General features: G+C 47.2%; 4 protein-coding genes across 5 annotated transcripts; 2 read left to right on the top strand and 2 right to left on the bottom strand.

Annotated features, from left to right (window-relative positions):
- Window positions 1-11325: 11325 nt before the first annotated feature.
- Window positions 11326-51975, bottom strand: LOC144150144 (uncharacterized). Of its 2 annotated transcripts, XM_077681978.1 has the most exons (9): window positions 51747-51975; window positions 50763-50802; window positions 50004-50117; window positions 47061-47176; window positions 44140-44253; window positions 39832-39942; window positions 20463-20576; window positions 16632-16745; window positions 11326-14094 (listed from the first exon to the last, which is right to left on the bottom strand). In XM_077681978.1, the coding sequence occupies exons 3-9, from the start codon at window positions 50078-50080 to the stop codon at window positions 14024-14026; spliced, it is 717 nt and encodes a 238-aa protein (XP_077538104.1). In that variant the 5' UTR covers window positions 50081-50117; window positions 50763-50802; window positions 51747-51975; the 3' UTR covers window positions 11326-14023. The 2 variants fall into 2 exon arrangements, with proteins under 2 accessions (XP_077538104.1, XP_077538105.1); XM_077681979.1 differs by lacking the exon at window positions 50763-50802.
- Window positions 51976-62485: 10510 nt separating this feature from the next.
- On the top strand, window positions 62486-92744 carry LOC144149025 (uncharacterized). Its single transcript, XM_077680569.1, has 8 exons — window positions 62486-62638; window positions 70150-70199; window positions 72806-72890; window positions 79093-79121; window positions 81510-81564; window positions 84990-85033; window positions 87663-87753; window positions 92579-92744. Exons 1-8 carry the CDS (start codon window positions 62593-62595, stop codon window positions 92689-92691), a joined length of 513 nt encoding a protein of 170 aa, XP_077536695.1. The 5' UTR covers window positions 62486-62592; the 3' UTR covers window positions 92692-92744.
- Window positions 92745-107445: 14701 nt separating this feature from the next.
- LOC144148433 (iris-like) lies at window positions 107446-118629 on the top strand. The gene is made up of 3 exons (XM_077679967.1): window positions 107446-107651; window positions 112277-112572; window positions 117725-118629. Exons 1-3 carry the CDS (start codon window positions 107446-107448, stop codon window positions 118627-118629), a joined length of 1407 nt encoding a protein of 468 aa, XP_077536093.1.
- An 8754-nt stretch (window positions 118630-127383) lies between these two features.
- Window positions 127384-142631, bottom strand: LOC144148897 (uncharacterized). The gene is made up of 8 exons (XM_077680423.1): window positions 142504-142631; window positions 140645-140691; window positions 138446-138530; window positions 137998-138026; window positions 134837-134891; window positions 131648-131688; window positions 129716-129809; window positions 127384-127734 (listed from the first exon to the last, which is right to left on the bottom strand). The coding sequence occupies exons 1-8, from the start codon at window positions 142544-142546 to the stop codon at window positions 127613-127615; spliced, it is 516 nt and encodes a 171-aa protein (XP_077536549.1). The 5' UTR covers window positions 142547-142631; the 3' UTR covers window positions 127384-127612.
- Window positions 142632-144179: the final 1548 nt, after the last annotated feature.

Here is a 144179-nt window from a genome sequence, read left to right as displayed (position 1 = left end):
GGATATAAATGGAACAAAGGGAAGCATTCGCGCACCCCGGCATGCAGCGGTCTAGTAAACACGACGTTGCCCAGCCTCTGCGTGCTCGCGGGATGACCACGGCGTGATGTGGCTTGAATGCTTGCTGGTAGCTCATAGGTGACCCTCCAGGTGCTATGCCAGTCCTTGTTTCTGTTACTGTGGGGGGGGGGGTGAGGCCAGCAAAACTGAGGCAAAAAACCCATTCCCAAGGCTACCAAGTTTTCTCCCGAGCGCTTGCACGGCACTTTATTGCTGCTCGCATTGCTCCTGCACTCGACGTGCGCTGAACAGACGCATTGGCAAGGGAAGGGAGGGGCCATTTTCTTGCGGGCTTCTCCAGTCAATGTCTTGGACACTCGCTGGCTTGATGCCCTGCTGCCTCAGACGTCCCCACTGTTGTGGCAGTTGTGCACGCAAGCTCCGGTGGCGCCTCTTTAAAACCTTGGGCTTGCAAGAGGACGAGTAGGTGCACAGCTGCCAGGATGTGACTGCATGCTCCACTGCAACCCGCCGGGTACTCGCACGCTGCCTCCACAATCTCCCCATATCCGTCTCAGAGGTGAGGCACACAACATAGGGCCGGCCAATTTTTCTCTGGGAGCGGAAGCAGCTGCTGACCACATGGATGAGGCCCAACCTGCAAGAACAGAGAGAGTAACAGTAAATAGCACTCAGGGAAGAACAGGACTAGTCCGCTACAGTTTATGCTAAAGGGACAGAGCAGAAAGCAGTGGCCACAATGAACAGACTCAAAATGACCAGATTTTGTGTCTTGCTTAACACTGTTGCAAGGGCAATAATCTACACCTCAAACAGCAATGATGTCCAAATTGTTTTTCAAGTTCGAGCGTGCAAGTATCGCTGCATGCTTTGTTAATGTACTTTCAAGAGAACCTCACCGTGGGTAATGATACCAGTACCCGCATATTCGTGTTCGTCATAACTTAAGCAAGCAATATTATGATTATCTGGAACTCACTTCCAAAACATTCCGAGATAAACAGGTAAACATTCTGGCTATACCGATGACCCATCGAATTAAAAAAAAAAATTAGTTCAGTGAGTTCGAGCTAACGAGGTTTTACGGTATTATCTGTTCGGGCACTCAAAACATGCGCTTTAGAAGCTACCACAACCACCCCACTTCCGAAAAAGGACAAGCCAGACGCACAAACAGATTTTCGCGGCAGGAAATGCGCAATAAATAATGAAAACACACACAAAAAAGAAAATTCAAGGCGCATGTGCACTTTTGTAGTTGACTTCGCCGTAAAGCACGAATGCTTTGCGGCAAACGCGCGGGCGGACGACCGTCCCGGAAAACGGCCGCAACCTTTCCGTAAACATCTTCGCCAAAAATCGTCCCGTAAATTCGATGTACAGCATTTGAAAATACCTAATCCACCCACTAGCGGTACGGTCTGGCGATTGTCACTTTCCTCTTTCAGGGTTACTGCAACAGGGTCCCCGCTACGCATTTACATGGTAAACAACGGTGAACAAAGGGCTATACAAATGCTCATACCGGTTAACTCGCGTCAAGGAAAAAAAAAAACATTTACTTACTGCGAGTCGCACGTGTTTGTCCGCACCGATGAAGGCGAGCAATGCGGCTCGGTGGCTAGGCGGCATGCCCTGCTCCGCTGTCGCTCGGATGGGTCTTTGGCGCGGCACCACGAGTGGTATATGAGCCCTCTGACACAGTCGGCAGCGCAGACGAGTTCTTCGTCCACAATCCGTGGTCGGGACCCGGAAAACGCAGTCCAGTTTGAGCCATACCGCGTTACCGTCACCTACTCTTCCACAGTAAACAATACGAGACTTCGCGATCGTCGCCCGTACCAATATGGCGGACGGTCTTGTTTACATCAGTGTTGCTAGATCACCAAGCAATTTCGCATAGGGTCTATTGCCGTATTCGAATCTTCGTGTGCTGCTACCTAGCAAGTAACAAAAGAGCAAGTTGGCGCGCCGATGGAGACAGAGCTCTTCATTCGCCCAACGTATTCCGCTAACCCTGCAAGTACTATATAAGCCGAAGCGTCAATAATATTTCACTTTGGTACCCGTTTCTCTTCCGTTTCTACAGCATATTTTATGGCAACGGTCTGATTAGCGTTGCACCATGTCCCCCATGTGAGCAGTCACAGTGGCTTTTACCCATCCCGCCAGCCGCTTCTGGCTACTGATGAACCAGAGTCACTGTTATTAATTTGTACTCCCTCCTTCTAGTCACTGAACGGAAACCGTTCGGCAATTCGGTAAAATCAAGACACAGTGATCACTTGTCGATGGGGAACGCCCCCAGGGAGTAGTAATCTACAGGATGGGAGCAGTCTGTCTTCATTTTCGCCCAAACGGTCAAACCGCTTGCGCACACTGACTGGCACGAATCACTATCAATGAGTAACAGTGACTAGGGGTATTTATTCAGTTGGCGAAAGCAGGTTTGCGGGTTGGGCCATGATGCAACACTGAGACTGTTTCCGTATTTACTGGGACAATCCCAACCTTTAACGCTTACATACAATATATATGTATATATTTATAAATACATACACAGCGACTTTCAATAAATAGAAGAATCTTAATTAAATTTTACGTGTAATTGCATGTGTTGTGCTGGTTCAGGCAATGTTACATGCAATTTTTTGAAAAAAAACTGCTGCAAATTTGACGCTGAATGCCATATTTTTAGGTGACCAAAGGACATTTCTATCAACAATTGTTGTTGAGGCCAAAACTTTTCATCGCTGATATTTACTATTGTTCTGGTGCTAAGGTATATGTCCAAAATCATTTCTTCATTAGTTCATGCATGAATAAAATGAGTAATGTGTGCGGTAGACAAAGGGTGAACGAAATGTCACAATTTTTGATAAATGGAGAGTTCCAACTTTGCAGCGTCGGTGAGGGATACGGTGGCAGCGGAAAGGCAGTTCCACTCTGCTTGTTATGGGGATGAAGGAATCATTGCAGTCGTTCGTTCGGCAAACTGGAACATCTACTGTAAATAGCTGATTCAAACAAGGGTGAAATGTAGCAGGGCGAAGAGAGAAGCTCTTCTTTGAAAGATAAATTACAATGATAAATTTTATGAAAAAATGTTTCTAATCCACCCTGTGAAGGTGGTTGAAGAGCGAAGCTGTTAACTACACCCACAACTATTATCCGTGCGACGTCACTGGAATTCACACACGTGGCTGTACAAAGAGTGAAGCCAGAGATAAGTGAAATGCACTGAACCACATCCTTTATTAATTCAAAGATCAATTCTTAGCTAAGGTGAAATTGACTGATTGATTGATATTGATTGATTGATTTGTTAGATTGATAGATTTATTGATTGATTGATTGATTGATTGATTGATTGATTGATTGATTGATTGATTGATTGATTGATTGATTGATTGATTGATTGATTGATGGATGGATGGATGGATGGATGGATGGATGGATGGATGGATGGATGGATGGATGGATGGATGGATGGATGGATGGATGGATGGATGGATTGATTGCAGGGGTTAACGCGCCGACACAACGCAAGCGATGAGGGGCGCCGTTACGAAGGGCTCTGGATTAACTATGACCACCCGGGGATGTTTAACGTACGTGAAAATCCCGTGCACACACGCGTTTTTGCTTTTTCCCTCCATCATAAAAGCGGCCGCCGCGGCCAGGAATCGAACCTGCGTCCTTGCCAAGGTTAACTGAATGCAATATTCATTTACGGTGGTTGGTTGAGTTGTATTGGTGAAGCAAATGAGTGCAAACTCTTTTTTATAAAATAAAGGAAGCTCAAACCCGGCGTTAAAAAATTCGACTTTTCCTCTCAACTTCCGCCGCCGAAGGAGGCGACAAGATCGGCGGAAGAGACGGAGAAAATTGAGAAGCCATGCGTTGGCGTGAGCTTCCTTTAATTTTTATAACTTTTCGCGCATGTGCAAAGCGCGAACGTGACCGCTACACGTGCCGTGGGGGGAGCGCACAGGAGCGCCAGAGGTCGCGCGACGCTATCACGTGGAATTCAGCGAGAACGCATGGAGTAAACCCGCAGATGTGCACGGTGAGTGCCCCGCTTGTCCCCCCCGTCCTCGGGTGGTGTGTGGGCTCGTAGCTCAATCGGTAAGACGAAGGCCTCTCGCTCCGTTTCTCTATTTGTTCCAAGTTCTATTCCTAGCGGTGACAGTAACTTCTTGTATTTGTTCGCGAGAGTTTTCTCCTCACACCAACGATCGCCACAGAACGCTTGGGGACTAGAGGTTAAAAGCTTCGCTTTATAAGAGAAAAGTGAGAGTATTTTCGACGGAACGATAAGTCGGTTAGGTTCTGGGTTCTTTTCATGGCCGTGACGCTGGAATAGCGCGAATAATTACAAAAAATGAAGCGGGTTGCGTAATTTCGAACAGCTTCAAGAGTGACAAAAAGCGTTACTCGACCGGGGTTCATGATGCCACATGCGTAGTCCAGTTTAGAGCGTACGAACGTTTTGTAAAGGTTTAGGTTTATTGACAGGGGTACAGAAGAAAACTTAAGTCGCAAATAGCCGAGCATGCGGTTGGCATTATTAGTAACGTGTTCGACGTGTTTCAGCCAAGACAGGTGGTTATTAATGTTAAACCCAAGGTGCATATATTAGTGCACTGAGAATAAACGGGTGTCACTAAGAAGATACATGCAAGTGTTCGAATCTTAAGGATTTCTAGATACACGCATGCTTTTACATTTTGTGAATTTGAGTTTAATTGGTAAGTCATGACTCATGACACCAAATAGACACGTTGTCTAAGGTTATTCTGAAGTCCGATAAAATCAGTTGAGTATGTGATTTTAGAATACAGCACACAATCGTCAGCAAAGAATTAATGGTTGAAAAATTAATGGCAGAGGTACCGGAAGAAGCATTGTTCGCAGAGACATATTGCGACCTGTTAGAAAGAAAGGATTTAATCCAACCAAGAACATCAAGGGCAAGTTTCAACTGATTTATTTTAAGAAGTTCATGAGAAGCGGTATCGCACGACTAATTAAAATCCAGAAAAATGCATTCAGTGTCGTAACTTCCATCAGATTTGGCAAACACGTCGTTAGTGAAATATACTAGTTGGGTTTCAGATGAAAATGTTATCCTAGAGCCATGTTGGAAAGAATGCAACGAGAAATTTGTTTCAAGAAAGCCCATCACATGAGAGAAAATGTTGTGTTCCAGTAGCATACAGAAAATGCTTGTGAGGGATATGGGTCCATAATTCTCTGCAAGGTGCCAGTTATCTCACTTATAGACGGGAACCACCGTTCCAGAATTCCAATTAGCGGGTAGCAATCAACACTCTAATGACTGATGAAAAAGTAGAGCGAGGACTACGGATGTGTACACTTCTGTTAATTTCAGCATCTTAGAGGAAATTCTATCAGGGCCTGCCGAAGAAGGGATTTAGAAACTCTGATTTGCCTTGGTTAAGTCGACTCAGTCAACAAAATTTGGTTCCAACCGGCATTGGGTACATGGGGATAAAATGAAGGGGTTGTTTTTTGAAATACTGAAGAAAAAATATATTTTGAACGGTGCGGCATTGATCCGGTAGTACAAGCAGGTCAGTACTTGTTAATTGAATAATCGATTTGAATTCGCTTTTGTTATGCTGCAAATTAGCGGAGATTTGTCTGAAGAAGTGCATGCAGTGTGGAATTTAAAAAATGTTGCTTTTGCGTTGCAAAAGCGCGGTTATATTTCTCGTTCATACTATAGTACTTGAACGAACGGCAGGGAACGTTAGAACAGAGGCTTTTTTTTTGTTGCGGAGTCGGCGTAAGTGAAACTAAACCAAGAAGAGTGGGGATTAGTGCAAATTCTTCTGAGACCTCGAGCGTGGGCGAGCTTGCAGGGTAAAATGTAGCAAGATGTGATCACTTAGTCCATCGAGATATGTGATCGAAGAAGCGAGATCAGGTGATGTCGTCAGTACGATATCTAGAGTGTTAGAAGAGGTTCAAGTTGACTGTGTGGGCTAAATCACAAGATGGGTGAGGTTGAAGTCGGTAGACAAATTCAAAAGTTCTACAGTTTCTGGTACGTTTTGGTTCATGCTAACAGAGTCAACATTCCATACAATACTTGTATAAGTGCAATCACCCTTAAGGATCAAGGGGGAGGGGGGATAGCGTACAATGAGAAGATTAAGAACATCATGGAGCTCAGAACAAAAGGAGTGGAAGGAGCTGGGATCGATAACCTGCGCAAGAAATATAGTCGCGACCGGTAAATATTATTTTTACGCAAACAATTTCCAGGGATGACCTGAATGGCACGGTAGAGGAATTAAACGCTTCATTGACAGCAACGAGCCCGGCCTCCACCGGCAGGGACATCGTGGTCTGAACGATCATTGTATACGCCGTATCTCAGTCCAATATTTCTCTAGTTTTTATTTTTGCCGAGAGCCACGTTTCTGTTAAAACGATGATAACGGCAGAGCATGAACTGATGGCTGAAGGAAGTGTGGAAAGCTTATTCATGTTGTTTGAAATGTTGGTAAACAGAAACGATATATTACTTAGATGCAATTTGGAAAGAGTTACCTGGGATGATTCCGGGGAGGGACTGCTCGCGGAAGCACGGTAACTATCAGAAGCCTGTGCACCATGAGGAGCGCGTGTCCGACGGGAATCGTCAAGGGCGTGAACACTGGTGGTTGTTGGCCAGTATCCATAGTGTTTCCTATTAATCACGACTTTTGTGTAGCACAGTGAAAAAGTTTGCCAACTGGCTTTTCCGAATTCAATAAGCTTTTTTCTACAATGCCGAGTAGGTGGCCAGAAGTCCTAACTGAAAGAAATATCTGTATTTTCAAGCTTGCGTTCAGTGCCAGAATGTGCTACTTCGTCGTAAATGACAAGAATTTAGATTCCGTGTAAGATTTATATATAGCGAGCGCTGCATATATAGGCGAGTGTCCCATTTCAACAAGTGATTTGTTTATTTACTCGTCCCTATCGCCCATATAAAATACATGAGCAGAGCAAGAGAACTTTGAATGCATAACTGTATGAACTATACTACATTCCAAGGAAAATGTAGGGATGCTGGATAAAACTCACAGTGTCTGGCCTGTCGCGTGAAGCAAAATGCAGGAGTATTTTGACTACGGAGCTACAATTAAGCGAATAGCAATCTAGTTCAGTGACACATGGCCCTCGTACTTCACTATGCCGGTGCGGGGTGTGCCAATTCTCATAGCAGCCGAACATAACAAAAGGTACAAAAGTTAAAGGATCGGGATAATAATTAGAGGACATGTGCGCGCTCCGCCATCAGACAAATATGCTTTTGTAATCTGTAACTACAACATAAGGTGGGATTAGGTGGCCCCGTGATGTGTTTATGTTTTGATGCTAGTAGGCCAAATTGGCCGAACACCATCGCGTAAAAAATAGCCTGGTCAATCCCACATCGCCGGTTATATTTAGTAGAAATGGTTAGTGTATATGATGATTTACATAAACCTTACGAATAAAAAGAAAAAAAGAGCATATTTAATGTGTTTTGAGGACTGTATGCACAATGGGGGTACTTGGAGGGGCTTTCTTCAGGGCAAGAAACATTTGCCAGCGCGCTGCAAAGAACCTCATAGCCGACCTGACCGTGGTTGAAGTCCTTGTTTAAGTGGTTTTCATTTTTTTCATCATATTCATAAGTTTATTCGGTATAGTATATAATAAAGCGCTGCCTAAACTAAGCCATATAACTAGAAAACAAAGCTATAATTACACCCATATACCGAAACTTCTTCAATCTAAAATAAATGTTGTGTTCACACCTCGAGTAACACTCCTCTTTCGGATACGGGTGATGATGATGATGATGATGATGATGCCCTCAAAGCTTTTTGCACGTACCCACAAGAGGGGATTGGCCAGGGAGAAATCTGTTGAAATCCGTGAGGACCTGAAAATACTAATTTATTTTTGGAAAGAGGCCGTAAAAGGAAACTTCTTTATGACTAAAACCCGAATTACCCATTAATTAGCACCCTTCAGCACTTCAAACGACCTGAAGCAGAAAGAAAGTCTTGAATGCAATTCTATATATCCCTTTCTCCATACCCCAAACTTGTTGCGCCAGTAGACAACCAATAGACAATATATGTGGAATCGATAAAGTCAACCCCAAACGCTCAATTTGGTGCTTCAAAAGCAGTTGTTTAGCTGCTGAGAAACGGCAACTGTCGAGAAAAAAATCATTGATGCGTACAACAGGTTTTCTTTTTCTTTACTGTCAAAATGGCTCAGTTGTATTGAGTTTCGCGCTTTGGACCGCCCCAGCCAGCTCTCCTTAGCAGCGGTGCTGCTTAAGCGTAAGCTCCATCCATGCGTGGCGCCGTTCAAAACTCACTGCAGCAAAGTGCAGAGGAGAAGATGGTTAGGCCAAGAAGTGTGAAAGGGAGTTGCCAAATGACAAGGAGACGACGAGCAGGTGCAGGGAGTGAGTGCCTCAAGAAAAAAATTCACCCATCTCCATGAAGTGAACCATGACAAGTGGGCGAAGCACTGCGGATCTTTCTTATCGTAAATCACCCGTGAGAGTGCTCACTGCTGCTCAAACGATTCCCCATCCAACCCAATCCAATTCAGTTTAATCCAACCAAATCCAATTCATTTCAACCCAATTGAATGCTCCGGGCGCATGGGCAGCATGGCTCTCCAGGCACCCTCTCTCTCTCTCTAACCTTTTGTGAACCTTTTATTTTGTTCTTGTTAACCTTTTGTGAACTTTTTATTCAGAAATGCTTCGATTTACACGGTGCTGTTCGTCCCTCCCTCCCTCCCTCTCTCTCTCTCTCTCTCTCTCTCTCTCTCTCTCTCTCTCTCTCTCTCTCTCTCTAACCTCTTTCGAACCTTTTATTTTGTTCTTGTTAATCTTTTTTAACCATTTGTGCACAGATGTTTCGATTTACGCGGTGCTAAGCCATGAGCAGCAATGAGCTTGAGTTTACAGGCACAGCAGTGAGCTTGAGTTTACAGACCATGTGAGTGGTGGCGAAAATATCCCCTGCACTGTGTGGTTGCACGGTGCCTGCTGTGAAGGCCTGCTGTGAAGACCCGCTGTTAATTAGTATTGCATGCGTGTCCCTATCAATTGCTTCTTCGCTACTGCCTCTTGCTTTGACCCATAATCGCCAGGAGAACTACGCCGTTGGGGGGGGGGGGCATGTCTGCCTTCCACCGTCCTATCTCTGCAAGCGATTTTTGTCTCCATCAATATATGTGGCGGACAAGGTAACAAAAAACTGTAAGCGCAAGACAAGCCCTATCGCGCTCTGTCCGACACCTTGCCTCCGATTACGCGAACATGCTGTTTCCACAGAGGGAGTGTTGACCAGCAGCCCGGAAATTTAGGTCATCGAGGTTCACCTGGCGCCTATTCATCGGAGCGTGAGGTATGGGAGATATACACATGGGCTACGCCTGCTGTGTACGCGGTCTCGGCAGCAGGAACCGCGGAAAGAATACGGCGCAGCTTTTAGTTTTGGTCCCTGCTCCCATGGTCCGGAAACTTAAGCACAAAACTGTGCATCTTAGGCTCACGGCTGCATGATAATCACTTGCGTCATGTGAACGCCCCTCTAAGTGGTGCTGGTACAGTGACAACAGCAAGCTCCATTACATGAAAGAAATGCAGTGTTTGGCTTCTTAAGGAAACCCCTGGGCACATATAGAATCCTTTGAAAGGAAGGACGATGCTCTCTTCCTGTTTGAATATCACGAACACAGTAATCTGTGAAAACTTATAGGAAATAAAACAAGTTCTGCTTTTTACTATTTGGTGAAGGGGGCTGCGTCAACCCCGTCCTGCCTCCAGTTTTTCAGTCTTGCCACGTCCACCAGTCATGTTCCCAAGCAAGCCGTGGTCACAGACACATCGAAAGTGAAAATGACGAATTTGCCTAGGATCTGCCTTCTCTGAGCCACCAGCCGAGCAAAAACCTCTTCGTGTGCACCTCCGACATGCGACAAGACATGAGTGTCATCCACTGTCGAGTGTCGACTGTTGAGTGTCGAGACTGTCCGAACTCACACTAGTGCCGAAGTATTTTGGCGCAACAACGCTTGATGCCCTCCAGATTTGCGGTAGCCAAAGTCTTACAAAGTGCCTCTATATGTTGTGCGTGATCTACAGGTGCGGATATTCCTGGAATCGGTAAAAATCCCACTTGTCGTCTACGGCCTTAAGACAACTTTCCGTATTTTACATCAGTGAAATGTACGGGAAAGCGTCCCATGTTTTCGCGGTGGTACTGCCTGGTATTTGGTATTGGTACTGCCTGGGAAGGAACTCATCCAACGCTTCAAGATTTCTCACGGGATGTCGTCTACCGCAGCAGAACTGGTCGGTTTACGCGAAGCACACCGCACCATTTTTTGTGAAAGGCCACAGCAGAGCAGTTGACTATCTTTTGCGATTCAAACCAGTGCTGGAGGTACTAAGGCCTAAAAGTAGTCATGCCGTATATGATCAGCGGACCCCTAATTCCGCCATTCTGTTGGTGAGTTGAGTGAAAAGGGCCACACGGTGTTGCTTCAGTGGATGCCAAGTCCCTATGGCAGCGCTAGAAATTAATTTGGCCGATGCAGCACCACAGCAGGCACACGCGCATGGAACTCTTCTTGGCTGCTTCCATCACAAAGAAAGATACTGGCGCGATACTCTAGCGAGCACGTAAACAAGCTGCAGCCCTGCATTCGTCTGACACACAGAATTGACATGAACGGGTTAAAAAGCTCGATCTGGCTCATTTATGCTCCTCGGCTTTCCAGATGTCGACACCTTGCTACACAGGCTGCGCCTTGGAGTAGCATTTACCTGAAAGCGTCTCCACACAATCGGACGCGAGGACAGCCCGGACATCCCTCTATGCGGTTGTCCTGAGACTATCGAACATTTGCTTAGCGCTTGTTCAAAGTACTCGAGTGAGCGAAATAACCTTGAGGTAGCATTACAACGCTTGGGCACTCGCCCTCTGTCCGAAATCAAGATTTTGGGCACGTGGACTGACTACAGGAAACAAAGCCTAGCCGTTAGAGCCTTGCTTATATTTTTGGAGACTCCTCCATGGGTTCTCGGCTCTAGGTTGCGACAAAGTTTAACAGGCTGCGGAATAACGCCTCAAAATTTTTTATGGACAATAATCATGAGCTGAAAACTTGACCGTAATAATCTGATTCAGCGGCTCGTTGTATGCGACACGTTTATTGGTTTTACTACTTGTACATAGTTCAGCTGATGATTTCATTGTCATTTCTCATACATTCCATATTCATTCTTTTTTCTTTTTGTCCCCAGTTCCCTCCCTCCAGTGTGAAGTAGCAGGCCCAAGATCAGTTTATCAGGCCGACCTCTTCTACTTTTCAATAAATATTTACTCTCCCTCTCTGGCTATATTTTTCCCTATCCGCGTTCTGAGCGAATGAGCGCTTTTACCCCGCAAGTGATGGTGTCGCAGCACCGAGACCACAGTACTTTCTGTGCCATTGACAATGTTGAAGTGGAGCGCTGGGTGAGTTTGCCCAATGGTGTGCGTGCACCCAAATGACATGATCCCACCCTTATCCTTGACAATGTCCACAAAAGAGAACTTTATAGGTCGGACAACTGCAAGGCAAAGCGAGCTAACCTGTTTTGAAAGCCGCCTTGTCAGCAGCCCGCGACAAAAAGGCAGTGAGTCAGGAGTGCAATTATCACTAGCGTGACATGTCAGTGTGCAGGCCGCCAAGCAAACTCAACTTCTTCCCGCGGCTTGAAATACTCGTCATTTCAAAAAACGTCAGAAAACATTCCGGTTCGCTGAACTACTGGAACAAAAGCTGAGGCAGCCTTTATTTCCAAGCAACCATTGACGCGCCGCAAACAAGGTCATAAACACATTGTTTCCTGTAATAGCGAAAATACAATCTTGGTTTAACGAGCAATGTATCACCCACACAGGCAACGTCAAAAACGAGCAAGGTGGACAAACACAAAACTGCACAGAAGGCCGGATGCATGGACGAAAAATGCTCGCCTGTTTTTTGCGCATAAGTAGCAGACAAGCTCTCTCCACGCAGCTGACACTACAACGCCCACTGCACGGCGACAAAGAAAGGCCCTAAAATGACGCACAAGAATAATTTTTCTGGCAGCCTTTCTCCAAGTCCCGCCACCCACATTCCCTTGACAAAGCCAATGCTTACAGGAAGCGAGCGTTGAGTTATGAATACGAGCCAATCCTTTTGTCCTGGTGTCTCATCGGTTGTTTTGTTAAGATGCACCGACTTGCCTTTCTTCCAAAAGAATGCAGCAGCAACAAATCCTTCTTAACCACGTCTACAGAAATACGATGCTATGTGCTTTGACCCCAGGGCTTGATTTTAAGATGCTGGCCTCTCTGTGGGCAACGAAAATTTGGGGTAATTGGTGATAGAAATTCGACGTGGTAAAATGAGGGAAAAGATGACGATACAAAAAGAACACTCGCACAAGATAGGCGCTAGACATCAAGTGGGGCTTTTTTGACGAAAAAAGAGAAACATTCTGATAATTGCGCACAAACACTAAGAAATGGGCGGATGGCGCGCTTTTAGTTGCAATTTGATATTTATGTATGCTATTATATGTATTTTGCTCCTTTTCCAGAAATAAAGCCCCAGCTGACGTCTAGCACCCGTCCAGTGTAGGTGTTAGTTTTGGCATCTCTGTCTTTTTGGGCTGTTTACCACGTCAACGTCCATCTCTGGAGCTCATCTCCGGATTGTCGTCCTGGACTATTTGTACCTACGATGTCTTTGGTCAGCTTCTAGACCTACTCCAACTGTCCACCATAGAACATTGGCTGCTCCCAGACAAATGTGTTGGTATAGGAGTCACCAAACAGGCAGTTCATGGACTTTCAGGTTTCCATGCCATGGTTTATTGCCCAAGGTTTATGGTTCATAGCCTTTCTCGGCGTAGATGGGTGTTGAGCGGTTGGTAAAGGCACCGGCTTGGTATAAAACTGCTGCTGTCTGAGATTTGGATCTTTCGTGGCATTCCGAAGGCATTGGGAAAGGTAGTGCTTGCCCTTCCTGTCCTGTGATTAAGAAATGATATGCAATATTGATCTAAACATAGAGCGCACGAGCTACAGCTGGAAACTTTTCCTGCTTTGTTTTTCTGTAAGCGCTGCGGGTGTAGAACACTTATCATGGGATACCAAGACGAACTCTGGCAACGGCCAGATGTCACTTTTTTTACTTCATTTCTTGGCGTCACGCAACAGTGTGAAAGTGATCTGGCATGAAGAGAGGGGGAGTAAATTAAAAAATCTCATGAATGTATTTAGTTTTTTTTTTTTTTACTGATACATGGTGTAATCTTAGCCAAAATCATCTTATTTATGCCAGAGGGTTTTGACAAGGGCCCTGATACGCTCATGGCTTTTAGATTGATGAACCTAGAATTTCTTACCTCCAAATTCTAATGTGTGGAATTCGTTTTATTTTTATGGGGCCAAATGAAACAAGCAGTATCTCCCGCTACGGTGACACCACGGCTAAAATGTTGTAGTTGTCAGCCCAATGACAGGGGTTCGATTTCGATCCCTGCCTAGGTGGCCGCTTTTCAGGCGGAAACGAACGCCAGAAACACCCCATGTCGATGTTTTGGCGCACATTAAGGATCTTCAGTTCAGCATAACAAATTGTGAACTTTCCAATACAGTGTGCTTCATGCAGTAGCGAATTTCTTGCTTCGGTGTGTTGAACTCGCAAAAAAAAAACAGAAACATGTAGTGGATCTTCTTGATACTGATGCCGTGGTTGGCGCTCTGGTGCTGAACTCCAAGCCAACAAGGGAGCAAAATATGCGGACAGCGAAGCAACCTGGACACCTGTGATGTCTAGCCATATGACAGCTGAGCGACGCACAAGCCGAACATGGTGGGTGGTATGAGCAGCGCTCCAAGTTTGACCTCAGTTCGCCCAGGCATTATGCCAAGTTTGTCAGAAAGATGGTAGCGATGGTGAGCATGCAGGCCGGTACAGCTGTCCCAGCGCCACCTGAAAAGAAAGTTGTGGCATGAGCGGAAAGAAAGAAATATCTCAGGTTTTTCGTGAAAAAAGATAGCAAGTTATAATGATTTCTTCCATGACAGCCTCTTTTCATGTTAAAGGTGCTGTTTCTTGCACATTTAGATTATATGCTTGTGCTTTCTCGCAGCGGGAAGACGAGAGACCACATTGAAGCCAGCAGCGTACCCGAGAATTAGGGACCGGGGCTAAGGAACAAAGAAATACGCTATTGCCATTTCTCTGGAAAACAGTGTGTAGACAACTGCAATGCCTTTCATACCAAAGTATTGTCCCGTCGCAGAAGCCGTTCACTCAATATATATGCTCTATGTATTTTCCCACAGGTGGCGGTGAAGCAAGGACGCATAGAACAAATTGTTCTTGTGATGTGCACACCAACGTTTAGGTTTGTAAGTGAAAGTATGGCGTGTTTTCATAGGATAAAGAGTACTCCTGTCGAGCACTCAGGATTGAATACCCTCCCCATGTTTGGAGTGCCGTCTGGTCAGCTACAGAACAACATGTTGGACACGTGTTACTCATAAGCACAAAGAAACACCAGATGATGATGATGATGATGAATACAGGCCCTTCCTTTGTATCGGGACGTCATCGTCAACCACCGACTTGCCTGTTTTATTCCACTTATTTACCCTACCCTTAACTAACCGAGTGAAATTGCCTCCTCCTATTTTCCCCTCGCCCTTTCTCCCCGGTTTTAGACTACCATCTCTCCCTCCCCACTATTCCTGCCCATGCACACCTGTTTTTCCCTTCCCCGCTGTTCTAAATTATCATTCGTTTGATTCGCGTACGTCCCCCTCTCTTTCCTAGTTATCTACCGCCATCCCTACTGCCGCCTCTTGACCACATCTATGGCAGTGATGTTGATGATTGCCCTCACACCAAACCCCAAAGCCTCCGTCAACGTCGTTTCCCTATCGTCCCGCAGCGATCGTATGTCTTCTGTACAGTCTATTACGATAGGATTTATAGTTAGGCTGTATGAATATGCGCGAAGGCGAGCGCTGTCTGGTGGTGATGTAGGAAATCCAGCGCATGCGGTCAATACCACAGCAGTGGCTGCAAATTCGGAACGAGAAGCAAAGAAAGTGTTGAATTAAGAGAGACGCAAACACGATGTAGCAGTAAAGAAGTCTTTGATAAGTACCCCTAGGGGGACACGTTTGCTTTCAAAGAGAGTTGAGAGATCTAAGTGCATTGAGAAATATTTCGCTATAGCAAACACGTGCATCTTCAGGTGCATTTCGCACAAGTTTGTATAAAAACTTCTGCAATATACGACAGCGCAATTGCAAGCACTTTGGTTTTCATATATCAGCCGTTTCTGTTTGATTATGAGGTCTAACACGTCGACGCCAAAGGCGATGAGGCACGTCGAAGTGGTGGGCTCCGGATTATATTTGACCCCCTGGAAGTATTTAACGTGGGCTGAAATCTAGAATAGACCGGCGGTGTCACCTATCGCCTTCATCAGGAAAACGGACGCCCCGTCCAGGAATCGAGCGCTCGTCCTTGGGCTCAGCAGCACAACGCCACTGAGCTACCGCGGCGGATTCAGCCCATCTCAGCGTCCTCACGGCTGCCCCTATTTGCGTCAATACGTTTTAGCCATCAATGCGTTCTACGAAAGGAAGCACTTCCTTTGTACTATATAAAAGGCAAATGTAAAGTCAGTAACCAATCATTATCAACATCATGCTGTAACCCCTAGTTAATCCGTACAGGAGTAAAACGCAATTGCTAAATTAAATTAGCCAGTTACATGAAATGGCAACATATACGCAATTAAATTGCACTCAAACAACAGCTCTGTATAGGCAGGAATAAATCATCGTGTCGCGTTTCGATGCAAAATTTCCTGTATCCTGTACAAGCATAGTTGCACGCATTCAATTTCAAATGCTTATTCAGTAGACTTGAAGATACAGTCAAGCGCAAATGTCAATGTGGTGGGATTAAAGCAAGGAGCAAGAATAAGACAGCAGGGGAAACTAGGCTTCCTAGCGCGGCCTGATAATGCCACCAGCGCTCGTCGTACGTTACGCTAGCGGCATCTGCCGCGGATGAACAAACTGCGTGGCTACAGCGAACGGCAATTCACTGCGCAGGCCCGGGACAAATTGAGGCCGCTATCATTTAGTGCATAAGGGGCCGCTACCCTCTCCTTCACCATCGCAGCTACGAAGCTTTGCAGTCTGCCTTGGTTTTCATTGCGACATTATCTGGTCGCTCGCCCACGCTTAAGCCGCAATGGGCCGTTTCACCTCCTATTATTCTTGCTCTGTGGATTAAAGTAAGCCATTACTTATACGCATTACGTATTACGTAAGGCCATACGTATATGCGCGCGATCACAAAGAGAGACCTTCATAAAGCTCCCTGTTTGAGCAACCGGTTTAAGCTTGAGGTGAAGAGCAGTTTCTCCAGAACCAAAGCAGTGACTGTAAACATCTGCATCGGAGGCGCACATTTGAAATACAGAAGAAAAAATATAAGCTTACCATCCAAATACGTGCACAGGCATTGCTTGTCGCTCCGACAGTTTGTCGAGAGCATTTGTTTCCCAGGGTACGTCTTCTCACAGACAGATTTGCAATGGGCTTCGCTCGTACATTCTGGGTAAAAAAGGAACCAGAAAAAAACTTAAAATAGCCTCCGAGCTGAATGTCTGTGCCATGGAGGCAGAGGTTTATAAAGACACCGATACTGCGAATACCAATGGCGTTTGATCAACGCAGTATGTTCAATTGTAACCATAAAACTTTAGGAACAAGCAAAAGCGCAGCGAAGGCAAATGACGGCGAACGGATAGGACGGGCGCTAACTCACAACTGGATTATATTGGAGGAACGGCATGCATATATGCTTTCAGTGTAACCGCAAATGTTTACAAAAATTCAAACAGGCTTCAAGTGAAAGCACATATTAACACCTTAAGGAAAATTATCAAAACAGGCACACTTCTTTGTGTACATTGAGAGCGATGGCACACTCACGCAATCATCTCCTGTTTCTCCCTCTCCACACACACACCCATCCTTAAGTGATGCACAGCCGTCTTTTAGCCCGCGCGAATACCTCGAGTCTTTTCGCGCGCAGCGCAAGGTACATCCCTCCCCCCATCGTACACTCACAAGGCGGCAGTCCGTCCTCCTCCGACAGATTCAGACAAACACATTACCCACTGAACATCTCACACATCGCTTTCGAAATTTACCCGGCACTCCTACTTGCTCGTTCTGCGGAGGTTACCCAAACATATTCCACACAATATGGGCCTGTGATCGACATCCAAAGTTGACCCCCATCCCGAATCTAACTCTAGCATCCTGGGAGACAGGTCTGGCTGACCCCAGCGCTGCGAGACAGCTCCTGCTGAGGTCCAGAACCATGGCCACGGCTTCCCAAGACGGCGCCCTGGACTAACGGTGCTCAGGAAAATAAAGTTTACTTCCTTCCTTCCTTCTCTCTTTTCAACATGTTATTTCCGTAATATGAACCAACTCGCTCAAAGACATGTCTTGCCTTCGGAACAAGATTAACAATAATGCACATAAAAGTTCCGTACGCTGCCAAAACATGTTTTTCCGTCGTTCAAGATATGACGTGCACAACCCATTGATAGTAGCCGCAGCTATGCATCACAGCATAGCGCAAAAATACTTTCGAAATATTCTAGTAATATTGCAAGAATTACTGTCTTAAATATATTTGCACCCACCACGGTGGTTCAGTGGCCCAGGCGTTGCGCTGCTGAGTATGAGGTCGCGGGTTCGATTCCAGGCCGCGGCGGCCGCTTTTCCGATGGAGGCGAAAAACAGAAACACCCGTGTGTACGAGATTTCGGCGCACGTTAAAAATCCCCAGGGGGTCAAATTTAATCTGTAGCCCTCCACTACGGCCCCCTCATTACCTTAGTTTCGTGGGCGCGTTAAACCCTACAATCAATCAATCAATCAATCAATCAATCAATCAATCAATCAATCAATCAATCAATCAATCAATCAATCAATCACTCAATCAATCAATCAATCAATCCATCAATCAATCAATCAATCAATCAATCAATCAATCAATCAATCAATCAACTATATTTGCATATAATGACTAAGGAACAGTACTGGAAGGTCAGGGTAACCAGGGTACTGTCCAGTAGGCACCCTACACATGGGGATGGGGCATACAAGACTTGAAAGAGAAGGGAAGGGCAGCAGTGAATAATAAAAGAGGAGAATAGGGAGAAAATTAAAACAACACAAGGCGCGGTCACGGTAACTAGAAATACAGTACAAATCACGCACACGTGAATTGATTATGCACAGAAATAAGGCGATACACAGACAAAATTGGCAATCTTAGGACGGTTCACGGTAGTAATGTCCCTACAATCGTTGAGATATGCCTGTGTCCTTCAAAAAGCGAAGTAATGTTTTCATACGCTGTGCAGATATTAGAAGCTTAGAATACTGCTCGAATAGTGTTTGCCATTTGTGTCGATTTTCAGCGCACTTTCTCCACGATAAAATGTCGAATTGTTCAAATATTCAATATGTGCGGTACATACATTACGGCTTGCAAATTTACCAGGGAAGAAATTTTTGTATAATTTACATGCAGAAAAGAAGTGTATTGTCAATATTGTCACGGGAAAATATTAAAATACACTGCTTCTCTGCTTATCACGTAATAATTTATAATGGCATGAGTGTATAATAAGGAGTGATTGCTTGTTGGCACTGCTTGCGATAAGGTACCGCTCATGTTACCCAGTGCCATACCTGCAACAGTGAATGAATGGCTGGAGGGATCTACACTCAGTCAAAAAATTGCGCGTATCTGGTCTTTTCGGTGCAAATGTTGACGAAGGACGATAGTGAACTGGTGCCCCTGGCAAGTAAATGCGTCCCTTCTGTTTCCTGATGACTTCTCATGCTGTTCTTCTATCGTCTCGTTCCTCCCAAGATAGCACGCTAGACATTTGCTCAAGTCACTTTAAATTTACCGCGTTCCACTGCTCCAAGTCGTGTACCGCAATGTCAGCGCTGCCGCACGGTGGAGACGAGTGTTAATCGAGGCACCGTACTACAACGGTTATAAAACCACGTTGGTCTACTCCACGAGTGTTCAAAGCGGAACGTGGAACCTATCCACTGTAGTGGATAGGTCCCACTATAGGTTCTACTACAGTGGAACCTTTCATTGCTATTACCGTTTTTTTTAATGCCGCCAGGTAGCGCGGGCAGCAGCAGGCGATGGTTTTCTGCAGTTGATGTAGTATTTCATTTGCTACCGCAAAAACCAAGCATCCGCGAATTTTTTAATAAAGGATCACTGCAAATATCAGTCATGTATTTATAGCCTGCCTTACATTTGCGTAATGCCCTGTTCTTGCTCAATAATATTGACAAGTATTAACATTTCACCAGACTTAGACGTTTAGATTTGGCTGTGGCTATATAAGACTATTGCGCAGTATCTGTTCCGCTTTGGCTGGGTGGCTGAATCGAGCCACAGACCGACAGACAGACAGACAGATAGACAGACAGACACACATACCAAAAATTCCGTGTTTAAGTAGCCTCAGAAAGGCTATCGCCTTTAATATATGTCCTGTATTCACAGCATGTCTAAGAACGTCCATTGCCGAGTGGCGATGCATGTCAAATTTTGTTGCAGTGCTCCGACATCTTGTCTTAACCTTTATTTATATTTATTTGGAACCTTTCCTTATCAAGCACATGTGCATGAACTATTTAATGCGTTTTTAACTCCACACTACTCAAGTTATTGGTTTAGGTATGTGTCGAAGGTGTATAGACACTCCATAAAAGGTACTGTTTAGGTTGACTTTTAATGTTTGGAGATATTGTTTAAATAGGAGCGTTAAGATTGACAAGGTAATGATGTGGTTATTGCATGCATTCATTTGGAAGTTCATTACATACAAGTTCATGATCCCGCCAGGTGCAGGTGTGACAGATGCATTGATTTGAAGCCCAACAAAAACACACGGACAAAGAACAGAGTAGACGAGACAGGTGCTAACTCGTCTACTCGGTAACTCCTGTCTCGTATACTCTGTTTTTAGTCAGTGTGTTTTTGTTGTGCTTCAGATCATGGCATCTATTCCCCAACTAGCCCAGCAAGAAGTTCTTCTCAGAAAGTGGGACAGCCATTGCATAGAAGTGAGGCATAAGATATGCCCCATAAAAAAAGGCTAAGCTCCACTTCTTATACAAAGCGCTTTCTGGAGAGTACAACACATAGGTGTGAACATCTATGTCAAAAGGTGAAATTGAAGCGTAGGGCAAAGAATGGAAACAGAGACTTACCTTCTCCATACTCGCAGAGACATTTGTGGTCGCTCCCACACTGCGTCGCCGAAAAGTTTTTTCCTGGATACCTCTGCTCACATAAAGATCTGCAGTCGGCTTCCCCTGTGCATGCTGAGACAATTGAAAGGAAGACGAAGCAACAAGATGTAGACTCCGAGGTGGATGTCTATGGCATGAAGCGAGGAGGTTACGCATACACAGATACTCCCACAGCCACTGGTGCACCGTCAAGGTAGTATCCATTAGGAGAGTGTTCAGTCATAAGTATAAAACCTTTAAGAAGCAATAAATATAAAATACAGCTTTATTTTGTTTAAAGCTGCATTCTAGCCGTGAAAGGCGTTTCTTGGGTGAAAAAATGCAAGATTTATTGTAAAACGTTGAAATGTCGCACAATGCCGTCGTGTCGTACTGTGGAGCAGCACTGAACATATCCTATAAATGTGTTAGCTTCACGCTGGCATCGCACCTATAGGGTAAAACGTAAGTAGAGGTCCTAATGTAACCGCCAAGTCATATTTCTAGGCGGTGGTTTATGTCCGAAGCCCCCAATCACACAGAGAAAATTCTGTAACGTCATAGAAGATTACCAGAAAGTGGCTGGAAATTCGGCGCTTCTTCATATGATTTTTTTTAAATATATCGGTTATTTGTCTGAGGTTTGCAATGAACTAGGTACTACTGTTATAGGGATGCAGTTGTCTTTGTTTTCAAACAAACTTGTATTTTGTTTCTGTCGCTTTTTAAAGAACAAGAAAACACAAAAATGGGGGTTGCCGTTTCGCACTCGACCAAAACGTGTCCAGTGTTGTCGTCCTACGCATGATGCGTAGAACGTATTAGTACTGACCACTATATGAGCTCTATGCGTCGTAACTGGCACGCAATCTTGTGGCCATCGGAAAAAGCGGGAACCAAGAAAAAGTTGCCACCGCCAATATGCATGTTTCGACACTGTATTTCATCGCTAATATTATTTTATTGTCATAATGAATCGCTGCATGGTCACAGTACTAGTAGGCAGTATATGCTATGCCCTCCCCGGCGAGACATTTCAGTTTTTCGTTTCACCCGTGCATTGTTGGGCAGTGGTAACAGTGGATCAGGATCGTGCGACAGAAAAAATTACACCATCTTCCCGTGGGGAACCCTGATGAGGATGCGAAGCATCGTGGCGGTTCCGTGTGGTTCCATTGTGTTGCCGTTATGTTGAGTGATCTGGTTTTTACTAGCGCCAGAGGGAATTCCGCGTCCGGGTCCACACCGGTGGCAAAGGCACGCAAGTGCTGTTGTGTGGTTCTCGAGGCGCCGAAACTCGTCCATCATGTTCTTGTCAATGTTGTCTCTGTGGTAGAATCGGTAGTCTCCATCAGCTTTGGTGAGGTAAAGGTTGTTGACATTGGTGCACCGGCTGAGAGCAATGTACACGCCCTTCTCTTCGCAGCTTTGTCTTCTCGTTCTGCTTCTTCTTCAGCGGTTCCCCTACGGGAAGATGACGACGGTGGTTGAACGCGAACCTATCTCGTGATGGATTCTTTGGTTGGCCAATCCCTAGGGGCATCCTGCCACAGTCAGCATCAGAGGCGCTGCGGACGGGGCTGGTTGAGCTGCAAGGCGCGTGGCGCTTCCCGCCACAGCTTTCCCACGGGAAATTCAGCATCCCCCTCTAAAGTTTTCAGTTCGTCGTTTCCGTTGACGTTCAGCTTTGCGTGCCTTCGTTGTATCAGTAGCTTCTTGACGTAGTTTGAATGAGTCAAGGACATCAGGCGCGTTCGTAGCACTTGCTCCTGTCCCGGATTTGTAGCGTAGTGGGAAGAGCACCGCGTACCTCCCGTTGCTGCCAGAGAGTCGTGGGATCGAACCCGGGCGCCGCTAACTATTTCTTTTTTTTATAGTGTAGTATCGCGGAGCTGTGGGTGTAAGGAGGAGAGTTGCGCATGCGCAGTGAGCGTGTGGACGGCGCCGCCATCAACGACGGAGAACCAGGCGAGCCTACGAAATGCTCCGCATTTAAAAAGAATTATGTCGGACCGCAGTCAAGTCTCCCAAGATACCCCCATTGACAGTGGATGTGTATTTTGTAGTTCTGTCTTCTGCGTTAAAATGTCGGTTTATTTAAAAGGAATGGGAATGTTTTAAGGGGCCATGAAGACAAAATACAAGTTTCGTTCATTAAAGAACTACTTTGCCTGGATAACTAAACTGTAAATTTTACCGCAGACTTCAAAGAAATACTGAAGAGATTTAAAAAAAAAAAACCTATCAAACATATCAGTGGCGACCCGAAAGCCGCTTTCCGGCGGAATCTTCATGATGCCACAAAAACAGATGTGTGCTATTGGCGGCCGCCGGCATAAATCACACGCAAGAAGCATGACTGGGTGATTTAAGTGGGAACCATAGTTAGTTCTGGTTGTATCTTTGGAATGCTAACGTGCAGTTAAGGTCCTGATAACTGCAGGACAGAGTTTTAGGCGTCAGTAAAGCACGTATGTAGGCGCCGAAAATAGGAAATCAAGAACAACATTTTAGGCCTCCATGACCATAATTTGCGGCAACATAAATTTTTACATTAATGGAAGTGATCTAAAGTAAAGCGTTGCGCGACCTGCATCTAGGACACGAGAATCACAAATGTTATTGTTTATGATGGCTCGAAGGCGACAGATGTTGAACATAGGCGTTTAGCTATCCCATAAAACTGCTGGGCTAATGACGGGTTCATTTTCACAATTCCACAAGCGCATTGCTAAAATTCATGTTCAAGATCTACTATCGCTTGACAGATGGACGCATATAATGGAACAGGGGTGACAAAGAACGCTTGCATTCTGGGAATGATGATTACAGAAGTACGAATTTATTGCTGCTTGACACAATTAAATCGTGACACAAAAAAACATAACACAAATAATAAACGCTTCAGACACGAGGACCTGTTCAGGAAGTAGTTTAATATTCCAGGGATAATGTATGTACAACAGTTACAATTTTCTCATATACAATTATGTTACCCGTATTGCACAGGCAAGATGCCGTAACACTGTCAAATACATTTCCAGACACTTGAGAATTTTGCAGAAAATGTTTACCAGCCAAACAGGTGTTGTATAGAAAAGTGTATGTTAAAGCTCGTGGACCATGTCAGCTTTAAGGCGTAAGAAGATGCATCTTCGCAGTGATATTCCGTCATTGGCTCAATGATATAGTCATGATCTGTCACTAAAGACGATTTCTATGCTTAACAGTTGGGTTGAAAATAGAGTTGGAATTACGTTGCCTCGCGGAACGAGGGATGCGACTGCACATGTTTGGATAAACCTATTTGGAGAGCACGCGGAACGTAGATTAAGCATTTCTGTAAAAATTGTGGAAACAGTAGCAAGCTACACTATTTTGGAAATACTGTTACCAAATTGTGCCCCATATCACCGAGAATAAGCACCCCATTTCATTCCTGCTGGCTATTGCTTTCCGGGAGTTGGATGAACTAAAGGACTAGGTTTACCTTTACGTCCTTTAATCAGAACAGTCAATGTTGTCCGGTGACATGAATAGCGATCTCAATCTGCACTCGAAAGCGAAACTTGAGGCTGAAATAGTGTGCATATAGGCGCCGATCTTGAAGATAGGCATTTAAAGGCGTTATGGACGAACTCCAAAATAGGCATTTATAGGCACTATAAAATCACCGTAAAAGACCTTTTTAACCTTTATTTGTGCTCATATATCAAAGTGGGGTGATAGGAGCGGAAGAAAAAGAAAATGGTGTTTGCATATTGCCGCGAACAATGCACTGTTTGTTTGTTTATGTTTTGTTTTTACTGCCCAGCCGCGCCCGGCTGTGTTATCTGCGTCCCAAGCGAAGCGCGTGTTCCATTCTTTATTTTTATGCCACATGGGTTATCTCATTCCGATACGGAGAGCGTTTCGCCCTAACGTCACTAGCCTAGAATAATATTTGATCTACAATGTTCTGGATGTAAATCGACAGTTCGACAAACACTCGCGCCGAAAGATAAAACCTTGCACAGTAGACGTCGTGGTATTCGACTCGCCGACACTCGCCTGCGCAAGTCACTTTGTTGACTGCTGCTTCGCCGCCTGTGTATTCTTTGAGTGGTTAGGGGAGCACAAGTTCGCTCCAATAAACTTGTTTTCCTTGAAGAGAACTGCATTGTCTTTGGCTGCGTGACAATATAATCCCGTTTCGACTGATCACTATATTTTTATTTTGGGTAATTATAAATTACTCGTGTACATATTACGTCGCTGTAGCAGAAAATATAAACGTCTCGCTATGTTTAGTGAGTTTTCTTGGTTAAAAAACATCTGTCGTTGCTGGAGTGTTGCTGAGTGAGCAACCACAACCAAATCTGCCAAACTAAACAGAGGTGCATATTCTGTTCATGGCTTTTTTATAGTCTATAATTTCCTGTAAAGAAACGTCCGTATAACTGGCAGAAAAAAATATACCACTGGTCATACTTTCGCTCCAAATTACGTCCGATACAAACGTATAAAATCTATTTAAATTAAGGAATAAATCCTCTTTTGTTGACGATGCCGCTAAGCGTAAGGCTGCGTGCACTTAGATTCTCTGAGGTGTAAATATTGTCATGCAGGCAATATGAGGACCCCAAAGAAAGGAAGGATCTAGTGGAACTGAAATTTATTGAAGCGAATTTGAACAAAAGAAAGAGAATGAAACATTTATTTCGCTTTGAACCCAGATAAGATGGCTGCCCAAGCGGCAGTGGCCGATTGTTAATGTTTGGAAGCCCCACCGGTTCATATTGGCTTCCAAGCTATCAGCCACCCATCGGTACATCAGCTGAAAGATTAATTGGGCGTGAAGTAAACGGTGACCGGTGTAGCATCACACAGAAATCTCATCGGAGGCCAAGCTTTGGCGAAGCGATAAAAGCGGTCAGAGTCAGAGGGTATTCCGTGAGCCTGACGTATATAAACACGTCGCTTGACGGGCGAGCAGGCAAAGCGAAGCAAAAAGTAATTACTAGAAGACCGCAACACGGCGTAACAAAACAGGACCTGTTCAAACTAAAGTGCAGCGTAATAAAATAGCGTGGGAGATTGCGTTACGCGTTATGTAGGCATCGGTAATATGTGTGTGCTAATGCAACGGTGTTCGGCGGACGTTTTGCGATGTGCGCTTCCGCGCATCCTTCGTATGCGAATCTTCGGTGTGGATGGACGGCCGGACGGACGGACGGCCGGACGGTGTGGACGGACGGTTGCGTCTGTTTCTTGCCATTTAAACCGCCGTAATGGTCCTTTAGGCGCCTGTGTGTTTTGGCGTCGGTGACTCTATTTCAAGTATATCTGCCTGGTGGAATAGAATAGCGCCGTTTGCCTACTGCTGCCAACGGTTGAAACGTGTTTTCCGTTTCCTCTTTCAGAGCGCGGTACGTGAGAGCTTGCACTCGTTTTCGCTTAAACTTGAACTTTGTTTAAGAGACAAAGCCGCTTTGGGGCTCCGGCTGTCAGCGTCTCTTGTTGTCATCGTCTGATGTAGTCACGGTACTAAAACACCGGGACACCTAGAACGTAACACACATTAAAAAAGGTGTACAATGAATAAAAAGGGTTCACTATAAACTAATATTATTTAGAGATTTATGAAACGCTCCCTGTCCGCTTCAGCGCTCTTGAAGCACAAGGCGAAGCTGTTTGTAGGTGGGTTATAATCTGTGTTACATTCAAATACCCACCGGCTCTTGACGCTAGGCCTGATCGGGTCGGGTGTTCAGTCGAAGAATGAAACGGCATACTTCCCTGGTGCGGGACCTCGCTAATCACCGAAGACGAACCCCCAGGGAGATGCGCGGGCATTTTACTGCGCTCGCGTTGACCCCGGCCACTACACCGAACGGGCAGATGGGGCATCCAAATTGCTTAAACCAGTTTAAACGTAAACGAGGGCGTTACCGCCTCAGCAAGAGCGCGATTACTCCTCTCACCGGCGCTTCTCAAGCGCCCAATCAGCGCACACCGTGTGAAAAGTTAAATACTTACAATCTTTGAATACACTTCTACCCTGCATGCTTCGTACCTCCCCAGGTTTCACGTTAGTGGGGATGGACCGGGATTTTTTCAACAGTTGGTCCGCTTGAGTGCTGCACAGTGTTGTTGGTTCTTGTGAAGAATTAAGCTGTTAGATACACGTGCTTTTATTCGAGTGAGGCCAGTTCTAGATATTCTCTTTCCGCCTTTGTTTTTCCAAGCAAGCTGCCGTTCTCCCGCTGCAGGTTTAGAACGTGCAGCATGCGTTGAAGCAAGACTCGTGCGCACTGCGAGACGTATGGATGTATTAGGCTGGCGTCATTAACCGCTACCTACAAATGAAGCTTTCATTTCATTATTTTAGTTAGCTACGTAGGGGTATTTCCGAGCAACAAAGAAATAATGCTGCCGTTGGGCTTCGTCGGCTTCGTTCGCTTCTGGGGCTTCATACGAGGCCGAAAGGAGCTACCGCTACAGCAACACGGTAACCAGTTTAATATTCAACCCACTGAAGTAAGTTAGTAGCGTCGCTCATAACTGACACTTTATTTAGTTACCCATTAAAAATATAATGCATTAAAAGGTCATACAGGTCTCTCATCTACCTCCAGGCTGCCAGATGTCTTGCAAAAAAAACGTGTTAAAGTTCGCGCGTTTTCAATGCATTGTGCAGTGTGTTGCCTAGTAGTTCCTGGTTCCGTGTTGTTAGAAAACAAAACTTCCGCTAATACAACGTTGAAGGCACGACATTCCTGTTTGTTGCAATTACTTCCTTGTATGACTACAGTAGGCACAAGAAAATTACGCGGAACTGCTGGCGTATTGCTTTGTCTCTTGCACCTTTTTTAGAAGGATTGCAAGTTGGGCTAGTTGGAAAGACATTCGTGGATAAAACCAGCACAAACTTAAGCGAAGGCAAAGGAAGTGAAACACAAGGAAACCGCTTTTCTAGCAACTAAGGTTTGTTACCAAAAAAGGGAATATAAAGATTTAACACAAAACAATAGAAAACACAGAGCATAATCGACTTATGACTCCCCCGCTTCATCTTTCTGCCAAGCCTGTCATATACAGAACGCAACTTGTTGCGAGCTGTGATAGGCATTTGTATTTTATATTGCTGGCCCACTTTTTTTAGGCGGTGCGTGATGACGGCAACGGGATGACGGCAACGTTTTAAAGACGATAGTCTTTCCTGGGGTACTTAAGCGAAGAAATTTTGGTCTGTGTGTATGTCTGCCTGTCTGTCTGTCTGTCTGTCTGTGACTCGATTCAGGCAGCGGCCAAAGTAAAACCGAAACTGCGCACAGTTTTATATACCCACAACCAGATGTAAAGTCTAAGTCCGGTTTTAATGTTCATACCTGTCAACGTTGTTAAACCATATAAAAGGCAGAAAATCAATATATATAGGCAGAAAATCAAGTAATTTTATAAGTAATATTTGCACAGTTCCTTTATTAGAAAATTCACGGATGCTTGGTTTTTTAGTGCTACATCAACTGCAGAAAACTGTCGCCTGCTGTTGCCCGCGCGACCAGGCAGTTTTAAAAAAATCAAAGGGCAACAGCGACGGAAGATTCCACTAAGCAAATGCAATGTTCCGCTTGGAACGCTCGTGGAGTAGGGCAATGTGTTTCTATAAACGTTCGAGTCGGGTGCCTCGATTCACGTGAGAGAGAAAGAGAGAGAGAGAGAAAAATTTTAATGATACTGACGAGGTTTGTCCAGCAAAGAGCCTGACGTGCTAGGTCAGGTGAAAAATAAAGCGAGTGCGAAAAGATAAATAAAGAAAAGAAAAGAAAAGCAAGAAGGGAAGATAGAAAGAAGGAAAAATCATAAAAAGAAAAAAAGTACGGTGAGAATTAGAGTCGTAGGCAAGTTCAGTAGTTCGGTATAAAAGGAAGTGTTGAAGTATACTCGAGGAAATGTTCGCTTCAAGTTGAACACCGTTCTGAGACCCCGGAGTAGCCTCACGGGACGCGGCACATTCAGTTTTACTATAGCAGCCCTGCTGAAGACATACAAACGCGAAATGTTCACTTTGACATTTCGCAGAGGTTAAGAATGTAAAGATGAGAAACGCGGTTCTATATCACACGTATCACCAATGTTCACCACTGTTAAAGAGTGTTGACTAGACCCAAACTACGGAGGAAGCTGAGAAAGGCATTCGTCCCACGTGGGACCATTTTAGCACATCACCAGGCGCCAAACACATCATGCAGCGTAAGACGCTATGTGGGTAGTTTGCCCAAAGTCACTGCAAAGGAGAGTTTGGGTGTATCGTATCGTCTACACACACAGATGACATGGTGAACGTCTTCTGGACAGTGGCAGTCTTCACACAATGGTGAGCTGGACTGCTGAAGCTTAAAACGGAAAAGGCGTGTGTAGGCGACGTTCAAACGTATGCGGTGTATTACAGATGCGTCGTGCTTGTTGAGACAAGGCGGTAACTTGAAAGTACATTCTCGGTCAACGGAGTAGAGTGGTCCATAGCGCCGTAATGGAGCAGCCCATATGGAAAGCTGTACTTGCCGCGCAACACAAGACTTCAGTGCGGCCGCATCTTTCCTGGACAACGGTACAGCCGCAATAGGAACCTCGTGACTGTGAGCTTGGGAAGCCGTAGCTCTGCTGTTGAATTGCCTGATTCATCGCAACGAGCCGGAATCCACTGGAGTTCCATGAGGTGGTGAGCACTGACGGTTTGGTAGTCTGAAACGCGAATGTCTCAGTGTAGCTGTTGAATAGGAAAAGACTGAAGGCATTGAAGGGGCGCGCGGGAATCTGTAAAAATTGTCTGTTGACTGGCTGGCTGGGTGGTGATGCATTGAAGGGCCGCACGCATTGCGGCGAGCTCAGTCGCTGTAGATAATCTCCTGTGGCTGAGTTTTTTGGTGATCGTGGTTTGCAACGCCGGGATATAAACAGCAATCGTTGAGGAACCTTCGGTGACTGAGCCATCAGTATATATGGGGGTATGGCAGTTGTATTTGCTGTGTAGCAGTTGCAGAGTAAAAAACGCAAGAGCTGGAGCGGAAAAATCTGCTCTTCACCTGATTCCTGGAACGGTTGTGTGAATACTCATGGGTGGGAGCAACCATAGCGGGTACGAAGAGAGAGATGGGGCCTGGTATTGTTGCGGCAAGAGGTCGCCCAGATCTGGAGCATAGGACTCAGCCAATGGGTGGTTTGGTTGTCTTGTCACAAAACGTAAACCTGCATGAAGCAGTTCCTGTTTACGCAACGCCATCGGAATCAAACGTCGACATTCAATGATAGTCCACACAGTGGCTGTCGTTTTTGGGACGCCAATACACACACGCAGTATGCGCGCCTGCATGCTTTCTAAGGCCTTTAGATTTCCTGCTGAAAGGGGAAACAAGGCAGGAAGGCTGTAGCGTAGTAGACCTTCGCAGAGAGCGTCGTATAGACGAAGAAGCGAGTATACTGTGCAGCCGCCAGAGTTGCTAGAAAGCATTCGGAAGATGTTGAAAAATGATGTGAACTTTTCTTTCAAACTTCGAATGTGTGGTGTCCATATCAATAATCTGTCAAATGTAATGCCCAGAAATTTGTGATTTGCGACGTACGGTAATGGGATTCCCATTAAAGTGAGCTCATACCGTGTAACGCCTCGCTTAGTGAAGGCGATTGCCGCTGATTTTATAGCGAAGATTTCGAGTCCGCGCGCCGCAAGAAACGCTGAGATGGAATCTATTCCCCGCTGAAGCCTCACACGGAGTACACGCCGATTGCGCCCGGCGCACAATATGCAAATATCTGCGTATAGGGAAATCGCGACAGGCCGTGGCAAACACTTTTCGATTCCAATGAGGAAGATATTAAAAAAATCACGCCATATCCACGGAATGAATGATGATAAGTGGGGCGAAGCTCGAGAGGGGGAGATCATTGGTAACCGTAACTCTCCCGTGAAAGGTCGCCCATTACATCATTAAGAAAGACGTAAGACTGTGTGCGTACATTGTACAAATCAACTTTTATTTTCGGAGTCAATGCTCCCAGGCCCAGACCTGGTGAAAGACCCCGCGCCATCGAGGACTACCCCGCACCTCCACCACAATTTGTCACGTAGGATGGGACACAACGGTAAAGAAAGAACTTTTATTTAGGGCGAACTTGTGCCCGAACAAGACGAGAGGAAACGAGCAAAGGTCCTTGCGTCTCGTTCGATCTCCGAGAACGACTGCCTGCGTTCGTGGCGTGATCTCTCAGCGTGACCAGAGATACGTGCCCCGACCTCACGCTCATTCGAAACATTAACCAAGTTCGATGGTGTAACACTGGAGAGAACCTGGGCAGTGACCACGACATAATCTCCACCGTAATCCTTGCGGACAATTACAGTGCTTATGTCGGGGAAGCGAAACTCACAGACTGGAGCAAATTTCGAGAGCGTCGAGAGACTCAGTCTCCGAAAGAAATTGAAAGTATAGAGGAATGGGCCAGCGAAGTCAGGGCGGACATTAAAGCCACGACGAAGAAGGTTCACCTCACGACGCAAATACCGCACGTCGATCCCAGGCTACTCCACATGTGGGAGGCCCGGAGGAGTCTCATTCGTCGTTGGAAGCGACAGCGACATAACCGGAAATTAAAGAGACGCATTGCCTTGCTTACTGAAGAAGCGGCCCGGTACGCAGAGCAGCTCAGTCGAGAAAATTGGCTCTCACTCTGTGACGAGTTAAGGGGGACTCTCAGTACCTCCAAGACATGGAGGTTGTTGAGGTACCTTATAGACCCGACAAAAAGCAAGGGTGAGTCCGCCAGAGTAATGGCCACTGTTATGCACTCGTTCCCCGGTACCCAGGACGACCTCCTTCAAGAACTTCAAACAAGATATACACCAAAATCTTCCACTCCACCCTTCCCGAACTACACAGGACAGCCCAACCCCAATTTGGACAACGACATTCAAATCTTCGAGGTCAAGGCAGCACTTGCAAAAATTCGCAGGAACACCACTCCCGGACCAGATCAAATAACAAACAAGGCATTGGCGAATCTTGATACGTCCTCGGTGATTGCGCTAACCACATTTATGAATACTTGTTGGAGGGACGGTACGCTCCCCGCGGAGTGGAAGACGGCCGAGGTCCATTTAATTCCGAAAACGGGGAAAAAACCAGATATCGAAAACCTCCGCCCGATCTCCCTCACCTCTTGTGTGGGGAAGCTACTCGAGCATATCATCCTCGAAAGACTTCAATCCTACCTGGAAGAAACAAACAAGATGCCATCAACCATGTTTGGTTTCCGCCGTCACCTTTCAACCCAGGACATCCTCCTGCAGATAAAAGAAGATGTAATGGGCCAAGCCAACCGCCACACTCCGAAAGCCATCCTGGCCTTGGACCTGAAAGGGGCTTTCGATAACGTCACTCACCAAGCGATTCTGACCAACCTGAACAGCCTTGACTGCGGAACACGGACTTACAATTACGTCCGAGATTTTTTATCAAATAGAAAAGCCATCCTCAGGCTTGGTGACTTGTCCTCCGGTCCCATTGACGTGGGTGGCAGAGGCACACCACAAGGAGCGGTTTTATCTCCCCTACTTTTTAACATAGCCCTTATAGGCCTACCTACAATCCTGGGGGCCATCCCGGATCTGCACCACGGCTTATATGCCGATGATATTACAGTGTGGACAGGCAAGGGTTCGGTAGGCGAGATGCAGGACCGTCTCCAGCTGGCCGCTGATGCTGTGAGTGACTACGCAAGGACGTGCGGGCTTTCCTGCTCACCACACAAGTCCGAACTTCTTATGGTCGGGAAGAGAAGAAGGAAAAAAGTCCAAGATCCCGTCATCCAGATCACCCTGGACGGCCATACCATCCTACCGTCACCTCACATCAAAGTCCTCGGTATGACTTTTCAAGAGGACTGCTCAAACACCATTCTTCTTAACCGGCTCAATCATACAACGGGACAAATTACCCACATGCTCCGAAGAATAACCACCAAAGCGAGGGGAATGAAGGAGGCGGACACCCTTCGTCTGGTAGAGGCCTTCGTCATCTCACGCATGTCCTACGCCATTCCCTATGCTATATTAAGCAAGGGCGACTTGGCCAAGATTGACACCATGATCCGGAAAGCCTATAAGCATGCTCTGAGGCTCCCTATTAGTACCTCGACCGACAGGCTTCTGAAATTGGGCCTACATAACACGGCCGCCGAACTAGTCGAGGCCCACCTCGCCAGCCAGCGTCTGCGACTAAGCACGACGCCATGCGGGAGGAGTCTCCTCACCAGACTGGGAATGGCGTCCCCCGAAGAAAGATCCCAGCAAGTACGCGACGTACCTCCAAAAATAAGAATAAACATTGACGTTGCACCTATACCCCGCAAAATGGACCCTACTCACCACGCCGGGAGAAGAGAATCAAGAGCGCGCACTCTCGACAAACGACACAGGGACCGAGACCGCACGGTTTACACCGACGCCGCCGACTACGCCAGAAGGGGAGCCATGACCGCCGTGGTTACCTCAACAGAGAACCACCTCACCAGCATCACCTTGCCCTTCACAACCACTACCCAGGCAGAGGAAGCGGCCATTGCTCTGGCCATCTCCCAGACAAATGCGGATACCGTTATTACGGACTCGCAACAGGCTTGCCGAAACTTCCTTCGTGGTAGAATTTCCAAAACGGCTCTGAACATCCTGCTGCAAAAGCCACCCGAAAGAAAAGTAAAGATTATTTGGACGCCAGCCCACTCAACCCTCAAGGGCAACACGACCGCCCATGACATCGCCCGAGAACTATCCCGCCAGGCGACACGAGGGTGTAGGTTAGAGACTGCGTGTCCTTTGGTTACGTATCAGGACATAACGGGGTACTATAAGTGCCAAAGAATGATATATCCCCCCGGTCATGCATCCCTAACCAAAGAGCAGGAGCACTGCCTCCGGCTTCTCCAAACAAATACGTTTCCTCATCCGTCAAAACTTCACTTGCTCCATCCCACTCAGTACTTCCCGCTGTGCAAATTTTGCGCTTCCCCGGGCACCCTGTACCATATGGTATGGGAGTGTTCGGCAAACCCCAAAATTCCAAGAATCGCGCACCCTTCCCGTGAGCAGTGGGAGAAGGAGCTGTCCAGCTCCGGTCTCGATTCCCAGCTTTGGCTGGTGGAAAGGGCCGTAGCGGCAGGGGTCTCCAATGGAGTCCTGGAATGAGGGCCCCACACCACATTACGATGCTCCCAATAAAGTTTATCCTCCTCCTCCTCCTTGCGTGATCTCCCCCTCGCAGTGCACGTGCGCTCGCGCCTCCGTTGGCGAACACAGACAAGCTCGCGCTCCCGGTGCCGAGTTTGCGCTGCCGGTTGCAGCCGGTTCTTGCGCGTGCAACGCGGCCCACTTTGCGACATCTCCGAAAGCATGCGGCGGTCACGTACCACGAGACACAAGGGATGGACATACCCATGGCTTTAGGAGCTTCGCCCCTAAAAGTGAAAAGTTCTGTACTCAATACTCCACCTTGCGGAATGCCACGAGTTACGCTGTGCTTCTGTGTGTCGCCGTCAGAGTTGGTCATAAACATGGCTCTGTCGCTGAGATAATTCGACAGCCAGTCATACATACGGCCTCAAATACCTAACAAATTCATTTGAAAGCGGATAGCGTCATCCATGACCGAGTCATACGCAGCCTTGACGTCCAAAAACACCGCTATGACGGTGTTACGCTGTGCTTTCTCGCGCTTGACACAATTTCAGGGGCGAGAACATTATAAATACTGCTCCTGCCGCTTCGGAACCCGGACATCTGTGGCGGGTAAACATTTGTGTTGGTGAGGTCCCAATTCCAATCAAACCAGCACCATAGGTCGGTACGACTTAAGGTCTGTTGGATCTTGGCCTGGTTTTAATATTGGCACAATGCAAGCAGTCTTCCAGGTGGGCTGAAGACGACCAGTCATCCAGGATTGGTTGAAAATGTCCAGGAGAAATCTCTTCTCGGCATCCCGTAGATGAGAGAGTGCACGTAGGTTATGCCATCTTAGCCAGGGGAAGAAGTCTTGTTAACCGATGATAAAGCCATGACGAGTTCCGACAGTGTGAATGGGTCATCAGTAAAGGGCTTTTTATCGGATGGGCGTCCAATATCCGGAGCGGAAGTATCGTAGGCGACGTTGATGCAGCCGCAATTTTTCTACAGAACATCTCTGCGACGCCTAAGATTGCGAACGTATGGCGGAATGAAATCGAAATAATGGGTGGAGACACGTCGGTGGTGAGCGAAGAGTTTTGACAAGGCTCCATATTCTGGTAAGCGGCTTCCTGGGGTCCAACTTTGAGCAGAGGGATGTCCACTCAAGCTTGGCCAATTTGCACATGTGGCGCTGGATACGCTTCTGCAGGCTTCTGGATGCTCGAATGTCCAAAGGTGCCTAAGTTTTGCGCGCTCTTCTTTCTGCTCGCCGGCGTATGGGCCGAAGCCTTTCAAACTCTGCGTCGGCGACATTGTATGACTTGGGTAATATTGAAGTCTTCGTGCTCGTTTTGCGCGTTCTAGCCATCGTGCTTACGAAGTCATCGTAGCACAACACTGAACCCAGGCCCTCTTGGATTGCTGTGGCGAAAACATCCCAGTTGGAGAATCGGACCTGATGTTTTAGATAACCTCCTCGAACACCATGGAGTGTTATCTAAGTAGAAAGGTGGTCGCTACCATGGGATTCAATGTCCACAAAACCAGCGTATTCTGGAAAGCAGCACGGAGGAAACTATAGTGATGTCGAAAACCCTTGAAACACCTTTGTCGAAAAATGTTGGTTCCCCGCTATTAAGTACAGCCATACCGTGCTAGAAAGCAATATCTAATAAGCGCTGTGCTTTGATCGCCGTTTTACGACTACCCTACGACGGGTTATGCTCATTGAAATCACCAGTGAATATATGCGGAGGTGGCGTAGCACGAAGGATACCCTCCAAACGGTCGCTATCTAATGCCTTTCGGGGTGGTATATAGGCGGCAATGACGGTGAAAGAGAGGCCTTCGATTTGCACAGTGGCTTCTACGTATTCGTTTGCCGCACTGGGCGTCACATTATGGTGTATCATGGTAAGGTCACTTCTCAGAGCTAGGAGTGCTCTGGTTGATGGCAAATCAGTTTTGGAGCCAAACACTGTGTACCCTGAAAGTCGTACGTCTTGAGATAGACGTGATACCGAGATTGCTATAATAGGGAAGCGATGCTTGTCTACAAATCTGCGGAAATCTGGTAGACGTGAATGCAGGGCACCCGCGTTCTATTGAAAAAAACTCCCACCTCCCCTCGCGGGAACCCTTGTGTAGATGCGACGCATAGGGGGTTCACGTTGCAGCGTTGGACAGCGGAGGAACGGCGCTGGAACGATGGAGCGGAGCGGCGCAGGCACCGTGTTTTATAGCGCGCATAACGGTGAGGGGACGCGCCAGCGCCAGTGCGTCTGCCGCGGCTATGACGCAACACAATCCAACACAATCCACTTTAATCCAATCCAATCCAAATCCAATCCAACCCAATCCAAGCCAAGCCAAGCCAATCGAATCCAATCCAATGCCCCTCGCGAGAGAGTGTTCGCTATCGGAGAGGAGAGGGGGTGAGCGGCGGAGAGCGCAGCTGGCGTGGCCAGGAGAATGGGGGAGGGGCGGACGCCGACGACGCCGGATGCAGGGACAAGGCGGTTGAATGAGATGCGGTCGCATCTAAAATTGTGGCTGTATTGCGAATTTGTTGCATTTTAAGAATACTTGCTGGAGTCGTAACCCCTACAGCCATTGACTGAGGAAGCGAACTGCAGATTCGATGAGTGTCATAAGTGCGGCAGCTTCTGGCGAAGAAAATGAAGCCAGGAATGTACGCATGGCCTCCGCAATAAATAGAATTATGGAGCTTAGTTTCCCAACAACTTGTTGATTGAAGGTTTCTGTGTGACTTTTAAGACTCGTACGAGCGGGCGATTTTGACGATTCACGTGCGTCTCCGCCGTACGGCAGGGCTGTCATCAAGGCACACGACTTGGATAAGTGGAAGTCGGTAAATGTAAATTAAGTTGAGCAAACCTCTAGCGTGTCGGAGGGCAAGACGGGAAAGGAACAGCATGAGAGGTTAGCGGGAAAGAGAAGGAAGGCATTTACGTGAAAGGGGCGCCAGTGGACTATCGCATTTCGACGACATTTGCAACGAAAAGAGAAGACACGCGGCCATTTTTTTAGCTTTTGTGTGCACTGTGTAACATCCCTACAGCCGGATTTTGTTTTTAAAAATTTCTAAAAAAAGTTCTTCCCATCTCCATGACAAGCGGTCCTGTGGAAATCCTGCCTGCCTTAACTTTTTACTGTTTATCTGTTTTACTGTTTTACTGTATTGAATCTGTTTATCACCAAGTATGAATTACGAAAATTGCGCAGAATAAACAAACAGAGGAAGAAAGACAGACAATGCGCAACTCACAACTATTTATTTGCAGGGAAAGAAGTAGCCTTATATAGGCTTCTACATGACATAAAAACACAAAAGCAGATGGTAAAATCGATGACAACACCACAATCCTCAGAGCCCGCCTACCGCTTGCTGTCTAAAAAACGAAATTCATTGCTAAAAACTGATAAGGACGGTTCACTGATGCACCCCTCGCGATTTTTTGAATGGAGTACGCTTCTGAAAGCTCACGCGCCACAGTGTCCCGGCTTCTGTTCATGATAATACTTTCTTTTGAGGCGCGGCGTACAACCACAATCACGGCAATGAATGGGCAAGTGTGATCCAGTGCCGTTCTTGATAGATAAATCGTGTTCCCTGAGGCGATAATTTATGCAACGTCCACTTTGCCCAATATATACCTTGTCACATGTGAGCGGTATCTGGTACACAGTGCCAACTTTCCATCCCACGTACTTCATGTCGTGCTTCTTACCGCATGGATGAGGCTTCTTTTTTCCGCTGATACGACTGCACAACCCACCCAGCTTGCATGGTGCAGAAAACACAATGGGCACCCGATATTTCGTAGCAACCCGCTTAAGGTTGTGAGCCACTTTATGGGAATATGGCACCACGTCAGGCCTTGTTTTATTTTCGACTATCACCTGAGGTTTGACCCGCTTACGCTTAAGTTTTTGAAGCAGCGCCTCCGATACAGCCGACAGTAGCGAACGAGGGTACCCGGCATCCAATAGTCGAGAGACCTGGGCGGCAAAACTGGTTTGCATACGATGAGTACAAGACTATTGAATAGAGGACTCCAAGCACATGAAGGCAATCGCATGTTTTACAGTTTTTGAGTGAGCTGATTCAAATGGCAGGAGCCCTTTGGTCGCGCGGGGACAAAACATCCAACACACATGTTTTCTGCTACGCAGAAGTCAATGTCTAAAAACCTAAGCTTGTGTCCTTTTTGCATTTCGTGCGTAAACCTCAAGCTGCCGCCCAATGAATTAGCAATGAATTTAGTTTTTTAGACAGCAAGCGGTAGGCGGGCTCTGAGTATTGTGGTGTTGTCATCGATTTTACTATCTGCTTTTGTGTTTTTATGTCATGTATAAGCTTATATAAGGCTACTTCTTTCCCTGCAAATAAATAGTTGTGAGTTGGGCATTGTCTGTCTTTCTTCCTCTGTTTTTCTATTCAGCGCAATCTTCGTAATTCATAATGCACCAACTAGCCCAACAGCACATTTTACTGAAGTTGTCACGAAGTGTTGGCGTGACTTCGAAACCGCTGAACGAAAACACGATAAGGCAATGGCCTTCTTAATATGCTTAGTATAGACCGATGAGAAGGTCATCAAAGGCTTGACAGATGGTTGCGCATACGTCCAGAAAGCCTGCTCCTTTTCAAACCGACGATACAAATTCAGATAGATGTTGTCCTGTTTCATTGCCGTTCTGTTTCGTTCTGTTTCGTTGTTAACCTTCTGCGATTGTCACTGTGTGAAGCACATTTTCGGTGAAATTCTGGCATGTTTTCTCAAGAACGGGCCAAATAACTGCGGTCGTAAAAGGTTGTGTAGAAAAATAAATAACAGTAAGTGCAGCACGTTTCATGTTTGAGAGCGATTGTTAACAGGCTAAAAGTTTGCGCTGAATATTTTCACAGGTACATGTGTTCACGAGGGTGCTAGGTATTGTATTTAGCAATCAGCGTGCATTTAGCATTGCAATTAAGATTTGTACGTTTTACAGGCGCTGCAACGTAAACGTCTTTCCCCTGGACAAGTGGAGGATGCAGCAGATAGACTGTTCTACAATAGTGCTGTTGAACTACATACGGTGCTCATGGCAGGCTGGCATATTACCGAGCAGACGGGTCTTGTTTACATTTCCATTATGATCGGGGTTCGTGAACATATATTTTAACATTGATTGGTGGTTAATGGAACGTTTTCTATTTTTTGTACTATGTTGCTTGGTTTTTGCGTTGATTAAAGTTGTTATTCTCTGTTTCTTACTTTCTCTTATGTTGCAGTTTCTACTGAACAAAATTGTTTTCGATTCATAACATTTTCAGCTGTGCACCTGTGGTGAATAAATCTGTGATATGTTCATAATAAACGTGTAAGGAAAGTGAACTGGTGTGTTATCGTGCTCCTTCAACGCCTTCACCTCAAATCATTGAATTTTTTGTTGAGGAACTTGTTGGTGCATACAAAATCATGATGGTCAGCGCCTATTCGATGAGCTGCCTTGCAGCCTGAAATATGTTTTACGCATGTCATTGATAGAAAATATTTAATACGTACACATCAAATAATTTTATTTATAAAGGCATGTATAAAACTTAAGCCCGGCTACGAGGAAACACATAGAATAAGCATTGGCCATGAGAACTGGGCAGACAGCCAGAAATATGCACGAAAATAGCATTTTATCCATGCATGGCCATTACCATGCCAACATGCTTTGACAAGCATTGTCCAATATTGGCGTTCCAGAGTTTGGGCCCTTGTTGGCGTGTCACCTTTGCCAAACACCAGCCAATAATGGCGGCTCAGGCATTGCCAAGCACGGACACATTGGCCACTGTTGATTTTTTATGCTTGGGCTTAGCAATTTTTACTGCTTGGTAGGGCGCGTACAAGTGTTGGTTACGGAAAAAATAAGTACAAGCGAAATGGAAGGCATGGTTTTGCGGAAATGTAATGTTCGTAACCGACGCCCGCAGAAAACCTCCCGTCAAAGCAAGCAGTCCCCTAACAACTGACCGCTCATGGGACGTGGGGCAGCTTCCAAAGGCCTTTCGCAATTACTGCCAACCCCTTGGTCACAGTGGCATGCGTAGAGCAAAGAAAAAAAGCAAAAGAAGTATGTACTTACGATTGGAATAAAAGCAGATGCACGTGTTGTTCGGCATACATTCCCACGATTCAATACTGTTTCCTTGGTTCTCCATCCCACACCTCGCTTGGCAGTTCGACTGCGTGCATACTGAGTAAATTGAAAGAAGCAGAAAATAAGAAATGTCCCACTCTGCCCTAGCAGAACTAAACAGCAATAGACCACAGCTTACGTCAACACCCATTGTGTGACAACCACGGGTGTGACAGTTTAACACAAACTGTAAAGCTGTTCAGCAAAACGCCCAAATCCTTAAAGGGACACTGAAGTGAATTTGTCAAGCTCCCGTTTCTGCTTGCGTTGCGTAGACTGGCTCAAATTGACACACTTTTCATCATTTATCCGGTTGATAAGTCGGTAATTATTTTATATAGCGCGAAAGAAGAAAAACTACCATGCGCGGTCTGAGGCGGCCTCAGCAACTAAAGGCTGCGACGACGGGAGGAGATGCACCGTGATTGGACAATGTCCAAGATTAGCATTCAAACAAGTTTCGGTTTCACTTCTGTAAAACAACACGCTTGACATCCCATTGCATTGTTTGATGGCAATTCTCTCAATATCTCAGTAATCGTCGTACCACGCTTATGCCGTGTTGTCGGCTGTAAAATGCCTAAGATAAGCCTCCCATGACGGCTTGGAATCCTAGCTATCACTAGCCGAGGCCTACGCAGTGGATGAACGCCCTCCGCCTCACCGCAGACGCTCAAATATAATGCGCTTTCCCCCCATATTTGAAGCTTGCCTCACTCATGCCTGTATCGTAAAAAGCGTGTTCGCACCAGGCCAAGAGTCTGTTGATTCTGGCCTTTGTCCACTGCCCGCAAGCAGTCGGTGCGTATGGCAACAGCACGCCAACGAGAACTGGCTAGCGCGTTAGTGTCAGCCTGCACGCGTTCTGCGAACTAATTCGTGGATCAGCGAACGTTACGGCCCAAAAATGGTGAACTCAGTATAGAAAACATCGGTCGAAAACGAAAAAGTTAACTTACAAAAACAAAAATGTACCCCCGGGGATTCCAACTTCTGACTTGAAAAATAACATGCCTAGCAATCCACAATACTCGGCCACGGGCGAGCACTGACGCTGTTGGTTATATAGGATATATATTCTATAACCAGTTTACACTTTTATTTAGTTTTAGCATTTCAAGCAGCTTAGGTGACTATTTCTTGTATAGCGCTCGTGCAGTAAGCATCCCCCAAACTTCCACAATATCTCACGTCTAGCAATTGCATTTCTTAGACGGAAAAGCGTTCGCAGATGTGTGGTCGTGCTGCTGACCGCTGTGCTTGCTCACCCAGCGCAAAAAAGGACTTCCTGCTCCCTAGTATTGCGCTGTACGGTAAAAGTTTCAGTTCATTTTATTTCCTTGGTACCTACTTCACTGACTTCTCCTGCCTTCAAGTGGCCTTAGATTTTCCTACTAGCGTACCAGTCAGCGAAGTGTCGCATGTGCGCTTGTGTGAAGCGACCCGGACTCGGAGCTTGATACAATGTACAAACTAACATAGTAAACAAAGGCACATTCTTCCATTCACAAACGTGTGGTGGCTCAGTTTCAACTGAGCGAACGAATTGCGACGACTCGTCGGCGGCCGGCGGAGTCAGAGTGAGGCGGCCGCTGGGCCGACTGACTCTGTCGGAAGGTCGGCGAGCCGTGCAGTAGCGCAGTCAAGCCAAGTCATTTCCTCCTGACGTCACACGAAAACGCCAAAGAAATGGGCGAGGATGCAGAGAGGAGGACAGGACTTTTAATTGATTTTTCTACTAAACAAATCCGCGTAAACGCACTCAGAGTGGTCTAAACATGGTCTATGGATACCGGACAACAATTTGCGCTAGTAAACCCGCAATCTTTACTAATCCCTTCAGTGTCCCTTTAACTAAAGAAAATGAAAGACGTGGGAAACACCCGTCCTCCCTCATCCCGAGCGCATTAGTACTGTCGTGCTTAGAATGGCGTACCGAACGCGTGAAAACTAACTCCATTACATAAGTAGTGTATGAGTGAAGCCTGAAGATTATAGTGATTATTATGTATGTACAGTTAAACCTGAATATAACGAAGTCGACAAAAATTCGTATTTTTTTCTTACACGCAGGTTTTTGTTACATGCAGGTCTCGAGTTAGGGCTCGCGTGAATGAAACAGGTACGAAACCAAAATGCTAGGAATAAGTGATTTCACACGGATTTATTTCACAATAAAAAAATTGCGTGATTTAAAGTCTGCTGCTATCGCAGGAACTTGGCTCTACACGGCGCTCCACAGAAGCAAGAGAACTTACTCCCGTATTTACAAATGTAACTTTGTTATACGTTTTGCCTTTCGACACCTTTGGTGCCAAATACGTTTCAAGAACCAACCCTATGCTGAAAGCGCGCCTTTTCGCGAACGTGATGCTCTTTTTGTACTCAAAATTGTCGAGAGGGTACTTGCTCGGATACTGTACTTGGCAGCCATGTTCTTCGTCGTCGCCAGCGGAGACGACGTTGAAAATTTTTAAAAATTGCGAGCTTGTCTTGAAAAGCAAAACTTTCAATTTTCTTGCATCAGAACTTGTAACTGACGAACTAACTGCACAGATAGGAGTGGAGAAGCGCGACTACACCCCGAAGGCTGGCCTATCACCTAACCGACCTCGTACTCACACGAGGAAAAGCATCATACTTACCGGTGCGCGCGAAATTAGCTGTATTAATTAATTCCTCGAGCCGATTTTTGAGAAAAGGGGAAAGAAGCAATGACTGATCAGCGTAGCGAATGCTTCACATCCGCGATAACCGTCGCAACGCCTTCGTTCCACAAAGGTCGCGAACACATGTTTCAATCGGGCTGGCGATGGGAATTTGAAAATTTCGTTAAATCCCGAACTTCGTTACAAAGAGGTTTGCTACATACAGGTTTAACTGTATATCATCGGCCTCTTTAGGGCCACCTTAGGACGAAGAGCTCTCCCGGACAGTTCTCACTGCTCCTATTCTGCAGGGTCCGGGTAGATTCTTTTCCGCAAAATTTTCTGATTTCACCCCTCCGTGCAGTCACTGCTCCAACATTTAGTCCCACCCCTCGGTAGCATTTGGCAACTACCCTGATCGTCCACGCAATTTTCCGCATTTCCACCCACATGTCCACCTAGTTCCCCCTTTCCCCTATCTCTTGTCTTGCTCTTCTTTCTCCTTTTCCGATTCTCTATGTCCACCCAGTTCCTCCCTTTCCCCCATCTCTTGTCTTGCTCTTCTTTCTCCTTTTCCGATTCTCCATCCCACCCGCTATGGTACTTTCTCCTCCTCCTAACTTCTGTTTCCCGATCGTATGTTAGTCATCACGCATGAATAACTTCACTCTCCCATCAGTTGATTGACACCCACCCGACTGTTATTTATGGGGTGCATACTTTGTCGCAGTGACGGCGACCGGTAAGCCATCGATGGTGAATTATCACACACGTATCACCCTGATGAGTGTAAAACTGATTGGTCACTGCCGATGGGTAACAGGTGACTACCAGCTGCTATTGAGACGTGAGTTCATGACCAAGTTTTTGAAAGGGGCCATGAAGAGAAAATACAACCTGGTTCAGTTCGAAAGAACTAGCCTTTGGTAACTTACTCAGCTCAACGCCATCCACGAACTCCTCTTTCAGGCGAAAAATGGCCGGAAATATCGAGAAATTCAAACTTCGCGCTACATTGACAGAATATAGGCATCAGTGACGTAGTAAAGACCAGCACTGGAAGCAATCAGTGTGTTATATTGCATGTTTCCATACAACTGACGCAATCAAACGAACCAAAGGGCTCCACTACAATTGCCAGTCAAGTTTCATAGCAGCGGCTTTAGTCGGCGGCTGGCGATCGCACAAACGGGATTCTGAGACAACATAAAGATGTACCTTGAAAGACACTAGGGACTCGCCATTGCTCAGTCTTTTTCATTTAATATCTTAATATCTCCTTTCTTCCATTGAAGTTTGCGATAAAATTAGCGTCATTGTTATCGGTACACGGGAGTGTTTTTGATCAACCAAACTTTTATTTTTACCTGACGGCCTCTTGATGATGGAGGAGAAGAAAATTGTACAATTGTAATCTGGGAAGAGCAGTCTTTTAATGAACCATACTTGTATGTTGTCTTCATGGGCACTTGCAGAACGCGGAGGAGATGACATGAGGGTAGCGGAAGTACACAATGCTACAATTTTTTACGTAGGCTCAGTTTGCCCTACACCTGTGCTTGTAGCCAGGCGTACAGTAATATGAGCGCGTGAAGTTCAGACTTACGATCGGACACCCCGCAGTGACAGGAGCTGCTGACACATTGTGGCTTGACGAAGATGTCTGTGTTGGCCCAGGGGCGACACGCGTCTTCACAATCTGCCGCGTTACTGCACGTTGCTGCACAGCGAGGGAGGCGAAAAATAGAGGATCAGCATTAGGAATTCGAATTTGGGCACAGAATGAGCTAATGAAAGATAAACAAAATTCCTCGGGGCCCGTTATTCTGCTTGGATGCTTTGAAGGCAAAAGCATGGAGATACGTATTAACAGCTCTATTACTGCTGCAATCTATTTGCATCTATTACTTCGCTTTCCTTTCTTTGTCTTTTGACGTAAATTACTTCGACTGGATTATCTGCTACACTGTGTACGCGTCTCTTTCATCGCTTTTGTTTCTTCGTCTTACAGCGAGAACGTCGTCAGAAAGGCCTCTCTAGCATAGCACAGGTCAATCAGAATTCTGCGCTGCTAGTGTGCACCTGTTCTACTCATGTGAAGTAACGTTCAGGTCTGATACGTCGCGCACTAACTTACAACGTATATTTACATTTCCAAATCAAAATGTTGTGAATTTTGTGCAGCGGCCGCATTGCCCCTTAAGCGTCCAGATTGCTGACCAATCCTTCAAGTGTGTATAGCCTCAAAGAAGGGAACAACAAATTTTGTTCTATGCTGGTAACGCGTGTACAGGGTGGTGCTACGTTAATTGTAACAATTTAAAATTTTTGCCTGAACAAACCGCCGCTCTATTCGAGCGCAAACTTCACACGAAGGTCGCATATTGTGGTCTATTTTGTATGACACCGGGAACAACGACGGTACTTACCTGGCTATTGTGAAAATAAATGAAAACGATTTTCGCCTATGGGAAAATGGCGGCTGATTCGGACGTGCGACCCAGCGCAAGTTTATCTTGGAACGACGGCGCCACCTGGGGTATCCGGAGCGAAACGCACGTTTGGGATTCACGGTAGGAAGGAGCCAAATGGTGTGGCAGGCGATCAAAAAATGTTAAATCGGGTTTTCTGATCGTCTGATAACTCGCTTGGCTCCTTCTTAGGTGCATTTTCTGATCGTCTGCTGCACCATTTGGCTCCTTCCTACCCTGAATCCCAAACGTGCGTTTCTGCTCTGAATACCCCAGGGGGTGCCGTCATTTCAAGATCAGCTTGCGCTGGCTCGCACGTCCGAAACAGCCGCCATTTTCCCATAGGCGAAAATCGTTATTTATTTATTTTCAGGGTGAACAGGGAAGTACCGTGGTTGTTCCCGGTGCGAAACAAAATAGGCCACAAAATTCGTCCTTCGTGTGAAGTGTGAGCGCGAACACAGCGGCGGTTCACTCAGGAAAAGTTTCAAATTGTTCTAATTATCGTCGCACCACGCTGTATATACCACACTCGGTAGAGGACCAGGCTGCTACTCCGCAAAGTAGGGTTGGAATTCTCTTTGGACCAAACATGTCATTTTAACTACTCTTTCCAGCTCCGAAACTTTCTTGGCGGGACAGCTGCAACAAGTACACCAATGATGATTTTTTGCAGATTCGGGTTCCTATATTATTTTCGCATTAGTAAAGTTGCAGACCAGAATATTGCTGATCTTAGGAACCAATTACAGCTATCAACTCTCGGAAAACGGTAAAACAGTTCATGTCCCTGACATGTTTCAAATAAAATCAATTTCGGGAAGAATATCCCCTTCAATGTAGACTTTAAATTCCCTAAGGCTAAAACTTGCATAATTTATTTTAAAATTTCTTCCACCACGGTGTGAGATAAACACCCTAAGTCGGCCTTGTCCCCGACTACCCATGGTGCAGTACAGCAGTGTCTTTTCTGCAAAGCAAGTTATTCTTTGCACTTATTTTATTTGTTTCTCAAGGGGCAGTAGGCTTTATTTGAGGTGGGGTGCAAATAATTTGTGGAAACAATGAATCAGCACAAGAGAAATGCAACTGTGCGTCAAGAACATAGCAATGGCTCACATGCAACGGTTAACACAATTAACAAAAAAGGGAAATAAGAGAACAGCAATACCGCATACACACATAAAAAGAAACAAAGGAGCTGGAAAAAAGAGTGAGAGATAAGACGAATTGCAGAAATTCAAACTAGCAAGCCCATGAATCAGCATTGATGTCAGTAGTTGTGATAATTGGCGTTCAGTTTTTTTCTCGAAACCATGCGCAGTGGGTGAATGATGCTATTTATCGGGTAGCGAATTCCAAAGGGCTGTATTGCATCAGGGGGAAAATGAACTTGAAAATGGTGATGTTCGACCGGGTATGGTTGCTATTGGGTGGGTGTGATTTAGTCACTCTGAAGTACGGCGGGGTCGTTTTAATAATTTGTTGCTTGACTTCGGGTGATGAAGGAGATATAAACGGGCGATATGACGGCGCGATTCGACGGAAGGGAAAGTAAGAGTTTTTGATCTGGGACTCGGGTACCGGGGGAGTTTCGGTAGGTGAGAAAGGCCGCCGCCCGTTTTTGTAAAGCTTCCAAGTTAGTGGTCAAATATTCTTGTGATGAATGCAAGATTGATGAAGCGTATTTACGTTTTTTCCAGAATAATGTTGGAGAAGCAAGTTTTATTTTTCTGTGGCCGTGGATTTCAGGTTGAGCCGTAGGTACCAAAAAGACCTCGGTGTTTTGTAACAGGTAGTGTCAATATGTAGTACCCATGAGAATGATGGTTTCATATGTGAACGCCTAAGTATTCATACGGTGTCACGCGGCTTCTGGGAACATAATTATTAATGTAAGTGTGGTGGGTGATGGTGCGTTTACGAGAAAATGCGATTAGTTTGCATTTCAATAAGGTAAGGGGCATAACGCATTATTCCACCATATTGCGATTGTATAAAGTTAATCTTGTAGGGTGCTGCTATCGTCGGAGTATATTTATATAAGTATACTTACTGGAGGTCATGTGGCACACAACTGCACCATCTTCACATTCGGCTTTCCGATTTCTTGAGCTTTTGATGTACTTGCAGTACTCATTTGCAACGTCGGATGTGCAGGAGGGGGCACTCCTAAACCAGTGAGGGGTAAACGGAGGAATGCCTTAAGAGCCGCCAAAGTTAAACAACGTGAGGTAACGTGTAGTGTGCGATATTCCCGTGGTACTCTTTTGTGTGCTTAATGCGTACAGTGAGAGTGTATGTAGCTAGAGCACTGGGGCAGGGGCCCAAGAACTGCGGATTTCCCAATCAAAGGGTGCCATCAGATCATACAAGGACATGGAAGTAGCTTTGCGTCGTTGAAGGACGCGGGAGGTGATGTTCTGAACTCCAATGGTCAAGATCGGGTCTCAGTTAGGCAGCCTAAAGGAAAAGCTGAACCATATAGTAAACCAGATTACGCAGCGCTCCAAACTATCTATGCAACTAAAGGCGCCTTTCGTTTAGTAAGGTTCCAAGTTTCAGCTACAAATTTCATCGCCGGTAGTATGCACGGGTTGTATATTTTTTGGAGCGATTAAGAGATAGATGTGGCTTACGTTGCATTCTTTGGAAGAGGTTGCCAGTTTTCCCCAGCCCATACCTATTCTGCTCCGGATTTGTCTCTCGTTGGTAGGGTCAGCACTAACCATCTGTCCGTGGTAGTAATAAAACGTTTCGTTTTCTAAGCTGAATAGTGCGCTTTCGGCATACATATTTGTTATTACTTTAGTTTTATTTATATTTATTTTTACCCCCACGGCCGTACTTTTTGATTGTAGTTCGTCAAGCATTTTTGCAGGTGTTCTGCAGTCTTACTTAGCAAGACAATGTCATCTGCAAACCTGAAATGACTCAAGTATTCTCCGTTTATTCTTAATCCTGTGTTTTCCCTCTCGAGCTTTCTAATACTCCCTTCAGACATGCTGTGAACAGTTTTGTCGAACTGATATCTCCCTGTCGTACTCCCTTTCAGATCGGGAATTTATCGCTTTGCTTATGAACTGTTATCTTCTCCGTGCATACCTTGTACACGCCGCCCAGATTGTTTATGCAGATCTCTTATATTCGCTGGTTGTTTAAATATTTTAACGCGGAAGTGGCGTGTAAATGCCATGTAAATGGGTTTAGTTTATTCTGCGGATTTTTTTTTATCCCTAATTGACGACATCGTGTGATCCATGGTTAAATGCCCTTTCCTAAACCCAGCCTGCTCTCTTGGTGGTTGGCAATCCAGGCAGTCACCTATGCGGCTAACTAAAACTTTTGTAAACAGCTTGTGAACAACTGAGAGTAGGCTGATAGATTTGTAATTCTTCCATCCTTTTTATGAAGCAGAATAATGTTGGCGTTTTTCGGGGGCTATGGGCACTTTTTGAGTCTTTATGCTTTCCGAAAATAGCGCAACAAGCTTTCAAAGTGCAATATACAGTCCCTCGTTCGGAAAATACACGGTTACGCCGTCGTCACCAGCTGCTTTTCCTCTTTTAATTCTCTTGAAAGCCTTTTCTACTTCCTCTTTATTTACTAGTGGGACTCCGCGAGTTAACCTTGTATTCACAGTAGTTTCTCCTAGTCTGACGTCGCTGGCATACGGTCTGGTGTAGAATGGTTGCGCTGCAATTATTATATTGTCCATGTTGTGCGTAATGTTGCCCTGATGGTCTCTAAGTGCGTACATTCTGCTTTTGGCAATCGCTAGCTTCCTCTTACTTGTTTTCAAGCTTGCTTCTCTCGATCACTGCCTTTTTGTATGCACGAATGTCATTTGTTAACATAGATGAGCTCAACTGACAATGGAAAAAATAATGATAGGAGTAACACTTAGAGACAGGAAGCGAGCTTCCTGGATCAGGGAAAAAACTCGAGTAGAAAATAGAATAGTGCAAGTAAAGAAAAAACAAAGGGCCAGGATTGCCATGTAGTGAGAAAAACCGACAATCGGTGGTCAATTAGAGCAACAGAGTGGATGCCAAGAGAGGGGACTAGAAGAAGGGTAAGGCCCATAACACGATGGAGGAACGAAATATGAAAATTCTGTGGCCAACACTGGACTAGAGCGGCGGAACGCAAGAACGGATGGATGTCAGTAGCAGAGGCCTTGGCCCTGCTGTGGGCATAAGCAACCAGTTGATGGGGATAATGATGAAAGGGCCCCAATGTAAACTCTGCAGCAAAGCTGGTCGGAATTGAAAGGAAGTTTCCGAGTGGCATACAAATTGTGGGCGCTTCGATGTCAACACCAAAGGCGCTCCTAACTCCGAATGGGGAACGGAACAGAGGGCACATCATTGCTGTTGCATAGTGAAAAAAAAATGGTAGAAGAAAATAAGTATTAGAGAGAATGACGGCAAAGACAGCATGTGAAACCTGGTCGCTAAAATACCTCGAAATCAAAATGTCTAGTGTGTAACTCCAACGTGCACACAGCCAAAGCAGTGTTGCTAGAGAAAGTGGGTGCAATGTAGTGAATTGAAGTTAACAGAGTGCTTCTGGGAACACTGGGGTACCATGATGGGGAGCCCAACGACCGGTGCGGCACACCACGAAGCAGAGAAGCCTGTATTACGATACGAGAAGGACTACATAGCGTTCTGCAAGGACACAAGAGCATTACCAAATGACATATGAACGGACAGTGTTAACCTACTATTACCCCACGGGCTGAATTTTCACCTCGGGAAGGATGGCTTTCGTTTTGTTAAATATGCTACAGTATGAAGGAAGAAACCCTTGTGTATAGGCGAGAAAGTTATTGCATGCCGATTTTGGGAATAACAAATGGCGGGAAAGATCAGTTTTTCAATAACGGGTTACTGTCATCCCGGCTCACTTTGATCCAGAAGAGGTGAGGAAAGCCTCCAGGGAAGTAATCCCGGCCGTTTACCTCAAATGCACGCGTAAGTATAAAAATGCTTACCGTTTAACTTCAGTGCAGTGGGCCGTCGAAGTGAGGTAGACCAAGCCAAAAATAGAGATGGTGAGTACATGAAGCATGGTTGTCTCCAGTTGCCGTCGTCGTTTCTTTCTTCAACTGGACAGTTGGGAGAAATTTAAAGATTTTTGAGCAAAACTCTTACTGCAGATTTTTCTCAGTTGCATGGCCTAGTTTAAATGTGCCTTACGGCATACTTGGAAGGAGAAAAGCGGACACTGCCGCAAAAACACGAGTGTGCATATGGTTTGTCTTGCTGTTATAGTAATGTTTACTCGGGAACGCAGCTCTCAACCTACGTTATGGACAGTAACCTGACCATAAAGCCAGAGCCTACAGCAGTCAGCAGGCCAAAAATTCAGGACATGCACAGTACGTGGTCAGGTAGCACTGAATTAAATCGCAAAATTAATCACCACCGCTTTGCTCGCGATGCGATCTGCGACTGCTGGCATACAACATGCCGGCCATACCAAAACGTTATGACGGTTACCCGCCAGTTTCTATGTTACTGATTAGTCCACAATCGGCTTTAGCTATGCGTCAACGCAAGGTCGGTAAAACACTTGCCTATAATACAGGTTTCGTACATTGGGCCTCATCCTGCCTGGCCCGAGTGGGATTTCGCATAATACTCAGGGTTCCCCTACTGGAAGATGGTGTATTTTTTTTCTTCACGCACTCGTACTCACTCGTTGTCACGCTTACCCCTCGCCGTCACCACTCGCATTCTCTCGCACTCACCAGTATCGTCACCATTCACACGCGGTGTGCGCAGCCGTCCCTGCATGAGTCATGGCACGGAAAAGTATTAGTCCCCTTCGATCAGCGTTGGCGAGAGCCACAGTTCGTTCTTTGCTCACTTTGTGTTTCTTCGTTGTGAAGTGAAGTGAAATTTATCGCTGCTGAGACGTAGCGCGCAAAGACCGCAGTGCTGTACGACCCCAAACAATGCTCCCGTGGTCTGCGTTCGCCATCCCACGAGCCTGTTGCTATGATGACGACAAACGCTACTTTGCCAGGCTTAAGAGCTGAAAAATCGTCCTTCTATCTCAAAAACGAAGGCAGTTTTTCGATTGAAACATTGGGAGAGGGTTAGAATGGGCAAATTGAAGGCGAAATCAGCAGCTTAGAACATGAAATCGCACCGAGGAATTAGCGACGAAGCTGTTTTCGCTTCGAAGCGGAAGGGCAGGGCGACGCCATGTTAGTCAAATCAAACCGGATACAGCAAATTATGATGGGAGAGGGTGCTGGGCTCAGTGGGCTCAAGTCATGGCGGGACTCGGCTTCACAAATTTGACATCAGGGCCTCTCGTAACCTTTCCTTTCCTCCATGGGTACAGGCATTGCCGCCAACTGCGCCCCTATTTAATTGACCGAATGCTAGCGACACTACGGCACAGCCCGAAAGCAATTCAAACGCATTTATCTGCACCACAAAGGTACCGTTAGCCAACCCGAGCGCATAAAATATTATCGGCCAACGCTACTCCAAGCCTCCACGCGCTACCTAATATATACGCTTGGGCCATCATAACTCATCCAGAAATCACCACGCTTTATCCAATATCGTAGCGCCCGCACTAGTTGTTCCTTTCTAGAAAAGGTGCTGTGTTCGAAGCGGCATCCCATCTGTGCGGCACCGGGTGCACGCACTGGGGAAGGCCTCCGAAAACCTGCCTCCGAAAACCCCTCTACCCGGCCTCATCACACGAAAACACTCACCCCTGGAGTTTTGCTGTCGCTCGTCCCTGGTCGCTTCGCAGCCGTTATGGTCTACTCCAGGTCTCCGGCAAAAACACGAGAAAGAATTGTCGCTGGTAGCGCTAGTAGCCGACAACAGCGTTATCCGGCTACGGCTCGACCGCGCTTCCCGAACAAACAGTGCACCACTATTCAAGACGTTATTTCCGCAACGGAGACCGAAATGACGGCCGTCGGCGGCAGCAGCAGAACATCGTCGTCGCGGCGTCACCAACGCGCACATAAATTCCGTATTCCATGCACATACAACAACCACGAGGCGCGGTTGTCGTCCGAAGCCTTCGCAGGCAGCAACAAGCCCGGGGGGCTCTTTTCTGGCCTCCCAACCTTCGACACCGCCGCCAGCTTCCGTATGCAAGGTCACGGCCGCTGGATGAGAGCGCACGTGAGTGCGCCTTTCATTTACCCATGGAGGAAAGAAAAGTTTAGGAGGGAGCATCGCGTGACTATCGCGAAACCTAATCATAAATAATAAAAAGGAAAAACTGATGGGAGATGCCCCACCTCACGTGATAGGCAAGCGGTAGTTCTTTGCGCCTCACGCGGCCGCCCGCCTACACGTGCTATGCTGCGTCGTTCCGTTTGGTTGCCGGGCCGTCCGGGTATTCGGGTTTCGGCGACGAGTCCCCGTCCGGGCGTTGCGCGCAGCGCTGCCTGCAACCCTATCGCGCAGCGGGCTAATCGTGCAGGCAAAGTGTTCGGACGGGAGAGCCAGACAACATATTTATTTATTGAGCTCTGGGATCCCTTGAAGTGCGCCGCAGTCAAAAGTGTTCCGCCGCAAGTGTTCCACTGCGTGTTCCGCCGCAGTGCAAAAGAGGAAATGTCAGAGTACGACATCAGTGCCTCACATTTTATTTCACAAAACATAGCTCACTTCCTTGGTTCTGGTCATTTTATCTTTTCACCGCCCAAGCGTAATTTAGCGTTCGTTACCCATATAACTATCGCACGGATTGAGCAGTGCTCCGACAACCAGCCCGCGTTCTGCTTGTGACGCGAGGCGGAAAATGAATTTCTCTTCCCGCGCCCGCGGGCCGCACCCAACATCAGTGGTTCTGCACCTTTTGTTTTCTAATGCACTTAACGAGACAGCAAAGCAAAACAGACGTCGTCACGACAATTGTGGCACGTACAACGTGCCACCATGTTGGAGCACCGATAAGGCGAATGTATGCAAATGCACACGCGAGCGAAACCAAAGCTTTTCGCACCACCTCTCAGCTGACGGGACACTCGTTACAGCGCTATGATGTAAAGGGAAGGTGGCGCGATAACTCCCAGCAAAATTCGAAACGCATTCGTCAAAGCACACCTGGCAAACACCACGCACCCGTAGGCCGCTCCGTGCTTGTGAATGTTTACAGCGGCGCGTTCGAGCAAATCCGGTCGTGGTTCCAGCGGTAAGCGTCAAATTCGGCTCGCGGCTCGTGAAGGTGCTCCCTGAGCGTGGGATCTACGTATCGTGTCGCTTTGAACAGCGACAGTACCTGCACGATACGAGGGGGGGGGGGGGTGGGGAGCGCAACGCTGGCGAAAAATCTCGTACGGCGCCTTCGGCGACGCCACTCGCCTCCACCTCTACCGGTAGCCAGCCGGAGCCGGAGAGTGGTGCATCTTCCATAATGAATTGCGCGGGAGGAGCCCGAGGAGAGGAGAATGCGGCGTCAGAGGAGGTTGGCTTGCCAAAGCTGGGCCGCCTGACGTCAAGCTCCGTCCTAACATTTTTCTTCCTCCGTGCATTTACCGGCCATACACAAAACTTCGCTGCACAGAGCACCCACGTGACATGTGTGATGTCACTGCACGCGTTATTTTTTTGAGCGCCTGCTAAAACGCGCTTACCGTTCGGGCTCTGTGGCCTCAATTTAGAGTACTGAACACTATCGGTGACAGCTTGGGTTCGAGCCTTAGCAGGTCTATCTACCAGTAATTTTTTATTTCGTAACCTAATTTTTTAGAAACTCAATTTTCTTTTCTAAACTATGGCAAGATGTTCGTATTCGCATGCTGTATGCTAGCACTTTCTTTTTTAGTTGCCACGCCGAGTTCGAAATAATATTTGTTTGTGCGCACACAACTTGTAAACAATATTTTGTTATAGTTCGCACGCGCACAACGTTAGAAATGTTACCGCTTTCGGCACTCATCCAGCTGTTTTTGCACGTGGAGACAATGTGTAATGGGTGTTGCTTGAAAGAGAAAACAATTTGTAGTATAATCTCCGGGCCGTAACGATGAGTAAAACTGGCTGTGTCTGTGAGTGTGTGCGTGTGCGCATTAAATATACTGATAACGAAGGTGGCCCATTGGCCATACAGGAGAGGAGAGCGTAATTTAGAGTACATACATACGTTCAAGACAGTGCTGGGGATGCTTTGTGGGGTGGGATTAGTCTGGATTTTATGCGTTAGCAATTTTCGCCTCGGTTTCGGTCTATCAGAGCCCTCCTTTAGTCTATGGGCGCTAACATTGTAGAAAAGGTATATAGTAGAAAAACGTTTATTAAAATGACCAGCGTGTGTAGCACTTCGTACACTTCGTATTGATCATGTCCTGAGGTCTGGCCGACCTTTAGTGTAAGAACGAAACTTTTAGGTGCCCCATATCCAACGCAAAATGCAACCGTAGTCGTAGACGTTAGCGGGAGCAGGATGATATCAAAATGGCAGCCGCTGTAAAGAAAAAATAAATTATGTTCGTGCGGCATTTTATCCCGGTAGCCACAGCAGCAGCCAAGTGTTCCAATGACAGCAAGAAACAGCTTTTTTATTACTTTATTTACATAAAGACATGTCACGTCAATGGCATATACAACAGGGTCGTCCCAGCTTCGGCAGACGGAAAAACATAAAGTAAACATGAAACGTACATAGGCCTTCCAGCACTGGTAACCTTTTACAATCAGGTCCTTACAAGTTATGGACTTCAGAGAGCAAACTGATACGCTGTCCGAAGTATTTGTTCAGAGTAAGGGCATGAGGGTGAGCGTGGCGCACCGGCATCCTCGACCGGCAAATAGAATGTAGTCCTAGAGCCCCGATTAGAACACAGAGGACACTGTCGCCGCTAGGTACAAAAAGATATCACATGATTTGCGGTGAAACGGGCAGATCTTTCGAAAAGGTTCTCTGAAACGCATGGCGCCAAAAAGATGGCCTCCAAATACTCCTTGAAAGCATGCACAAGAGTGTCCCGTTTTTGGCAAAAACTGCAGTTGTAGAAACAGCGACAAACAACCCTTTCTCCTGCATGCACGCCTTCACAGGCAGTGTACTGGAGTGTAGTTTTAAAAAAAATGGCGCAGCTTCCACTAGTAGTGCAAGGCTACTGAAAGAGCAGAGCTGATGGCACCCCTCCTTTCTTTGGAGACCCGGATGTGGCATCATCATCCGCAGCAGTAGCTAGTCCACTAGACCACTGCAGGACGATGGCATCTCCCGTCGACCTCTAACCGCTCCTGCACGAGCCGCTCGAGTCCAGTCTTTGCCTGCGAGTTTCCTTATTTTGTCCTTCCAAGGACAAAATAATTGGTATTCCTCTTTTATGGGTGAAGCACCTTAGGGACTTGGACTGTCGGCGTCTCATGTCGTCATGTCGTCGTTGTTGCTCGTCGTCGTACTCTCATGCACTCACGGAACCAAAACACGGGACAGATGTTTTCAAACGCCTCACGCTAGAACGTTTCCTCTTCATGGGAAACAATGCTTACTAAAAGAACCCACCGGGACTCTCGTTTTTCGCTCGCGCTTGCTTGCTTGCTTGCTTGCTTCTATTTCACTCCGTAATCGTTTAACTTTAAAATTTGCAGATCTCCGTTTCGAATTTCACTTCCCTCCGTGTCCGTAATTGTGTTGTAGCAGAAGTAAGCGACCGCCATGTGGCAAGAGAGAGAGTTACGATCTTCGAACAGACTTTTACACTGTATGCTTCGCCCCTCCCCAGTTTTCTAGTGGAGATGGCCTGGGATTTTTATATTTATTTTGCATGGGGCGGGCGAACCATTTCCTTTCTAGTTCCTACGCACGCGATTAAAACCCCACTCTCCGCTTGCTCCACCTAATCAGCCTTTATTGACAGATTTTTGCCCACGGAGACTTCGGTTAATATTAGTGTGTGTAGTAAAGTTTCCCCAGTTCTTGCGATAGCAGTGCTTGATAACAGAGTGTGAACTCCAGGTCCTGACGGTTCACAAGACATGGTGTTGGTCATGTGTATCATTAAAGTAAATAATGTTTATTCTGGAGATAGCCCATGTCCGAAGTGGAGGAGAAGGGACCACAATGTAAAGTGGAACCAATGTTCTAGCAGTGCTCGGAATACTTTGGGCGATCTGTTAAATCATCTGCCTCGATTTTGAATGTGCAACCTTCTGCTAGAGCGCTAGACGTCCGTCTACCACGGGGCCTAGTTTATTTTAGGTGAGCTGAGAGGGTAGAAAAGGGTTTGGAAAGGCGAGGGGATAAAATTTTCTTTAAATGGCCAATGTGTGCAGTGCTTCTCGTATTGAGTTTGCCGTAATGCCTGGCCCGGATCTATCTTCTACTCTAGTTTATTCTCTGGTCTCCGAAGCTGGTTGCCTGTCTGTAACTGTTACTGCGGTCATTATTCGTTCGATGGCCCCTAAGACGACCTAAGTTTGGTTTTAAATAGTTCAGTAAGGCGCCACGCTTCCGCTCCATATGTCATCACCTCACATTTATTTCTGAACATGCCGCTGAAAGTTCTCCATGACTGGCAAGTCCGGATCATTTCATCCGCAGGCTTTCCCATTTTTTCCAAAGCAGACCGCATTATCACGCTCTAGAATCCACGGACAAGTCTGAAGCCAACGCCCGCTCTACGATCCCAAAGGTGATGCTGTGCGCCCGGAATACGATGATAGCTCAATCCGGTCGATTGTACTTCCGGCTACCACAGTGAAAGGATGTAGGATCATGAGATCCCTAGGGGGCGGCAGTTCTGGCGCAGCCTAGCCTGGGAAACAGGAGAGAAGTTAGCGATAAACAAGAGTACAAGAATTATTTTGACCTCTCTTCAAACCAGACGGATCGTTTCGAATACAGTTTTTCTACATGGGGACGTGCGAGCTTGATTTTTTCGAGTCGAAGATTTGAGAGATACGATGGTCATGTCTGGTATGTTTTCCGAGGAAGTTGTCGTGAGGGCATAGCAGATAAACCGCAGTTGGGCGGTTATGTTTAAAAGCCCCGAAGCGACGAAAAAGATGCTTGCAACCGGAGAACCGCAAAATAAGGGACTAAGCTGCCTGTTCATCGATTCGCAGGACCAAGAGGTGAAATTGAAACTTCACGGTCTGTTGTACGGTGTTGCGCAGAAAGGCGTTCGGGCGGCGTTTCCGGCATATGGCTAAGTCAGTAACGTAACTTCGGAACGCTGGCCCGTACAAGGTGTGCACGACAAGGGTTCCTCCCCTGTGGGTGCTCCTCAAATCAGGGCTGAACGTTGACGACCTTCAAGAAATTTCCTTCTCCAGAACAAAATGCTTGTCTGAAATCAGCTATATTAAGAAATTGTCTGGCAACCGTTGCATTGCTAATTTTTTAGCTAAGGCAATCCGAAGACGCTGTGCTCGTTTTTTTCCACAATTGTGCTTTGGAGTCGAGCTGACAAAAAATTACTCTATTTAAATTGGCGCTGTTCTTTCATTCAATGACTGTAGCATCCCACGAGCCAACATTTTGAAATCATTCGAATTGAACCCTGGGCGCAACACCACCATGAAAGGGTTGAAGAAGGTTGACCATAAGCGAAGGTAATTGGCCGTCAGAGCTGCACTGCTGCTCACAAGAGAGGCAAGACAAGAGGAACGACAGGCGGAAATCGAAAAAATGACATCGACGGTGATGGCGAGGCTGGTTCTTACTAAATAAATTATCTGAATAGTGTTTGTGGCCAAAAATATCGTTTTCCACGTGAAACTCTTTCGTTGCTTTAAACTCAATTATCTTCAATCTTTCTGTAACATGGCTGCCATTTTTTACTACATCTTTCAGGATAACTAGTTCTTTTTTTTTCCTGTCGTATTCATTAGTTGTCAGAACTACTCTGTCAGGATTGAAAACATGCACGTAACGGTGTTTGTTACCTAATTTTAATAAGCAAATAAAACCAAGATTAAATACTGGCGGAAAAAAAAATCAATAAAAAGGCACTTTTAGTCGAATTTTAATAGTTATGGCGCAGTTAAAAGAGAGCAAGAATTTCAGGAAAGCGGTCTATTCATCATGCTGATATTTGTGTTAGATGCCAGGGAATAGACACCAAAAAATGGCTAAAAATGCATGGGAAATTTAGGGCTTACCCTGTGCCCTAAAAAAAATCGCTCCACCGGCTCTACTCTCATATTACTGCCCTTCCACGCCCTACATGTATTTTTAGCAACCCTCATACGCCTCGTCTTTCTGCTCCTAGAGGACACGCATAGCTTGCTAATAAAAATGACCGCGCAGCTCAATCTAATGCGTAAGCTGGCGGGCTGCGGCAGCGCGCTTCGCGCCATCGCGGAGTCTGCGGCGGTGTAGCGGAGGGCACGCCGGCAGTCCGCAACATGGCGGCACTTCCGCTTACGTAGCCCGGACAAAGAAGTGGGAAGGGCAGGGTGGCGCTACAAGAGTCCCTAAATCTTCGTCGTCACTCTATGGAGAGCTTATACTGCCATAAATGCCTGCTACGTGGTGCAGGCTGTCGTAAGAGGGCTATTGCTGCCGCTTGGTCCACCACAGCCGCCACGTCTGCTGCGGCAGCCCGAAGACTGTGTGTCGTGCGCGTGGCATTCCCCGCAACAGTGTCTGTCCGCCGTGTCACCCGAATTTCATGTGCCACTGCACCGTGCACAAGGTCGCCGACATGGAACTTCATATCAACAATGCCGACGCCGTGCTGTGTGACGTGCAGCCGCTCCGCATACAGAAGCACAAACAAAAAGGGGTCGCTCTTGTTTAGCGACTAACGCCGAGCTTCGAGAGAAGTGAAAATGGGCTTTGCCGAAGTTGTAAGCTGGCGGTTTGAGCCTTAACTGCAACAATGTGCGTGTTCGTCAAAAGCATTTCGATGCCGTTAGACACTATGAACACGTCGTGAGCGGGAACGTCTCGTCGCTTCAGCGAGACAAAGTGAAGCTCCTGCACGGTGCCGTTCCGAGTATTTTCGAAGCCGCCCTGGAGTACCTGAAAAATAATTATGTAATTGCTAATATTCCGAACGTTAAACACTGGGAAACGTGTAGCGAGACTGGTGCACCGCGAAAATAACGAGAAAAAAGTGATCGATCCAATGTTGGGCATGTGAATGTCGTGTTTACTTAGCAAGCTCTCTTAATACCATAGCGTGCGGGCGAGAAAGCGCTCAGCTGCGTAAACAGACCACTGCGCATCGGAACCCCCCCCCGTTCCGTTAAACAAGCGAGGGGCGCGCACAAGCCTGAATCCGCTACAACTGCATATCTGGGTGATCATTCAATCCTAATGTTTCGAATGAAACTTCCTTATCCACTATTCACTTGACTTGAATACTTGGGGTGCAGATGACGATGTACGAGCACAATAGAAAATTCTTCCGATGTTACCTGAAGTCGTACCTGCTCCTATGTCCCTCGATAACGTATTTCCCCATAACGCCATACTGCTATCCGCACGGATACTAATGGGTTTGCTGGACGAGCATCTGGGGAACATGCGCTCACATGTGGTAGGGGCAACGGATGCATCGCAACGTGCGGAGAGGGCGGACGTGGGAAATTTCCAGCCCGCAACTCAATTAGTCATTTTCTTATCGTCTACTGATTTTACTCCCATATTCGAAGCTTAGATTTTTGCAGTAGTTATGGCCTGAAAAATATTACCTCCATGATATTTAAATGTTGCTATTATTTCTGATTGCCTGTCGGTTTGTACCGCGCTAACATCTCCTAAAAATTCATTACTTATTCGTAACTTCAACTGCCTTCGGCCTCCCCATTTACGCGACATCCGACTCATCTGGGTCCCAGGGCACAGAGGGCTATGGATCAATGAAACGGCTGACTCTTTGGCCGGTTCAGCTTTAGATGGCGCTACGGTGGACCTCAGCCCTACCCTATTTCTCCTGGTTCGAGCAAGGTTCCGCAGATATCTACGGCTAGGGATGACACAGGAAGGTACTATCATAGGCTTGGACGACTATGCCCATCTTGCCCACACTTTCAATGCGAGATTTTGCGAGTCCCGCCAGTGTGAGGTCACTTTAACCAGCATCAGATGCAGAATAGCGCAGCTTAATTTTTATTTGCATCGCGCTGGTCTCCTCTCCTCCGGTCTTTGTTCTACTTGCGGTGAAATTGAAACAATTTAACACTTTTTCCTGCACTGCCGGGTTTTTCTTTCATTCGGAAACCGTATCTAGCCGCACCACTTCAACGCATTGGCCTTCCTCGGTCGATGCCTGTGCTCCTTTTGTTCGGGACCACATCCCTGGGGTTTTGCCATAGAGGGATTATTGCGGCCATTCACGCGTATATATCGTAGACCAGACGCATCTCCTGCTAACCCGGTCAAATATTTTAGCATTTTCTCCCAAAAATGGCATCATTCACTGATTCTTCTCTAGATATAATATATAATTCGGTAACCGTTTGCCCAATTCCTACAGGCTGGTTATATAGGGCTATGAGGAGGGCGTTTTAGCCCCAGAAAGCCACCCCGTTTTTTGGCCAATCCCCAACGTGGGTATGTCCCTCTAGAAGAGGAACAACAACAACAACCAATGTGGCCGCCCTTTTCCTGTATACAAGTGATTTATCCCGTTGAGGCATCTCGCCATATTTTTCACACTACAAGGACAGAAGTGATTTATCTCGTTGAGGCATCTCGCCATATTTTCCACACTACAAGGACAAAAAGCTTGCCTATCGCCAGAGTTCTTTAAGGGTTGTATCTCCTAAGCATAGTAGTTCTTTGGCCCGGCGCAAACACAAACAAGTTCTCGAGTCGGTCTGGCAGAAGCTGCCCGCATCGGTGAGCCAGGAAGCGTGGAGCGTGATGACCATCGTCTTCCAATACCTGCGAGCTACCACTTACACGCCCTCGTATGGATGCAAATGATTCGACTGTGAGGTAGGTAATAACGGAATGTGTTATCGCGAGCTGTGAGAACATTTTAAACGTGCTTCCGTTTATAAGGCTTGCTCTCACTCTTAACTAAACAGTATGCTTGCGCTCCTAAGTAAACAGCTCTCAAGCTCATTCATCGTCGACCCCGATCCCGTTTGGACTTATTTTACTTGGTGGCATTGATGCCTTCTATGACGATTAAGACAAGTAAGAGGAAGAACCGCGCACATAATAGCGTCGAAACTAGAGCAGCGGTGGGCATATAATTCGGTGGCTGGTGGCCCCCTTACAGATGGTGACACCCCTAGCGGAAGCTTTTGTCCATATATCAACCTTCTACCGTAGTTTCGCGACTATTAAAGCATCAATAGACTCTGGCGCTACTCATCCTTGGCAGCGGACGTGAGCAGAATGGAGTTGCTTGAGGAGGTCTAAGCTCCTGTTTGGAGAACAGGAAGAATGGGGCATCACCTTCCCCCCCCCCCCGCTCCCCGACAGCCCCTCTTCGGAGCACCTGAAGGTGCGTCTCATCAAAGCATGACAAGACTGAAATTGAAAGAAATATTCTGAAGGTAGCTACCTCGAACAGTAGCTGGAATTATTTAAAAACCTATCGGTATTCATCTGATAAAATTAACGTAAGAATCATTGGCTTAGTTCATTTTCCTGAATGGATGTCTAACTGTTTGTGCTGCGCTTATGCATGGTCCCTGTGTGCATCGTCGCATGCGAATAAGCAGCGAGTAAACATAAACAAAAACCAACTATCCCCCATCTTAGCGTTCCTCAGTTAGGATTAATTGAGACAATACCATAATTTTCTAAGCCTTCGTGAGACGTCAAGGTCGACTAAGCCACCATCTCTTCTATGCGTGCAAATAGCGGAGTCGCTGTTTTCACAGCGTTCTTTTAAATTCCGATCATTGGAAGATTTTTCTGTATGTAAAACCTGTCCTTAACTAGATATGCGCTTATAGTGCTGGCGCAGTTTACAGTTGCGTGAGTGATTGTTTATGCGTCCTATATAAACAGGCTGAAGGTGGTCCCTGCCTTACACAAGTTTCGCAAAATTTTTCACCATTCGCACTTGTGTTTCAGAATAATAGGTGACTACTGCACTTCTTTCAAACATACTTAATGATTCAGTAAATTAAAGGCAAAACGTTGCTAGCGTATATGTGTACTAGCAAGACGTCTTCACATTCGTGAAATCTTCCGCTACCTGCTAATTTCTGCTGGCTCCGGTAATTGCAGCAACATACTGAAATACACTTGCTATCCTTAATACAAAGTAACTTCCGGGTTTCCAAAAACTTGTCAGTACACGTGCGCCATCATTTGGTACAAAAATACCAAACGACTGAAGACCCTCCTTGCGAAAACGCCACCCGGATCGCTTTTTCGCAGTGAGCCGTTCTATTCCTGTGCCTAAACATATTTTCAGGCCGCTTTTTCTACTTCGCTTTTAGAATGAAGGATATTTTTGTCCCAGTATTCATTTTATGGCACGTGCACAGTTCGGATAAATGTTTTCGTGCAGTTCTTTCCTCTTTCGAGCGGATGCTACTGTTTTATAAATGGAACGGCTTCGCTTCCTGTTGCAAGTAATAGGAAATGGCGCAAATGCGCAGGTAGTACTTATAGAACTTCTCGCAAAAGCGACGTGACACAAAGACGGTAATTCTTGTCGCCTAGAGATGGCTCTTTTTTGGACATTCGGACTGGCAATAATCATCCCCTTAGGTGAGATATATTTTCATTGAAATGGAGTTGCTCATGTTGAAAATTATCTAAGCATGTTCATACTACCGCCGCAAACCGAGTGGACAAGGAAAAAAAGCAACAATAGCCCAAAGAGACAGCATCACTTTTTTGGTTGTTAGTGCTGAAATTATGACCGCCTTAATTGACGTAAAAGGTGATCATGCCTTGCTTATTTCTTCGTCACATTAGAGGGGTATAAGCGCGCCGAAGGGGGTTTGGACTGTGAGGAGTACCGTAGAGGAAGGCGCCGGTTAATTTTGACCACTCATGGATCTTTGCCTTGCGCCGAAATCGCGACACAGGGGCGTTTTTGCTTCTCGCCACCATCTGAAAAACAGGTTCCACGGCTGGGATCGAACGCCCGATATTGGGCGGAAGGCCGCAACGTCCTAGCCACTGCGCTTGAGGCGTGAAAGCTTAATTGACCTTTTCTCTGCTGCTTCGGCTTTGCTGGGCAAAGCACGCAACCGCAGTCGGTTCACCGCTGAAGACGCCTTACTACTTGACGTGACCTTTGAAGAAGAAGCGAACGCCGTTTTGTGATGCGACCGTTTTGGTGGTGTTGCTGTATGTGACCGGCTACCGCACTCTTTCGTGCAGACCATGTGCGCTGTTAGAAGCGTCCCCAAGTAGCTAATGGAAGAAGAGCTCCTAACCTACCTAAGGCAGCTGGCGCATTGTGCATTGTGAGGCGCGTCGTGCGTCGAGACCATTCTTTTCCCGATTAGTGGCAAGTTTTGATTTTTGATTGTAGGGTTTAACGCGCCGACGCAACGCAGGCGATGAGGCGCGCCGTAGTGGGGGGCTCCGGATTAAGTTTGACCACCTGGGGATCTTTATCGTGCGCCGAAATCTCGTACACACGGGCGTTTTTGCTTTTCGCCTCCATCAGAAAAGCGGCCGCCGCGGCCGGGAATCGGACACGCGACCTTGTGCTCAACAGCGCAACGCCTTAGCCACTGAGCCACCGCGGCGGGTGATTAGTGGCAAGTTTACCTGACCAACGCGGTTGTGCTGAGTCCGAACTCCGAAAGTTCGGAGCTCAACTTGCCTTCACGAGGCACGAAGTTGCCGAATATGCGGAGTCACCTCCGCGCTGCTGTAAGTGCCAACGCTACGGTCACATTGTCTAATTCTGCAGATGTGAAGAGGGCTGCAAGCGTGGTGGAGGTACTCAAGATTTTGTAAACTGGAAAGAAAAGTTTTTTTGTGCAAATTGCGGTTGTGATCATCCGGCAAACTATAGTGGATGCCCGTTTAGAGTGAGTGCATTACATCGACAGAAGGCGTTCATCTCTGAGCTGGAACCCCCTCCAGAAGCTCCGAAGCCGTTAGATGAACAATTCCCAGCGTTGCCACATTTATAATCTGCAAATGCAAGGTACTGTGCACGAGATTCAACATTCTCAGGATTACCGACGCCACTAGTTCCGCCCAGTGAGTATGAATCTACCAAAGAGCTACCTCAGGATGTACAAACAAGGCAGCGTAGAAGAGGTCAGTAATCTGAAGGCTTGAAAGAGCGCCATAATACACAGGAAGAGGCAAAAACCTCAAGCATACTTGAATATACACGCTCCTTTTTTGCAGCCTGGTGGTCGTATCTTGCGTCCATGCCCCCGGCACGACCAAAATCAACCTTGAGACATCACTCGGCCTATAGGCAGTCATTGTAGGATCCTTGGTTCCGTTCCTGCCACAACAATATGGCGTCCTTAAACCGTATCTGAATAAAAACTACGAAAAAAAGTGCCCCTAATCTTTAGTGAAACTGTGTTGGTACGGCGTTTTCTCTGGCCGAAATTACTAATGTATTTGTTAAGGACACCCTGATGCCTATCGTGGCTTTGTCAGAAACTGGATTACAGGGTAGAAGATCAATACCTGGCAATGTTGTTCATAAAAACCGGAGTCTCTAAACATTTCCGCGTGGCAGTGTCGCACTGTACATCCGCCTTGAAGTCACTCATGTGTCTTTGCCGGTTAGGGATCTTTGTTCGGACGTAGCGGAAATGCTTGCTGTGAGAATTCAATTGAGAAAGCACAGGCTTAACGTTGCATCAGTTTGTGTCCCCAGGAAGACAAATCGACTACATAATTCTCTTGTAACAGCTGTGTAATCGCTCACCCACCCCTAGGATCATGAGTGGGGATTTTAATGCCCATCACTGCCTGTGGGACAGCAGAAAACACGGATGCAAGGGAAAACATCTTCTCGACGTCATTGACTGTTTGAACCTGTGTGTTGCGAATTTGCGAATGATGGGGCTCCTACATTTTTCCGACCAGCTGCGTTGGCAAGCACTGTTGATACCCCTCTCCATACCAGTGATACACAGATACAGTGTTGCACAGTGCCCCACCGTATGGGCAGCGACCCGTTTCCTATCTTCATTACGCTGCTGGCTTTCACCACAGCGAAGTAAAAATTGCCGTTGTTGTCAATTGGGGCCGGTATACAGAAGAGCTGAGTGTCCTATGAGACGACCTGTTCAAGGATATGTCAGAGAGTAAAGGGAAGGCAACAACAATATGTAGGCTGCTATTCCACTTTCCAGCGCTAGATTTAAAGTTGAAGAACCTGTTCGGTCGTAAGCGAAGATCCGACCGGCAGCTTAAATAAAGACAGAATTATACAACAGTGAAGACCACCTTCAAGGGAATAAACTCCGCTATGTGGCGCTATACGCTCATATTAAGGCATTCCCGATGGGCTGCGATTTGCTCTTCATTAAGCATATTTAAACCAGTGCCTCGAATTTGGAGCATCGTGAATTTGTTGTCTGGAAAGTCACGTCCCGTAAGGTCATTTGCTGCATTGCAATGCGGAAGAATGCGACAATCTCCCAGTTGGCTGGGGAATTTGCGGATGCATACACTTCGACCATGTATGGGGACTCTCTTCGCCGTTTTCCTCTTTGTCTTCCTCAGCGTTAGATGACCCATTCACGCTCCGCGAATTCGAGAGCGCGTTAAGTACATTACGGAAACAATGTGCAGAAGGTTCTGACTACCATCAGGTCCTGACTACAAACAACTACGATCCTGCATAACTGGTTTTCGGTGACGCTTAAGCGCTCACGATGGCGTTCTGGACTTTATCAGCCATGTGGAACACACCCAAGTGCATGGACTCTCGATATAGCTCTGTTTTTCGACGTTTCGAAGGCTTCTGCTTGCGCCCTTAGACCAGCGATAGTAGACAGGCTGCATGCAATGAAACCTCCTTCGCTTCGTTCACGGCTTTCTCACTGACATGTACAGGCAAGTACCGTTGGGGAATGCGCTAAGGGAAAAAAGCAGCGTATAACGTGGGGTACCCATGGTAGTGTTCTGTTCCCTGTTATTTTCAATGTGGCCACGAGTGGGCTACCTGAGGCACTAGAATACGTTCGACAACGAGCTAATGTGTCTGTGTACGCTGACGATTCTTACATCGGGTTGTCCGGATATCGGCATAAGCGTCTGGTAGTGCTGGCTCAACATAGTGTTCACACCATTCAGAAATACCGGTCATCGGTCGGATTGATGCTCTCGGCAGAGAAGTCCTGTTACCTCCTTTTACCTGTCTGTTGGGCAGCCTGTCTATTCTTCAAGCTACTCGTGTGCGGTTCCTTGGTGTCACCTTAGAGAGCATATTCTATCGGTTACGGGCGGTGGAAATGAATATTACGGTTCTGCTTCCCCATGTGAACATTTTGAGGAGGATGGCTGGAGCTAAGGGGGGAATCACTGGGCGTCCATGATTAGGCTGCACTCAGCACTGATTTTCAGTCATATTCTATACCAGTTGCCTCTGACCTCCCGTTCAGAATCCCAGTATGAGCGCCACCAAACGTTTCGCAGGAAAGGGCTGAGGACAGAAATTAGAGTTCCTCAGGGAGCGTCGAACGAGAAGGCCATACGGGAGATACAGCCTGCTAGACTCCGCTTAATAGTGTCGCAGAGGTTACTGACGCAGATAATGCGTCTAGAATAAACCAGTGCTGGACGGCCTCTCCTGCGCACACTGCTCCTAACACTCTGAGTATACTGTGTCATCAGTGGCCGGGGAAAATTCACACCTTAATGCCGCCATGGTGATATTGGAGCCTTCAGTGTCAGCTATAGGTTCCTCACTTGAGAGTCAAGAGAAACCCGACGCCAGAGGAAGCAGCCAGATTTTTGGTGTTTGAACACCTAGAAAACCCTTACGCAAACCCCCTTCACATGTTGCGTACGGCTCACTCAATCCGCACAGTTGGGATAGTGCAGCGACGTAGGTCATTCCTGATGCCCAGGTTGCCTGGGCGGCACGCCTGGATCATGTAGTGTCCTCCACAGAATCCGAGTACATTGCCATCACGGCTGTTTTGAGCAAACTTAATCAAAGGAAGCACAGGAAGTTGTAAATCTACAACGGGAGTCCCCACGGGGGTCCCAACGAAAACGGTCTGTCAGCGTTCGTTACGGCTGATGCAAGAAGTCATCAGGAAGCGTTTTAATATTCGGTTTCAATGGATCGCATCCCATGTTGGCGTCAAGGGCAATGAGACCGCTGATCAGGGGGCACGAAGTGCGCTGTCATTTCACCGAATGTTAAAGTCTCCGGCGATCACTGACGACTTCAGGCGAGCAGTAGTCGAATTACAGTCATTGGGAGCTCCCTATCATCAGCCTTGCATCACAACGGGACTTACGAGATCGGGGGCCACTCTACCGTACCGCATCCAGACGGGCTCAGCGAACACGACAACATGGCTATTCAAGGCGAGCTTCGTGCGATCGCCTCTATGTTCGTCACGTGCAGTGATAGGGAAGGCACACCACTATGCAATGTGTTCCTACGAGCATGATGTCGAACGGACCGCAATGCTCTCAGGAATTCAAAAGTTTCCAGTCCCACACAACTTTCTTGATTGATTGTGGGGTTTAACGCGCCGACGCAACGCAGGCGATGAGGCGCGCCGCAGTGGAGGGCTCCGGATTAATTTTGACCACCTGGGGATCTTTAACGTGCGCCGAAATCTCGTACACACGGGAGTTTTTGCTTTTCGCCTCCATCAGAAAAGCGGCCGCCGCGGTCGGGAATCGAACCCGCGACCTCGTTCTCCACACAACTTTCTTGACCACATCGTCTTCGTAGAGATGTGTGGCGCTTCCTACTAAACTTTCTACGGGAAACAGAACTGGCACACCCTGGTGAAAGGACCCTAAAATAAGGATGAGCTCGGGCGGGTGAATTGCCGGAATATCCAGCCAGGCTAACCTCGGCTGATCACTCACAACAAAAACAACTACCACAAATACCACCACCATATTTAAAATAAACGCTATATCGCATTGTCGCACCTGAAGATTCAAGCTCTGCCGTAGGATTTTTTTGTTGGTGGTAGCCAAATAGTCTGGTTGTAAGTACACAAAATCCTGCAACAGCTGGCGATTTCGAAGTAATCTTGTTCAGAGAGAGGGCCCAGTATTGCCAGAAGGGACAGTGGCCCACTGTGCAGAGTAGTAAGCCCGGTAGTTCAAGAGACACCTGAATGGGAATCGATTTTCATTTGGAATGGAGGGGCTTGATTTTATTCTTCTGTCAAATTGATCGCCGTTTCTGTCGTGGTGGACACCGTCACCTTTTTGACGCATTCCACTTGAACTAGGCTTTCCATAGGAAAGGGTTTACTACGTAAACAAAGTTTTCATTAAAATGGAATTATCCCTTCACAATGTTGGTTATTTGAAGCGGCAAATGTTGCCGACGGGAGAGAGAGAGAGGGGGGGATTTTATTTAGTGGCCCGATAATTTCTCAGGCTGTCAACAGCCAAGTCCAGCTTGGACCCGACGGCGGCGTCTGTGGCCGGGCCGTTTATGAATGAAGTGAATGCGGTATCGTGTCTCGCTGAAGCACCGGAGGACCCGCACGGACCGCCAGAGCCACAAGAGCCGTCTGGATGTCTTTGTTGGGGCTGAGCAGCGCGGCCTCCCAGCCTGATTCGTCGCAAATAAAGTTGTTGGCCTGCATAGTGGGCCACTGACATAGCATGTGCTGCATGTTGTCGCAGTTTCCGCAGCAAGGACAGAGCGGGCTGTATAAGGTTGGGTACATTCTGCTATAGAGTGCTGGGGAAGGGAGGGTGTTCGTCTGAATTACCCGTAATACGGTCGCTTGGTGTCGAGTGAGTGAGACGTGCGGGCGTGGCGCGTCTAGTGTCCTTGTAGTGAGTCAGGATATCTTGATAACTAAGGAGGGGCACTAAGGAGCTTGATAACTAAGGAGGCGCACCGGAGCTTGTAGTGCCTGATGCCGGAGACGTGAACTGGCGTCGACCGGACCGGCTCTGCTGGCGAGCGGAAGAGGCGCTGAGATGGCGAGGCTTAGACAGGCTTTGCCGCCGTTCTGTAGTGGGGCTGCGTTGGCGTCCAGTAGGCTTATGCGTCGGAGAGCCTTCGAGCGGTCCGAGGCCCCACTTGGTTGTTGATCGTCGTTTGGAGCGGGAGCGGCGCTGAGTTCCTTGGGATGCGGTGGGGCCCGTGAGACGCGAGGAGGAGGTGGAACGGTTCCGTGGGCTGCAGAATGCCACGGGTATCCCTATCCTTGCCGTGAAAGGATCGTCCGGGGCTGTGTTGGTAGAACGTTCTTGATCCCAGCGGCGTCACTGCAGAAGGTATGGGGTGCGATACTGCTGCTTGCATGTTTTGTCGCCTGTCTTGTGGTAAGGCCACAGATGGCGCAGCGTGGGGTGCAAGATCGGAAAGGAGTGGGATTGCGAAGACCATAAACCGAGCAGAATTCGAGAATATAGTTGTCGGGTTTGGGGCAGACGTCGACCCGGAATGAGTCTTTTAAAGATATTCTACGTGTTTCTCCGTGGTCCAGACAACCATCCTGAGGAGTATGTTGCAACGTCATCGCGTGGGACGTTTCCAAATTTGAATCAAGGACATGTGAGAAAAAGAAAATAACAGGAAAACTAACGGACAGAAACGAACAAAATTAAATTTACTGAATCGTTTTAAGCCTTCCAAAGACTGGCTATGACAAAGCAAATATTCATGCAGGCATTGCTGCGAACCACGGTGTAAGAATATTCTTACACCGTGCTGCGGAGATAGAAACACACACAAAAAATTACACAGAAAGGTACCGGGCTTCACCAAAGAATTTGAAATATAAGTGTCAATTGTTGCTACGAAACCGAAAGCTGCTTCTCCGGAAACATTAAGGGGTAGGAAAAGCCCGAACAAGAGCCATAAAAATTCCATCTTTACACTAGCTGTTTCACTTCATTATATAGGGAGATGCAAGAGGGGAACGTTTGGATTTTTGAGCGCGGCCTCATGTTGCTCTGTGAAAAATGGTTTCCTAAGTGTTTCTGGGCTGGTACAAAAATCTCTACAAGTTTTGCGTTGTGGAGATGCAGTTGCACTGTAAATCAACGTGAACAATAGTAGCAAATTTGCCTACTATTTCTGGTGTTCATTAAGACGTTTTCTCGTGTTTTACATCCAGCCTACAACCATGGGTCTTTAGGCCAAAGCGGACCTCTGCTCTGCTCGAAGGTAAGTGTATAAAACTGAAGTAGGTAAAGAGGGCATCAGTAGAAGGGGTGGCTAGTTGCTGCTGCATCACTGATGTGTGATTCGGTTAAACTTGGGACTGTAGTAATAGGGACTAAGAACACAACAAGACAGGACGGAGCGCAAGGTCCTGTTTTGTTGTCTTCCTGGACCCTGTTGCGATTTTCCGAAGTTTAAGCGCCTCACACATCACCTATGTAGTGAATAGATGTGTGAATAAATATCGAGGGTATTAAAAGCATATGAATATTATAAACCAGCACAGGTTTTGATAGTAAACAAACCAGTGTTTATGTTATAAGGCATTAAATTGCATCTCTGATTTTGTTTTCAATATAGTGTTCGCGTCCACTACAATAACTGTTACGGCAGCATAGTATATGGTAGAGGGTGCCTGGCTGGGGACAGTGAGCACAGAGGGAAGGGTGTTGGGTGGGGAAGATGACGTGGAGGCGGGTGGGATGTGGGTAGGTATTCGTTTGCAGCCGCCGCCAAGTTGTAGCGTCCTTTCTGCAGAGGCGCCAGTGTGGTGGTGGGAGACGATGGTGAGTTTTCCTGTAATGCGCGAGAATTTTGGTGTAGCCAGTCAGTGGGTGTAGCCACGCAGAAATGGAACATATGGTAGGTAGTTCTGCCTACACGCGGTGGTAGGAAGTACCACTTTATTTTAACATTGAGTTTATTGTGTGTGTCTCTGTGTGTGTTTTTTATTAGCATGCGGTCACTGCCAAAGTCGCAAGCCGTTATAAACATGATTGGGGAGACGTTCAAACCTGGAGGCGTTTCTGTGTGTGCGTTTTTTTGTGTTTCCTTGTTTGTTCAAGTCCATGCTTTGACTTCCGGCTCTGCGCTTGCCTAAACCAGGCAAATAGGCACTCTGCCTTATTAAATTGACCACTCTGCTTTCGTCGTACTGGGGATCAGCGTGCCTACCCAGAGGGATGATGAGAACTCAGACTTGATTTTAATCGGCGGCGGCGGGCGGCAGACACCACCGGCGAAGACCGTGCCGAAAATATGTGTCTGACTGTCATAGAGATGTCCGTTATCAATGCTCAAAAGAAGTATAAGTTATACTCCTGTGGTTCACTTGTGAAGATCAGAACATGAAGGGGCGCTCTACCGGGAACGGCACCGTCGTCGGCTCGCAAATTGCACCGTTCGCGCTAATGAATCGGCATCTAAACGTCAGCGGTGGAAGGCTCCCTTGCTCTCCCTCCTCAAGCGGGAAGGAGAGGAACCCCCCAATGATTCTTTGTTGATGATGATGATTGATTGGTCATGCCGTTTGCCACAGGTTAACACTGCGAGTGCTCTGGCCAAATAAAACAAAACAAAGCAGTTAAAGACAAACGCATATAAGTGGGTACGCTTCCAAGTGTTCACAGTTATCGCACAACGCAGTTAAACACTCACGCAAGAGTGTCACACAGGAGGGTGCCACTGCACAATGACCACAGTCCACGCTCACTGGAGTGTACTGTTAAGCTGACGCCTTGACGCGTTTGTGCAGAACAGTGCCCAATTTCGCTGACACAGCTTGGTCCCTGAGACACTTGATTCCGTCTCTGAAGGGTCGTGGATGGCCTGTTCGTCACGTTCGCTCTGGTAGAAGAACCCAGAGCCATCGGCAGTGCGGCGATATCACCACTGCGCCTTCTATGGGGGGGTCTGGGAACCGGTTTCTGTAAGGCCACCAGCACGTCTGGGAACCTGCTCCTGTACCTCTGCGTGACACACGATAATCAGGCGACTTACGAAAAGGGTCGACGTGCCACAGCTCTGCTATTAAAATTTGCTGTCTTGCACCCAACCACTACCACCCGCAAGATGTGTACAAAAAAAATTACACCATCTTCCCGTAGGGGAACCCTGAGTAGTATGCGAAGCAGCCATGGGGTCGACTGAAGTTCCCATTATTTTTCTGTTCGTCGTTTCCCTTGACGTTCAGCTTCGCATGCCTTCGTTGTATCATTAGCTTCTTGACGTAGGTTGAATGAGTGAAGGACATCCGGCGCGTTGGTAGCACATGCTCCCGTCTCGGTTTGTAGCGCAGTGGGAAGAGCGCCACGTACCTCCCGTTGCGGCTAGAGAGTCGTGGGGTCGAAACCGGGCGCCGCCTAACTATTTCTTTTTATATTGGACTGCCCTGACGTTAGCCCAAACTTTGACGGGGCTGAAGAGACGCGCATGCGCAGTAGCGTGCTAAAGGCGAACAACGACAACAAGGGATGGAGGGACACAGCCCCTAGCATGATTTGCTTTGCATCTAAAGCTGGTAATGCATTTTCTCAGAGTCCAATGGATCATGATTTTTTAGAGCGCATTTTGCAGAAAGTACAGAACTGGTCACACCCACCGTCTCAGCGTGACCTGGACGGGAAAACGTTTGCGCGATCAGAAGACGGTGAATCGATGCTAGACAGTTTAAATGCTTGAATAATGCCCCCAATCCGGTTTTGTTAAATACACGTCTTGTTCTTTTAATAGTAAGCGACACTAAGGGTTTTGTTGCGGGTAATTTTAATTTGTTTGAGTTACTCCTTCATGAAATTCCGCAAAAAGTTTGACACCATCCTTCCCTGCAGGACGCGGACTGCTCGAATGGACAACGCTGCGTGCCCCATTACAACCTGTCATCAATCGCCAACTGTGATGGAGGAAAAAAATACTGTGAGCTTAGATGAACCCTTGTGCACCTAGACAGTACCGCACGCATCGCGACGAGAAGTCAACAACGTTACGGGCATTGCGACTGAATACTCCGTTTGAAAGGGCGTCCACACAAAAGCTGCACGAGTTTCTTGTTAGCTGTTTGTGTACGGGGCTGTGGTAGACAGAATGGGGCAAGATACAGTTTTGGTGTGCTTCAGTGCGCCGCGTTGTGAAGTGGGTTTGTGTATCAAAAACACGAAAATTGTTTGTTTGACCAAATGAGTCCACAACTTTTAAGGTTTAATACGCCGAAGCAACACTTAGGCAATACGGCGCGCCGTAGTCGAGGGTTCCAGATTTAAGTTTGGCTGCCTGGGCTTCACCGAACTGTGCGCCCAATCTCGATACGGGAATTTTTGCCCCTTGTCGCGGTCAGCGTACAGTAAACGCGTACTTCGACGTCCAGGGGGAGTGGCTAAATATGCAAGAGCGTACACTAATACTCTCCGGATAAGCCGATCAACATTGTTGCTATGTGGCTTTGATTTACTGGTCATGCGGGGCCTTTGTAGGCTTGGAGCAACACGAAAAGTAAGTGTGCGACCAACTGGAGAGTGGATGGGGAGCATTCGCGGGGTTTCCACGAGGCGACTCCGTCATTTTACATTAACAATGGCGGCGTGATCACAAGGAGGCATTTCTACCTAGAAGCGTTTATGTAGGGTCCCTAGAAATTGTGCTAGTCTGCCGTCCGCCGGCCGCGAAGGGGGCTCCTCCGTGATGCATGCAGCGGCGGCGCTGCAGTCAATCGGAGCGCGGTGGCCGGCCGGCGCGATGGGCAGCGGCGGACGGCGCTCTGCCGTGCCGCTGCTGCCTTCGTAGTTCTGCCCTATTTCTGGGCAGGTTCAGCCCATTTTAACTGCCCCTTTTCGAACCCTATCCGTTTCTGTCGACAAGCCAGATTAGCCAAATAAGTTGGTTCTTACCAATACGAAGTGTTTTAACCGGAGCGTGAAGTGACAGGAGTACGTTTTCGCGTATTATGAAGGATCGAGCCTTGTAAAAACCGCGGAATCGTGTCGCTATGCTAGCCCCCGAGTATGTGTCGAACCGATTTCGACACATACTCGGGGGCTTCGGGAACACTGCCGGCAAGGCATCGTTTTCCAGCTTGGAAATATCATGCGGGGCTTCAGCTAGCAAACAACCGTTCTTTGTGAATACCCTCGCCGTTGTTAACTGATGGATTAGTCAGCGCGTGAAAATGTGTGAGGTGTGTGGCGGCGCTCCGCTTTTTTCTATGGCTCTTTGGAACCGTCTTTCTTTGCAAGTCTCCCAAGATGTTGTCCCCTGTACGTGTATGTAAATAAAGCAGCTCGAACCGGTGCCTCCTGACCTTTCGCATCGTTGATCTGGAGGCCCTTAAGCGCACGTCTTCGCGGCCCCCTCAGTTACGTCCAGTCAACTGGGAATCTGTTAAATGTAAATTCCGAATAAAAAAACAAGACGTGTGCACATGCATACGAAGTTTAATCACCTTCAGTCATCAGATACAGTGATGTCTCCATAACTCGAACTCGGATATCTCGAAATATCGGTTAAGTCGAAACCTTTTTTTTTTTGCCGTGCATATACCTGCCATAGGCGACATTTTCCACCCTTTGTCTCGAAACGTCTTTTCGGGGATCACGGATATCTCGAAATGTTGACAATAGGACGCAATGCAACATCCGCTGCAGGCAGCTGATAAGCTCTCGGTTAAAGCTTAGCTCCCATTACGCGCCGAACACCGTCGCGAACGGCAAATTTGCACGGGGTACGCACTGTGCGCGGCCGATGTCCCGTTAGCGGAGTGCTGTCCGACGCCTACATCGTTGATATAGCTGGGGAAGACGCTTCTGATCATGTGGACGACGACGTGTCTCAAAAAGTCCCAAAAACGGCAGGAACAAGAAAAACATATGCTTTGCCTGCTTCACAGCAAAGACAGAATATAGCGTTGGCGACCAACAGTTGATGCGGCATTGAGAAGCTCGAGAACACTTTTTTAGGACCAGATGCGAACGCGAAACAGACGAGCATCACGCAGTTCTTTTTCCGCAATACCTAAAAAAATTGTTTTTTCTGCAAATTATTTTTGCCTGTATTCCGGAAGCGTCCCTGTGCATTGGAGCGTTTGTTACCAGCACTAGCTCTTATTCCAGTGATCTGGCCATACATTTTTCGCATTTCGCTTAACCCAACACTCCGCTTAACTCGAAATTTTCAAAAATTTGGGTACTATCAAACCTCTTCTGCGTGCCTGTAATTTTCGTGAATACCACGATTTGAAACATTCGCCAGCATTGGGTACGTGAAACTGATTTTTAATAAAACATGGCTGCAAATCAGTAACTTCGCTTGCAAGTCATTACACAGGTTCTTTTTGATCACCCACACACTCGGAGAGAATTGCGAGACGCACGCGGGGAAAGCAAAACGGGAGAATATTTGTGTTATGGCCAATCATATAATCGTGGCTGTTTGAAACCAAGGAGTAAAAATATTGAGGTTAATTTATACTGTCATGACCATATATACCTTGCTTTATCCCCCCTCCCCCCGCACTCTGCCCAAAGTATATAGGAACAAGTTTTTGCTGGCACAACATTTTACTCAAGCTTTCGTTTTTCTTCTTGTCAGCCTACCAGCCGGCTGCGTGCTTGTCACCGTCAATGACGTTCGGGAATGACCCGGTAGTTTCGATGTGGAACAAACACAGCTTCTGGTGCCGCAGGGAGTTCTTTTTGAACGGGATCTCACTGTCTGAACATTGGTGGTTGAACGCGAAGCTTTCTTGTGAGTGCTTCCTTGTCGTCTGAGTTTTGACTTTGACTCATTGAGCTTTCACTTTGACTCGCACGCATTTTGGACTTATGATCGCGCCGGATTTGTAATCGACCCTTTGCCGTTTGATTTCACGCGACGAAAGCTTCGTGTTCAACCATCGTTGCGGAGTGGAGGAGTGGATAATTTTTCTGACTAATTACATGTGCACGTCCATGCACTCCTCTCCAAATCCAAATTGCTTTGACCATGTTGGAATTGCGCATTTAGATAGACGTCGGCTTCAAAACGCGATGGAGCCAGCTTCGATTCTGATCACGGGAAGCGTTTTTTTTCCCCTCTCACTTTACTCACAAACATCACCGTCGTCAGAGTTGGCTTTCCCGCAGTGCTTTTTCGAGGCGACATAGGCCATCAGTGAGACGTAGAAAGCTTTACTTTAATAATGGTCCAAGCGGTGGTAGTGAAACGGCTACGCTGGTTGCTGCGGTTTCATCCTTCGGTCTCACTCGCGAAATTCAACGGCCGCAAAGAGGCTCCGTAGCCCAATTCGCGAAAAACTCGGGGCGTGAAACTAAAAGGTCTTATAGTACTATCGTACCTTCAATTGTGAGCTGATGTACCTCGTACCATTCCATTTCACCGCTCTAAGTGGCCGACAAACCCCGATGCGCGCTCGCGTTCCGCGGCAGAGCGGCAGTATAGCGCGCGGCACAGGCCGGCCTGCGGCCGCTCTTGCTCCAGCCGCTCGGGCGCTCCGATTGCTCGCAGCGCCCTCTGCGCAGCGCTGTGCGTGCATCAGCGGCGCGGACACGCCTTCCCATAGAGAAAGCGCGCGGACGGCAGACTAGCACAATTTCTAGGGACCCTAGTTTATGCGGTGAAAGTGCAATAAACACCTTTTGCGTGATGTGTTGGTACGCGATTCGTAGAGTTATTGCCTTTACGGTTTCCGTCCAAGGTACTAATGTAAGCCGATGAAGGACTATCTGAGCGAAAACCTATTCCATACAGCTAAGCTCAATCACAGCGCATGGGCGCGTTAAAGGACTGAGTGCTGCAGACTCAGTCCGAGCTTACTTATATTAAGCGCACATGCGTATACATTGCTGCGGTCTTTTGTGTACATGTGGTTTGAGTTTACGGGTATTTTACACAGCCTCCTATGACACATCAGTTCCGAGGATTCTCATTTGCGGTTAACGGAAGTTTGAATGCAAGTTCACATGTAGATGTCATAACGGCAACGTAACTGCCTGAGACGTAACCATGCAGCCCCGACAACGGTTGGTTAGGCGGCAATTTTTCCTCTTTTTATCCATCCGGAATGTATTCTGAGGCAGTGTTTGTCATACGATGATGTCATTTATTTTATGAAGGCTTTACAATTTCAGCCTCCCAGAAAAAAATCAGTCCAGGAGGGAGACATTTCAGATGCAGGAAGATGTTTCTTTCAGGATTATTAAAGATGAAAAAGAGATAAATTAGAAATAAAACGTCGAAAGGTATAGATGCTTTAGATGCGTACTTCACTCTTCAACATTCATTGTCCTTTGTTTTCAATTGCTTTAGGGTTACTTGACAAGTTTTATGTCTGCTGGATGGGTAGAGGGAGCAGCCTACAGCGCCTTTTTAACGAACGCTCCTGCGCGAGATCGAAACAAGCATAGTGAGTGGCTTGAAAAACACAGCTGGGGGCGAGTCACTGCTTCCCGCTACTTCTAAGGAGTGCCAGCCTGTGCTTACGAAGAATTAGGCCTGTTTATTAGTTTTACATTTTGTAATGTTGGTTGGTTTCAATGGTGCTCACCTCGGGCAAATTTCTCAGTTCTAACGCCAACTTTTTCCAGAAGGGATTGTTCGCTATGTGTAATAGTAGTAAGCATGGAGGCCCCTCTGAAAGGTTGAGCTGCGCATCTTTCCTCGGCGTTACACGGAGAAAAAATGAAACATAGCAAAAGAAGTAGACGCTTTCACTGATAAGGAACCAAGCAACAGTGTGAAATTTATCCAAGTCTCTGTTTAAAAACAACCACCTTTTTCTTATGCAAATTATTTTTCTTTCGCGAAGTGATAGGGGGCCATGGGTTGCTATTAAGTGTAAAAAATTAATAGTAGTTGTTAATCACTTTTCAATTGTTACTGTTAGCCGAGTGATGTTATGTGACAATTGTATAGGATAATCAGTCAAACCGATATAAAGCGTTGGATGTGCGAAAATGTTATTGCCCTATGAAACTTTACGAGATATATCCACTGGGTACGTCACTTATAGCTTCAATGCAGCAGTTAGTAATAATTTGACTGATTTAAAAATTTTGTTACTCTGGGAGTTAAAAAATAAAACTTTTCAAACTGCATATACTACGTAGTGTGCAGAGGCAATATGGCCAGAAAGATGTGTCATGATTGCCCATTATCTGTTCTGCCTACGGCAGATTTCGGACAGACTGCTACGGAAGATCATTCTAAAAATTACGAGGGAGTGGAATCAACTACTGCAACACAGCTTCTCACTAACTGCACATCGTGCCTTTTGCGTACAAATATGAATGTAGGAATGAGACAGTGTAGGGCTACAGTATTCGCATATGATTCTTCGAGATCGGTCCATCTGACGCATTTGCCTCCTGCGCAATTGTAATACAACTCTGGAGCCGTGGGTAAAGGAGGAATTTGAGTAAACTTAATGGATCACAATTATTGGGCTTTTCAAGTATGTTGCTTAGAACAAAGATGTGTCTAGAGTGCCGTCCGACGGTGCTATAAGCACTCATCTATATCGACGTAACCCGGGGTTTTGTTAAAACATAACACGTCTGGCACTACGTTGCTCTACCTAACGTATAGTAGGGTCCCCTAACTAACTTAACCTAACATAACATGAGCTAACGAACACAAATAAATCATTTAACACAGCAAAAATTAACCTAAGGCATCGAAATTGTAATACACTACAGGTGACAAATATAATCGCGGAAAGAGCCCCCTCAAACCACTGTCCTTGGCATTATTAAGGTACGCCTACACCATAACGGCAGACGGTCCGGGCGGTGCTGGCTAGTGTTAATTATTCGCATGTCATCGGACGGCATTCTAGTTTTGCGTGAAGCGCTGAGCCAGAGCGCAGTCGGCAGCGCTATAGAAATTGCGTTAGAAGATATTGGACAGGAGAAAGAGGCTGTTTTAGGCTAAGATTAGAATAGAAAAAAGTACGGTAGTAGAATACGAGGATAATAAAAGCACTGTTCTTGTTGGGGTTGCTTACGCTGCTTCGTACACCCAAAAAGATGGACCCTCCACTTCTGTGTTGGCATCATAATGTAACTAACTGCATTACTGCATCTAATCATGCTGAAATTCACGGTTTCCTTTTTGTATGATCGGTTTTCAGGCATTTCTGTGATGGAAGACTCCTGCTCGGTAAGAGGCATCTAGACTTTTTTTATTTAATATTACGGTGTGTGGATTAAAATATATTTAGTCTTTTCTCATGAAAATATATCATGCAACGTTTAAGCGACCGTGAAGACAAAATATAAACTTTGTTTAATTTTGACAGAACTGGCCCTTGGTAACTCACTCACTCCAGTTGAGCCACAAAAGATGATCCTTTAACCGGAAAAAAATTCGAGAAATATTGAAAAAATGTCAAACTTTGCGCTGAAGTGATGTAGTATAAACTACAGTGACGTCAATCAGTGTGTCTATGGTCCGTTAGTTCCTAATAAACGGTCAAATTGAACTAGAGGCCTCACTACAATAATCCAGTCAAGGTTCTCGGCTTGTGTTCTGGGATTGTCTTCCTGTGTGCGGTCGGTGGCTGCCAACCGCGCAAACAAGATTGTGTCATGTCATCGAAAAATGGGGGAAGTGGCAGGGAGTAGGCACTGCTGCGCAAGTTTGGTTTATTATCTGGAATATTTGTTTCAAGTTTCGGTCATGATTATTTCTATATAGCAGTCTTTTGAATTGAAGAAACTTGTATTTTGCCTTCATGGCCATTTTAATTTCTGAGGCACCATTCGTCCTTCCCTAGCTTACGTCAATTTACAGAAAATTTCGCACGCGCGAAAGTATTTCTGCGTTTGCGGGGAAGATCGAAATCGAGCAAGGTGTACGTGCAGTTCATAGTTAATGTTTCTATAAGCGATCTATTCAGTCGTAATTTCTCGCAAAAAGTGTTTTGGATGCCAGCAATGGGGGAGTGCTGACGCATGTTGACGCGCCAAGTCGCAACATTTATTTTCAACTTTTGTGGTGCACACAGACTTCAAGATGAGAACCCTCTTGTAGAAATACGGGGCTTCACCAGCAGCTCGTTGACTGCGGGCCACTCTGAACTGTACTTCACTCGCGATAACATCTTGGATCTAACTTAGTTTACATTACAGTTGTATTTGCGGTGCACATCTGTATTTTTAGTCAGTCCGAAATGAATGTAGTTGTCTCTAAACAAGCGAATTGCTGGCCAGTGTAGAAAAATTAAAGCCGCTCCACTCAATATGAAAGCTGTCCGAAGTGCAGAGCAGTGATTCGCCATAATGTGCTGTAAAGCCGTTATCCGCTCACTGCTACCACCCCATGAATGCAATTCGAATTTCCGGCCATCGCAGTGCTCGCGCGCCCCATGCCTGAAACTGCGCCAGCGCGAGTTCTGTTCCTTTTGTGCTTGCTTTAATTTGGTATGCTGGAGCAGTTTTGGGTCATTTCTAACGCCGAATTTTGTTCATGCACTGCTGGAGCATCTCTAAGTCATTTCGAACGCGTCATTTTTTTCTTGCGTGGTTGGAGCCTTTCTACGGCATTACGAACGCGACATTTTCTTCTTGCCCGTTGAGCCTCACTGCGTCATTTCGAACGCGCCATTTTGTTCGTGCGTGGCCGCTTTTTTTCGTTTACTATCGTAAAAACCAAACCAACGAGCGTCCCTAACTAAATGAACGCGGGCGCTTCCGTTTAATTATGCATATTCTGCCTAAAATGTACCTGTGGATTTCTTTGCGCTAATTAACGGGGAGATGTAAGACAAGCGCCAGCGGTTCACGAGAGCAACGGAACGCCTTGTTGCTCTACTTGGTTCCAGCGAGCCATCTACGACAACAAGGCGAACGCCTAAAGTTCTCTGAACTTAAAATAAGTTAAATTACATAGCCAACAGATGGATCTATTCATGCCGGTATCGTTTAATGTGTTCTCATACAAACTGTTTAACACCTAGAATGCTGTCCAACACGCAAGAGGTGTGCACACGGTCGCTGGCCGGTAAGGCCACCCGCTAACAACTTGACTTTAGAAGAATATAAGTTACGCAACCCTGTTGCGCTGATTCAGTTTTATGTAAAAAAAGAATGTAGGTACAAAACATACGAACCTAATGGTATTGGAATCAACGTAAGCTATGGGGCATGCTCTCGCGGAGGGCTGAAACATAATTCAAACGAACCGGCTTGCTTTAGACCTTGCCGATGTTTTGGTACTTCTACGCGGCAGTACATTCTTACTCTTTTTGAAATACAAGACGCTACACTCTGAACGTAATTCCCACAAAGTCATACGCAACAACAATAACACTCAGCCGACAAGCAAGGGCAATACGCTTGTCTTGATTTTATTAAAAGCCGGAGTTTCATTTTCTCGATTTGACGTTAACTACGATTTGTTTCATGAAAAGGGGGTTTAATATTGTGTACGTTGAATGCTTCTGAATTTATCATCTGTGAGAAAATAGCTATTTTATCTGGATGTGTACACCACTATTGTACCAACACTCTGATGGCCTTGTATCTTCGCTGGTATTTGCTCCCAAAGTGCCGACAAAACCTCACATGCCGCCCGAAGGATTGCCCGGCGTCGCCTTTTGAATGTAAGTTATAGCTCCTATAAAAGTTCGTTTTTGTATTCTTAACAGAACTACGTTATGTACGAGCACCAAAGAGATGTTAGATTGCCAAATACCAAAGAATTCCAAAGCGATATCAGATACATAGAGCGTAAGAAAAAACAAAAAATTTATGCTTGAATTTTTAAGTATTTGGGGTGCTTCGAAGTGTGAATAAAACTTAGGCAAGATTCCCGGGAAGGTGGTCTTTCAATATAAAATTGCATTATTTAGCGGTAGTCCTGATTGAAGTAGGCAGTACAAGGACCTTTGGTTTATAGAGCTTTTCTTCGTGGTTCTGTTCCCTCTTTATAGCAAATAATGACTTAAAATTTATTTACCCCTCTCATCGCTTAAGGCGTATAGCAAAGAAAGACTCTCATAGGCTTGACTTCAATTCGGGTAATTTTAGAAATAGTCAATAGCTTTGTTCACTATATAACTGATTTATTATTGCCGTAAGTATCCCAAGTTTTTGTTCTGACACGCGAACTCCCATTCCCGCGTTGCTACATCTAGCATGTATGTTATTTGCGAAAAATGGGGTGTGCCGTTGCCCTTACGAGAAAGTACCACATATCCACACAGGTGATCGGCGACGCGTGATTAAACAGCGGATCAAATTTATAACGCCTTCACTAATATGATATAAATCACTCAATCGATAATAAGACATAAAAATAAAAATACCAATTAAAATACCTAACCCCACATTGTAATTAGCAGGGTCCTGTGGTGGCTCCCTTCACACCAGCTACATTCCTAAAAAGGGGGATTGCCCAAAATTATTTACAACGGTTATAAAGCATTCAGTCAACTAAACCGAACAATTAAAAGCATACTTGGACAAACAAATTGCACTTTAAATTATATTAGTTACAAAGTACTGTTTACCAGAATTAGGAACAAATTGAACTGGCGAGTTGGTTGAAATATCTTAATTTAAAAAGAAAAAAAAACGTAGGAAAGGAGGTGTCTATCCTAATTGCCAGATTCAATTGGCCTCCAACAGCGTTCGGAAAATGGTACGATGCAGACAGTGCAGACAATATTATGCAATCTACATTCCCGGAAACGAAACAGGAACAGAAAAAGTAGCTAAAACTTAAGTGTGACAAAAACATAAGCAGGCGAAGAAAAAAAAAGGAAACAGGTTAGCCTGAGAAAAAAAAGTTTACCCAGCTGCCGCAAACTTCTGTGGAAAGTGAAACATTCTCTCTATTCTATATGGTTGGATCTCACTGGCGTCTTGTCTTTGTTGTCATGTTTTCCACCTGTCCATCTCTACTTGTTATTGTCATATCCTGCCGATCAAGAGCCGACGAAGAGTGCTTCGTTATTGTCATATCCTGCTTACGTCGTTTTGCGACATCATCCTTTTAGACTTGACATTCCGTGATCCCAAAATAATGCACAGCTAAGCTAAGAACGTTTCATGTTACATCACGATTAATCGACAGAGAGAAGTTGTGCTATGTAATGCGGCGGCAGGGAGATTGTTCCGGTCGGGTAGGTTGTGACGGTAGAATGAATGTTAGGTTATGTGCACGCGGGTGTAGAATGAGGCAAATTGAAATGTATGTTTGCATCGACGGTCGATATGATCGAAGTTTAACCTACGTGCTTGACGTTAGCAGGGTTTCCACAACCTGAATGCCTGTATCAGTTCTGGGCTGATTTCATCTTACTGCGGCGCCCTTCATGTTTCGTCCATCTTTGTTAACTTGCGTTGAAGCTCATCAGGGGTTTGCGCACGCACTGGAGAGCATTCGGCAGATGCGAGAACTTCATCAGTATGCATGCGCAAGCGTACGTAAGGCGTGTGTAAAATCGCTTTAATAAGTCGTTTCCCGTCGATACGGGAGAGGGAACCGAACATCGGAGTGGAAGGATGCTTTGAGACAGCGAGGAAAACCGCACGCCCAGGAAGTTACGCAAAAGCAATCGCGAAGCGGTGCTGGAGGTAGGAGGCGTTATACGCAAAACAAGGAAAAACGAGGCCCTCAAGGTCGCTAAGTACGTACCTTAGAAACAAAACAGAAAAAATCCGACCAGTTCACGCGTTTTCTACTTTTCTGGAGAACTCCATGTGAAATGTACGAGCAAGGCATGCCAAGGAAGCTTGCGCGTAATCCCCGTTCTAAAATATTAGCGACTGCGTACTTATACACGTTTGAAACTCAGCAACGTACTCGGACCATGGCACTCGGCTTCCGCTGCTACATCGGTATACACTGGACTTGCTGACCTGTATTCTTGACTGCCGCTTCAATTATAACCTATGGGAGTTTCGTTGAAATAAATTTCCGTTCGCGCGTAGTGTGTGCGTTTCCGCGCCTTTTAGTGGCATTGCTCCTGTGACACTGAGTGTCCTTGCGCGTTCTTGTGCGATTACGTGCCTTCACTTACCTTCAGTCTTCCTCCTTCCCAAACCAAGGTCGCTGATCTGTTGGCTCCTCTGGGCTCGCTTCTCTGCAGCATTAAAGGCTTTAAATGTCTGACCTAAAAAAGATACACATCTTTTCTTGCCGGCTATTTCAAAAGAATACAAACAAAGAAAACACGCCTTCATATGACTCGCAAGTTTACCGTTTCATAGACGGTAAATCTGGAAAATGCAGCAGACGGTGATGACGGTTCCTTCGAATATTGGCGCGCATCATTTCCACTTTATACTTATATTTTGAGCGGGTCATCTTAGTGGTTAGTTGATTCTCGGCCACCTCAACTCTACACGATGGTCTTACCAAGCGAAAAAAGTTGTCGCAACCGAATGCTACGTATTCATTCCCCCGGGGCCCATTAAAGGAAAGTAGGACGAGACACAAACATTTAGTTGAGCAGGAGGGCCGGACGTTAAAATGGAGAAGGGTTGTAGGAGGTAGGCTGTGTTTTGATTCGTGTGAATCTTAAGGTTTGTTGGAAAATTGGGATCAGTTTGGGGTTGTCGTGCTGAGGGTGGGGTAACCCCTGGGTGAGGTGACAGGAGCATACCCACGACCAGGTATTACACTACGATCGTCATCGATGATTAAAACGTCATTGGCTTGTTTGCCTAACAGTAAGAACAAAGCTCAAACGATATATTTCTCGTTTAACTCTTGTTTGAGAGTTACGTTACTGTTGTAACAGAAACCACCATTGTCTAGTAAACAAAACAAAGCTTTCCTGTATTTCGGGGTAGTGCATGAGTAGTGCATGCATGAGACGAGCTTCAGGCGCTGATGGCTAGGCGCCTGCCGGGTGGGAATAAAGTATTCATTCTATTCGGAGGGGTGAGGTCTCAATCGAAATTGGGAAACCCTCCCCTCGTTAATACCAGCGCTGTTTCATAGGCTGCGTCTTCGGGATTTGGGTAAATATTTGTCAACGACTGCATTCCCGCTTACCCGCCATATGCTCATTTTCAGGCATTCCACCGGTTGTTGCTTCGGCCATCTGTGGAGGAGATAAGGTAAATAACTACGAATCTGCGATGACTGAACACGCGCTTCCGTTGCTAACCCATGTTTTTCAATTGAAGCTCTTTTTGTGGCACTTGCCGCTTAGGCAAATAAAAAATTGGGTTGTACAGATTTGCTTGAAAGAAAGATACTGATTACAGTAAAGTTGTATGGACCTTGACCATTGGGGTCTCACCAGAATACATCGCTCATTAGTGTAAACCTATTGATAGTGGCACTGTGGCACTCCACCAAAAACTCTCAGGGCAATTGTAGTTTGCCTGTCTATGACTGAAGCTTCATCGATTCCTAAGTGCTGTGAAATTGTTCACATGATTCTATGAATAACCAGTTATAATAGCGAGATCGATACTAATTTTTATGATCTGCAGGAAATTTAACTTCTTCAACCGAGTCCGGTCTCATTAAAATGCTGAAGCAAAACAATCTGTGCAAGATATTTAGGAATGTTCTAAGGATCACTAAACGGCCTGACAGACTTTAGACATTTTCCTGCCGGATGCATTGGTAATCGGTTATCTAATATACATTGAAGAAATTCTTAGTGAGGTTTTTGTGGCAGACAAGCAGCGAGAGCAGCATGCATTCCGTATCTCATGAGTACCAGTGGTGGCTTAATTCGAATGCATTAGTTAACCATTTTGGTCAAAATTTTAATGTCCGTGACACCCAAGATTACGGGCTGTGGAAAGTATAAAAGTCAAGTAACTAAATCCTTGCAATGACGTAACGTATTTCATCGGTTCCCGTATGAACAATGCAACCAATCGAGATAAAAAGGAAATTAGGGAACTTTTGTGTCGCGTATGTATCGAACCAGGCTTCTCCGGAGTGGCAGATGAGTACGGGACCGCTGATAACTCTAGCTGACTAAAAATGAACCTAGTAAACTGTGTGAGGTGTTCAGAATTTCGAAGTTTTCATGTCAAAAGGCTTAAGTGCCCCAGATTTCGAGAACGTTCCGTTGTAGTTGACCGGCGAAAAAAATGTAGGAAGCTGTAAAGAGTAAATGAACACACATGTGCGATCTAATGGGGTTTAAACCCTGGTCCGTACAATTCACAGCCCAGTGCCCTACCAACTGTGCTACATCCGTACGTTGCGAGTGTAGGACAAAACTTGTCCTCGATCTTGTTCCTTTCTTCTTGCACATCCCCACTTCGGGGATTGGCCAGGAATAGAAGTTTTGAGGGGCACTGTGCCCATTTCAGAAAATTCACAAAAGTGTGCATTGCAAGCGTAAAATATTTATTATAGAGCGTGCCGCGTGACACTTGAACGTAAATGCACGTGATTGTAACAGGTTCACACCAACGTCAAGCTAGCGGGAAAGCAAGATATGTCTAGGTTTGTATTCAATCTGAGGGATTGAGATAAACCAGTGGATAAACGATATTTGTTTCTTTTATTTCGAGTAAATGTATTCCCTGGCCTCGAAGCAATTCTCCTTCTCGAACGGGTTTTTCTTCAGCCACCCCTGATGTTATACTCACTGCTGGGACCATTTAAGAAAATAGAACTTAGATGAACTCAATTGAACGTAGTTTACAGAATGCTACATAAACCTGCTTATTCTTTATTTCCCAACAGGTGTGCATGACCACAACGATAGCAAAAACTTGTTCGCGCCATATATCCATTGAAATTTACGCCTTAGGCCATCAAATCCTTAAAATACTATAATAATGTATAATAACCAGCAAATGTTATCAAAAAGAGTGAGGAAGAAGCGTGTGGACTGATTTCAAAGTAGTATTTAACCTCGAGCATTATTGTTTCGAACTAGCCGCCTCTACGCAAACTGAAGTAGGCCTTACGGGCCTTACGCAGTTTCGGCCATCCCCGGCAGCAACACTTCCCCTTCTACTCTCACTCTGCTGACCACCTTCCTGGCGGCAGCGGAAGAGGCGGTTATAGCCCATGCACAAACTCTGAAGTCATCCCCGTTCTTTTGTATGTAGCATTCGGAAACGGCTGTTTGGAATTTCTCCATAGGATTCATATCCCCTCGAGCCCTCGAAATGGTCCCACAAAATGCTCTTACGTCGCTCTCAGTTGATCTGGACCGCAGTCTAAACAAGCGTGGGGGGCAACAAAATCGCGCACCGGGCCACTCGAAAGTTCACTGGTGGATTCAGTGCGGACCTCGGTCCTCCCCATGGGGCTCTCATCTTGTGTTCGGATCCTTTATGTTCAAGAGATTACATCCCACTACCGCTCTTCCACCGCATGGTTCTCCCCTGCCGTACCTCTCTTCTCTGAGGCTGAGGAACTCCTATGGCGTCTCGTTTAGACCAACAATGTTCCATGCAGCCACAGTGTCCACCTTGGGTGTCCCTCTTCATATTCGTCCCCCTCGCCCATGCCTATGGTGTCCTAGACACCCAGGTGCATTGCAGGGGGTAATGTCCGCCCAAACTACATCCCATTTTAACTGGCGAAGTGCATTCGGCGAGAGTATTGGGCAGCTCTGACCGCACTTAAGTCCGGGAAATTCAGTTAAGAGAGCTACTCTCGTCATCGGTAGGACCCGACCTCCGGTCTCCCCACCTCCCGAACTAACTAGCCTTTGTAGCTACAAATAAAGCTCTGTACTACTACCACTTAATTCTTTTTAAGGGCCCAAACTGCACCACAGAAGAAATTTGCGGCTACAAGCCAACGGGACTGATATGCGTGCAATGTCCATGCGCAAGATTTCGCCCCGCATGTAAGTTTATCCCTGTGTGAGGGGTGTATACCAGAATGTTTATTATTTGTACCGCTCTATTCAGCTAGTGCTGGGGTACCCATGAATGTGAGTGTTTGCATGAACACATATCGAAGCAAAAGAACCAAAAGGGGATGCTGTTTTTTTTCGAAAGTTCTTGGCATACCGAACCTATACTCTACAGTATCTGTAGCAGGCATCTTAAGCAGACGGCTATAATTTTTTGCTGGTAGGATAATAGGATAGGATAGTTCGAGGATAGTAAGGTAGTATAGTTTGACTAGGGAGCTACGTACATATTCTTCAACCGAAAGAGCGCGAAGCACGGGACAAAGTGGAAGAAATGAGTACACAAGCGTCGTATTTTCACTCTGTCCCGTGCTTTACGCTGCTTCATTCGAAAATGTAACAACTTGCCCACCAAGAAGCCTTGCTAAGTACATACGTTTTGTGGCTTTTCATGTACGGTTTACCGCGCAGAAGAAAACCTCTTCGTGACTTGTGGACTTAGACAAAGCTTTAAACTTGGACTAAGAAAAAACGCATTGCTTCCTTAGATCTATGCTTGTCACACGCACGCATCCCACACACTACTGAAGAGGGCGGCGAAGAGTCACTGTGACTGCGCCCGTGTTCGTCACCTTCTCCCTTAGCCTAATTTTTATGCGCAGTTTGTTTGCCAAGATTATAAATGTAACTTGGCTGAGACACGTTCCACATTCCATGCGTCAAAAAATAAATAAAATGAGCGTGTCCATTGGTCGTAAACATGGATATGGGAAGATCTGCAATGTCATGCTTCGAGTGGCCGCGAACGCGACACCGGGAAAATGAGCGTTGCGTAAAATTGGGCGCACAGCGGCGTGTTCTCAGCCGACCTGACGTTCGGTTTAACGCACGACCGGCTTCAGGGTCGCGGTTTAACGTTACGCCAGGAGAACTAAACTCGCCAACCTGAATTTGCACTTGACGTACACTGAGTTATACGCTGCTTGAAACGCCGCTAGTCTTAGCGTTAGGGCTAAGAAACGTTAAGGGGCCATAACGACAAAATGCAGCGTTCGTCATTTTCAAATAGCCTCTGGTAACTCACCAAGCTCAACTGGAGCAAATAAAAACGTAGTATTATCAAAAGACGAAATAAATATCGAAATACAGCCCAACGTCAGGCCATAATGACATCATATCGGCAGGAGGGACATAATAGGGTCCAACACTGAAAGAAACTTAAAGGACCCACTCATGATAATTTCCCACTCATCTTTCTGGGCGGTGGCTTAGGTCACCACTGTTTGAAATGTTTTCTTTAATAACTGATATATTTATTAAAGCGACGCTTTCTATTCTTCAGGGGTGGCGTTCGATGCCGCATTAAAACACTCTGCAAGAAAGCCAACGTTACACAAATGATAATACAAAACGTTGATGGTGATAACCGAAGGCACATCAAGCGCATCAAGAAATAACCATTTCCCGTGATCCTAATCGAATCTGGGTCCTTGGCGTTAAAACTGCTACATCTATCCGATTGCGCCATTTGACACGCTCAACAACTTTGCGTTTAACTATCTCTCGCTCAACAAAAAGACTTTGACTTCTTGGTAGTTTATCATAAAATGGGCATTTTGTAATTGAGACCAACCGTTTTTTTTTATTGAGCCGGTTTTGTATTTTGCCTTCGGGGTCATCTAACTTTGTTAGGTTCTCTTCGCCAGCCCCCCCCCCCCCCCCCCCCCCATAGAGTTTCTTACAATATAACTAGAGGGGAAACTGGCGCTGCGATCGTACGCCTCAATGGGCGTGATGGGTAATTGTGGATTCGGATTGGCGCTTGATGGCTCCTGAAACTTACTATGGATTGCAGGCAGTTTCGTTTTCGTTTTGGATTTGCATGAACGCATTTGCCTATGCGGTGTGTTGGAAGAAGCTATCAAAAATACGTTTCTGCTTGAACTGCATGCCTCGCGTGCACTGACGCCGCCCTGAGTGGAATGTTTACAACCATAGTTGCGAATTGGGTGGGTTATCAATGCATTGCCGCACAGCGAGCACGAAAACACAAATGACGACGCTCTGTGCGGCGAAGTTGTCTGCTAATTAGGAGTTGCGGCGCTCTCATTCGGCACAGCAATGTATTGTCGAAGCTGACGACGGTTGCGAATCGCTTGGAACAGCCAAACCTTCCGTGCGAACGCCGGCTCCTACTGCGTAGAACAGCAGCACCGGCGGCTGATAGGAACGCAGCTTGATGTATGTCACTATATAACTTCTCAAAAGGTAATCGGTTTCTTTTTTCTTATGAGCATAAAAATTCTCTTACTATTACAAACCACCAGCGCCGAAACTTTTACAAGTAGTTTTTAAAGAAGTCCGCGTCCTGCTGTAGTTGGCAGAAAATGGCAAACCTGCTCCACAAACCTTCTCGACTCCGCGTCTGTTTTTTTATTTAACGCGCCGTTTTATTTCGTACAAAACCGGTTTTTCGTCACTAACTTTTTTGTTCGCCATGTAATTTGTAAACGGAAAACCGGGCAGTAAGAGCTTTTTTGTCAAAAAACACAATTTGCGCAGCCATAAGCCCGTTTTGATCCTACGCAATCAGGTTCCAAAACTACCCATCATTCCCATTGAAGCGTAAGCGCCGCTGCCATGTTCGCGTTGACACTAGCGCCAGTTTCCCCTCTAGTTATTTGTATGAAACTCTATGCCCCCCCCCTCCCCCCCCACTCGCCGTGGTGGCTCAGTAGCTAAGGCGTTGTGCTACTGACAGCACTAGCATGTGGGTTCGATTCCCGGCCGCGGCAGCCGCTTTTCTGATGGAGGCGGCAAAAACGCCCGTGTGCACGAGATTTTGGCGCACGTTAAAGGGACACTGAAGTGAATTTGTCAAGCTCCCATTTTTGCTTGCACTGCGTAGACTGGCTCAAATTAGCACACTTTTCATCGTTTTTACGATTGACAAATCGGTAATTATTTTACAAAGCGCAAAAGAAGAAAAACTACCATGCGCGGTTTGCGGCGGCCGCACCAACTAAAGCTGTGACGTTAGGAGGAGCGGGCACCGTGATTGGACGATGCCCAAGTTGAGCAACCAAACAAGTTTCGGTTTCGGTTTCGGTTCTGTAAAACACAACCGTTGGCGTTGTTGGAAGGGCATTCTCAATAACTCAGTAATCATCGTACGGCGCTTCTGCCATGTTGTGAGTTGTAAAAATGGATAAAGATAAGCCTCCTAGGACGCATTGGAATCGTAGCATTCACTAGCCGAAACCTACGCAGTGCATGAACGCCCTCCGCGTACCCGCAGACGCCCAAATGTCATGCGCTTTTCCCCCATATTTGGAGCTTGCCTCCCTCATGCCTGTATCGTAAAAAGCGTGTTCGCACCAGGCCAAGGGTCTGTTCATTCTGGCCTGTGCCCACTGCCTGCAAGCAGTCGGTGCTTATGGCAACAGCACGCCAACGAGAACTCGCTAGCGCGCCAGTGCCAGCCTGCGCGCGCTTTGTGAGTTAGTTCGTGGAGCCATGAAAGTTGCGGCCAAAAAAAAAAGGTGAAGTCAATATAGAAAACTTCGGCGGAAAACGAAAGCGTTAACTTACAGAAAAAAAAAGGCATGTACCCACGGGGACTCGAACTCCTGACTTGCAAAACACTTGCGGTGGCATATCTAGCGCCCAAAACCACTCGGCCACGGAGCGGGCTCCGCTGGTATTGGTAATATAGGGTATATATTGTACAACCAGTTTACACTTTTATTTAGTTTTGGCATTTCAAGCACCTTAGGTGACTATTTGTTGTATTGCGCTCGTGCAGTAAGCGTCGCCCGAGTTTCCACAATAGCTCACGTCTAGCAATTGCATTTCGTAGACGGAAAAGCGTTCGCAGATGCGTAGTCGTGCTGCTGACCGCTGTGCTTGTTCGCCCAGCGCAAAAAAGTGCTTCCCGCACCCTAGTTTTACGCTGTACAGTAAAAATATCCGTTGATTTTATTTCCTTAGTACCTACATTGACTTCGCTGACTCTTCTCCCGCCTTCAAGAGGCCTTATATTTTCCTACTGGCGTACCAGTCAGCGAAGCGTCGCATGTGCGCTTGTGTGAAGCGACCTTGACTTGGAGTTAGATACAGTGTACAAACTAACCAAGTAAAGAAAGGCAGATTCTACTATTCACAAACGTGTCCTGGCTTCGTTTCAACTGAGCGAACGAATTGCGACGACCCGTCGGCGGCCGGCGGACGAAACGGTGGGCCGACTGACTTTCTGAAGGCAGGGGAGCCGTGCAGTAGCGCAGCCAATTGCGAGCTCGGCTCCTCTCGACGTCACACAAAAACGCCGCAGAAAATGGGCGAGCGTAAAGAGAGGAGGACAGCATTTTCGAATTAATTTTTCTACTAAATAAAATCGCGTAAACGCGCCCAGGGTGGTCGAAACATGGTCTGGGGACTCCGGACTACAATTTGCGCAAGTAATCCCGCAATGTTTACATATCACTTCAGTGTCCCTTTAAAGATCCCCAGGTGGTCAAACTTAATCCGGAGTCCTCCACTACGGCCCGCCTCATCGTCTGCGTTGCGTCGGCGCATTAAACCCTACAATCAATCAATCAATCAATCAATCAATCAATCAATCAATCAATCAATCAATCAATCAATCAATCAATCAATCAATCAATCAATCAATCAATCTTCGCCCCTCAACCCCCCTCTTTTGGTTTGCTGGCGGTCGAATTAAAGTGTTGCGCGAAGCCACAGATTCTGCTCTTATTTGACTGTGTACGAGCACCGTAATATATAAAATTTCTATACCTGGGGTTGCTTTCTACAGGTGTCATCAGAAACCCGAATGTCGAATGTGGACCCAACAGCGTCATTCGGATCATATCGAACTCCAATTACACGTGCCACGGCTGTGCTTCTATTGTTGACCTCTTTTCATGAACCTATTGAAAAGTCCAAAAAAGCTTCAAACCACTGAATAAAATTTTTTTAATGCCTGAACTGCCTCTCTCGATGAATCCGCGCACCGCGGCGCTAGTGTGACCTCACGCCTTTCCGTTAGCGATAATAAGGTTAAACGGGGCCTTATGCAGCTCTGAATAATCCCAAACACCGCGTAGGTTGACGTACCGATGGAGTGCCTCCATACTTAAAGGCTGACTGCAACCCCAATTTACCTCCCCCAAATTCTATACCAACGTGTGGTATACACCACTAAATTCTTTTGTGACCAAACTTTAACCTCCACACGCGCGCAGTATTTTTATTAGAACAGTTCTAAAGCAGTCACTTCACCTGGCGCACCTCTTAACGTAGGATCGCCACAATTGGTCTCCAATGCGGCGAATTTCCGATGTGATCTTCCAGTCACGACTCCTGGGCGGCCGTCGCCTCTCATTGGTACAGTTAAACCTGAATGCAACGAATAACGAACCAACCTCTATGTAATAAATCCATGAATTTAACGAAGTTTTTTTAATTCCCCATTGTCCTCCCCATTGAAACCCATGTGTTCCCGACCTCTATGTGGCGAAGTCGTTTCTACAGTTAACGTTGATGTAACGAATTCACTGCGCTGGTGAGCTGTTGTTTTTTGCACGTTTTCTAAAAAATTGGCTGGTGAAATGCACCACCTAAAGGGGTCCTGAAATACCTTCCGCCGATGCATGGATGTACATGTAACCAAATAAAGCAATCTATTAGCAATCTCCTCCCGCAAGAATTTTGTTAAAGCGATGAGTATTAGCTGAGAAATCGTAAATGAAAAACCACGCATTATCGTCGCGCCGCGTTTCCTCCTCCTTTCCACTTACTCTCCGCTGTTGACGGCGCGTGAGCCTTCCCTCCCATGATGCTGCGCTCCGCAGCGGTGACGTACTTCCGCTATTACGCTCCTCCGACTGCCGTCTGCTACGAGCAAGCTTTGTTGACACCATGAATCCCGAACTCCGCTCAAGGCTGGAAAAGCGAACGAAAAATCTGGCCGCATGTGTGCAGCGACCTGGCCTTGCCCTTTCGTGACTTTTTTATCGGCGGCGAACTCGCAGCCGCACGGGGAGGATCACGCGCTCGTTCCCTTTGATGCACAGCGCACTGTTTATCCAAAAAGCGCCGTATCAGATGTGGCCCCGCTGGTGCCGGGTTTTATTTTGCGGCGGTGGTAATTCCTGCCGGCGGCATGCGAAAAAGATATTTTAAACCGATACAAAACCCGTGCACAAAACGCTTCAATCATGTGACCAGTTCAGCTTTGGGCGACGCGTGGTGGAGAGCAGCAACGTTGGCAAAACATTGCAAAACATGCTCCGCCGCGGCTCTTAGCTTTCTAGCCCTGGAGCGACCGCCATTTCTTTGACAATCTCAAACATCGGTTGCCTTGGCAACAAGGCACAAACCGCTCCAGAAGTCAGTTACGATTGCGTGATCCCGGTTCAGCTCGGGGCCCCACCTCGCGACATGTGGGTACTGCAGGCGTACCACTCACTCCCATTGGGAAGTGCGAGATGCGTTTGACATTACAGGAGGCGATGGTATGTGTGTTGTGGACGCCTTTGTTTCGCGATGCAATGCAACGTTGTGCTTCTGGGGGTGGATAGTGCTTCCCATGGTCCGGATTATCTTTCTCGAGCGACGTACGACTCAACCTCGCATGGGGTATGTGCAGTATGCGTGGCTAAACGCCATCTCGGCTTGTGCGCCAGAGTTAAGTGGCTTCTGTTCGTCCCCGCAAACCGCGCGCGAGGTGAGTGCCGAATTTACGACGGGCAGGAGGAGGCCACCCATCGTCTGTCAATCGCGGTTGACTTGCAACGCATGTTCTGACGTTGCGTTCGTTCGAAACGCATCACTGGATTGTTTGAAGTTGAATAAAATGTATGCGTCAAACCCGGGCATTCGGCTCAGGGCGTTCTCTGGGATTGCACGAAAGAAGTGCCACGGAGCTTCCACGCTTTCTTTATGGAACGTACTCAGGTAAGAGAATATCCATGTCGTGTTATCGCCGTGTTGCATTCAATACAAGCGGTTAAACGTTTGTTTACACTTGTTTCGTTTGTCGTAAAATGTCCAAGTAGTCCGGCACTCCGCTGGCAGATCAGCCGATGAGCCGACGCTGAGCAGACGACTGATCTCTTTGCCGGAAGTGCGTGAAAAAGCCGCCAAATAGCAGGATGTCTAGCTCATGGCGAACATCTGGGAATCAATGACGTAGACATGTGAAGATGGCGGCGTCCAAAAACACGAAGGGTGAGAAAAAAGTGACAAACTTTGCAACCAAAATGTGACCTTTCCGCTGCGCGTAAAAGAGTAATACTGGGCACAGATGACGTTGCTCAAAACGCCTTTCAGGGCCCCTTTAAGCGAACTTCGCCCGCGCCGCGCTTCCTATGCGAGTTCGGTGTCGTTTAGGTGCTTTGCCTGCCTGTCGGTATATGTAGTCACGCGTCTCCACTGCCATCTGTGGAGTCCTTTCGTCGGTTATGAGGTCTGCAGGCAGAAAACGAAAACTTCTGTTTTTTCCAGGCAAGCTCGCAATTTTGAAAATTCTATCTCCCCCTGGAAGAAATAAGAACGTCGCTGCCCGGTACAGTATCCTCGCTATCACCATCTCGACAATTTTAACTTCGGCAAAGAGCATCAAGTTGCCCTTCCAGCATACGTGTGGTCCTCGAAACGGTTTTCAGACACCGAAAAGAGTCAAAAGCAAAAGTGATGCTTAAGTTAAGTTTGTGAATACGGGTGTAAGTGACCTTGCTTCTTTGCGGTGCCGTATAGTTACTAAGTTCGCGAGAAAGTTGCACGCTCCTATAACGGAGCTTTTCACAGTGGAATAAATCCTTTAAGATCAGTTCACCATCACTGTTGTCTACCATTTTGGTTTCGTTTGTGCTTCGTTCCATCTAGTATGAACTGGAAACCTGCTTGTAACAAAAAATTGTGAACTTTTGTAAACATCGCTATATCCAGGTTTAACTGTAGCACTTTTACGGGCGGCCCCACGCGAGCGAGTACCGCCATTCGCGCATCTTGCATGAACAATTGGTTTGCCGTACTTCCGAAATGCGAAAAGAGGAAGACGCTCTGGGTTGCCGACACAAAAAGCCCCCCCTCCTCCCCCCTTCTCCCAAAACCTGAAAAGTGCTGAGGCTGGCCCCCGGTCGAGGCGAAGTGATATGCCTTCGGCGAGCGATTATGTACTTGCATACCAGCTGATTTCATGGTTGCGATGGCTGCAGAAGGCTCTCTGTCGACTCTACAAGCACGCGAGACGCGAGTGCGGCCGACGCAAGACGATTGTTACGCTAGGATCGTGCAGAACCCAATGAGAAGAATGCCGCACGCACACACAGGACGGAATGTATTTACAGCATATTTAGCCACTCAAGGAGATGAAGGTCACTCAAAAAAAAAGAAATGTTCGCAAAACCGGTTCGGTTAGCTTTCCACGGTAGTGGCTGTCGCTAGACCCGCAAAACAGTTGCGTTGAGCACGGCTCACAGGTATGTCTCGTTGGGGCGAAGTGGTCGTCGAGGGTGAGGCTCGCAAACTTGGCCGGCCGCTTCACGGACAGGTCACCAACGAGCTGGTGTGGGACGCTCCGGAACACCTCCGCGACCAAGCACACCCGGCCCGGAAGTCGTGGCCAGGACTTAGCAACCCGGCGGTCCGAGCAGGAGCATGGAGCCGCTGACGCACCACGAACGTCGGCCTCGCAGCAGCAGGAACCCCGGCTCGAGCCGGAACGTGACGACGTGGCAGAGCCTTGCGATCACTCGTGCCCGAGCCGCACCCAGACGGAAGCTCGCCTGGTCACCGATGGCGACGGTCTCGTAGCGGACGGCACGTCGACCGGACGTCTGACGTGGGAATGCCCAGTCCAACCGTGCCCTGTCTCGGTGGCCCTGCACTTCCCGGGTTCGCAGCGCTTGCTCGCACCACGCCCTCGTCTTCCTCTTCTTCGTGGCGTCTTTTTGCCAGCGGCCACTTGGTGTCTCCCGCGATGTGAAATCATCTTTGACTACTTTCACCGTGCCCCCTCCGAGCCACTCATCACATCACCCCCACCTTAAGAAAGTTGTTAGGGGACCAAACAACTATTCTACTAATCCCTAGGCAGGGCAAAAAAAAGTGGCACTGATAACAATGGAATCACTCGCAGGATGCCGTCACTTAACAATAAACTACGATGAACGACGTTATGTCACCGTCAAGTTACACACGCGCCCGCACAACACGACACTGCTGGACTCCTGTTCACTTGTGGGAAACCTTGTGTCGTCGGCTTCTCTGGTAGGTGCATAGACTATGCCACCAGAAACAAGGTTGCGTATCCAGGTGTCGAAGTCTACACCGTGTATCTTGCCTGCTTGCATCACCTCCTGGGTTGTCGGGAAGTTGATTACGCGTTTCCGTTGCGATACCAGTGTGCTGCAAGCAAGTTGCGGCATCGGGAGCGTTGAGCAGAAATGCCGCAGCAACTTGCAGTTCAGGCGTTTTCCGGTTGCAGACGTTGCATGATCGCACGAAACGCTTCACATCTCGTCCCAAATCCGGCCAGTAGAATTCTTCTAAAATCCGATAAGTCGTCTTCCGGATGCCGGCGTGTCGAGGCATGAGGCGCTCATGCGCGGCTCGAAGGACTGACTCTCTGAAGTTCTGGGGCATTACTATTTGCTTGAACTCATTTCCATTTGAAAGGCGACAGACCCGGTACAAGAGGTCCTCACTTTCGAGGAAAGTGTAGTGGTGGCCTCTTGCAGAGCGAGACTCCTTTCCAACTTTCCGGTAAATAGACCTCAAAGTGGGGTCTTCGCGCTGTTCCTGGGCTAGTTTTACACGGTTGAGGTTACGGTGCCGGAGTAATGGCGCTCTTAAGCGTATGTCCTGCAGGGCTTCAGCGCTTGCCACGGCGGAAAACAGGTAGTGCGGTTCCGAAGGCAGCGTTCGCCCTAGGCTGCTCGTACCCGTTTCACTGTCGCCAATAACTCCGTACTCCCAGTCAAGATGTGGATCGTGAGGGTTCCTGACGCCTGGAATGTTGCCAAGAACAAGGTCGTAAAGGGGACAGGCCATGCAGAGAGCGCTAATCTCTCCTACAAAATACGGCGTCTCCACTTGGATTTTCGCCTCCGGTAGTTCCTTCGTGGACCCGTCTAGAAGGACAACACGGCGTGTCTTCCCGGTGAAACAGTCGTCGTCGACCAAATCACGGCGGACGACGGCGGTGTTGCTCCCGGTGTCTCTGAGGACTCTAGCGGCTTTACCGAGCACTCGTCCTGAAACGACTCGCATCTCCTTCACCAGGAACGGCGAATCCCTGTCGCTGGCGTCCTGCGAGCTGGGACCACTTGCTCTCGCGTCCGACGACTGGGCTTTGTAGGACTTGGTTTTGGCGGCTCTCCTTGGAGGCTCGTAAATGACACACGCAGCTACCGTGTCTTTACCTCCTGATCCCCTTCGACAGTTATCGGCACTGTGACCTGATCTGCCAACTCAGAGCAGGTGGTCTTTACTCTGGCCACAGTAGGACAGTCCTGTGCGCGGTGTCCGGGACGATCACATAGAAAGCACTTCTGCGGTGCCCTTTTTTGGGTATTTGTTGCCACCTTGGGATCATCTCGCACGACAGCAGGAACCTTCCCTAAGTTCGCAAGGTTTTGCGCCTCCAGGAAATGGTCCGTGACGTCTGCCAAGGCATTCAGGGTGACACATTCGCGTTCCTTGAGGAAAACGACGAGTTTGGGGTGGCAACAACTGTAAAATTGCTCCGACAGTACCAAATCGCGGAGACCTTCGTAGGTTTTAGAAATGTTGGTCAATTCCACCAAATGGTCGAAGTAGCTCGACAGCCTGGCTGCAAACTGTTTTCCCGTTTCGCCGTCTTCTGCCCGGGCTTTGCGGAACTTTCCTTGGTATCCTTGGGCAGTGAATCTGAACCGTTGCAGTAATGCCTTTTTGACTTTGCTGTAGTCCAGTGATTCCTCCGCAGTCATCCTCCCAATTACGGTGAGTGCTTCTCCGGACAAGTACATACTGAGTGCAACGGCCCATTTGTCCTGGACCCACCCCTGTCCGGCTGCCACGCGCTCGAAGCGCTGAAGATACGCGTGAAGATCATCGCGCCTTTCGTCAAATAGGGGTAGGAGCTTTTGCGGATTCATCACTGATACATTGGGGCTAGTTTCACTGTCGGCAGTGGCATTTGCGGTGTTTCGCGATCCTTCTTGAAGACGGATCTTCAGCTCGAGGATTCGCATCTCATTCTCCGCAGCTTCTTTTTCCCTCTCAGCAGCTTCTTTTGCCCTCTCGGCGGCTTCTCTAGCTCTTTCGTCGGCTTCTCGCCTTTCCTCTCTTTCTCGTTCTGCAGCTTCCTTAAGCCTCTCTCTCTCAGCCGCCCTCTGAGCACGCTGCTCTTCACGTTGCGTGTCGATCCACGCCCGTAGTTCCGACCCCGAGAGTCCTAGCTGCGTCCCTATCTCCAATAATTTCTCCACATCCATCTTGTTAGTACACTCACGTCACGAATATGCGCTCGGCATCCAACTCAGTTCTGCGGTTGTTAATGGGCGGATCCTGGCAGGCTCGCCACTTTTGTTACGCTAGGATCGTGCAGAACCCAATGAGAAGAATGCCGGACGCACACACAGGACGGAATGTATTTACAACATATTTAGCTACTCAAGGAGATGAAGGTCACTAAAAAAAAAGAAATGTTCGCAAAACGGGTTCGGTTAGCTTTCCACGGTAGTGGCTGTCGCTAGACCCGCAAAACAGTTGCGTTGAGCACGGCTCACAGGTATGTCTCGTTGGGGCGAAGTGGTCGTCGAGGGTGAGGCTCGCAAACTTGGCCGGCCGCTTCACGGACAGGTCACCAACGAGCTGGTGTGGGACGCTCCGGAACACCTCCGCGACCAAGCACACCCGGCCCGGAAGTCGTGGCCAGGACTTAGCAACCCGGCGGTCCGAGCAGGAGCATGGAGCCGCTGACGCACCACGAACGTCGGCCTCGCAGCAGCAGGAACCCCGGCTCGAGCCGGAACGTGATTACGTGGCAGAGCCTTGCGATCACTCGTGCCCGAGCCGCACCCAGACGGAAGCTCGCCTGGTCACCGATGGCGACGGTCTCGTAGCGGACGGCACGTCGACCGGACGTCTGACGTGGGAATGCCCAGTCCAACCGTGCCCTGTCTCGGTCGCCCTGCACTTCCCGGGTTCGCAGCGCTTGCTCGCACAACACCCTCGTCTTCTTCTTCTTCGTGGCGTCTTTTTGCCAGCGGCCACTTGGTGTCTCCCGCGATGTGAAATCTTCTTTCACTACTTTCACCGTGCCCCCTCCGAGCCACTCATCACAACGATATACGCTCTTGACGCGGTCGGTCGGCGCGTCGGGCGCGTGAACGAGTACGCAACTGTGCAATGCACTCCAGGCTCGCGGCCGGCCGGCTCTTCTGACTGCGGAAGCGAGAACGGCTGACGTGAGAACGGCCGACTCGCCGTTGTTGAGGCCGGTCGGGGGGCGGACGAATACGGCAGGTAGCTGTGCGGCGCAGTGCTTAGTCGCGGCTGGTCGAGTCTTCGAGAGCGCAAGTGGGGCGAGTACGGCTGTCGAGAGGCAACACGCTGTTGTAAGTGTTGTCGCGGCGGGTCGGCGCGCGAACAAGTACAGCACGCGGCGCACTGCATGGTATCGATTGACCTCAAACAACTCCGCCAAAACCGTGTGAATCGAAATATAGGTCGGCTTAGAATATAGGTAGATCCCTTAAGGTAAGGTTAAAAAGTAAACAACCGAAAATTGTCGAAATGCATTTATTCTCGGAACGGCACCACTCACCCAACATCGGAGCCGCAGTCTCATTCGGCGGAAGTATGCTGTAATCAGAAGACGATCACTTGTCGCTGCCTGCCTCCCAGAGTGCGTCGCCTTCGGTGCCGTAGAGAGAATTACTGATGTAGCATTTAGGGCCACCAGTAGCTATCGTGAACGATGTTCCCGTAGGAAGTCCGCGATAGTGTCCTCGAGTTGTGGATAAACGCACTACGCCCACAAAACTGCGTTTTGCACAGTTTGAACTTGAGGAACTTTCTTTTTTGTGCCCTCCAGCGCCGCATGCATTTTTAGGAAACGCCAAACTGGCGTTGAGCGGCCACGCTGCTGTGCGCATCAGCAAAGTCAGTAACTTTTATCTTAAATGCAGCTGAAAGTGCCCGCGCTTGCTGCTAATCATCCTTAAAGAAGGCAAAAATTCAAATACCAAACAAATCAGACGTGGCGTTGATACAAATGGAGATGTTGGGACGGGTCGGATGCCTAAGCACAAAAAGAACACAGCAACAACAAAGAAATGCCCGGTATTGGCTTTGGATACGGCCGTATGCAAGTTGACAAACATACACACCACAGGTTCCCAGCGAACGACGCACATTCGGCTAAAGACCGCTACACGAGGCGAGGGGTGATTTAGTTTGATATTGTCATGAAAAACGTACCGCCTATATTCTGGTTTACAGAGTAGATAAAAAATATTAGCTCCAGTCTACGCTTGGTGGTTAGTCTGCGAAGCTATAAACGACACCCCCAACAATTACCCATGCAGCGTCACTTCAGTTCACACACGTGGCTCTACAAAAAGTTAAACCACAAACTCTGCCAGCGATAACCTGGCTTTCACGGTGGCGGCGTCCCGAGCGCCGCAGCGTCGGCTGGAACAAAATGAAGAGAAGGGTCTTTCGACGGGTCAGTAGGAGGGCGGCACGCACGACTACGGCGTCATGTCTCTCAATGCTTCCCCCTTAATCTTGTTTCGTGTGCCGCCTCCAAAAAACGACCTCCGCGTTCCCAGACGCGTAATACAAACCACCGTCCTCATCTCCACGTGTGGGCCTAGCTTAGTCGGCAATACGACGGGCTGTCACTCTGCTTCTCCATTGGGGCCCATGTTCGATCCCTGGTTGTGCCAGTAGTTTGTTTGTGTACCCTGAGTGTAGGAAGTACTAGCCTGGGCCCGGGGTTTTCTACTGATGCGGACACAATACTTTCCTTGGCTGGATAGAGGTACACTGCATCGCAGTAAAATTTCACTCAGAGATTAGAAAAATGGCCATACTTGGCAGAATGGATAATAACAAGGTTAGAAGCATTGAGTCTCGCGAAAGGTCACGGTTTCACGATGCCAGAAAAGCCAGTGCAGTGCTTTTGTCGCTGCATGCCTGTTTATATACGTGGGCATCAGGATCTCAAGATTCAAAGCCTGAACCCTGCTAAAATGAAGAAAACTGGCAGTGTAAAGAAAAAAATAAAATTTTGGGTTTTAATATTGATAATGCGCGCTGAAACCGACTTCTTACACGCTAGGCGCGGCATGTTTGGGCATTTTCCTGCAGTGCGATAGCTGTTTTCTTTCTTCTCTAACAAACGGAGGAGGATTCCAGCAGTATAGCCGATATGCCCTGTGCCGGTGCCATCTAGCGCTAATCACTGCTTTTTCTGTCCCGATTTCCTTGATCCCAGCTTCACTACCACCCTTCGCGATACCTCGTTTAACCTCTTATCGGAAAACTATAGGCGCGTCTCAGCCGCTCACGGCGCAAAAATAATGTGAACGAACGTCTGAACCCCTTTTCGCGCAAGGTTTAAGTTTTTGAAGAAACGGACGACCTGAAACACATCGAATGGGCGCCGTCTTCTCGCAGGCAGCCGTAGGAGAATCCCCTGGCCGCGCCCACTTGATGCCCGACTGAAACGTCACTTCTGGCCGGCCGTAATGGCGACCTTTTTTTCCAGTTTAGTTGTTGGAAATTGTACTTTAAAACTTCCATAAAGATGCATCGCCTCAAATTTGGACCTCCAAATTTTGCGCGCAGCACCTTTTGAAGTAATGCTAGCGGAAGGCAGTGCATTTAGGGTACGAGAATTTCGTTGCAGTTGGCCTTGAGTGCTTATGATATTAGGACATGCGGATTATTTCTCCACCTGGCTGTCTAGTGAACTGAAATAGAAGAAAAAATAGGAGTAAACAGGAGGCACGTATTTGCAGGGCATGTACGTTGCGTCTTCAGAACCAAACTTATAGCTACTTGAGAGATAGCGATGGGTAAGAGAGAGGGAGGGAGAAGGGAGCTATTTAAAGGAAAAGAACCTTTATGTATCCTTTGGCGCGTGTTCAATGTGTTGGAAGATCACTTCGAACTGAAATGTGAAGGAATTTTCACGTAGTTCACCCAAAATGAGGGTAAAGCTGAAATTAAACTTAAATTTGAAGTAACAGGATGCCGGAGAAACATTTACGGGTGACTGAACGCCGTTGAATTCCGATACATCGCCGCCTTTAAAACAGCTTTGCTTGCTAGATGGTTCACAATGCGGTTATAGAAGACTCGTCATTAGAAAAGCCTAATCTGATGGAAAGAAGTCCGTCCCTACCGACTTGCGTGTAAATAAAAATATTTCACTAGTTATGATCCCATGTAGTTCCTCAAATAAGTTGACTGCTTTCATCCTTTCTTAAACCTGCACGATTACGTTTTTTAGTCCATGCGGGAATTTCGTTTTGCGCTTCAGCTCACATTGCAGTAACGTGCATGTGCAGGGTGCTAAAGAGTCACACATTTGGTCTCCCTTCACCAGCCCGTACGTGTCGGCGATCTTTCCCGCTCCACTCAGAGTCGGCAGCTCTGGCCAGGCCCAGACAATCGCTGTTTCGGTTGCGTCGACGCAAGCACCGGTGAATATGGCTACTTTGCCAGGAGGCTTCTGATGTTCCAGTTTTGGATGAACTGTTATCGTATTTCTCGGTTTCACTGGACCGGGGCACATGGCCGGTGATGATAGAACTAGCAAGCACATGATGCTGCCAACAAGTGTTTACTCGCACCATTAACCCTAACCTGCCGTTTCCTCTTCTGCACCGCAAACCTCAATAGATGAAAATTACCGCATGAAAATCGCAAAAAAATGTTCCACAACCCCAGTGTTCTTCTAAGTGCCTGGTCTAAGTTAGTAAGACTTATCCAAACATTGCATAGACACCGCGCGTTGTGAGAACATGATACAATACAACCCATCCTCTACATCGGTACCCACGTGATCCCTCTGCAGGAGACAACTACTACCGGATATCTACCATTTACTTTCGCACTAAACAAGCCTCTGCACGGGAAGAGCTACAAATGGCGAGCACCTACTGTCCTGAAATGTGCATTTACAATTAGTCCGTAGCAAACCATATTTGTATGAGAAACTGACTGCTACGGCTTATTAGGTGTTCTCTGTAGGTTGTATTCACTGGCGTGGCGCGAATAACGGCAACCACGTGTGTGCGCCTCCATGCTTGTGCCCGCGCGTCCCCGGTGCCAAGGCACGGTCGCATGCCCGTGCCGTTCGCAGCCCTGGCGGCTGCGACTCCTGGGTGTGCCGCGTTAACGTGTATCACGTGAAAAGAGTAGCTGTTCCGTTCACCAGTGTGACAAACTTGTGGTGCAATTCAACCCCCACTTTCCTACGAGCGACTCCGCAAGGTGAGCGCCGTGTAAGTGCAGTTGTGCGGCATCGTCTGGGCGTGCAGCAGCAGAAGCATTGTGTCTCACCAAACTCCAAAGCATTACGTCAACGCCAAATACTCTTTAGCGGCGCCTCCTACAGCATACCTGTCACAGGACACGAGTGAAGTTGTCGCCACAGATCAGCTAATTTCAAGCTGCCGTGATTTGTTGCCGGCCACAGATTGCTCAGGTCTGGGCGAGTGCCGTCACTTTGGTTACTGGCCGATAGATGCCGCTAGTCTCTCGCGCAACTAAGGGTGCCTCGATTCACGCGCGTCCGGCGCTGGCAGCGAGGCACCCTGTGCAACTATCCTGCAGCGCAGGTATTTCGTGCGCTGTGCGTGCTTTTTTTAAGTGAATACACTTTATAAGCGACCCCAAACCATCCACCGCCGGCGGCGGCGTTGGCGTCCGCAGTGCTCCTCTATATTTGAAAAAGAAACAGCATCCGGCGCCTGGTTTCGATCCGAGGACTTTGCGGCCGCAGCGCGACGCTCTACCGACCAAGCTACGGACGCGACGGTGATATCAGTGTAAGACGCGCCTTATATCTTTAACGCATTCAAACTACGTCGTCAGCGGCGTGCGTTGGCGACTCAGCGGCGTTATAGCGGCTTGATAACTGCGTGGTGTACACGTGATACTACAAACCCGATGGAAGAGATGGAAGAGAAGGCGGCGAGGCGGTGGGCTGCGGGGGCCGAGCGCAAGCGCCGCAAGCGGGCCGACAACCGTGCATTCGCACTTTCACATTCTCCCCCTCGGGGAAATGCGGGCTAATTTTTTTGCTACCGCGCCTCCATCCTCCCGTGGTCATGCGGACTTCTCAAGGGCGAGCACACAATCATGGCACAATGTCACTGCGATTATTCATATCTGTAGGCTCCATGGCCGAGAATCGGTGGTGACGGCGCAGACGACGGACATCAGGGCGTCTCTTCTTTTTTGCGAGAAGGGAACGAAGTGTGCGTTCACAGGCACAGCGGTAAAGACATATGGGCACCGACATGGCTGCGTACAGTGTTGCCAAGCGCGAAATTCGCCCCCCGAACGCTTCAGTGAACACCATCTATAAAGCAGTCGTATGCCAGCCGGATGGAGCTGCAAAGCCGGCTGCTGTCAGTATCGGAGGCACGAATACGTGCCAGCCAAGCATCCCATTCTACAATTCACCTGTGTGCAGAACAAGTTTTCTGATCAGACAGACGCAAAAAAAAATGGTTTCGGTATATTTTGGTGAATTAGAGTTTTCATTTATTATATTAGACTACAAATGATGAGATAAAAATAGTTTTTCCAGCGTTATCGCCAAGTCACCTCTCGATACCACTTTACCTTCTTTTGCCTGAAGAGGAAGCCACAATAAAAATGCTGAGAAGCCCACTTGGCAACGCAAATCCTTTTTTTGTTTTGCTTTTTACTTTTAATTTTAGTAACGATGCAGCAAGAAATTGTTGCACGCAGCCATTTGTGCAAACTACGTACTTACCATTACTTAATTTTTCCAAAGAAACTCTATATTTGGTCTATTAGGGAGGTGACTGGATTTTAATAGCAATGGAATATGGTATTTGATGGTTAACCGTGTGTGTGTACTGACACTTATAAAGCCACACACGCACACCCACGCACACACCACAGCTCACTCCGGAAACCGCTGGGGTCCGTACGAATTAATCGCAATGGACGATATTCGAGTTAATCCGTGAGCAACGATGCAACGAAGGCACCGGCCTCTCAAGGAGGCTGCATGCATGGATCGCACCTCTGAACAAAGTTATCGGTGAATTCCTAAAGTGGGTATGTAAGGATGTATCGGACTGATAACTTTGGCGTGTGGGGATCGCGGCATTTAATTTTTAAGTTACTGGAGGCCGGGCAGTTCCGGTGCGATGCACAAATTTAATTAAACCTGGTGATAGGCCTATTATTCAAGCCTAAACTGACGCAAAATTTCCGGAATTTGCGTAAAGTAGGTGGAAACGCATCTAAGGGAGCCCTTTCCGAAGGTACACGAAAAAGAGACGAAATAAAAAGCAAAGAAGAAAATTGTAGCAACTAATTCACAAAAAAAGGTGGGCCTAAGCGCACTGGGTAGCAACGAAGGCCGGCGGACATAAAAAAAGACTGACTTTGTATTGCGAACACAAGCCTTTGGTGACTCACTCATCTTAATTCCCCCCATGAAAAGTGGTTTGTAACGTCACGAAAAAAGAAGACGCAAAAATATTAAACCACATTTAAAATTTCGCGCTGCCGGACGCCAGCAGTGATGCAATAGAGACAACAGTAAAGATACCGCCACAAAAGACTATGTTTCAACTGGAATAAAAAAAGTATAATTAACAATATCCCAATTTTGAGCAACACGACGAGCGACGTAATGGGTAAGATAAATACGTGGTTACCACTGTTAACTGCATGTTATGTGTGAAGCTACATGCATAGACCAGAAAAATAGTTGTACGACTACAATCGCGCAGTGATGCTTGTGATTGGTGGCTTCGTTCATCGGCAGTCGAATCCCCAAACAAGATCCTGTGACGTCAAAAAGAGCCCTGCAGGAAGTGCACGGTGGGTGGCCACTGCTTCATATGTTTCCCAATACCGGGATCATTTGGTTCAAGTTTGTAAAAAAGGTCTCATTCTCATTGATAGAAAGGATTGTAATTAGCGAAGAAAAGATATTTGGCTTTCATGTTCCCTTTGAGGTAAGTGAGGTTAGGTAGGCAAGGTTCAGGGATCTTAGCCGCTTATGGTACGTTGAGAGCCAAGTTTTCAAGCTTTTGCGGAACTTCAAAGTATATTACTAGAAAAACCCCGCGGGGGTTGTCTATTTTTCGAGACACTATTCCAGACACTATCTCCCACACGGCGGAAGCAGTAATCTGCTTCCACCACTATTGTTGGGAGGCGGCAGGACAGATGACAAGAACCGTAATTGCGGGTGAAGTGATACTTCCGCAATTAAAAGAGTGATCACTTCACAAAATGTCGGTCATCACAGCAGTAACCTAGTTCACGCACTGCACACACAGCGTCATTCTCCTCGTCTTCTTATCCTGACTATCATCAACGTCGCCAAGCCTCTCGCGGTGCTTGGGGCCCCGTGCTGCGAAGAAGAAGCAGCGCGTAGTGGTGACTGAGCAGCCCGCCATGAGCCTTGCCTCGAGCGTTTCGGACCGCAGGCCTTCGGACCCAGAAGACCAGCCCAGCCGGCAATGGTTTCCCAACAACTCAAGCTCTTCCTCTGCAAGCGCCAGGTACACGTCCAGCTCGGAGCAGGACTCGACATGCTCTGCAAGTTCCTTCCGGCAGATCATGGTTACCGCGCCACCCACGCCGATCAGCGAAATTGAACGGTGCGTCTCCGTATATGCGCACACATTATCCTTACTCTAGTACTGTGCGAGTCACCCATAATCAGCGCATTTATTGGCCGTCCTGGTATTCTATGCATCGCTGAATTCAGAATGAAGCCATGTGTAAATGCAGTAATATATTCGAGGCAAAAAATCACCAGAAAAGCGTACCGATGTGGACGAAAACGCTGAGAATTTTTACGTGTCTTGTCAGCGGGTACCACTAGTTCTCCCTTCACCGGCCACTGTTAAAGAGCTTTTTAACAATGACGTCTCCCGCCGAAGGAGAGCCCGTAATCGTTTGCAGTCGTACTCATTCGCCCACCTGTCTGCTATCACGTTGAGACGTAGTCGTTTCTATCGCTGTGTACGAAGTATGGGCATGGCTACGCGACCCAATGCGCACTATGTCCTGTGCGTTTAGAGTATAGCGAGGCGTCTTGCAGGATACTTGTTACCCAAATTAACGGCTTTTTGATTTCCTGCCACATAATGGTGGTAGAACTGCCGGCACTAGCGGAGAGGTTAACCATGGAATCCCAAAGCACCTTATGAAAAAGCCACATCAACAGTATCATAGGGTCAAAACTACACATAGCCTGAGCAAAAGTGGTGGTCAATTTTATGTCGCAGCAAACGAAATTTGGGATTTAAAAGTTTTCAGGACGCATGTCCAGACTGCGCCTATGACTGAGGGAGCGTAAACATGAGAAAACGTTCGTCGAATTTTGTTATTTATGCTTACAGTGAAACTTAAAGTGAAGCTATTTCGAACTATTTTAAAGTGATTTATGTCCGGCAAAAGTCGCCGACGTATAAGGGTTGCCTAACAGAACGAAGACTACTCCGAAATCTCTTGCACTCGAAAAGGCCACAAATTTGTCAAAACAACATAACAATTTTCTCATAGTTTTCATATACCAATACTTTTCTTGAAAACTAGACGAAATAGTTCCCAGGCTTTACTCCTCCAAGCTGATTAATAACCAGCAAAATATCTGTAGTTACGGTAAGGACGCGCAGGGAAAGATTCTCTGTTAAGCAAAATCGTTGTTTGAAATCGACCCTACGTACTTTGAGGACATTTGTAGCACGCTGCCAGTGACTGCCACAGAAGATATCCATCCAAGGGATGAGAGGGGGAGCGGCAAAATTTGGTCGGTTCAATAGTGCTTTTGTTCAGTTTATGTATCAATACCACGTCGATTGGTTTCAGCTGGGGTTTTTTCATTTTCACTTCAGAACTTGTGCTCGCGATGGTGATATCCTGTCTTTCTACTGGGTGTCTGATGTCTTAGATCCCGCTGTTTTTTGGGCTCCTTCATTAGGGCCATGCTAAATATATCGTATGCCGTAAGACTGTGCCTTGTGGCGTTCTCTTGTTCAGTTTCGGCAACAGTTGGGATCATAGCGGGTGGATTGCTCCGGCGGCGGTCCAGTTCAGAAAGGAAAAATCGTTTGTGTCTATGCGTATGTTCGCCACAATTGGTTTGGATTCAATTTTTCATATGGCTGGGCCGGTATACGCTATCGTAAGTCCCTTCGATATAGAGGGCTATAATTGATTCATTGTTGAATTGCGGGACGTGCATTAGGAGATATTTTTTCCCGTGTGTCGAACCGAAAAAAGTACCGGTTCGGTTACGCCTTTGGTTCAGGCGAAATCATTTCGTTCCGGTTCAGTTCCGGTTCGACAAAATCCCGTACGAAACCGGTTCGCGAAGCGGTTCGGGAGCTTGAGCCGGTTCGCGAATCGGCTCGATGAGTTGACTTATCACGCAAGTTAAAAAAAAACATGTGGTAGTTTGAAACGACAGTCAAATCAAAATACAAACAAAAATTCAAAATGCTGCTGTTCCCCAAAAGCAGTGGCGCAATTGCAAAGCAACCTTTAAACAATTACGAGATATTAGAAAAACATGAAGTGGCGACGATTTACCACCTACATTCTCGCCCAGACTTTATGTTGTCCTAGCGACTATTCATAAAACCACCGCCAAGAGATATGACGGTGAGATATATTTTCTGCCCTTTCCTTTTTTTGTTTAAATCGCAATCGCCGCTATGGAATCGTCTATCACGCTAACCTTTAAGCCTTTAATTTAGGCCTGCGCACTGGCGCGTTCAAATACCAGCGCCTAATACCAATGGCGCACACTTTTTATATTTCTAACAAAACAGAAAAATCCTACAATGGGCACATACATACTACCAATGAATTAGATTATTTGGTCACCCTAAATAATTTGTTAGCTGTCACCTTAGAGAATGTGTTGGCCACAATTTTGATAAAAGTAAGCTTTAGTTAATGCTCAGTCACTGCAGTATTGCTCTGACCACTGCAATTGCTTTCCGGATAGCTATACCAGATGTGTGCATTGCAATTAGTATGTCATCGTACCGCTTGACCCCCGGCCATCGTTCCGTGTGCTACATTGCAGAATCTTATAACAGATTACGCTGTTACAAAATGAAAGGGAAATTTGACGCGCAGGGCATGAGATGGGACTTTTTTGACGAATTCATCCACAGCGGTACTCCCCTACGGAACGAGTAGCAGTAGAAGTAATGTAGCGAGTTGGGCTATCAGTACAAGTGCATCTTCGAAAAAAAGCAGATCTCAATAAGACAAACCCGCATAACAAGCAGAAAAGATGATCGCTGGGCGAATGGGGAAGTGTTAGGTACCAGCCTGCCTTTCTGCATGTGTCATCTGCTTTATTACTGTTTCCGCTTCCAAGTTAAGGTCGAGGGCTGCAGTTTCTTGCCAAGGAGTTAAGTGTGCACCTTAACAGTTTCCCCTAACATATCTGCGGTTATTTGTATCTGTAAAAAAACTGAACTTGTCCACTGTACTGTCCTCAAAACTGACCACGGAACTCACTTGCTTCGCCTCGATGACACGTTTGGTTGCGAAAGGCAGGGCAAAGAAATGTATAGAGCAATATCCACGTTTTGGTGCTTGTTTTTTTACTTACTTGGTTTTACTTGGATTGATTGATTGTAGGGTTTAACACGCCGACGCAATGAAGGCGATGAGGCGCGCCGTAGTGGAGGGCTCCGGATTAATTTTGACCACCTGGGGATCTTTAACGGGCCCCGAAATCTCGTACACACGGGCGTTTTTGCTTCTCGCCTCCATCAGAAAAGCGGCCGCCGCGGCCGGGAATCGAACCCGCGACCTTTTTCTCAGCAGCGCAACGCCTTAGCCACTGAGCCACCGCGGCGGGTTATTCGGTTTTACTTCCTTTTTTTAAACATGTTTACACGGAAAACAAAAAAGAAAAGGCGAATCACGTTGTTTTAAAATATTATGCAAAAAGTAATCGGTTTTACTTACTTTTTGCATAATATTTTAAAACAACGTGATTCGCCTTTTCTTTTTTGTTGTTTCCGTGTAAACATATTTAAAAAACTGGCGCATTTAATGCCCCGTGCTATACTCTACTCCGAGGCGCAGCTTACGTTGCACGCCGGCAGACCTATTTTAACCAGCTGGTGATATTAAAAGTGGCCCAAAATCTTGATACACTAACGTTCTCGATTCACATCTACTTCAGAAAAACGGTCGTGGGGAAGGGAGATCGCGGCCACTTGTGGTCAGCAGCAAACGGCTTAGCCACTCAGCAGCTCCTGCAGTCAAGCTTGTCAAGTATTAACAATTTGCAGGTGTCGAACCTTTAAACAAATTATGAAATCAAAAAGTTTGCACACATCGGGTGTGGGCTTCGCTGTTGCGCAGTGAAACACTCCTGTAGCCTGACTGCTCCAATAAAGTCGCAGCTAGGGAAGGGCATCGTTTTACATCCCCTCAAAGCTGCCGAGAATGACATTTCATTTGGTCAGCTTGCAGTACGCTCTCGCTTCCAGCAGCAACAGAGCATTGCTACATTGGTGCCAATTCATTTCTCCTGTTCTTGCATAGAGCGTGATAGTGTTCAATTCTCTGGAGGGGAACGTGCGCGAGTGAGTACGGAGTTGATGGTACGTGAAAGAAAAAAAAAGGCCTGAATTGCATTGACTGTGCAATATCAATAATGGAGGATCGAACCGTTTCGGCATGAACCGGTAACCTTTATTTCTTTTTTCGGTTTAGTTCCGGTTCGGGTTCAGCTTGCTCAAAAAATAACAATTCGGGTTCGGGCGCAGTTCCGCAAAAAGACCGGTTCAGTTACGGTTTTCGGTTCGATTCGGTTATGGTTCAACACCATGATTTTTTTACCTGCGACAGGAGATATACTCTTATAGTTGACGGAGCTCTGAGGCCGCTCTCGCCTACTGGAGTAACTAAATGAGCTGTCACACCCAAATAACATGAAATACCTTTCACGGTCATGCTACTTGAATATTCGAAGCGATGCGGAACCAAAACGAGTTTTTGGAATTTACACAGGGCAGGTACATGGAGTTCTAGGGCGTCGAAGAAAACCCAAAGCGGCCGTAGAACAATAATCGACGTGCGTAAACACGTTCGGACTATGCCCAGGCAAGCCTTAACCTTAATGGCCAAAGCTTCGTCTCCTCGTAGCGGGAACCAGATACTGACTGCCCAGCCGCCACATTCGAAACGGTAGCGTAAATGGGCATTACCCAAGCGAAGTTTCTCTCTCTCCCTCTCTCTGCAGCTACCTCCGCAGCGCGTTCGTAATGGCTCCCCACGTGGCCGGACCTTTGCTTCAGTTCCCCATCGACGTGTACCTGAGAATGCGCCAAGACGAGGAGAAGGGCAACGTGATTCTCTCCCCGTGGTACCTGGCCTGCGCACTGGTCATCATGTACCACGGTGCCTCCGGAGAAACAAGACGGCAAATTGCCAACGTCATCCACACGGACGATGACGGCTCCATCGTGCACATACTGGACAACCATGCCAGCCGCATGTTCTGCCGGGACTACCGCAAGACCCACCACACGCACTCGGGTAAGCTAACTCAATCAATCAATCAATCAATCAATCAATCAATCAATCAATCAATCAATCAATCAATCAATCAATCAATCAATCAATCAATCAATCAATCAATCAATCAATCAATCATTAAATAAATCCGTCAATCAATCAATGAATCAACCACTGAGTCAACCAATCATTCGATCAGCCAATAAATAAATAAATAAATAAATAAATAAATAAATAAATAAATAAATAAATAAATAAATAAATAAATAAATAAATAAATAAATAAAAAGTCATTTTCCGCAGGCCCTAAGCTCTAACTTAGATGATGTGGATGTGTACAAATATCTTGTTCATTCTGAGGGCCGATATAACTCACCAGAAGGAAATGAGACGTACGGTAACTACTTTATGGATTTGTAATATTAATTGGTAATAGAGCTTTATTTTTTACATAACATCAACATATGTCCCTCGAGGTCCTCAACGCCCTCGAGGCCCTGAGAGTATTGTAATAAATAAGGGCTTAGTAGTAGGTCTACGTCTACAGTTTCTTCTCCGAGGGACAGGGTGTTGAAACTTTCAAAAAGATTATGAAGCGCCGCCTGATAAGGGACCCCGTGCCACCTGCTACACACATTTCAACAACGGTAATTTAAACGTGCTCTAAATATACCCGTGTGCAGAACGAAAGCAGCCTTGCTTTTGTAAACAAGGGCTGCTCTATTTAAGCAGTAAAGCTGGACTTGTTACCAGTGGTTGGATTCCAAAAACGCACGTTGTGAGCTAAAAAAGGCGTTGCAAAGAGGGAAATCGAACGCAACTGCTTGTGATGATCGGCGCGTGACGTTATCCGCTAGTATGTACCGTGGATATGCGGAACATGGGTTTTTTAAGGTACCAACATAAAAGTTACGAAGTTGTGTCAAGGCGTAAACAAAAATCATTCAGCCTTCCGTCTAACAACAACGATGGTGCAACGCGAACTTCCTCGTTAGAGATTTCTCGGCTGCCGCGTAAATTTGGAATTTGACTCGCAGACAGCTTGGACTTTGACTCGTTTATTTTTAAAACTCAGTCGCAGGCAGTTTAGGCTTTTCATTTCGAAAGAAAGCTTCGCGTTCAACCATCTCCACCGTACATGGAAGGGGGAAGGAGTTTTCACTCTAATTTTCCACGACCATGCATCCCTCTCGAAAACCAAACCGCTTATACCGTGACCGAATGGTTGTAATCGCATAGACGTCAGCTTAATAACGCCAGGGGCGCAACTTCGATTCCCACCACGGGATTCGTTTTTTTGTTCACTTCGCCCTCAATCATTGTCATCGTCACAAAATGCTGGCTTTCCTGCAGTGTGGTTTGTCGGGACTACTGACACCAGTGAGAGGCTGAAAGCTTCACTTTAAAAGTTTCCCATGTATCTCCTCCCTTCGCTGCAAATGTGGCCGGAAGATGATAGCCTTCTGCCGCCCATACTGCGTAACTTCCTGCAATCTCTCACCCGCCCACCTCTCATGCCCTTGTCCTGGCGTTTTGCTACTCCCACGACAAACCAAGAAGAGGTTCGCTCAAGACAATTCAATTTCGCTGCGTTCGTCTGCTCGCGCCATCTACTGGAACATTCTGGTACTCTTGAACCTTGAACATTGCCACGAGGAGTCGCCGCACGCGGCGTCGGCATTTTGAGGTCAAACTATTTCAAAGCAAAGCTTTTTACATCTACCAGCAAACAGTTTCGTCGTAGCGTGCGCCACAAGAAACTCCCAACCAGGCTAAATAAAACTACATGCACCGCCAAGATGGAACCTTTGCCTCAAGAGAAGCGGAGCGACAGCCCGTCGTCTTTGCGACTAAGCTACGCGCACACGGGGAGACGAGGAGATAGAAGAAGTTTTTTCACGTACGTGTAGAGTTCACGTACGCAAACGTCAAAAGTATACGTAGCCCACGCGCATGTATTCTGAAACCCTTTTAGTTACACGCACGCGACGCACTACGCGCGTAGGACCTTTGGATGCACGCGCTTCAGTTTATATAAAGCCGCGCACTACTACTAGCGACATCTACTAGCAGACACAGATGCTGCTCGTGATCTCGCGAGCCCGCTGCTATGACGATGAGAAACGCTACTTCGTCAGGCTTAACAGCTGAAAAATCGCCATTCTATCTGAAAAACAAAATCTGTTCGATGATTTAAACTTTAGGGGAGGTTAAGAATGGGCAAATTGAAAGCGAAATCAACGGCTTAGAAAAAGATATCTCACTGAGGGATTAGCGACGATGCAGTTTTCGCTGGGAATCGGGAGGGCAGGGAGCCGCGATGTTGGTTAACTGTACATACGAAAAGAACTTGAACATCGCAAAGTGAAAATTCGTATCTTACGCACGTCCGTGAGACTCACGAAGGCCCTCTGAGTTCTGACCATGCGCACTGGTCACCCGTGAAGGTACGTGGAGCTTCTACGTACGTGAAACTAGCGGTCGAGATGCTGGTTTTGATTCAGCAGATGGGGAAGGAGAGGACACATTTTTGAGGCGAAACATGAAACAAGAGTGAGGGGGAGGCAGTGAGAGAGATGACGCCGCAGCGTCATCTCTGAACCCCGTCATCCTGAACCTTCGCAAGGCGCTCCTTGGAAAGGCACCGCTCGAGCTAGGCTGTGGCCGACGCTGCTGCGTTCGGGATTTCCGGCCCGCGAATTCCAGGTAACGGCAAGACGAATCTCTGGTTCCACTCTTCATAGAGCCACGTGTGTGAATCCAGGAGACGTCGCATGGGCAATTGTTGTGGGTGTTGTTTAAAGCTTTGTTGTACAACCACCTTCCCAGCGTGGATTGCAGCCAATTTTTTGTCATTGCCAATTTTTTATTTACCATTACTAGATTTCTGCAGCCAGGTGTTTTTAATTAAAACAACAATAAAAGTAATCATGTATTGCTTTTTTGCCTCCAATATGCCTAATGTTTGATTTAGCTCAACAATTCTGGGAAGTATGAACATAGCCACCGCAGATTCAGTAGTTTAGAAACGCTTTGCCTACATAATCTTTTCGTTCAAGAATTCATTTGAATTTTTGGCGGGCGGAGGAATCAAGGGACAGAGACAGACAGACTTACATACACCCTACATTTTTTCGAACTTAGCTAGCCCAAGAAGACTACCCCTAATAATAAAATCCCGCTTCAACTACGTCCGCTTGCCTGGTTTGAAAGCGAAATATTTATGGCTTACGGTTTCGATGCTTTACAGCGACGTCGCGCGTATCCTGTGGGTTCCATCAAGCCACCATAACAGATCTGGAGCTTCTGTTGGAATGTTGGGCAGTCTGGCAACCGTTGAATGCGAAGAAAGAAAAGCAAAGAAGGACAGTCGCACATGCTGCAGCAGTAAAGAACTATTTGATAAGTATTCCTAAGAAAACACTCTCTTATTTAGCGTAGAGCACTTTCTAGGGCGTATACTATACTTTTTCGTAGAATTTTCGCCTCGTGAGGTGTTTTTTTAATCATATTCCGGTTGGAAAGGCGGGATCAAAGATTGGAAGCCGCGTACGCCCATAGTTTACGTTACACAAAACAGCGGCGCTTTACGAGACCAAATAAAGCTGGACACGTTTGCGCACATCTTGTGGCGTTGACAGCTACGCTTGCACGTGTGAGGTAAAGTAAACGGTGCAAACGCCACAGAATAAGAAATATATAGCGCCAGCTTGACCTTCCGAATTCCGCCTACGACCCGTCTGTACAAAAAAGGTTGTATACCTACTAATGTTGCGTGTTGTTTGCGACTAAAACATGGTTTTGACGCCTTTTCATGTGGTAAATGTTTGCGACCAGGCACGGCAGCCCGCGGAACCAGGTAAGGCTTTGCAGGGCAACAGCTCTAGTCAGTTTCAAGTTAATCGAAAGCAGTGAGATTGCCTAGTAAAAATTTATGTTAAGTGTCGAAATATGTTTGAAGCTATCTCCGGCCGGCAGCGAACCCATATGCGAGCGCTCAGTTTTCTCGGTGTATAAAGAGTGTATCTTTGACATACATGCAGAAAAATCTTCGTCTTACTCGAATTGCAAAAGAATCGATGAAGACGGCGTTGCAACAAGAACAGTTGCCGTTAAGCTGTCCGCCAATCTTGTCGGTTCCACGAATGCGGCAGTGAGGTTCAGGTATGGATGTGCCACAAAGTTTGCGGAAGAATAGTTCAATAAAAAATTGGATTCCGTCAAGCCGGTGATCCTTAGCACGTGATCACCCCAGGAGCGGTCATAATGACCAGATAAGTGTTAGACAGGGCTCGACAATCCGCTCCTGATAAGTTTAGAAACAAGGAGCACGCAATAATGTAGGTCAAGCTTCTAACATACTGGGTGATTAAGAAGAAAATTGCGTCTTACTTTCCGTGATGTACGGATGAAGATCAGAATGACACCGAGCTAAGCGCTGTTACAAATATGCGTTAGACACAGGCGCCTCTCTAGAAATCCCGAAGGGAACCCGTTTTTCACTATCTATTGGTGACCGACTTTAAAGCTTCCGTTCAGAACAAAAGAAGGCTTTTTTAACAGCGACGCTATTTAGCAAATCGTAATTTCGCCTGCCCGCAGTTAGAAATACCAAGAAATTGCCGAGCATGGGGACGCTAGCGCGGGCCTCGCTGAGACCGCCCGGAAAATGGCTAGCGCTCGTGTCCGTGCCTCGCGCAAACCGCCCCGTGTCATCTGCGCACGCTTGTCAAGCCAAGCATACCACCTCAGTGAGATATTTAATAGAGTGGCAAAAAAAAACAAAAAAACTTCAGCGTTCGCCGTAATCATGGCCCTCGCGACTCGTAACTAAGCCCCTCGAAGTTGATGTCCCTTGATTATCACTTCCAAAAAAAAAATGAAAGCTCATAGTAATAGCAACAATTATGGAGTGAAGGTCGTTGCGGCTGGGAAGAAGAAGCAAATCGGCTGCAATCATGGACTCAAACCTTCGTGATGGCCGTGAAGGTTGCGTACAGCTTCGCAACCTTCACGTCTTACGCGTTACTGTGAGCTTCCTTCATTTTTTATTTGAAAATTTGATTCATTTTGATATTTTCGGTCTAACTTGTTAACACCAGGGATACAGTAAAACACGAGTTGCCGACTCCTGACATTCTGAGGCAATCTTTATATTAATTCTCTCCCACAGGCCTGACCGTGACTGCCCACTCCGGCCTGTATTACGACTCGCGGGTGAAACTGTCCGGCTACTTCCTGGAACCGCTGTCGAGTATCGACGTTTCGGTTCAAAAGCGGGACTTCGCTCGCAGCCCTTCTCAGTGCCGCCTTGCACTCAACGGTCTTCTGCGGGCCTTGAGCGGCTTCACTTTCGACGAAGACGTCTTCGGCGGAGACTGCGTCGACGCCGATGCGATGCTCGTCCTCGCCAGTGTTTTCGCTTTCGGATCCCGGTGGTTCTCTGTAGGCAACGCTCACAGATCGACGGGCCCCTTCCACGACGAATCTGCCGAGGCCACTGCTGTCGAAGAGATCGTCCCCACGGTGTGCCTGACGGGCAACTTTCGCGTGGGCGAGTTCGCGGATTTCGAGGGATTTAATGCGACTGTCCTGGAAATCCCGTACCAGGACCCTCGTCGTTCCCTCGCCATCTTCCTGCCGGCGCCGACGTCGAGCCTGGTAGCCCTGGAGAAGAAGCTGACGGCGGCCAAGATACTCACCTGCCTCAGGAGGCTGGAGCACAACAAGCTCGTGGAGGTGATCCTTCCCAGGGTGACCGTGCATTGCGTCACTGACCTCAAGCGTCACTTGCAGCCGCTGGGCGCTGTGAGCGTATTCAGCAATACGTCCGACCTCAGCAGCGTGGGTCCACTCAGGGGATTGAGGGTGTCGGCGGCCAAGCACGTAGCCGTTTTTCGAGTAGGACACAGGGGCGCGAAAACTGCAGAAGCACAAGAGGCCGCTGAGAACGTCGTTAAAGCTTTTGCCGGGGCACCCGTGAAGACGGTCACGGTGGATAGACCATTCCTCTTTCTCGTCGTCAGCCGCAATCCGGACACCGTCCTCCTCCTCGGTTCGATCACGCATGTTCACTAACGCGCAGCGAAGACCTCTGTTGCGATTTAGCGGTTAAGAACAATGTAGGGTGAATATTCTGACATAAAATTAAGTTGCTACGTTTAGATAACATGCGGGGATACACACCGCATTCATGACATTTTCATCCCCGTTATTGGAAAAAATGTCTTCCTTCCAGCTTGCTATGTATGCCAGCAGGAATAGGAGGGAATAAAAACAATTTCTGAGATTGTCTCTGAAAGCTCTAATCGGGAAAAATTATTTTTCTGGTATATACAGTGGGTATACAGTCATAGAACAGTCGAACAATTGAAACAAATTTTTCAGATTAACTGCGGCATGCGTTGCAGTCGCAAAATGTGTGTGCTCTGAAAAATTATTTCTGTGTGGATGGCGCAGCCGTAGCAACTTCTGCAGAATGCTATTAGTACGAATACCCTCTCGATACCCTGCAGCGTTGCCTTTTTCAGCATTGGCTCTTATAGTACACGTCCTTCCATGAGCCACGTGTTAATGGCTAACCACCGAGAGTTCCTCGTGTACTATACTCCAAAGCAGGTAATCAAAAGAGGTTGTAGAAACTACTAGAGATTTGACTGATGCTGGAGGCAAGAGGAAACACTTGCCGAACTTTCTGTTCCAAGTTACACATGAGAGTGCCTAGGTATTTTAGCCAGTCTCAAAGAACCCGAGAAGTGGGGGCCGACACCATCAAGCCCATCGGCGGCTGCCCGGACCAAGGCGACTGATTCATACCCACCATATCTGTTTAACAAAATACTTTATCATATGATTTCATCTGAAAAATTCGCGAGAGGAAAATTCTGTACGCCTAAAAGTTGCAGCACTTTCAACGAGGCGATCTCTGCACCGGTTTGCATTCTCAAAAGTGCTTTGAAGCCGAAGCCTGCTCGTGTACGTGCGATGCCCGAAATCAACATGCTGCTGCTACGCGCTCCAATGGGGAGGTGATTTTTGCCCCTGCTCTACGGATGGGACAAGAAAGTGCGCTGTGTTCTGATGCTTGAAATTATCGGTGCACAATAGTGCTTAGTTTTTAGCACTCCGTCAAATCGCACTGGAAAAGAAGCGAAGGGAGACCGCTGTGTTTCCGTAGACTGTCAGGCAAATAACGGTCAGCTTCCAAAACCTGTGCCTATATCTTCGCCTGTACAGGACAGTTATTTATAGCTCAGAGTATTGTACTCTACTCTATTGTACTCTATTTGTACTTTACTTAGAGTACTTGTATGCGACCGTACTTCAATGCAGCAGCGTATACAATATCCATAAGGTAGGTACTGAAAATAAAGCATTGGTACATGTTGGTGAAGTAGGGATTCTCTCAAGCTAAGTACTCGCTACGCTGTTTCGTACATTGTCGAGTGAATTCGCTTTCTGTCTGTGGAAACGATCTGTTTTTGAAGCCCTCTTGCTCCATGATGAGATCACAAGCACTTAGAGAGGTCGGAATATAATACTCCCGTGTACCCATAAAGCATATTGGCTGACACCGAACACGCATAGGAATAGCGGCCTTTATTGGCATTTGCACTGAGGTCCTTTTTCATGATTCTCACGCCCTGAGGCACATAGCATTTTATTAATTGGTGGGATTATGCCATACCTCGTGTTTTCGGTAACAAAAGCATAATCGGGGTGATGGAAATGTATTGCAGTTTGAGTGGTCAGGCTCGGGGACAATAATAAACACAAGAAACCAAGGGAATGCGACCATGTTTCTGTAGCCCGAAACCTAAATCAAAATTACTCAAACGGCAGAGACCAAGTAAAGGAAAATGGGGAGCTGCGACAATGCGACATATAAAACGGCAATTAGTTCAAACGGGCGGAAAAGTCACAGTCGGAGAACGAAGGAATAGGACACTACGTGGTGGTTGCGGGCACAGATCCGAAGTAGCGCTGGAATGTTTAGGTGAAGTGTCGGGGCCGCGGTGGTAGAGCGCGCTCCGAGCTGCCGTCGGATAGTGGCGGATGCAGCTCTCTGGGGGCGTCGCGGTCTTCTACTGATGTCTCACAACCCGCCTCGCTTGTGGCGAAGAGGTCCCGAGAATTTCGGCTGTGGAGGATCTCTTTGTGCACAGCACGGGTCTGGCTGCTCGACCACCGTGCATCCCGTTCACACTCCACATTCCGACTTCCTTTGTGTTCTTCACAGACTCGCCTGTGCCACCTGCCGCTGTCGCTGGCTGCTTCCGAGTAGCCGGCGCGCGCTCGTGCCGTGGTCTCGATCACTCGGCGCGGCAGCCAGGTGAAAAACCTTGGCGCTGCATGCCTTGCGTATTCTTCGTTGGCGTTGTCTTCTACCGGCGTGTCTTTTAAATGCAGAGCATTTCAGTAACTCACGATGTCACCCGCGTTGGCGTGCGTAGTCCACACCACACCCCTCCCTACTATATAAAAAAAACAAATACTGCCCGGCGCCAGGTTTTGATCTCTCGACCCTGCGGGCGCAACGCTATGTACCTGTTGCTCTAACCACTGCGCCACAAAGCCGACATAGAATGAGAGGCTACGGACGCGCCTTATATCCTTGACTCATTCAAATTACTGCTGACGAGCGCTCTCTCGTCAGCAGTTGCCACAAGTGCAACAACATTAACGTAACGCAAACTACTTAACGTCGTGCGCCCCCGGAAATGCTCTGCATTTGATCGTGGCCCTCGCGAGGGGGATGTTTCAATGCGTCTTCCTACTGGCCAGTACACTCGTCGCCATCTGTCGGATGTTGTGCGAACCCTTTTTGCTGATGGCGCGCGATTTGAAACGACATTTGCATATGATCAAACTGAAAGGCTCTCCAAGAAAAACAAATACCAGGGCCAGAGTTTTTTATGGTGGTCCTTTTCCTGACGCGATTTCTTCGCATCACATATCCCCACGCTTAGGCATTTTTCGACTGAAAAATGTCTCCTCACGGTACACCACACCATGCACCCAGTCCGTGAGCTGAACAGTCACAGAATAGCTAGTACTCATAAAAGCACTTGAACTGTCCTCAAGAGAGAACACGAGTCCGCAAAAAAACTGATCAAACTACATAATGAGTCAAGAGATCAAGTATATTTACACACGACATTCAATTGAAATCACGGACGAGGAATCGACTAAAAAGGCAATCAGGCAGATGATTTCTCCCTGTTCCGACACCTGGTGCGGTGCCACTATCTTCCTCTTGCGTACAAACGTCCAGCAGAATATTCAGTATGCTTTTTCCTTACATCACACGCTTCGCGTGGATATGCAAACTCTCTGCCAGACTGTGACCATGGTACATGTCGAGAAAAAGTTATTTTAGTAGTTTTTCAATTTTGCGACCAACCGCGGAGTGGTGGCCTAGCGCTTTTTGCGATACTAATGCGATTTTGCTTGGACTTTGAAATTCGCCCCTTTGTCCGAATAGAGTAGTGCATTCTAAGAGTACCTGGTCTCCTCGTTCTGAATTATGGAGGCATGCAATCTCTTTTCCTCCAATTGGGGTCTTTTTTCTGGGAACAGTCAAGTGCGATGCCAATACTTGTATTTTAGGTGAGGTTTCTTGATCGTCCTCAAATTGAAGGGCCGCCTGATGTTCCCGGCTTGAGTCATGCATTGCTGACACGGTTCGTCGGCATCTCGAGACTCTTCAAAAGGGGTCAGAGGTGGGCTTGCGCTGAAGTTCGACAGTGAGAAAACTTGTTCTTGATCAGAGCTTTCCCCACTATCTAAGATTGACTTGCCGCCTTTCGCGTCGTCTCAATTTCAGCAAGGTGTAGACAAAGCACCGATGTTCGGTTTTCAATTTCTGCTCGCACCTCTTCTATTGCGGCACGTTCCTTTATATGTCACTAGCTCTTTGGCCGCCTCGAATACTATAGCTGTTTCCTCGCGCCAGAGATGTTGCTCCTCCAATACTCCTCTGTAAGCTCGTCGCCACTTAAACCTAAGCGTTTCCCCAATTCAATTAGCTCTGCTGTGTCAATGTCGGATTTAAGGGTATGCACAACCAAATAGTCTCGTCTTGCCGTGGACGCCAATTATTCCAAGTTCTTAGCAATAATACCTACAAGAAAGAAACTCTGTGAACGAGACCACCTTTATACAACCCGCAATTTTCTTTTTTTTGTTTGTTTTTTCGAAATTGCGTTCAACCAATTATCTCCATTTATCCTGTTATAACGATTACATCCTCACACAAGACAGAGAGAAACTGAAGAACAATTGGGAGCTAAGGTACAGTGGTACAGAGGGAACAAATCACACTGGTGAAGAGTCTAAGATGTAGAGAAAAAGAAAACGCAGTGCGTGCTTGGTAATACTGTAACAGGGTTGTCAAACCTCGCGTCCCAGAGGCACAGTTGTGGCACGGCCGCTCGATGGAAACTACGTCCGGCCTGCCGAATCGCGCGGCGTCAATGGGCGGGCGCGTGAAAGCGGAGTTTCCAGTTAGGGCCGCCACTTTCGGTGGTGGCGCCCCGCATCGGTGACGGCTAGAGTTCCTGTATATAGCTCAATAGCTCCCCTAGGGGAGAAGAGTTGCACGTCCATCCGCCATCTTGAGTTCCAGGTCGTGCGGGAAAGCCACCCGTCTCGCATGTAGGAGCTGCCGCCGGGCCGCCGCGCCAGCGCCAGCGGCGAGGACGAGTTGCAAGGAGGGGCGTGGATGAAACCTGGCGCACTATAGTCGGCTGCATGGATGGTCAGCTGCTTAACAGCTGAGCGGCCGCTGCTGCCGCCGCTTCCGCAACCACCGATGCTCAGTTCAGCAGAACTGACTGAGTACGGGGTCTTCTGCGCAGCACTGAAAGCGGGCTTGCCTGTGGAACTGGAACCCGCGGCATGTGGCAATCAGACGCGCAACTTTTGCGCTACGCGATATACAGGAATTCTAGTGACGGGTCCCGCTTCGGAGCGCCTTCGTAGTTGCGGGGATCATCGCGCATGAAAGCGGCTTCAACTAACGCCCCATTTCACCTATATGGAAACTTATACTACAGCAAGAAACAGGAGAGATGACTGTGCAATCTCTAAAAATTTGGCCTCATGGAATTCAGTCAGTAATAAGTAATGGTGGTTTAAAACGGGTGCGATGACGCCGCCGCTTCAGCAGCCGTTCAGCGGCCACGCGGTGCTCGCGAAAGCGACTATGTATGTAGCCAGTCGCAATGCGAATTTTGTTTTAAAATTTCGCTGGCTCGGTGCTTTAAAAGAAAACTGTTTGCTTGCACGTAACGCTAAATTATTCGAAGCTATCCTGAAGTGCAATTTAAAACCTGCGTATTTTAAATTTGACCAACGTAGGTTCAGCTACCAAGCTTTCTCGCTGTGCGAGCTACTATGGCTCAGAAATTCAAAATTATGCCTTGACAATTGTAAACCCAAAAGCAAAACGCTGCCAAAACGGCTTTCATTACATGGCTGGGGGGAAAACCGGACAGTGTTTTGTTTCAAGTCACGACAAGATAGTTGCGTGGTTCGAGGTTGACTGCTTCACGTAAATTGAAGACATGAAACATAAGAACCAGTGCTCTGACGGAGGCTCACACCGAAAAGATCCACGAAACAATCGTCCATTGGTATATTTCAGGTTGGTTTAAAGGTGGGGCGCCATATCAGCAAGTTTAATTGATGTTTTGCACCGCACCGGAAGTGCGCCCATTGTACTTATCTTGAAACGAAATATCGCCACCTACGAGCACGACAATTCGTCGCTGAAGTGCCTATTCCATACGTTTTTGCCTATCACATGACCCTGTATTCGTTACACACAGCATTGAAGAACGCGTACAAGCGGTGACGACACAAGTCCAGTCGCTCTTACGGGTGCGTAGAGCAGAGCGAAAGGGGGGTGGATCTGGCACGCTTTGACTTGACTTTATTTAGAAACTCTGCGCCGACAGCGGTGCGAATGTGGCAACACAGTGTGCGCCGCCACCTGCTCGGCTGTCTTGTCCCCTTTTAGACTAAATCTTCTTTCCTACCTGTTCTTCTGTTGCTCTCCATGGATTGAAAGCCGTACTTTTTGCTGACATGCACGGTGTATTGCTCACGCAACTGAAACGATTTATCCCAGCTGTGCTGCTTCTTCTGCCACCGAGGCCGTAGCTGTCTGTTATACGGTGAGCCTCAAATGGCGTGTTTTATTGGCAATTTTTTGTTGGTGTATATATTGCTTATCAAATTTCCTATAAGGCTTCACTATAAATCTTCGATTGTAAAAAGATACCCCAAAATAACTCATTGAAGAAGCACGATTACTGGATAGACAAACCTCTCAGGTGCGGAGCAGCGTATTAAAGGGGCCCTGAAAGGCATTTTGAGCACACTAAATGAACTTGCGCAATCGCTAGATTGGGTCGCCAACGTCACCTGTGCCAAGTATTACTCTTTTACGCGCAGCAGAAAGCTCACACTTTTGTTGCAAAGTTTGTCGCTTTTTTCTCACCCTTTCCTTCGTGTTTTTGGACGCCGCCATCTTCACATGTCTACATCATCGATTCCCAGATGTTCGTCATGAGCTAGACATCCTGCTATTGGGCGGCTTTTTCACGCACTTCCGGCAAAGAGATGAGTCGTCTGCTCAGTGTCGGCTCGCCGGCTGATCTGCCAGCGGAGTGCCGGAGTGCTTTGACATTTTACGACAAACGAAACAAGTGTAAACAAACGCTTAACCGTTTGTATTGAATGCAACACGGCCATAACACGACGTGGATTTTATCTTACGTGAGTACGTACCATAAAGAAAGTCCCGTGGCACTTCTTTGGTGCAATCGCAGAGAACGCCCTGAGCCGAATGCCCGGGTTTGACGCGTACATTTTATTCAACAAAAAACAATCCAGAGATGCGTTTCGAACGAACGCAACGTCACAACATGCGTTGCAAGTCTGAACCGCGATTGACAGACGATGAGTTGCCTCCTCCTGCCCGTCGTAAATACGGCACTCACCTCACACCCGGTTTGCGGGGACGAGCAGCAAGTCACAACTCTGGCGCGCCAGCGAGAAGGCTTCTAGTCAGGCACACTGCACATACCCCATGCGAGGTTGAGTGGTACGTCGTTCGAGAAAGATAATCCAGACCATGGGAAGCACTATCCACCCGCAGAAGTACAATGTCGCATTTCATCGCGAAACGAACGCGTCCACAACACACCGGAGGCGATGCACACACACACACATAGCTTTGGTCGCTGCATTGGCTTAGCTGCAAGCTTCGTTCGGACAATCAGCGATGCTACGACGATACAGAGCTGCGTGAGGACGACGTGCTAACCACTTCACGTATTTAAAAACACAGGGGCAAAGAACTAGGTTCATCGGAAGCAAAAAATCTTTCCTCCATTATAGTGCCTGAAATATACTGGCTAGTGTGCCGAGGGCGGGCTCCAGGCGGGCGCCGGGAGCGATGTACGCGGCCGTCTGCCGCTTGGGGCGCTGCCGTGCGGGAGTGTGCGCGTTCATCCGGCCCGAGCAGATCGCGCGGTTACCTCCGAGCTGCGTAGCAGACGGCAGCGGCAGAACTTTCCATTCCCGCTTGCGACGAAAGCGAGCGAAAGCGACGGGAATTCTGTCGCGCAACCAAAATTTGTCCCGACCATTCGACAAAAACGATCGTCGCGCGACAAAGCGACGGAATTCCTGCCGCTCTCACTCGCTTTCGTCGCAAGTGCGAACGGGCCTTTATGCGCAATCTCCGCCCCACATAAAACAAGCTCTTGCTTGTCGCCTGAGCATACGGTTGATATCTGACTACGTTACACTGTGCTTGCCAGTGTATTTAAACGATGTCACTAGGTTTGAAACGTACGCGCTCGGCGTGCAGCTTTGTAAACGCAAGCGGTTTCACATACGCACGCTATTTTGCTGCTAATAGAGTTTTAGTACAGCGTTTGTGGCCTTTGCATACGCTAAACGCTAAATTTTTGCGTCCCGCTACGTGACACCGCGATGGGAGTTTTAGTAGAGCGTCTCATCAGTTTTGCGTAGCGACACACTAATGCATACGGCGCCATCTGTCAAATGTTTTCCGAAATGTCTCGCCGGCTGATCTGCTAGCGGAGTGCCGGAGTGTTTGGACATTTTACGACTATCCAAACAAGTGCAAACAAACGCTTTCCCGTCAGTGTTGAATGCAACACATGGGTGCAGCTTGTCAGAACACGGGTTCTCGCTGATCGAGTGCAGCGTTGGTTTGCTCTTCGCCTTCACGTTCATCGCCGCTGATAAAGCGATCCGATCCGGCGCGTTTTGTGCACGGGTTCTGTGTCGGTTGAAAATGTCTTTTTTCACATGCCGCCGGTAGTAGGAATTACAACCACCGCAAAATAACACCCGGCACCAGCGGGGCCACATCTGAGACCGCGCTTTTTGGATAAACAGTGCGCGGTGCACCAAAGGGAACGAGCGCACGATTCTCCCCACGCGGCTGCGAGTTCGCCGCCGGTACCAACTGCAGCCCTGCAGCTACGTACACCGCGAAAGGGCAAGGCCAGGCCGCACACATGCGGCCAGGTCATTCGTTCGCTTTTCCAGCCTGTGTCCATGGTGTCTACAGAGATGAAAAAGCCGAAAGAGCTGGCCCGTAGCAGACAGCAGTCTGTGGGAGCCCAATAGCGGAAGTACGTCACCGCTGAGGAGCGGAGCATCATGGGAGGGGAGGCCAACAGCGAAGAAACAGTTGAAAGGAGGAGGAAATACGGCGCGACGATAATTCGCGGTTTTTGATTTACGATTTCTCAGCTAATACTCATCGCTTTAACAAAATTCTTGCAGGAGGAGATTGCTAATACATTGCTTTATTTGGTTACATGTACATCCATGCATCGGCGGAAGGCATTTCAGGACCCCTTTAACGGTGTACTTGTAGTCGCTCAGTTTTCAAGCAACGTTTATTTGTCAGGTAAGTGACATTCAAGTGAACGCCTATGCTGGCGCTGAAACCGCGCAACAAGCGCACGCTCCTTTGCTATAAGCACTCTCTCCACCGCACTGCCTCTTGCAGTTATGGACCAGTGAGAACGGTTGTTGCCGATTGGCAGCCGTTGCAGGTGACGACGCCGGTGGAGCTCACGATCGGGATCGTGTCCAGGCCGCAGGCAAAATAGGCGTCAGGATTGAACACACCTGCGTAAAAAATTCGAGACGTTCCTTATTTCTCAATGAAGAAGCTTGACTGTGTTACCTAAATGTATGGATTTACTAAAATTATCAATCGCGAAACAGTTTTCGTCTACGTGTGCCACTTTTCACACAACACCGACACAACACCAACAACACCAACAAACACCGAAAACAGCACCGACAACAACATGGACGTCGTTGGCTCGTTGGAGAACACTGGCATCAAAATGCAACGATAGATACATTTTACTTGTACACGGGCCATAGAAAAGCGAGCAGCCTCCACTGTTGCGACCCCCTCTATATTTTATATTTTCATTGTTTTTAATCTTGCTTGGGTCCTCAACCCTGGGCACAATTCGCGGAGAGCCGCCTGAATGAAAGACGGATTCATTTTTGGTAAACAGTTGCGGTTTTTATTAAATATTCTAATATTTTGTGTCCAATTCTTCTGTTGAGAGGAGAAGGCGCCCGCGAAATATCGCAGACCCCAAAGAAAATACGCAAGCCGTGCCTGTAGCCCCTTTTTTTTCGACCAGTAGCGCCATGTCATCGCTGTCAATGCTATTCTATTATGTTTAGCCGTCTGTTCGCCATGCACTATATCTTACAACGCCACGGCATCCTAGCGGTGACGCGACTCAGAGACAAGCCTGACGACGGGCGCTAACAAAAGGGGCCGTGGTACGAGCACAGCGCCGCGGCACACAATGTTGCTGCCGACTCGAGGCTCGGCTTGAATTCCCCCTATGTGCTGGGGCAGTGTCGTTCTCGGTTTTCTCGCTTTATGTCCATGCCTCTACTGCGGATATTTTTCCGACATGACCCTATGCCCTTAATAAAATCTTCTTCCCGTAGTTCAAAAACTTTTGGGAAAAAACACTGGCGCTTCGTATCTTTCTCCGCTTTGGTCACTGTAATGACTACATCGCATCTACCTTCCAACACTGCCGATATCATTAGCGGTGCTGGACGTCTACTCCTTGCGCGTGTCGTTTCCTTTTAAATGCAGAGCATTTCAGTAACTCACGATGTCACCCGCGTTGACGTCCGTAGTCGTAGTTCGCACCCCTCCCCCTACACTATATAAAAAAAATACTATCCGGCGCCAGGTTTCGATCCCTCGACCCTGCGGGCGGAACTCAATGTACATGGTGCTCTACCCACTGCGCCACAAAGCCGACACAGAATGGGAGGCTACGAACGCGCCTTATATTTAGGTGAAGAGAACTTTAGGGGCTCGCCTTGTCGTCGCAGCTCGCTCGCTGTAACGCTTCGATGTTAGGCGACTGCAGGAAGTAGGCGGTGCAGTGAGGTAACGGACCGAAGTAGAGCCGTACGGCGTACGGCAACGGCGTCCCACACAGGCTTCGAAAACCAAGCGCTTTATATTGTCGTATCCGTTCGAAACTCCTGAACCGCTGGCGTTTATGCTACGTCTCCCCGTTGTTTAGCGAAAAGAAAACTGCAGGTACATTTAAGCAAATATATTAACTAACCGGCAGGCTCTTGTGCGCTTAATTAGTAACGGTCGTTGGGTTAGGTTTTAACTATATTAAGCGGAAAAAGTGCCCGCAAGAAACGGTGCGTTCCAAACTGTGCAGTAAGGCGCGACGACTCATGCGATATGAAAGTAAGCAAAAAAAGAGCAGAACTCCCGCTCGTACTGTTTCAAGCAGGGGTCGCGCGAGCACTGCGAAGGCGGGAAATTTGAATTTCATTGGAAGGGCCTCCATTACATTTATCAAGAGAGGGGTGAGACAGCGCGGCGAACATTGTGATTGATGGTAGCTGTGAGCGGATAACGGCGCCACAGCCCATTATGGCGAATCACTGCTCTGCACTTCAGACAGCTTTGAAATGGAGTGGAACGGCTTTAATTTTATGCAACACCATCGATGAGGCACATAGTTCCGAAAAGCTGGTGCTTACTACAGCACCATTTCCCAGAACACCACCGTGAGGGTCACATATGAGTACTCACACTTCCTGCGGTATCTTCCGTAGCAGGGACAGGTCCCAATAGCGCAGTTGGTGCCAGTTGCCTCGTAGGCGCACACATTCAAGAAGGGGCACGTCTGTGAAAAAAGAACGCGAACGAGAACGCGCGGATAATGCTCCACCAGAGACCTTTGCATTATTTACTCTACTATTAATTCCAATGAAGACCAACTTCTCGGTGTAATGGATTTTAAGCTTATTAGAACTTGTGAAATAAATCCCATATGACTCTCAGCTCGTAAAAAATGCAAGGTATTTTCTTTCAGTGGTAAGCGCAACAACTGGAAACTCGCCCAAATCTCGCGCTAGGTATATAAATACTTTGGTGTTCAAATCGCACGCAAGGTCTCCTATCCGCATGTCACTGCTGTATGTGCAAAATCGCTGAAAATACGGGGGCACCTGCATTCCCCAGCTGCTATCTGCGCATCCAGGCCCGGTTAATCGGTAGGGCTTTGGAGATGGTCGGGGAGTATGGTATGCCGCCGGCTACAAGCGCAACCTGAATGGCATTGACCCGATTAAAGTTCTCTCTCACTTTCTCTCTCGCTCGCTCGATCACTCACTCTCGCTCTCTTTATACCTCTTTCACTCGCTGTCCCTCTTTAAACAGATGTTTATCTAACGCTGGCTATAATGTTCACACAATTTGTTGTGCGCACGACAAAGTTAAACCGATGTCACCGTTCGCGAGTCGTGGGTATCCGTGCCTATCTAACGATGGAATTTGGATGGATTTTTAACGTAATCAAAAAGGAAAGCACGCTATGCCCACGAATTAGATTGAATTGTGGTACTGTACTTCGCTATACCGCCACCTGCTACGGCTGCAGCAAATCGTTGCACCATTCACAACTGGAGCCGACGCTTCCAGTTTCTGAAAACGGCCGCGCGCATGCATATAGGGAACGAGAGCGGCCGCCAGGTATCAAGCAGGTAAGTGTTAGTACTTGTAAACCTGGCAGCGTTATTCCGTCCATTTGCATTCATAGGGACGCACATTCTCAAAGCCGATGGAAGCCGGCAGCCGGTTAAATAAAAAAAACCTGCTGGGCACTGTGTACAACCCTGCACAATACCTTTCCACTAGGTGTGTGCATGTGGTTGCGCCAAGATTCACGATGGAATGTTTTTAAAAAGATAAACATGGAGGACCAGCGGCATTCACTAACAAAATGTGTCGTCGTCAGCGAAGAGCAGACGATGCATGAGTGTGCTAGATTGTGAGAAAATGTCGTTCACGATCACTTCAATGACCTATCTTATGAGAACGCGGGTAGAACATTGTTATGCATAGCGCAGTAATGGTTGCAGCGCAAAATGGCGACAACGATCGACTCAACCAAGCAAAGAAGGCTCGCTAAAGGCGGAAGTCAGCTTTGGAGAGGAGATCGACGATAAAGCAATCGTGGTTTAGGGGCTGTATATCCAGCCAAACTCCCACAGTATCCCCCTCACTGGCTCAGGGAGGCCGCATAAGTACATGTCATGTGCATAGCGATGGAAGGCACTGAAGTGATAACTCGAGTATTTCAAACATAAAGCCCTATGTTGTAAGACTTTTTCACTCTTGAGCGGTGAACAAAATTGTCGCCAAGAAATGTCGTATAGCTGGACGTTTAGCAAAGCCATTTGGATACTTCGTTGTAACGACAGGCCATCGACGCGAAATGAAATAAACCTTTTCATTGAAACCAAACGTAGCGGTTGGTTTATTACCTTTCTCTGCATTAAGGAGGACCCATAACTGAATCTGTGTTCTGCAGGTACACTTGTCAACTTAACGAGTCCTGGTTTTTAAGTTCTACATTTCGAATCCCTTGCGGGAGCTTCGGCTGCCACACGTCCTTTTAGAACAAGCTTTAGCTTCAATGGAGGATACAAAACATGCCACAGAAATTGTTTAGGAACTTACGAACAAGCCACATCTTGTGGCGGTATTTTCCAGGAGCAGGCCTGCAATAGTAAAAGCAAGACACGGGTTTAACGGGGCTGGATGAAAAATGATTTGGCGTTTCGGTATATTTACCTTAATAAAAAAAGACAGCATCCCGAGATGCATTTGTCCACATTGTTTGAAGTTTTTATGTCGTTAGATGTTATCGTCCTTGTTATCGGCAGGACTAGTAATTTATCGTGATGTATGTTGCGATATATCAACAGCACCGAAACTCGGTGCTTTGAAGCACTGTGCACTGCATGAACTCTGAACTTGACCTATCGAGCCGCTATAAGTAGAGCTGTATTTTACACACTATTTCACCACTTTTCAGAAACGTTCAGGAGTGTTCGTTTAATGGGAACTTAGATGCAAGTTATCTTATCGAATACATTTCGTTTGGTACTTTCAACATTGCATTTAAAAATACATTTAGAACTTTCGCGCTTATAATAGAGAAACGATTAAACTGACCACAAAATTAGTAATCTAAAACATTTGTGCACCCCTTGGGAGCCTTTGTCAGGGAAATTTAAGACGCTTGTGAAGAAGCCCAAACGCAAATATTCACAAAATTTGTAGAACGCATCATGAATGTTTATTACGAACAGACATCCCTACCAAACGGGCCTGAAGTTGTAGTAGAAAGACGAGTAGGCTTGTTGGCTTGAAGTCGCACTCGTTACTTCAAACCTTTAGCCGTTATCGCTGGTGGGGCTCGCCTTTGAAAGGTAACGAGTTTAAATAATAAATTTGTTTCCTATAGAGATAAGACATTGAGTTATCGCTGCGGATGCCGCGATCATTGTCAGTTGCCGTATGGGCCATTGGCAACTGACAATGTTTGGCGTAGGTATTTTGTCCCTAAACAAGTAGTAATGGACTTATAGGGGCCATTGATAACGTCACAGATCAGGCCCTCCGCAAGAAACAAAAAACACAAACCGCCTCCTGCGATTGCATGTCTACTTCTGAAATTCATCCAAACCTGCACCTCCAATTAAACCTCAGCATCCCCGACCCTTGACTTTTCCTGTTCCCTTCAAGGAGGACAACGCAATGATAAGTATAATCTCATCTACTGTTTAACTTATCCAAGCAAAACTTACTGCCCTTACTAAACGTCTTCCTCTTGCCCTAACGTGCCGTATATACGGACGACCTCACACTGTTGATTGGTCAGGGCTCCACTTGTCCACAGCAGGATTCACCCCAGACTGTCATCTAGATCATCCACAGGTACGTACAGGCTCAGGGCCCCGATGCATTACAAACAAATGTGTGCTCATTACACCATGTGCTCCTGACTACTAGAAACGCATTGATGCAATTCGAGGTCCTGAGCTCCTCTTCAACAACCACCCAAAACCCATTGTACATTCACTAAGTATACTCGGACTACGCATACCCGAAAACGGTAGTGGCTTTAGCACCGTCACCCAACTCTCTCAACTAGTCTGCAGTGTTTCCCATCGCTGGTTTGGTGTGGTGGTGGCGAGCATTTTGGAGCCCGAAAGCTTTCGCAGCAACGTCACCTTCAACGTACCTGCATGGGGCTGCGGTGGCAAACGCTTAGGTTAGGACACTCCACCACCACACGACTTTGGGGTCGACATATTGCCTTACATCAAGCAGCACATCACCGTAGCTTTTATGCCCCGTCATGTGCTTAAAGGATAGAACATCGCCCGCCAAGCCACTCGTCCAGGCGTGTTGCAGACGACCCTTACTTCACCCCTGGCTGCACGGACGCCTGCCACTGCTGTACCAACTGAGCATTCGCTATCGAAATAGTTGATCACAGCTGGCTACCGCTCCCGACGGCCTCTGTGAGCACTACCACGTACAGAAGGACTACCGAAGCAGGCACAAAGAAGCCCTACATTGCGTCACTCTACTCACACTCTAAAGAAGCCTGCCACGGATATTTACACGACCACATTACACTCACAGCCCCCGGTTTCCTTCAGGCTCAGCCCAACCTGCTCGACATCCTCCTCATTTGGGCACCCAGCCACGCTGACCACCCTGGAAACGATGCCGCCCAGGCCGCTGCACAGCAGGCCCAAACCAGCGCTACCGCCCCTGTGCCTACGTCAGGCCGTCTTCTACTGGCAGCCTCCTCTCCAAGGCACCCATATAGGCTTCTTTATTCTTCTCACCCACAACCACTTCAGCCAAGGCAGTCATCCTTCCTAACACCCGAACCTCTCTCAGCATGACAGCACTACCCTCTGAAGCCTAAAAACTCAAGCCCTGTCCTTATACTACATAAAAAAATCTACCGTCCCCAATACCACAATATCTTTGCGTACTACTACTCCCTGGCACCCTATACCACTTGGTACGCGTGTGCCAGAAATTCTCTACGTCATCATCCACACCAAACTCTAGCTGCAAACTAGGGATGTATCGGCTGACCAGCTAGGAGCTTGTGGCGCAACTAACCGTCGTCGCTACAGCCCGGTGGACGAACCACGACCACTGGCTGCCGGACGACTGAGGATGCCCCTTCAGAGTAGGTGGCCTGGTCATCTACCACCAAGTTCTCGCTTTAATTAAATGCCTACGCGCTCACTCTGCACCCCTAGTTACCATTTGGGCACTCATCCTTCCGTAAAACGTAATGCGATATTGTGAGACAGGGGTAATGTACTTAGGGGAAGGAATTATAAACATCGGAAATAAATAAACGCAGTGTCCACTGTGCCGTCCTCAGCGTTGCAGCCAAGGCGACTGTGCTGTCTAACGACGTTCGAATATTTAAAATTACGCTGCCACAGGGCGCAGCGCTTGGCATTGTGGCGTAAAGTTTCCGTCTAAGCTTCCAGATACCCAGCCGGGTAGTGCGGGTCCCGTGTGGGCCAGTTTTGGTTTTTGCTATGAAATAAATTTTAATCGGAATGGCCTGGGCTAGTTCTTGGTCTTTTAAATTATTGGTTTTTGTTCCTTAGGTTTTGTTTTGTTAGGTTACGTTTGATTACGTGACCTTACGTTAGGGAGAGCAAAAAGGTGGAATACGAGGCAGTTCTTTTTTTACGAAACGCCGGTGAACGTCGCTTCAGTACTGTGCTTGTACTTCCTTGGGACGTCACTTTAGACACTAGACACAGCCATACCGCAATATCAAGTTGCTTGCACGGACTTGAATATATTGTCACTTACATTCGAAGGGGTCCGAAGGACACTTCTTCGCTCGGCACTGGTATCCGCCGGTACACTGGAGAAATAAAGCAGCGAGGCGAAAACAGAGCGGTTGATTTGAATTAAACTGCACTGGATGTTGCTTCCAGCAACAACCCTGTGCACAGTTGTATAAGGAGTGGGGAAAAAAGGACAGGTCAAGGGCCAAATTTGACCACTGTAAATATGTAACCAAAATAACAGTAGCATGAAGTGATTTAATGAGTGACAGAATAATATCTACGCAATGCATTCGCTTTCATGGCGATTCTGGCCACCGCAGTGACGTCCGGTTCTGCAGAGCGCGCGCCGTTCATGCCGTCGCCATTTATTACTTGTGAGATAGGTAGCGGGTTCGACCCCGGCTGCAGTTGCTGCATTTCTGAAGGGGGCGTGACGTGAAAATGCCTGTGTGCCTAGATTAGCGCACGTTAAAGATCTCCAGGTGATCGGAAAAAACCGGTAGCCGTCCACTACGGCCTGCCTCAAAGGCAAGGTGTAGCCTCAAAGCGTTAACTCGCATAATCAATCAATCTTGAGTGAGATATTGTAATAAAACTTATTTTGATCATAATTTTCATAAAACAGTGGGTGTTAAGTTTGGGATAAATAAATTTCCCATAGACTTAACACTGCTCCCATTTTGCGACCGAGGCAGGTCCTCTCCAGGAAACTGCTCCTAAGAGTCAGGAAAGCAATCCAGTTAGTACTCGAATCATTGACTCTGCAAATCAATAATTACAAGTAACTCCTCTGGTCAGGCTGTAAATATTTTTGTAAAGATGGCGTCTTCTTCTCCGAAAACCTTTCTCATAGAGCACTTCCTCCTCCTCTATGAGGCATGTTGTTGCCGCAAATTTGCAGTAAATGCCATTAAGAAGACGCTCGCCAATGCAGCACCCATCCTCCACACCATATCTAAATGGTTGCACCAAATGGGGGGGGGGGGGGACCTGCCCGAGCCGTTGCCAACAGTGTTCAGCGTACTCTACAATTCAATTGCATAACAGCATTTGCCTTGTGGACCATTCGCAGAACACTGTTTTGTCCCTGTAGATGCAGTTCCTCGTGGTTCTCTACAATAGCTCCAGGAAAATCCAGTGGAATCGAACCCACCGATTTCTGATGATCTATACTACCGGGTGGTGGCCTTGTCAGGAGACTACATGCATGTATTTATTTCCGAAATAAATAGAAAAATTAAAATCAGATCGTCATACCCCCTCACCTCATTATAGGCTAGGCAAAGTTTTCCTTCAGAGCCGTCTTACGTGTGCGGCGTGAGCGGTGTCTGCATGCACCTTGGAACCTCGAACATGACATCCACCATTTGAAGCGTGTACTCCAATTTCCCCTTTCCTCCTGCGGCCTTCTCTTTGCGAGTACAAGAAGTCGCCCTGTTATTACTACAACTAGCACACTCGAGAGCTCTACATAAGGTTCCTCAATGCATTCGTCTCAATGTTTTCAGTACGGCAGCTGTTAACCAAACACTTTTTCATAATCGATAGATGAGTGGGTCCCGGTTGCCTCGTTGAAAGGGGCGGTTAGTTCAAGAACTGCCGCCCTGAAGTCCAACCTGTTTCCTAGGGTGGTGGAAGTACAGGATGTCCCCTGTGCGGTTTATAATACCTAGATAAACAACTTGTATACAATGAAGATAAGGGTGTTAGGACTACTGATTGCGAACTACTGTAGCCCGATATCTAAAACATACCAGCGCCGCCTTCGACATTATTGTGAAGCTCCAATTCCGGCGGCGCGGTAATGAATAAAACAGGACTTTTTACATTGAATTGTCGATCGTGTGTCCTACGAGTTTACTATAATCAATTTGACGAAATTTATGCAGTCTTTCGAACGGAACCACGAGTATCAGATAATAGGAAGAGCGTTCGCTGCAAGCGTCCTTGTTGTGGGCTTAAGCTTTCAGGCTAACACCGCATTCAACAAAACATCATGTCTACGAGTCCTCCTTGTACTACTACGAAGCTCATAAACCCGAAGGATAAATGTCCCTGTTCTACAAGTTATCGCAGATCGGTTTGTCACGGTCTAATATGACAGCTGATGTCACAGCTGACGACCGACAGGACTCGAGCATTTTGCGTATTACGGTTGTCCCTTGGACGGGAGGGAAGATTGGATTTTTATGTCGTGATAGTGCTGCTCCGGCTTTGGCAAGGAGTATGGGGTTACGTGCATTCTCGTACAGATTCAGACAGAGATTTCTGGGAACAATAACAACCTTCACGAGGTCATTGTGAAGTGTAAACATGAATTGTGGTTCACCAGCAGAGTCGTTTAAATCTGGGTGTTGGTACTACGAGGACTGTGAGAATAAATGTATTGATGCAGGAGACCTCTTTTGCATCTGGTCCTGCAGGAGGACTACACAATTATTTTTTATTTGCGCTTCTGTTTCCCCTCTTGTGAGCGATATGTGGTAAAAAAAACTGCATAATACCAGCCAAACCACACTGCGAATGCGGGGGGCGGGGGCAACGGAGGTTAGGGAAGTCGTTCCCACCCAGGATGGGCCCATAAAATGCCCGCCCAACTGTGCAGTGTGTCATTCCTGTCTCCCGTCCTCTCCATGCTGTATGGTATGCATTGAAGTATTCCCTCAAAGAGGCGCCGTTGATTCGCTTCAAATTTTGCTTAGCTGAATACGGCCACAGCACTCTTGGTCGGTATGCCATGCAAATTTCTCGCATGAAGGCTACGGGGGTAATTAGAGTGCCTCATTAGTTAACTGGCCAATTATCTGAACCGTAAAAGACGACGACGCGGTGGGAATGATTGCTTTGTGTCCTTAATGCCCAATCTTCGGCGAAGAGAACGGTGATTAGAACTAACAGAATATGCGGATCAAAGAGATGCATCCAGAGACCAGGAGGTTCGGTGAAAAGTGTGGTATACTTTGCATTACCTCCTGATAGTTGTGACATTCCCTGTTTTTGACAGCAGCAATCAAGGAAGTTAGGGTCTAGCTTTTCGGCGAATGACAGGCATACGAATTGCGGCAGAAACAATGAATACTTTGTGCCTGTTACCCAACTAAGCCTTCAAACAATCTGCGTGATCCCCTGCCAACGTTGAGTATAGCTACGCTGGTATGTTTCACACAATAGGATACTTACAGAGCAAACGGGGCCGAGCGTTCCGGTACCTGCACAGTAAAATGCGTAATTGTATACATCTGCTTCAAAGTGAAGTACAATAGGCATTTACAGGTACAATAAGAACACCGTAAAAATCTGTCTTAACGTCGAATTCGTGCTCGTATATCATAATGGCGCGATAGGACCGCAAGGAACACTCTACGAATTTGCCTGAATTCCGGTCTCTAGTTGTCACCTTCAGGGTGCATTCATTGTGTATTCTTCCTTTCAGTGATACAGGCAGCTTACATTTAAATGTTTGGTGGTGCTTGGCGAGTGCACCCAACATAGTAAAAATTACCACTCAATCAAGCAATCAACAAATCACCAGTCTACAAAACACACATTCTACAAATCAAGTAATCTATCGGGCCCACAAGGAATCAAATAATCAGTGAGTCACTCTTTTAGTCAACCAGGAACTTACATTTCTTTGACGTGGCGCACTTCTGCCCTTTTGCGTAGTTGTAGTACGTGATGCATAGTTCCCCAAAGCCAGTGCACTGCGAGTTCTGCATACGTGAACAGAAAGCGGGTTTACAACAAGTTTAGATCTTCGCATTTGTGACACGGTAACTGAAACGTGGCTTTACCTTGCTACTGACACGGAATGTCTTCTATTTCGGCGGCGATGCTTAAATGTGTTTGACCATCAGTTTTGGCGCTCTGACAAATGGGTTGTTTACACCAACACCATATCCACGTTGACTTTTGCTGCTTAGTATCGCTGATTCAAAGCTTATTAGTTTGTGCTTTTCGAGCTTTAAGCAAACTAATTTCGCGCGGATGTTGTCAGAGGATACAGCCTACGTACTAATTCGAATGAGATTATTCCGCCAGATTCTAAAGCCAGAAAATATCCGTCATAAGTGTACGGCAAGTAATAATTGTCCAGGAGTAACGTAAAACTTCTCGATCGTTTTGCAGACTATGTGTTTAGGGTTGATATTTTTAAGGGCCCACCTTTCTGTATGCTTGTTGTGGCTTTTATGCAATTGTTTTATCTAGTTCCTAAACTTTTCTTTTGTTTTATTTGTTCGGCATTCTGTGCTCCCTCGGCACCATTGGCTCTACTTTTTTATTCAGCCTTGTCATTGAATTTTGTTGGTTGAATTTTATTTCCTGTCTTTTTTACATTTAATTTTTCTTTGCTCTTTCATTGTTTCCATGACCTCCAATAATTACTCCATTTTATTGCAACCATCCCCATCTGGCGTATCAAGCGCTGCCTCTAGTAGAATGGACTTCTCCAGTTAACATAAAGATTCTCTCCCTCTCCGCTCTACACCGACCGTATATTCAGCGATATTGCTGGGGGTATCAAGGGTGTGCTCTCCTCTGATAGCCGCCTGCACACATGCCTAAAAAGACAAAACTATTGTCATTTAGACCATCTTGGGCAATGGCATGAACGCCTTTATGACTGTTTGCTCATCGCCCCGCTTCATTCCTCTAATTTCCTTGGTAGTCTACATACAGTGCACATAAATGATAGTGAAATTACCTGCGCTGAATGGGAAGGCATTGTGGCTTTCCCTGACGATACGTAACAGGTATAAATCATGACTGCGTTATGCGAGTTTCATGAAGCTACCAGAATACAGTTTCGCCTTCTCAGGTCAGAGTTCTGGATGGCCCCTAACGTGGTCACATGCCAACATAGGAGAACAGTCATTGGAAATGACGGCTGCCAGCAGAACTTGAGGGCCGATTCGCCAAATTTACGTTTGCCTGCGACATCAACATACCTTCTCAGGTTCCCACATACGCACTGAGAAGAGGATCGAGCCATGAAGCTTAAAGGTGCCATGGCAGAATCACGACCGAATCAAAATTTCTCATGCATATATTTTTTTTGCATCTTAACCACGTAGGCGTACCTTGTAAGTGTCTTAGTAATGAGGGTTCCCCGCATATTTGGGTAGTTGACATAAGGTATGCGAAGGTTCTGTACCTGTCAATACCACCTATACTCCGCTCATCACCAACAAGGGGATCTCTCCTCACCCCCCTTCAGATGTTCATCCTTAGCACCTATTATCCGAGCAGACTTCAAACATAACTTAAAAAGAGCGAACGATGAAAAAGAAAAAAAAAATCGAACAAAAAAAAAAGCCAACGATGAAAGACAGCAAAGGAGGAGAGCGTCGGGCAATAGGGAGGGGAGGGCGGTTTGCCGCGGCGGCGCAAGCCAGCACTCTTCGAAAGTGTGTGGTGGGGGAGGGAAGGGGGCAGCATGCTGTGCCCGCACGAGGCACTCGACGGCGCGACGCTTGGCGAAAACATGAGGGGGGGGGGGGGCGTGCGCGTGACTATGATGTGCGTTTCCTTAAGAAGCAGTTCGCGGTCCCTTCCTGAGACGCACTTCGCGCCGCCGACGCTGAGGCTCATCATCGCTCCCGTCGAGAGAACCCACCACGGAGTACTGCCTCAACGCACTGCTGCTGTGCCCAAATATCGCATTAGGGAGTATCGTAATCGCCATCATCTTTTTATGTTTCTTTGTCTAGTCTGAAAAATCGTTCATTTATTCGCTTGTGGAAATACGTCGCAGCGAGCAGGACGGTACCCAAGCCAATGAGGTATATGTGTACCTGTCAGATCTGGTAAATGAAATACTACGTACTGTCGTGCAGGCAGCAGCTGCAGCCCCATGGTGAGAGAGCAGCACTCCTGTAAGTAGGCAACAATGCAATCAATGAAGTAAAATGACAGTGCTCTCGGGATTCATACGGTGACACTAATTTCATTTACTGGCCACGGGACAATTTTAGCAAGCGCTCACTAATGGGGTCAGAATTTACCACGGAGTGGAAAGTGACACGGCCAGGGATATGAAGTCACACGTCAACAGACCGTTTTCAGTTCGTTTTAAGAGCGTTTATTTCACCGCAGGGCCTAGACGAAGGGTATGATAAGATAATAATTGTAAAAGTATTTCATGAACGTGATGGTCCATTCCGAGATAGGTGCGATCCTAGCACTACAGGTCCAATCCAGAACAGGATTTAAACGTGTCCATATGCCGTTCTGCGACACTAAACAGAACTAAAACATCAAAACCAGCCTCCTTTAGCAACAGAATACGTAGAATGGAGGCAAAAACATTTGACAGCAAAACATCACGAATCTTGTATCAATTTCGTTGCTGCTTCAGTTTTACCCGAGGTCATTCGCGTCCAAATCCACGATTGTACCCCTAGGCTACTGAAGCCTAACACCGGGGGTTTCTTTGCAGTTACGTGATCTAACCAAAACAGTGTTCTCCGCAAACCAGTTGGTGACTCTGGGTGCGTACAGGCCGTGGCGGTGTTCTACATACAGTAGAATATAATCTCGCTAAATGAACATAAAAAGGTTCGCTTGTTCTTCCCTATTGTTGCAGCTGATGGGGAGCGACATTCTGTAGCCAAATAATGCCGCAAACTAGAAGAACTTTTATTGCGAAGTTAATCATTGGCCACTTACCCGATTATAAGAGCCCACGTTTGGAACATTAAGTATACGCCGGCACTCGGAAGGCTACAAGCGATCTTTCCTAGACTCATATCCACAAAAATGCAAATGGCGTCCAGGGAAAGCTAACCTATAACATAAATGGGCATCTCCACAGAAACCTGATCCACGTACTCGCTCATTAGGGAGCAGGACAGTAGATTAACTGGAGGCGCCATTGCTCAGCTGTCAGCCCGGCTCACAGCAATCCATCGAGCTGGCCAAAATTCTCTAGAGGGGCTCCAGAGGCAGGTAACGTGGAGGGCATTGTGACTTGTCCCTCTGGTCCCCTTCCGTCTACCAGCGAAGGCCCAAATAAAGCTCCTCCCCTCTCTTCTCTCCGGAATAGCAGCATTCGTTAAATGTACACGCAATTAACAGAATTTTAGACAGTGTCCTTCCCCTTCGTTTCGATCCAGGTAGCAGCTCGAGCTCTGCGATTTCTTTTGCAAGGTACCAATGAAAGCAGAAAACAATTAAAACAAAGTATTTACGTTTTATTTCGAACGATGCCGTTATACCACTGGTCGCGCACACTGTTAAGAGCGAAACACACCTTTGCGCTGTGTAAAACCACGTTACACGGTAAATGTTAACGTGATTGCCCAACGCCTGCTTTATTGAAGTCTGGGATCACGGATGACCAATATTTCTCCCTGAGTTGATGAGACTTCCTAACCGCAACTTCTAAGAAGCCCTCTGTCCTAATATGGCACTGCCCCGTGAAGCGAAGGTGGGCAGTGGGAGTTTCTGTTAAGAAAAAATTGACATACACCTGCACAGCAGTCGTACGGCTACAAAAGAAAACGTTCAGAAAAGCTTTGAGAAACTTTCTAGTCTTGAAATTATACTTGCAACTATTAAAGAAAATTGGGCCTTGTCCTGCCACAGAAACGTACTCCACATTGGTGATTTCCCATGCAATTTTTGAAGCTTGTTGCAATAACGTAAGCTCAGTCTATCTCAGCGAAACAACGTGAAGAAACTTACCGAGAATGAAAACAACAATCGGCACCATAGCGTTCGCCATCATCGGGAAGGAAGACTTGCAGCTTCCGGTCCTAGGGAAAAACTGTGTCTTCTTTGAAAGCACCGCTAATTTATACGCAAAACCTGTTGACGGATCTGCATAGAATGTCCATAAAAAGGGAAACTGCGCACTTTTCTAATTCGAGTTGCCACGTGCCTACTTTTAGACATGAAAACAGACCAGCTTCTTTATTTAACCGCACGGGTTGGAATATGCACACGCGATCGGCCATTTTTTTTTGTTGCTGGTATTTTTGGAAATTTCTTTCTAAGTTCAGCATGTCTCACGGGGACTATTTTTGCGCCAATTTTCCGGAATTCCACATGAAGACGAAAAGATGTGATTTAGCACACTGTCTGTGCTGTATTTGTTGCGCAAAGGCAGTATATTCTTAAATGTGAATGCATGAATAGGCGGCCAATTGGAGGGACAAAGCTGAGCTTCGGCCTTGGGTGGCGTCTGGTGCCTGCAGCGGCTCTTAAAGGGACCCTGGAAAACTTTTTTTTCACTATTTTAAAAATCTTACATGCTTGCAGAACATATTCACCCAACACACCCAGTACTTAGTTTTTGGGGTGGCAAAGTACCTCAGCTAAAAATCACTGCCCTCCGTCAATCATATAATTTGAAAAGTCGCTCAAAAGGTTTTTCTCTCTTTCCCTGTCTTGACATTCTTCGACGGCCCGAACTACGTCACTGAGGCCTTGTAGGGGCTGTTGACCGGTTTTCCTCCAGTTGCAGCAATGAATGCTTTTCTATAGCAACTTTAAAAATAAAGCAACAAAAACAAAGCAGAAACGGGAGGCGTACCCGGTGCGGCGAGAAATAACGCACTGCCGCTTCGTGCTGGCGACAACTGTAGCTTTCGCAGTGCTTCCAGACGCGAAGGAAAGAGTGAAAGCGTTTGTCGATAATGTTGCAGGGTCCCTTTAAACTCCAACCGGCTGCGAGGAATTGTACCCTGTTCGCGGCACAAAAAGAAAACACACGAAGAAAAAGGGTGCGCCCTTTGGCAGCGAATGCGGGCACGCGTTAGCTTGAGTCCCTATTGGCTGCGACTTGTATTGCGCATACTGCGGACACACATGCTACGCATACGTTCGCATTCCGCGAGAGTGTGTATGCGTTGGCCTGACGTCTTTAATAACTGCGGTGTATCGTATGGGTGATGAGTCAGCAATGAACGGAAAAAAATCAAATCCCCTTTCTTAAGAAAGAGATGGTTAAAACGCGAAGCTTTCTCCTATGCAACGTAATAAAACTACTCCAACCATGTCTGAACGGCGCAGTAGGACAGACGTCCGCTTCATAACGCGAAGTACCCAGGTTTGGGTTTTGACCTCGGCAAGCGTTTTCCTTCCTTTTGAGGTGCTTGATGTGCCTTTTCATATCGCCACCATCGCTTTGTGAAACCAACTGTGTAAGGTGGGCTTTCCTGCAGGACGTTTTTTGTGACGAACGATGCCCTCAGTGAGCCATCGAAAGCGTAGCTTTTTTTAAAAGGCAGCGCTTTGTCCGATTGTACACTCATATTGCATGCGTGGGTAAGCACTTGCCTGATGTTTCATTAACAAGTACTGCTGACGCACAATGATAGTTCCGTTGCTTGGAACGACGTCAGGTTTGGAGTAATGAC

Source organism: Haemaphysalis longicornis, unplaced genomic scaffold (assembly GCF_048455015.1).
Source record: "Haemaphysalis longicornis isolate Haplotype H1 unplaced genomic scaffold, Haemaphysalis longicornis Haplotype H1 scaffold_8, whole genome shotgun sequence".
Taxonomy (NCBI): domain Eukaryota; kingdom Metazoa; phylum Arthropoda; class Arachnida; order Ixodida; family Ixodidae; genus Haemaphysalis; species Haemaphysalis longicornis.
Note: the sequence above shows the minus strand (reverse complement) of the source record. Positions and strands in the feature narration are given on the sequence as shown.

Bases quoted from the DNA above. Each gene is read 5' to 3' on its own strand.
- LOC144149025 (XM_077680569.1), top strand. From the start codon at position 62,593: ATGGCTCTTTTTTGGACATTCGGACTGGCAATAATCATCCCCTTAG. The intron at 62,639-70,149 runs GTGAGATATATT...TTTTACATCCAG, and splicing joins GGCAATAATCATCCCCTTAG to CCTACAACCATGGGTCTTTA. The intron at 72,891-79,092 runs GTGAGCTTAGAT...ATCGGTTTTCAG, and splicing joins TGATGGAGGAAAAAAATACT to GCATTTCTGTGATGGAAGAC.
- LOC144148897 (XM_077680423.1), bottom strand. From the start codon at position 142,546: ATGATGGCGAACGCTATGGTGCCGATTGTTGTTTTCATTCTCG. The intron at 138,531-140,644 runs GTACGTAGTATT...TCACGTATGCAG, and splicing joins CAGCTGCTGCCTGCACGACA to AACTCGCAGTGCACTGGCTT. The intron at 127,735-129,715 runs GTGAGTACTCAT...TTTTTTACGCAG, and splicing joins CGGAAGATACCGCAGGAAGT to GTGTGTTCAATCCTGACGCC.
- LOC144150144 (XM_077681978.1), bottom strand. From the start codon at position 50,080: ATGCTTCATGTACTCACCATCTCTATTTTTGGCTTGGTCTACCTCACT. The intron at 20,577-39,831 runs GTAAGTACATAC...CAATTGTCTCAG, and splicing joins CATCTGCTTTTATTCCAATC to CATGCACAGGGGAAGCCGAC. The intron at 16,746-20,462 runs GTAAGTCTCTGT...TTTTTTACCCAG, and splicing joins TCTCTGCGAGTATGGAGAAG to AATGTACGAGCGAAGCCCAT.
- LOC144148433 (XM_077679967.1), top strand. From the start codon at position 107,446: ATGAGCCTTGCCTCGAGCGTTTCGGACCGCAGGCCTTCGGACCCAGAA. The intron at 107,652-112,276 runs GTGCGTCTCCGT...CTCTCTCTGCAG, and splicing joins CCGATCAGCGAAATTGAACG to CTACCTCCGCAGCGCGTTCG. The intron at 112,573-117,724 runs GTAAGCTAACTC...TCTCTCCCACAG, and splicing joins GACCCACCACACGCACTCGG to GCCTGACCGTGACTGCCCAC.